At 41.0% G+C, this 121,896-nt stretch overlaps 2 protein-coding genes across 4 annotated transcripts; both read left to right on the top strand.

Moving 5' to 3' along the window:
- The first annotated feature begins 896 nt into the window (after positions 1-896).
- On the top strand, positions 897-41,885 carry LOC132572891 (UPF0461 protein C5orf24-like). Of its 3 annotated transcripts, XM_060240445.1 has the most exons (6): positions 1,222-1,471; positions 6,463-6,892; positions 31,540-32,015; positions 33,620-33,783; positions 37,306-37,436; positions 41,272-41,885. In XM_060240445.1, the coding sequence occupies exons 2-6, from the start codon at positions 6,466-6,468 to the stop codon at positions 41,466-41,468; spliced, it is 1,395 nt and encodes a 464-aa protein (XP_060096428.1). In that variant the 5' UTR covers positions 1,222-1,471; positions 6,463-6,465; the 3' UTR covers positions 41,469-41,885. The 3 variants fall into 3 exon arrangements, with proteins under 3 accessions (XP_060096426.1, XP_060096427.1, XP_060096428.1); XM_060240443.1 differs by lacking the exons at positions 1,222-1,471; positions 31,540-32,015; positions 33,620-33,783; positions 37,306-37,436; positions 41,272-41,885 and adding an exon at positions 897-984 and having other exon boundaries at positions 6,463-7,214; XM_060240444.1 differs by lacking the exons at positions 1,222-1,471; positions 31,540-32,015; positions 33,620-33,783; positions 37,306-37,436; positions 41,272-41,885 and adding an exon at positions 899-921 and having other exon boundaries at positions 6,463-7,214.
- Positions 41,886-45,189: 3,304 nt separating this feature from the next.
- On the top strand, positions 45,190-115,871 carry PCBD2 (pterin-4 alpha-carbinolamine dehydratase 2). Its single transcript, XM_060240441.1, has 4 exons — positions 45,190-45,421; positions 60,523-60,654; positions 113,612-113,692; positions 115,694-115,871. The coding sequence occupies exons 1-4, from the start codon at positions 45,323-45,325 to the stop codon at positions 115,787-115,789; spliced, it is 408 nt and encodes a 135-aa protein (XP_060096424.1). The 5' UTR covers positions 45,190-45,322; the 3' UTR covers positions 115,790-115,871.
- Positions 115,872-121,896: the final 6,025 nt, after the last annotated feature.

Below are 121,896 nucleotides of genomic sequence, written 5' to 3'. Positions count from 1 at the left end.
TCATTGGCAGAGGCACGACCCAGTGTGAATTAGATGACAAAAAGCTCAAATATTTAGAAGTAATTTTTTCTTGCATGGAAACTTATGGGGGTGTGTGTTAAATCAGGGAGCATAGCCCTGAAATGCCCCACCATCGCTACAGGTCTGCTACTGAGGCAAAGTTTAAAACTATTTCTTCTGCAGTTCCCTAACTCTCCATGGAAAAAAGGAAAAAAGATACATCAAAAACACTTGTTAGTGAATGAAACTCTTCCAAATTAGATACATATGTTATACACTACTATCTGTTAATACCAATGTTAGTATCAAAGCATTTACAGCTTAAAAATATTATTTAATCTCTCATAGTAGTATTTATATTTATCCTAAACATAGTAAAGCTATTATGCTGATGTCTTCATTCTGCCTTTTCCTACACAGAAAGCCAGTTTTTCTGGTCAGCTTTTTAATGGTGACTGACTGCAATGTTGTATGGACTTGGATTATTTGGTGGTGTGCGTCAAGCGCTTTCCTGTTTTACAGGGTCCCCCCCCCCCCCAAAAAAAGTTTTTTTTGTAAACCACTTTCAACGCAAGAAGAGGTACATAAATCTTTTTTTGAGAAACTGACTCCTACCAATGTACTGGGTCTTAGTCGTTCAGGATTGCTGGTAGCTAGTCTGGGCCTGGTCAAAAACTAAGCGTGTCTTTCATTAGGACAAACCAAAACGTCTCGAAGTCGTGAGCAATTGCCCAGTACGTTCAAAACGCCCCTAATAAAAGGGTACTCTATTCAGTGAAAGTTGCATTCCCGACTCCCCCTCTCATTTCATTCCCCCACGGTTGCAAATTCCAGTGGGGGTAACCATGCTTTTTTGTGGCGGCAAACACAACGAAAGAGTTGCGTCTTGGCGGGACACGGGAAAGGCTGGTTATTTGTGCCGTGAGTTCTCGCCATGAAGCGATCTCCAGCTTCGGCTACAACAAACCAACCCACCCCAAAACGGTTAATTTTGTAGGCTACGTTCATTATATCCGTTTGTATCAGATCTGCAAGTTGTTTTTTCGTTTTCCATGAGGCAGACGGTTTCCTCCTCCCTACTCCTTTTGTTTGCTCCCCGCGCCGTTTCCTCAGAGTTTGGCTCCCCCGCTGAGCGGCCCCTCCCTTCCCTCGCGCACAACAGCCGCTCCCAACCGGCGCCTCCCATCGGCCTGTGCCTCTCCCGCCTCTCGCTCGCTCGCTCCCGCGGCGCCCCGCACCAGAGCGCGCACGTTGCCGCCACGGCTCCCTGCAGCTGCTTGGCCCGGCTCGGCCCGCTCCGCCGTCTGTGTTTTCCTACCCGTCTGTCAGCCTGCGTGCGAGGGAGGCAGCTAATTGGGGGCCGTGGGGAGGGGCCCCAGCGCCCCGCCAGGCATCGCTTTGGCCCTCGTCGAGCTCCGCGCTTTACGGACCAACCGCCGAGTCCCCATCCCCCCCGCTCTGAATCCCGCAGGTAGGAGCCGCCCCGGGCCTAGCAGCGCTCTTGCTTTCCTCTTCCTTCTCTCCTGGCAAGATGGAGCCTCACCCAGTTGCCTCTGGGTGCCGGAGGGAGGGAGAGAGAAAAAGGGGCAGAGGGAGCGCTCTCTTCCCTCCCTTCTTTTGGCTCAGTTCTTGAAATGGGAGCGAGAGAGCACCTATTCCTTCCCAGCGCCCCGGCCCTGGGGTGAGAACAAACGGCTCTGCTTCCGTGGTGGAAGGAGGGGGGGGGCGCTTTTCTTTCTTTCTTTCATTTTTTTTTAAACTTCTCTCAGCTCATCAGTGCCTGGAGGTTGCAGTAGGAATGGAACATCCCTTATGCATCTGAGGGGAAAAGTGGATCTGCAAATACACACCCCGAGGAGGGTACAAAAGCTGCTCTTCCCTCCTCCTATCATTTGTTTTCCCAAAGGCTTCACAATTGCACTGCAGTTTGCGTGTGTTGTTCTAAAAAGATCACTTTTCGAAGCAACAGAGTTCTAAATTTGGAACAGTCGCTGCCAGATTTAAAATTGGCAGTTTAAACAAAGACAGGCGCTGAACGTTTGAGAGGGAGAGGGTTAAAAAAAAAACCCTTCCTGTTCCTTTCTTGAAAAGGGGTGTGTAAAAGAAAGTTAAGGGATAATTTCCGTGTTAAGCTATCGTGGAGAAAACGGGTGTACATTTCTAGCAGCCTTTTTACAAGTTGTAGTCCTGTGTGCCCTCTCCCATTCCCCGCTTAATTTTTTTTGGTAGTGATTGAATTAAGCGCCCCTAGCTAAGCAGCTGTTCTTGCAAACGTCCCAGGAACAGCGCTTACACTCCAGGGCTGTGGGGGGCAGTGATGAGGAACCTAGAAGAAAAGGGGTAAGCTGCCGTTCTGGCTTGTCTTGCTTTGCTGTTTTAGCCATTCAGAGCATCCTGTAGTCCTGATTTATAGCAGTCTGTCTGGAGTTTGTAACGGTTTATAACGTATGCTACTGTTGTACCTTATTATTTTGCATTTTTTCCTGCTTTTGTATGTATTTAATGGAAATTGATAGCTGACCCTGTATTTTATACAAGCCCGTATGTGTACATTTCATTCACAGTGTGAATATGTGTCTTACTGTTCGAATTTAAGCTTGGTTTGATGAGCACAGGCTTTACTTGCTTCATTTTTAGCTTGCCTTTCCTGCTGGCATTTAAGGCAGATAACAGAATATTAAAAACAATTAAGTCTGACATAAATCATCCAGTAAACATTGTAATAAGACTAGGATTACAGAGTTAGGGGAAAAAATTACCTCAAATGACGTACCATAATGCAGAAAGTGGATTACAAAGGTCAAAGGAAATAGAGAAAACAAAAGGTGATACATACAATAAACATTGCAATAGGTGACAATCATAAAAAGCATCATCCTAAACTGTTTCATATACTGCAGTTCTAATTCTTTTAAAAATGCCCTTTTGAACGTTTTCTGTTCTGTACAAAACCTGTAATTGGAGTACTTATAATCTGGACTGATACCTAAGTAGTGATCTAGCCGCATGTATAGCCCCTTCGATTATGAGGGACACATTTATGGTTATAAACATTCAAGTTTTCAGTGAATTTCGTTGTTGCGTATTATCTCCTCAAAGTCCTTTGTTTTGGAACCATGTGTTAATTACTTCCTTTTGATGTTAAGAAGAAATCAATATTATTCTCATTTATTTTAAAAAAATCTGTTGTGAAAAGAAGGTTAAACTTTAAGTTTCAGTACTGTTTGGCCTGCTTCATGTTCCCTGGTTATTGCTATTGTTTGGTGTAGTGGTTAAGTGTGCGGACTCTTATCTGGGAGAACCGGGTTTGATTCCCCACTCCTCCACTTGCACCTGCTGGCATGGCCTTGGGTCAGCCGTAGCTCTGGCAGAGGTTGTCCTTGAAAGGGCAGCTGCTGTGAGAGCCCTCTCCAGCCCCACCCACCTCACAGGGTGTCTGTTGTGGGGGAGGAAGGTAAAGGAGATTGTGAGCCGCTCTGAGACTCTTTGGAGTGGAGGGCGGGATATAAATCCAATATCATCTTCTTCTTCTTCTTCTCATTTTGCATCTTGGTGTAATTATATAATGGCATTTGTGCAAAGTTTACAGCAAATTGTGTTGAATTAACTTGGCTGTATATAAGAAGCTTGTTTAATGGTAAGAACCAAAAAATCAGCAAACTAATTTGTGGAAGCATGCCAAAATGTTTTCTCTCCCTTAGCATAAATTGCTTAGGACAGAAGGTAACTATTTACAAGGAAATCCTCACCATCCTTGGTCAACTTGTGAGTAAGCACTACAGTCTGCAGTTTGACACTGCAGACTGGAATATTTACTCACTAGTAATAGTGATGCTAGGAAAAGTTGAAGGCAGCAGGAAAAGAGAAAGACCTGACATGAGATGGATTGATCCAATAAAGGAAGCCATGGCCTTCAGTTTGCAAGACCTGAGCAAGGCTGTTAATGATAGGACATTTTGGAGATCATTAATTCCGAAGATCGCTATAGTTCTGAAGTAGCTTGACAGCACTTAGCACACGCACAGAAAAAATTTATTCTTTCCCAAATGGGTCAGAAAGCATAAAGAGCGCTGTAAAACTTCTGGGACAGAGGGTGATGATGGAATTCTGGCTTCCTTTTCATGGAAACAATATTGGGGGAGAATGCTGATATAGGCATAGCCATATTGAATCTAGTTTGCTCCTGAAAAAAATTATTTCTCACATTAGGCGGGAGAGTTATGTTGTTAGTTCGTCTACCTCTCCTGCTTGCTTATCTGTTCTTTTTCTTTGTGACAGTAGTTACTTATATAATTACAAAATATAAGAAGGAAAAATTATTCTGTCAAAACTATACTTCTCCCATATGTGTCTAATGAAAAAAAAATGGAAACATGACTCTTAGGCTGCTGAACACAAGACAGATTTCCTACATGGAAACCAGAAGGGCATTTCTGCTCACTTAGGGTGGGAGGATGATTTCTGTCCCATATTCCCATGGTGTATTACATACCTGCATCATTCCCAAGGGCCTTCTGATCTTAGCTGGGACTTTTGAAGGGATGTAGTGGATGCATTTGATAGGAGAAGACAGGAAAGAGCTCAACTTGAGAATCTTTGGATCCAGTTCAATATGAACTTATATACAGATTTTCATAGAACATTCTTCATAATTCACAATAAAATGTAGTGAGTGCATACATGTCTATACTGTTGTATATTTACATGTTGGGAAATGTTGATTGCTACTAGCTTCCCTGCTGTTCATGTTGTGCAGCATGCTTGGCCAAAGTACATATGGAATTCATGCAACTTCCTATATATAAGAAGCTTCAGTGTGATAATTTTTATATGAAGCAGTTCTGTGTTTCCATACCAAATGTAAGAAATCTACCCTTTAGGAGAAGTCCTTCTAAATACCAGATCCTGAAATGTTGTACATATACTTAATTTTATTGATTCAAAGCTCCTATTGTGATTTCAGTTGAAGTACTGAAAACTAAACATGATAAAAAAATTGATACTTTTATATCCTTTAACTTTATTTGACGTGTAAAATCCTTTAACTTTATTTGAAAGAGCTGCTCTATTAGTAGCCTGTGCTGCTGTAAGAAACGGAAAGACATTTAGGGCAGATAACAGAATAACCTGAACTCTGATTTTGCATCTAAAGTAGTAATCTCTCAAACAGAATGAATACCAATTGTTTTGTCTGCATCTAAGTAAACCTTTGCAGCAGGTGAATAATTTAACAACTTCCAATGCAGTCACTCTGGTTCGCCAGAGCCCCTAGATGGCACTTTGCAAACACCATGGCAACAGAGAAAAGACTTCTTTGCTGCCTCCAGTACAGTGTATATATGTATTTTAAAATGCTATGTCCTGCAGACATTCACCTTTGAGATTAGGTTCCACCAGTATTCTGGTCTGCTTTCTTGCTTAATTCCTTGCAGCTCCTCAATAAACCAGAAAGGTCTCTGGAGGTGAGGGAGGTTAGAGGACACCTAAAAGCCACTGTACCATTCCCCCTAACCCCAGCTTAATCTGCTATCCATAAATCAGCAAAACCATTGAATTTCAGCAACCTTCAACTATTCTCTTTGGGAGAAAATCCTCCTGCAGAGGATAGGGTCCAATGGACATCATAAGTTTCTGAAGATGGACCATTCTTATTGGTTGGCTCACCTTGACAGAGACATGGGGATGAAAGGATTTGTGCCTTAAATATTCATAATTGTGTTCAAGATCATCCTTTAATTGTTCTTTTCTCATGCTACTGCAAATTGGAAGATTTCAACACCATCTTGAAGGCCACTTGCCCTGTAGAATTGTTACACTGCACCAGTAGTGACTCTTCATCAGGCAAGCTATGTGTTAAATACCTTGTTAAGACAAAGCAATATTTATGGGTCACTGAATGATTTCAAAAAACATAGTCTTGTGAGCCATACTACTCTAATATCTTAAAAAGAAACATTTTGCTTAAATTTTTGATTTTGATACATTGATGTGATTCATTTTGGTACCCACCAGTTCACTTTTACAAAATGAAACAAAAAATTGAGGTATTAGGAGTGATTTGTTTAGGAAAATGACATAGTAATTGGTTTGTATCCTGCCAAACAATCTGCACTATTTTCAACACTTAATGCTCATTTGGCAGTTTTGATTTCACTGTACATTTTATGAGCACTAGCCATTGAAGTGTACTACTACTTATGTGAAGTTATTTGTGTTAAAGCAAATCTACATATAGCACTAATTTTATCTTTTTGCTAGGTGCCTGCTGACAGTGACTTCAAACTGCTCTTGCTTTTAATTAAACTTTTGATATTAAGAGATGTTGTTTAGTCATTTGTTTGTGTCCTGAGCCAGTTTCTCTAATTTTAGAGGACATTTATTGCATTAAGTCAGAAAAAATTTCCCTGTTGAATATTGCTGTTTGCTTTATACGTCTTTGTTTCTTTTTTTTTTCCTGGGTAGAAAATGATGCATCCTGTTGCCAGCGGTAACGCCCCTTTTTGTGGGACTGGAAAGAGTTCTTGCCTTAATGATGACGACGTAACGCCTACTGATCAGTTTGACTTATACTCCACACAACAAACCAAGTATAGCCACACGGTCAGCCATAAGCCAATACCATGCCAGAGACCAGATGCGTTAAATGAACCACACTTGCAAACCACAAGTGGCAGGAGTATAGAGACGAAAGATGAACTAAAGAAAAAGAAAAACCTAAACAGATCTGGTAAACGTGGAAGACCGTCAGGGACCACAAAGTCAGCGGGCTACAGAACAAGCACAGGTAGACCGCTGGGGACCACCAAAGCGGCTGGATTTAAGACAAGTCCAGGCAGACCCTTGGGTACAACTAAAGCTGCAGGATACAAAGTCAGCCCAGGGAGACCACCAGGTAGCATTAAAGCTCTATCACGACTTGCAAATCTAAGTTATACTTGTAGCAGTGCAGCTTTTCCCTACTCTGTGGTGCATAACAGAGGGGTGCATGCTGCTGCTGAAACAAGTAGCAAAATCAAGCAACCCAGTGAATGGAAAAAGGAGGAATTAGATAACATTTCCTAAGTAATTCTTTTTAAATTATCTGAGTTGTGGCATGTTTTTTCACTACTTTTGTAACTTTTCCATAGCCTTCTTTCCTACATTTTTAAAAAGATGTCATATCTTAATGTTCCTCATGGTTACAAGAGTGAGGATGCCCTTGTCTTTCCAGAAAATAATTTATAATATTCTAAGTGTCAAAGTTAATGTCTGGCCATTTTAGTTGTTTGCTTATTCAGTTAGCAACTCACATAGCAGACTTCTGGTTCCTAAGTTATTTAAGATCACAATAAAAACTTAATCAAATATAAATGAGAATAGATTCAGAGAAACCAGTAATTCAGGCCTGTTCTATCAGTAACACCGTAAATATTTTACAATATATGTTTTCACTTTTTTAATGGAAGGGAGAAGAAAAAGAACTGAATTTTCCACAATTGCTGGAACTTAACACGGACCTCAGATATCTGTAGATGTTTTGAATCTTTCACAACTATACGTTTTAAAAAGTGGTCATTCCAGGCAGTCTTTTTGTTAAAATGCTATCAGTTTCAATTAACTTGAAACATTTTCCCCCCAAAATATTCCATGTAGCTCCTGATATATATTTTATTTTGCCATTAAAATATGGTAACTCTTATAGTAATTCTAACTATCAAATGCTTACTTGCAATTTATAAAAGCTTAAAACTATGTATACCAAATTGTTTTACAGGCATTTTTTTAAAAAAATGCTATCAAATACATAATACCAGCCATAATAAACATGGCTAAAATGTACTATCTGGTTGATTTCAGTGACTTTTGACATATGCAAATATTTGCAGAATTGTGTCTTGTATTCCAAAATCTGTCAACAAATAGGACTTTTAATTGACGTTGCAATATCTGTATAACAGTAGCAATTGTTAGGATTTCAAATATTTGATGTGGTTGGAAATTATACTTTTCAGGTGGATGACACTGACATTTTAAATCATTTTTCCAGTAGGACTTTTTATTAGTTGTCACATATACTGTATCTGACAGCATATATTTACCAAAGGATGACATTTAATAGTTCATAACTGAGAACTACATAGTTGATGTCCAAGCAAGTTGCAATTTGATGTTTATGGACCCCAGATATACAACAGACTATATAGGAATACATCTATGCATGGGAGGTGCAGAATTATAAATAAATTTCCTGATATTTTGTGCATCTAAAAAAAAATGTTTTGCAATGAACTGGGTATGTTTTTTTAAAAATGTGTGTGTGAGAGACAATGTATAATACACACATTATGTTGTATGAAAAATCTCTCAATATTGAATATATTCCAAATATTTCTTGCTTACATCTAATGTTCCATTCTGAAAATATGTTTGCATATAGTGGTAGATTAAAATTCTAAATTTGTATCTCCACATACATAGGGGTTATAAATAAATATTTGCAAAGTCATGGGGGAGAATTCTTTCAGGCTAACGAGAATGATGAAAATTAACAGTATTGATTCTTTTTTTGTTTGTTTGTTTGTAAGATAAATGTTGTGGCCTGCTGACATTTTAATGACACTCTGATTTGAGTAATGACAACTTAAGAAATGGATGTCATTTCATGCCTTTTTTATCAGGAAAAAAGCAGCAAGCCTTCAGGTGTTCCAGTGATGCCTAATTCATAATGAGCTGGACTTTATGCTGTATTTTATAATAGATATGTTGGATTGATTTGGGGGGACTATGTATGCACTGGCAACCATGAACCTCAACAGTACTGGAAGGCTGTTTAGTCATGTAAACTGATGGCAGCTAAACTGCTACTAAAATAGTTTTTTGCTGAAACTATGAAGCTCTTTATATATTTTGTTCTTCAAGAAACTTTGGAAGTATGACATCTTTATTAATTTTTCCCACAGTGGTGCAACTTCTGACACACACAATGTTAATGTGAGCTAATTCACCCTCAGGATGTATATTGCGCTGGCTGTTTTGTTACATTTTTTTTTCCAACCAAAAGGCTGCTTCAGACCCTTTCTGAACTTTCTCTTGGAAAGCGGCTGAATGTAAAATCTACAGGAATAGCATACTTTACTGGCAAGGAGAAAGTTGCATGTCACCAGTGTACCTCTGAATAACCTCTTGTTTTTCCCATTCTGCACCTCTTTTGCTTCTTACTCGTATGCATCTACTCAATGGTGCCATGCAGTGTATTGGGAAATAATGTAGATGCATTATTGCTCTAGTGTAATGAATTTTGTATTCAAGTATGATGAGAAAATAATGAAATATTCTAAGCAATTTGTATTCATTTCTAGTGCTCATTAAAAACATAAACATTGTCAATGGTGGAAACAGAAATGGAAAAAAGTTTTCTCTAAAGGGCAGTTTAATGCCCTGGATTTGTTAATGAGGGCAGAAGAACACTGTTGGGCATTTCTTGATTCCAGTTTATTTTATCCTCTGCTGCAGTTTACAAGTGCCATGCTGTGGGGGGGGAAGAAGTCAAGAACCGGAGATGTTTGAATGATATATTCCAATATTTTTGCTACGCCTGTATATAATCTTCAAAATACATTGTGCTTTTCTTTATTTTTTTGTAACTGTCTATTGTCATGACAAACACTGAAATAGCATGTTCATTCCTATACTTTGATATTATTGGAAAGGAGGGAGAGGAATGACCCTTGCCCTCCCCCATTGTATCACTACATGATTTATAACAGTGGTACTCACTCTGCAGCTAACAGAGAGCTACATTTGCAATTACCATAAACTAGAAGTCACGTTATTGTATGCCCTGTGAGCCACCTCACCACTCACTAACTCACTGTGACAAAACTATTCAAATATTAAATATAGAACCATAACCTTTTTAATTATTACAGTATTGCTGAGCATGCAAGGTCTCTCCCCAACACTGTAAACTCTTGGGTACCTGGAGTGAGGCTTGCATGTCAGAGTTATGGCACAAAATTGTATCTTTCATGTTCTCCAGAACTCTTTATTGGCTGGATGTTAAAAAATAAATAGCTTCACTGTGTTAAAATTGCCCTCAAAGTTGAGCTCTAATGTTGAAGGAGACAGGGTGATTAGAACCTCATTCCGTTCTAAGTTGTTAACAATGGTATGCTCCATTCCTCTGCATCATTCAGGTGCAAATGTTGATCCAGTCTCAAACACAGAATGCCTACATCTCCACAATCTTAAATTAATCCATCATAGGTTGTGCTGTGTTTTAAATATAAAACTTAGTTTTTATCATTAATATGGGCTCAAGATAAATACCCCAGTTTCCAAAGAGTTCATAATAACTTTCCCTTCTCTCTTCGTCTCAGAAATCAGCTAGGGCTGGATGGCTTGAAAAACCACCATATTCAAATCTCCCTAATCCAGGGACTGTGGAGATGCTAACAGGATCAGTCTGTGCATGTTTATTCAAAAGTAAATCCTATATTATTCAGTGGGACTTACACTCAGGTAAGTGTGCATAGGATTGAAGACTAAACCATTGACTTACAGATGTGTGGGGGTTTAGAAGATGTCTGAAACTCAGTGCACTACTACCCAGCGAAGGAATTAGTGGGCCATGGAGGAGAAAGAATGTACAAAGCACCTGTGTTGTCTCTGCAGAGCTTGCTCTGCCTTGTTCTGGGGAATGAGCAAGAAGGCAAAGAGGCAAGTAAAAACACTGAGTCTTCCCACTTCAGGAGACTGTTTAGGTTTGGCCATGAATGTTTTGATGGGCTCACAGCTCAGGTGAGAATTAGATGGTCATGGCTATTATGTTTTAGGAAGACAAGGGAAGGCAAGAAGACAGGGAAGTAAAATGGAGCTCACACTTCCCACTGCAGAAGCCTGCTCTGAGCCAGCCAGCAGCAGTGTCTCTTCAGAAGAAGCCTATTTGTCCTTCTGACTATCTCCCCAGCATAAGACACAGCAGCCCAGGTGACACAGTGAAATTGCCATGGAGAACAAACTGGTTGTAGACAAGAGAATAAAATCACCACCCTTCTGTGAGCAGCTTGCTCTTTTCCTGAGTAGCTGCGTTTGGTGATAGAGATTTTATTCTCCTGTATCCAGCTTGTTCTGATAGCTGACCAGGTAGAGGGCTGCAGAGGAGTGGGTTGTAGGAGGGGGTGGGCCTTTCTGTCCCTGCCATGAGGCCTGCACCTCATGGAAGCATGCAGCTTACCCATCCTCCAGTCCCTCTAGCAGAGGCTGTTAAAGATGGGAATTGCCTGCAAACGACAAGCTGCACCAGGCAGTGGCCTTGCCCGTTCCCCCTTAAATATGGGGTGGAAGTCTCTGAGCACTGGGGCTCTGAAAAACCATATGTAGGATACTGAGAAACGATACATGTCTCCAGAGCCACTTAGTGAGTATCACTGATTTATAAAGCAAATTGATAATTTTATATACCTTAATTTTGCTCTTCATAAGCTAAGATTGTTGACGTGTATTGGCACTTTTCAGAAAATCTACATGTCAAAGTTGTGTTCATTTTTAATTTTGGTTAAATGTATTGTTTTTAGTTCTATCTTTTAATAAAACATTTCGCACATTGAAACACAAATAAGAGTTTGTATCACAGGCATTGTTTTAAACACAAATTGCTGTTCACTTTCTGATTAAATTTACTTAAAACTGTAGAACCAAATAACTTTGCTACTTTTTGAAGTCTTGCACTGGATATTTTCAAATTATTGACACATTGGCAGAAGTTTCATAACTAAGATGCTAACTGTGATGACAGTGGCACTTTTTCTTTTTGGACTGGCAGTTTTCTCTGTGTGCAATCGTTATTTCATGTGCATGATTTTTGGAAGATAAAATGTCATTGATCAGACATTGTTTTGTAGTGCTCCATTTTGATCATATTTCAAAGTTTCTTTTAGTCATAAATGAACCTAGACCAGTCAAAGTAATGCAAATGAGATAAGAAATTCCTTGGTCTGTGATGGAGAAGACCTTTGATATCAGAACAGTATTTTTTATTGTGAAGGATCTTGAAAGGCAGGATAATGGAGATTGCCAGTAGTTAATTCCTAAGTTGTCATTTTTTTTTACTCTATGTATGGTGCAGCATCATGCCGCTTATTAAATACAAAGCAATTGCTTGCTTTATGATCACATGGCGCTTCTTTGTATTATGCATATATTTTACATAGCTCAGAAATTATTATACATATCAAAGAATACTAGAGCAGCCTTTCCTTATGATTTTTGCCCAAATAGATAAATATCGGTTTTGCAATGTATAATCTGTTTCATCTTGAAAGTAATAGACATGTTATCAAATTTAAGAAATGCTTAAAACTTAAGTGGGCCATTCTAAGGTTCTTTTCTTCCACAAATTGCTTTTTCTCATGGGTTGCTTTGATAGAAACAATTACCCATTGAATATCATCACCCTGTCTTCTGCTGTAAAAAGTCTGATTAGATACTGTATATGTTCTTATGTCCATGAACTTCAGCTACTCATGTGCAATTGTCTGTTTGGGAATGGAGTAGTGTTCATGATCTGTATTTACGTCATCATATGGATGTATATTTATTAATAAAGTAATTGCTTTAAACACTAAATAATGTGTTTTATCTTTCTTGGCACAGCAAATCCCTTCTTGATTAGCCAGCCTAGCAAGTGAATGTAGCAGCTTTTCATTTCCAGGTGCTTAAATTGTTTATACAATGATCTTTGGATGCATAAATTTAATTTTGGCTGTCCCACCCTGTTGAGTATAATATTTTGGCTGTTTTGCACAGCCCAGGAACCTGAGGGAAGGAATGGGAGCTCCCTTTAACTTATATGACTTAAATGGTGCTCGAGAAGTTTTTATATTCCAGATTTAGCAAAATATTCAACATAGAGGGGAAAGAGCAGGTGAAATCAAGGGTAACATTTCTGAGGTATCTCAATATAGAGAACTCTGATGTAAAATCAGTACATGCACAGACTTTAGTTCTTATGTTTCAGGCTGAGAGTTTCTTAAGCTATTCACAGTTACTTAAATCTTCATGTTGAGAGGCTTTTGTTCCACTGTTTTCCCAAACACTTCGGTATATGTTCTTTGAGTAATCTTTAACTCTTTGTTTCCAGAAGGCTGGTACACTCTTTACTGTCCCAAATCCCTTCTCTTGAAACACTAGTACTCGTCTTGAGTTTTTAACTGTTAAGGTTTCTACAGGAACTTTCAGTTAACCACATCAGACCAGGGATCTCTGCACTCTTCAGAGTTAACTCCCTGTTTGACTGGGTAGGGAAATCTCTCTAAGATCTATCCCCTTTCCTTGGCCTAAATGGGAGTCTCTATCTAACTACCCACTCATCCTTGCCAACTTTCCCTAGTTCTCTTGTCTGTTAAAACTGCTCCCTGGCTGAATTCCAAAACTATCAGTACTCTATTTTTCTCAGCTAGGACTGAAATCAGATGGTCAGTACTCAATTGAAGCATACAGTTCCGAAATCTTTGCTCAGATATTCTTAACCAATTTGCTTGAAGCAGCCTGTCTCAAGGCTCTCTGTTTTTGTGAATTAACCTTTCGTAATCCTTCAGCTTCACAACTCCATAGTCATGAAGTGCACTGTAATTATGTTTTCATTGGCTAACTCAGACCAACTCCCAGATAATCTGTTTTCAGGGTTCTTTTTCTAGCATGAGCTCGTCTGCATATTAGGCCACACACCCCTGATGTAGCCAGTCCTCCTGGAGCTGACAGTAGGCCCTGTACTAAGAGCCCTCTAAGCTCTTGGAGGATTGGCTACATCAGGAAGCATGGCCTAATATGCAGAGGAGCTCCTGCTAGAAAAAGAGCCCTGTCTATTTTTATGTTTTTTCTCTGGCAGTTTATTGCACAGATTGATCTGCAGGCTGCACACAGTGCATTTATGGTGCGTACTGGGGGACGGTTAAATGAGATGTCCCCATCAAATCATTTAAAACTTTAGTTTGTGCTCATATTGCATCTTACCTTTATTACAGTTGTATGTTCTTTCATGCCTTCCTCTTTCACACCTTAGACTTCTTTGTTGCCAAGTGGTTTTCATCTCTTCCATCTTCCCTCGGATACCTTCACTTGCTTCCCATCCCTTGTTTATATGTAGCACAAATCCTTTGAAATCATCTTTAAAACTTAAGACCATGTCCCACCTTCCTATCAACCAGTTTTTCATCCCTGCCTCTAATCTTCAACCTAGTGTAATATAGTGGTTAGATTAGGATCTGGGAGACCCTTGTTTGAATCTTTACTCTGCCATAGAAACTTGCTGGGTGACCTTATTCGTACTTCACATTAGAAGAAGACAATGTTGGATTTATACCCTGCCCTTCACTCTGAGTCTCAGAGCTGCTTACAATCTTCTTTACCTTCCTCCCCCACAACAGACACCCTTTGAGGTAGGTGGGCTGAGAGAGAGCTCACAGAAGCTGCCCTTTCAAGGACAGCTCTGCCAGAGCTATGGCTGACCCATGGCCATTCCAACAGCTGCAAGTGAAGGAGTGGGGAATCAAACCTGGTTTTCCCAGATAAATGTCTGCACACTTAACTACTACTCCAAATTGGCTCATGGAATTGTGAGGGTTTCATGAAGGGAAATGAGAATCATGAAAGCTGTTTTTGATCACATTGGGAAGAAAGCGATATAAATGAAGCAAATCAATAAAATACTACTCAAAGCAACCCCAAACACCTGTTCTTTGTCTGGGCTCTACCATTCTCCCTAGCCACTTCCTATAAATGAAACTTCTTTTCTGAACAGATATATGAGTCTAACTCTTCCTGTAAGTTCTTATAACAGGCCTCTGGCTCTTTGGCGTATGCCTGTTTATCCTCATTCTCAACTGTAGCTGCATTTGACCACATGGGTTTCTCTCCCCCCCCCCCCATTATTTTATACTGTAAGCTCCTTAGGGCAGGGACCAGTCTATTTCAAACACTTCTGTGATGCAGGGCAAATTTGGAGTATCGATAATTATTTCGAAGAAACTTGAACTTCCAGAATTTTGTGGGGTTTTTTGTTATGTTGATAATTACAGTACAGCAAGAGGCTACAACTAGAAATGGCTGCAACTCAGGTCCAGACCACTTTCACTGTTTGGGGCCCTACCCCAGTTTTTTAAAAAAACAATTCATGATGGGCATAAAAAGAAGTCATAAAACTTATCCAATGCCAAAAAAAGATTAACATGTCTAAATTTGAGACTCTGTCTGTGTATGTGTGTAAAATATGGGAGTAGAAGAGAAAATTCCCAAGTGGTCATGTTCTCTCTGCTGCTGTTCATAACATGTATTCCTAACACGCATGCCTTAATTTGGGGCACAAGCTGGACTGCATAGCGGAGATACATCTTACAGCTTTAAAATAAGATTAGTTATATTTTCTGTGGGGAAAACAATGGGAAATTTTATATTGGTTGGGGAAAGATATTGCAGGATGTTGTAGTGGGGGAGAGGTGGGATGCACCTTATTTGAGGGCATGTTCAGGGAAGGAGATAGCAGCAAATCACAAAGACTTTTGGGATTCATCAGGAGATAGACCATTGCAGAGGCTGATTTTTAAAAAAAGATTTAGGAGAGACTGCTTGTAACAGAATGAGAAATGAAAGAGTGCTGCAGTCAAATTGATAACAAAGGAAAACAATACTAATGTTAAACATATTATGTAGTGTCATTATTATGCAGTGTTATGCTCATATAAAAATTAATATCCCACACTCCTAGCTCATGTACCAAGGTTTCCCATTATATCCAGGATCAGTTTTCCATTATATCCAGGATCAGATTTATTAATCATTGATCTGGAACTAAGAGTGAATAGTGTAGTGTAGTGTAGTGACCACGTTTCCAGATACACCAAATTATTCAGGATGGTGAAAACCAAGGCTGACTGTGAAGAGCTCCAAGAGGACCTCTACAAACTGGGTGAGTGGGCAACAATGGGACAAATGAAATTCAGTGTTGGTAAGTGTAAAGTGATACACACTGGGACAAAAAAATCCCAATCTCAAGTATAGGCTAATGGAATCTGAACTTGTGGGGACTGAGAGGGAAAAAGATCTTGGGGTAATGGTGGATAACTCAAAGTGTCAACTCAGTGTACTACAGCAGTGAAAAAGGCAGATTCTATGTTAGGAAATATTAGAAAAGGGATGAGAATAAAACAGCTGATATTATAATGCCCTTGTATGGATCTGTATAGATTTAGAGGAGGGACGGTGGCTCAGTGGTAGAGCATCTGCTTGGTAAGCAGAAGGTCCCAGGTTCAATCCCCGGCATCTCCAACTTAAAAGGGTCCAGGCAAGTAGGCGTGAAAAACCTCAACTTGAGACACTGGAGAGCCGCTGCCAGTCTCAGTAGACAATACTGACTTTGATGAACCAAGGGTCTGATTCAGTATAAGGCAGCTTATACTGTGTTAATATGCAGCCTCATTTGGAATACTGTGTATGGTTCTGGTTCCCATATCTCAAAAAGGACACTGGAGAGCTGGAAAAAGTGCAAGGAGGGCAACCAAGATGATTAGGGGGTTGGAGCACCTTCCCTATGAGGAAAGGCTAAAAATACAGACTTTTCAGTTTAGAAAAGAGGCGATGAAGGGGGGATGTGATAGAGGTTTATAAAATTATGCATAGGATGGAGAGAGTTGACAATTTTTTCTCCTCCCAAAATACTAGAACTTGAGAGCATCCAGTGAAACTGAGCCAGGAGACAACATCAGGAGAAGGCTTTGGCCTTTATGCCCTGTTGTTGACTGTCCAGAGAAACTGGTTGGCCGCTGTGTGAGGTAGAATGCTGAACTAGATGGAACATAGGTCTGATCCAGCAGGACTCATGTTCTTCTGTATGTATTCTGCATTAAGCTCCCCTGAACCCACTGAGACAATTCCAAGTAAATAAGCATGGCACTAGACTGTAAATCTCACTACTATATATTGGATGGTGTTCTTTTATGAAGCAGACTAGAGAGAAAAACTGGATTCTTATCTGTAGGAATTTTTTTTGGCCATTCCTAACATAATAATTAACTGAGGGTCTCAATTTTTAGACCATGTAAAGTTGATATTAAACAAGGCAATTTTCATTCAAAATTAATTGTATTTTGGGCTATATTGTACCATTCCACTCAGCTAAATGTAGACCTTTCTCCAGTGCAAGGAACTTCTAGCCACTTCCACGAGAAGACTGTTTAGCTGAACTATCCCAGGGTGTCTACAACTCAACCTTAGAGCCCTTGTATCCTTCTGGTTAATTTAAATTCCAATGATTGTGATAGACCAGCTATCTGATTCAGTATGAAGTATCTTCATGTATGAATGTATAATTTCAACTAGATATAAAATATTACCCCAACTAACTGATTTGTGCGTTTAACAGTTTGTGAGTTTAATTTTGCTGGTAATCTGTAGTAATTTGTGAGTTCAACAGTTTGTGAGTTTTGCTAGTAATCTGTAGCACACTACCAAATCTAAAAATTACCCTCTTTGATAACGAAATTCTCACTCACCATTTTAAGGCATTGGGTTTGGATGGTAAAAATTCAGTGTTCATCATAAATATCACAACCCAGCCTGTTCAGCTGTGCAGAGAGCTGCGTTACTATTTGCAACTTGTAACCATGCTGTTGTACGGCTATTGTTACTAACTCTGTGTTGCATGATAAATCAATGGAAATTGCAAGGCAATCTGTTCCCTCAGTATTTAAGTGCCTTTTGCCAGGTGCAGAACTGCTGGCAATAGAACCATACTATGATTTATTCATGTTGAGAGCCTCCAGGGCTGTCAGTTTTTAAAAAACACTGCTCACAACAGTATTATGGTGACTGAAGAGTAAGCATGCAGTCATAGGAGACTTTTGTAGGTAATTACTCTCTTGCTTTATCAGTAACTTTGCTTACATAAATGAGGCCATCTGAAGTTTTCCCCTTCCCTGTAATAGAGGCCAGGTACGTTTATACTGTATTTGACCCAAGAGGGTTCCTTCGTATGACAAATCTAACCCACACACAGCCTGTAGGACATAACTTCTCAGTAAGGAGTACTGTAGCCAACATCAGATGCAACATCAAAGTGTGTTTCCTATATCAGTAACCATATTTATAGGTGGTTGAAGTAGAGTAGGGGTTCCAAATGTAGTGCCTATGGGTGCCTTGGCACCTGCCAACACCTTTCTTGGCACCTGCCAAATGTTTTTAGAAAGTGATGGGGCTTTTGCCCAGGAAGGCTTCTGCTTTGCCACTGGATATTTAACTGTCTGTGAACATTTTAAAAAATGTTGCTCTGGTAGCAGCTGCCACCACAGTGCAAGGATCTTCAGTTTGAAGATAAGCTGTGGCAGCCATTTTGTAACAGCATCAAACCTGCTCTATTGGAATTCCAGGGGTGCTTGTAGGCTCAAAAAAGTTGGGTACCCCTGAAGTAGAGGATGTGGCTACTTGGTTTGAACCCACACTTCCAAGAAATACAGATTTGGGTAAAATGTATAACAATGTTAAATGATTTATTTTTCATTTTGAAAAGTCTATGGCTTGCTCTAAAACTTTTTTTAGTTTAAAGAATGCTGTCCTACTAATCTGTATGTATTTATTTTTAAACTCACAGCTATATGGCAGAAATTTAACCTACATTTATGGTAAAGGCGAGTTATTAAATAATTGTAAAATGTCTCTGGGATTTAAAACAGAGAATATAACTTCCAAGTGGGAAGTTAACATTGTTTGAGGCAAATGGATCCTTTTCTGTGCCATTCCTAGCTTTTGTAGCATAAAAGCCTTGTAATTAATGTTACAACTTTTTTCATGCTGGAAATAAAAATAAAACCTTTGTTTATTTGGAGCAGAAACTTGTGCATCACACACAATGTCTGGGTGGCTTGTGTCTACTTCAAACCACATACATTTTATATTAAAATACGTTGAAAGTAGGACATTACATGTCTGATGGACAGATGTAAGAAGTATGCTTCAAGATAGACTGGTTTCTGGAAGGAGGGGCAACAAAGTATATTTAATGTGTTTACTTAGATTAGTTCAAGTGAGGGATGCCAGCCTACAGGTGGGTGCTGGGGATCTCCTGCAATTACAGCTCATTCCAGACTACAGAGATCAGTTCGCCTGGAGAAAACAGCGGATTTGGAAGATGGACTCTATGGCATTGTACCTCACTGTGGTCCCTGTCCTTCCCAGGCTCCACTGCCAAATCTCTAGAAATTTCTCAACCTGGATCTGGCAACCCTACCTCAAGCAATAATCTATGGACAGCATTGCAGAAGATAATGGGTGGCTTTTATGCATCACTCTCATAAGATCTAAATATTTGTTAAATTGCTGAGAGACCTTGGGCCAGCATCCAGTTCCTGGCTTCTCACAGATCCCCTTGGGAGCCAGTTGCATATGCAGTCCTTTTGCACTAGAAATTTGCATATATGGGAGAGAGATGCTTTCATTCTCTGAGGTTTGGAGTCCTCCTGTATCTGCAAAAACAAATGTGAGAAGTTGATGAAAACTAATTTAAAGCACATTACAAGCTTTGCTGGTTTTTACTGTAAGTGATTTCTATGTGATATACTTGGGATATGGTCTTAAATATTTATTATAATACTTGCATATTCATCAGCTGAATGTTCAGCACATTGCACTGGGGAAATCTTTAGGGGAAACTAGCAGTGCAGCCCTAAATAGAATCACATACTTACAAGTGCACCGAAGTCAACATGCTTATAACTGTGTAACTCTTGTTAGGATTGCACTACATCGTTGGCCATGCTGTTCCAGTGTAAGTAGCTACTGCTTCAAAAGTTGGACTATGTTTAGTTCCATTTTGAAATAAGTGAGCATTTTGCATCTACAGATTATGCAGTAGGCATCAACATAGGCACTGTCATTTAACTCTGGCCAGAACTGTCGCAGCCTGATACAGAAAACCAAGGAAATAGTATTCTTAAGAACGTATTTATCAGGAATTATTTTCTTTTATTTCTTTCTATCGCTACTATTATCAATCTCAAATGGAAAGAAAGGTACTTAACAGTCAGAGGTGAACCTGAAAACAGAGGTATATTACCTGTAATAAGCCAAGGTACTCATTCACAGGTAAGAAATGTTATATAACATTTTATATTAAAAGTTTCAGGTCCCATCCTCAGAATCTCCATTAAGGCGTGTTTCCTCTTCCCAGCATCAGCCCTTCTTGCTCCTAAGCAGTTACACCCTTCTTAGTCCATGGACAAATGGTATAACTCTGCTTAGGATGGCACTGTTAGCTCTAGGAAGCCAGTATGATGTAGTGGTTAAGTGTGCAGGCTCTAATCTGGAAGAACTGAATTTGATTCCTCACTCCTCCATATGCACCTGCTGATATGACCTAGAGTCAGTCATAGTTCTTGATGGAGCTACTCTCTCAAGAATAGTTCTCAAAAGAGCTCTCAGCCCCACCTTCCTCACAGGGTGTCTGTTGTGGGGAGAGGAAGGGAAGGAGATTGTAAGCTGCTCTGAGACTCTGAGTGAAGGCCAGGGTATATATCTGATTTCTCCTCCTCCCCCCCCCCACTGTTTATTAGATGGAAAAGCCAAAAGATTTGCTATTAAAATATGATATGAAATTCCTCTCCCCTCTCGAATCAATATGCTGCAAAAATCTCCAGCACATTTCATACTCTTTCTCTGGGGAATGTTAAAAAAAGACACTTGTAGTTCCTTTTAATACAACAAACTTGTTTCTACTTGAGTAATTGTAGTTGTGGTCTGATCTAAAACATTTCTGATAAATGTACCAGAGGTTTTTATAACTGACTAGCATGAAACCCATGCTTCAGTGCAGTATTTAATTACTTTAGTCCAGTTATAATACTTCTGTGAATATAAAAATGTTTTTGTGTTGTAGAAGGGGTATTTTGTTTTTGGAATTGGTTTTGTAATACAATAGCATAGTAGCCAACCTTCACAAAGGTATTCAAATAGTGTGAAATGTGTTGGAGAAAACAGATGAAATGAATTTTGAAATATAACATTTGTTGAAGTAATACAAAAGAGAAGATTGTAGTTTTTAAAATATAGTGAAAAATATGTACAAGGTTCCCCCCCCTCTACTGAAGGACCTTTTTTTAGACCACATTCGTTGTTCTGCCCTCAGGTGCTAGGATTACCAGGCTGCTGGGTGAGCTCACTCTGGAGCAGGCCACATAGAATTGCCCATGTGAGAAGCAGTCCTCTGTTAATTCCTGCCACCTCCAGGAATTAATTCCTCTGTTAATTCCTGCCACCTGGGACTTCTTGATGGTCATAGCAAAGCAGACCTTGAGGGGGAACTGCAGCCTCTCCGTGCCATCTCCCCCTCCCTTCCTTTCTGCACTGCCTGGGAAGGGGCGGTGGAGCACCATGCTTTCTGGACTCTTTAAAGCCCCCCTGCTGAGGCTTGGAAGTGGGGAAGTTGCACCTTGCCATTGCCTGCAACACATGCTGAGGGGCTCCTCCTTCCACTTGAGGGCATTGCAGTACTTGGCATTTGTATGCCATGGTACCCTGAGCTAGAGTGCTGTGTGCCTCATAAGCCACATCAGGATCATATGCCATGCCTGAGTGAGTCTTGACCTTCCTGAGAAGTGATCGCCTCTGTACTCGTGTTGCAGTATTGCTTTGCTCATATTGAGACTGTGCTGCTCTGTGCACTTTGGGGTGATCTTGCTGATATTTGGCCACTGCTGAGCAATCAGAGAGAGGGGGGCGCTTCCACTGTCTGCAGTCTCCATTAACTGATTGCCACCTCAGAACACCAGAGCTCCACACCTGACTAATCAGAGAGGGGTTATGGAAACAGGCAGCAGGCTTCCAGGCACATAGCAAAACTTTACCACACTGGGAAGACATATTTTACCCTGTTTCACCCACTTAGGGGTTGGATTTCTAAAAATCCCTTCTTAGTGGGTATTGATGTTATGGAAGGAATGCACTCCCTGAATTTTGGGTTAGTAGATACAGATGTTTGGGCTGGGCATTGATCTGACAGGACACGTGTGTGTGTGTAGTTCATATTTAATTTTTAATTTTAGTTTTTTTGGCTTAGCTTTTGTCTTTGTGCCCCCTCCCTTTGACTATTTTAACTAGGATCAAAGTAAGTGCAAGAGAGTTTCCATATTACAAAGTCGTGAGCAAGATATTGAGCACAGAATTTTTAAGGGTTCATATTAACAACTTGCTCTCTACTTTGTTATAAAGTTATCTCTGCACTTGATTCACCCCTCTAAATACACCAACAGGGCTACCTACAATTTTTATCACTTTCCATAGGATTACTATAACATGATAAATGCTATGCCACACATGACAAATCGTTAAGCAAATTAGGAACAGATTTGGAAAGGTGATGTGAGAACAATTGTGATGCAAGGACAATTTTTTCGTTAGGTTACATAGCGTGTAGCATTTTACACATGTCCATGTGCCATCACTATTCTCACACCAACAATTACTTCTGGAGTTGCTGCGTTCCTTATTACGCATGTCATATTGCAAACAACTTAAAGTGGCTCCAGTAAGGGGCTTTCTGCAGATGTAGTTTGCTACTGCCTTCCTCTGCAGTCTTCCTTTGTGGTCTTTCACCCAAGTAAAGACCCACCTTAGCTTCTGTGATCCAATGAGATCAGGCTATCCAAGCTGCCTTCCCGCCCTCGATATTGCTAAGCATTTTACTTTGTGCTCATTTACTCTGCAATACGTTGTCTGTACTTTCAAAAATATCAAGGTTCTTTATTTTGGTGAGAAAGATGCTAAGATAACATTAGTATCCATCATACATTCTCTTATGAATGATCTTCACCTACATGGAGAATAGTCAGTTGTGCACTACTGGCACCTTAGGCATGATATCTATTCATGCTGACTTCACTCAGAGATATTTATACAAGCAGAGGCTTGGAGCTGAAATCCGAAGAGTGACCAGCCAGTGTAGCCCTTTGATTTAACATTTCGAAAAGGCATGCTCAAAGACAAAAAGAGACCTGTAATTTAATTGATTAACGGATATTGGAAAACAAGGACCGTCCATGGTAAATAGGGACAAATGGGACCGTACAATGTCTGATATGCTCAATTTGTGCTAATTAAAAACACACCAACAACTCTTGTGCAAGCATTATCCCGTTTGAGTCTTAGACAATGTCAGCAGCCTACTAGCGACCGCTACCGGCATAAGGCTGCACCTTGCCAGAGGCGCAAGTAGGGTGGCCAGACCGTCCCGGTCTCCCGGGACATTCCCGGTTCTGGCCACCCAATCCTGGCTCCCGGGCTGCCTATACCGGGACCATTAAAGGTCCCGGTTTAGCCAGCCCCGGAGGCGGTGGGCCGCGGGCGCCGGAGGGGAAGGCGGCGAGTGAGGGAGGGAGCATCCCTGCGCCTGCGCAGGGACGCTCCCTCCCTCACTCGCCGCCTTCCCTGCCCGCGCGCGGGGCCCGGCGGCGGTGGCGGAGGCCTTCCCGCGGCCTCCGCTGGTCCCTGGAGGCCTTCCAGAGTCTCTGGAGGGCCTCCAGGGACCAGCGGAGGCCGCGGGGAAGCCGCGGAGCACCCGGCGCTGGTCCCGGAAGGCCTTCCAGAGCCTCTGGAAGGCCTTCCGGGACCAGCGCCGGCCAGCGAAGGCCTCCCCGCGGTCTCCGCTGGTCCCTGGAGGCCCTCCAGAGTCTCTGGAGGGCCTCCAGGGACCAGCGGAGGCCGCGGGGAAGCCGCGGGGCACCCGGCGCTGGTCCCGGAAGGCCTTCCAGAGCCTCTGGAAGGCCTTCCGGGACCAGCGCCGGCCAGCGAAGGCCTCCCCGCGGCCTCCGCTGGTCCCTGGAGGCCCTCCAGAGTCTCTGGAGGGCCTCCAGGGACCAGCGGAGGCCGCGGGGAAGCCACGGAGCACCCGGCGCTGGTCCCGGAAGGCCTTCCAGAGCCTCTGGAAGGCCTTCCGGGACCAGCGCCGGCCAGCGAAGGCCTCCCCGCGGCCTCCGCTGGTCCCTGGAGGCCCTCCAGAGTCTCTGGAGGGCCTCCAGGGACCAGCGGAGGCCGCGGGGAAGCCGCGGAGCACCCGGCGCTGGTCCCGGAAGGCCTTCCAGAGCCTCTGGAAGGCCTTCCGGGACCAGCGCCGGCCAGCGAAGGCCTCCCCGCGGCCTCCGCTGGTCCCTGGAGGCCCTCCAGAGTCTCTGGAGGGCCTCCAGGGACCAGCGGAGGCCGCGGGGAAGCCGCGGAGCACCCGGCGCTGGTCCCGGAAGGCCTTCCAGAGCCTCTGGAAGGCCTTCCGGGACCAGCGCCGGCCAGCGAAGGCCTCCCCGCGGCCTCCGCTGGTCCCTGGAGGCCCTCCAGAGTCTCTGGAGGGCCTCCAGGGACCAGCGGAGGCCGCGGGGAAGCCGCGGAGCAGCCGGCACTGGTCCCTGGAGGCCTCCAGAGGCCAGCGCCGGTAGCGGAGAGGCCCGGCGCTGGTCCCTGGAGGCCTCCAGAGGCCAGCGCCGGCAGCTCCCTCCCTCCCTCGCCGCGAGGCCGCCGCCGCAGGCCCGCAGGACTTGCCGCCGCCGCTGGACTCTCCGCCGCCCTGGAATCAGGTAAGGGGGCCGAAAGCGCGGGGGGGGGGGCGGGGGGCGGCTTTCCTTTCTTCCCTCCCTCCTCCCTCCCTCCCTTCCTCCCTTCCTTCCTTCCTTCCTTTCTTCCTTCCTTCCCTCCTCCCTTCCTTTCTTCCTTCCCTCCCTTCCTTCCCTCACTCCCTTCCCTTCCCTTCCCTTCCCTTCCCTCCTTATGTTCTTATGTGACACAGAGTGTTGGACTGGAGGGGCCACTGGCCTGATCCAACAGGGCTTCTCTTATGTTCTTATGTGACACAGAGTGTTGGACTGGAGGGGCCACTGGCCTGATGCAACAGGGCTTCTCTTATATTTTTATGTGACACAGAGTGTTGTACTGGAGGGGCCACTGGCCTGATCCAACAGGGCTTCTGTTATGTTCTTATGTGACGCAGAGTGTTGGACTGGATGGGCCACTGGCCTGATCCAACAGGGCTTCTCTTATGTTCTTATGTGACGCAGAGTGTTGGACTGGATGGGCCACTGGCCTGATGCAACAGGGCTTCTCTTATATTTTTATGTGACACAGAGTGTTGTACTGGAGGGGCCACTGGCCTGATCCAACAGGGCTTCTGTTATGTTCTTATGTGACGCAGAGTGTTGGACTGGATGGGCCACTGGCCTGATCCAACAGGGCTTCTCTTATGTTCTTATGTGACGCAGAGTGTTGGACTGGATGGGCCACTGGCCTGATCCAACAGGGCTTCTCTTATGTTCTTATGTGACGCAGAGTGTTGGACTGGATGGGCCATTGGCCTGATCCAACAGGGCTTCTCTTATGTTCTTATGTGACAATACTGACTTTGGTGGACCCAAGCACTGATTCAGTGTAAGGGAGCTTTGTGTTTGTGTCTTCTGGTGCAATTTTGTTCTCAGATCCTGTATTTACTTCATCAGTATATGGGATAAGGCACTTTCTCAACTGTGCTGCATAATGCAGCCTATTTATTTTGTCCTGTTTGCTCTGTTGGCTCTATCTGCGCCACCTTCATCACTTTCGGGGTGCGGATCCCCCAGTGGGGTGGTCTCCCGACTCCCTCCGCCGGCTGTTTCTGATAGCCCTGCGCCCCCTCTTTCATTTGATATGTGTCCCGTGCGGGTGCCACCCTCCCGCCGGGAGATGCCGCAAAATGAGCCCCCTTGAGGCTTATGGCGGCAGGGCTCGGGGGAAGCGAGCTAGACTGCTGTTCTTTTGAGGGGTTATAGAGTGTTTCGAGCCCGTCCCTGTGGCATCGGTCCCATCGTTGTAGGGCCCAGGGGGCCGGCGCAGCGGCCTGCTGAAGCAGCCTGTTGGTCACTTCCGGGTTCCTGTCCTGCATCTCGACCTGTGTTATTAGTGACAGGCTGCTTCGGCGGGCCGCTGCGCCGGCCCCCTGGGTCCCACAACGATGAGACCGATGCCACAGGGACGGGCTCGAAACACTCTATAACCCCTCAAAAGAACAGCAGTCTAGCTCGCTTCCCCCGAGCCCTGCCGCCATAAGCCTCAAGGGGGCTCATTTTGCGGCATCTCCCGGCGGGAGGGTGGCACCCGCACGGGACACATATCAAATGAAAGAGGGGGCGCAGGGCTATCAGAAACAGCCGGCGGAGGGAGTCGGGAGACCACCCCACTGGGGGATCCACACCCCGAAAGTGATGAAGGTGGCGCAGATAGAGCCAACAGAGCAAACAGGACAAAATAAATAGGCTGCATTATGCAGCACAGTTGAGAAAGTGCCTTATCCCATATACTGATGAAGTATATACAGGATTTGAGAACAAAATTGTTTCCGGCGGTGATATTTGGGGGATTTTTGGGGACATCACAGGAAGTGCTGTGAAGTCACTTCCTGTTTCCGGCAGTGGCATTTGGGGGAAATGATGTCATTTGGGGGAAGTGATGTCAGAGGAAGTGATGTCACTTCCCGTTTCCGGCAGGTGACGCGGGGAAATGATGTCACAGGAAGTGGTTTCACTTCCTGCTTCCGGCGGTGGCATGACATCACCGGAAGTGACGTCACCGGAAGTGACGTCATTTCCTGTTTCCGACGGCGCACGCGCTTTGCGCGTGCACACCCCTACCTTCCCCCCCCCCCAGGTGTCCCTGGTTGGCCTTCAGACATTATGGTCACCCTAGGCACAAGCCTTTGGCACAAGCCGAAGGGCAAGAGCTAAAGGGTTCTTGGCTTGGGGGCTCTGTAAGAAGCCTAGGAAGGACCAGGAACCAGGATCCCTAGTTTCCTTGTGTTCCCAATAAGATAAGTAGACTTTCCAGAAGGAGAGCCGCATAAACAAAAGGATTTAAAGGGAGGACTGTATATTTAAAAAGCTATTGTGAAGACAGAATGCCAGCAGGGGGGGGGGGCTTTCCAGTGTTTTGCGCTGAGTGTCACATGTATGACTATCTGCCCACTGGACAGAAGTCTTGGGTGTGTGCTCAATGCAAGGAGCTCCTGGTCTTCAGGGAATGAGTTCGCACTCTTGGCCGAGATGGCTGACCTGGGGAAGCAGAGACAGGCACTCGGAGAAGACTCTTGGGGACTTGTTAGATGAGCCCCACTCCGAACATGGCAGCCCTGTTGCTGCCAGGGAGCATGAGGGGCAAGAGGGAACAGGGCACGATGTTGAGGATAAGGGGAATGCGCCCTCAGAAGGGACCTCTTCTTCAGTTGGTGAGCGGGAATCCTTTCGCGCCAAGGAATCATCCCTGGGCAGGGAGAAAGGGGGGGGTCTTGGTAGTTGGTGATTCCCTGTTGGCATTGTCACCTGTGTTATAAAATGGAATAATATCTGTCATCTTTATGGGATAACATCTTGTCATGATGTGAGACGGCCAGGCTGGGCAATATTTTGATGATTTGGAAATTTTCTGAGTGCTGCTGAGTTGTCTGTTCATAAAATGTTTTTATTGTATTTTATTGTTTTATTATATGTTGTGCTCCACTCTGAGCCCTACGGGGAATGGGCAGAATAGAAATATACTAAAATAAATAGTCTGAAGTGAGGTTAATAAAAGGGAATACAGGCTGTGGCAAATCGAATGCAAGACTTGATCAGGCAGGCAAAAAGAGACTATGAGGACATACAGCAAAAAATATAAAGACCAGAAATAAAAATGTCTTCAAATACATTAGAAGCAGGAACCTAGCCAGGGAGGCCCTTGGATGACCAAGGGGTGAAAGGATTACTGATGGAGGATAGGGAAATGGCTGAGAAGTTGAATGCATTCTTTGCCTCCGTCTTCGATGTGGAAGATGAGAAGTTTGCCTACTCCAGAACTGCTAATTTTGGGAGGGGTATTGAAAGATCTGAGTCAGATTGAGGTGACGAGAGAGGAGGTCCTACGACTGATAGACAGAATAAAAATGGTTAAGTCACTAGGTCTGGATGGCATACATTCTGAAAGAACTCAAAGGTGAAATTGTGGATCACCTGACAAAAATATGTAATCTTTCATTGAAATCTGCCTCCGTTCCTGAGGACTGGAAGGTAGCAAATGTCACCCAAATCTTTAAAAAGGGTTCCAGAGGAGATGCGGGAAATTACAGGCCAGCCAGTCTGACTTCAATACCGGGAAAGTTAGTAGAAACTGTTTCTAAGAGAGAATTAGTAGGCACATTTATGAACAAAAGTTATTGAGGAAAACTCAACATGAGTTCTGTAAGGGACAATCTTCTCTCACTAACCTATTAAGAGTTCTTTGAGGGGATGAACAAACATGTGGACAAAGGGGACCCAATAGATGTTGTTTACCTCATCAAAGTCTCCTTAGTAAGCTCGAGAGTCATGGAGTAAAAGGACCTCTTGTGAATTGAAAACTGACTAATTAATAGAAAACAGAGAGTGAGTATAAATGGGCAATTTTCTCAGTGGAAGATGGTAAGCAGTGGGTTGTCCCAGGGCTCAGTACTGGGTCCGATGCTTTTTAACTTGTTCATTAATGAGTTGGAGTTGGGAGTAAGCAGTGAAGTGGCCAAGTTTGCAGATGACACTAAATTGTTCAGGGTGGTGAGAACCAGAGAGGATTATGAGGCACTCCAAAGAGATCTGTTGAGATTGGGGAGTGGGCATCAATGTGGCAGATGAGGTTCAGTGTGGCCAACTGCAAAGTAATGCACATTGGGGTCAAAAATCCTAACTATAAATACAAGTTGATGGGGTGTGAAATGGCAGAGACTGATCAAGAGAGAGATAACTCTCACTGGTAGATCTCACTTAAAATGTCAAGACAGGCCAACACCATGCTGGGAATTATTAGGAAGGGAATTGAAAATAAATCAGCCAGTATCATTATGTCCCTGTATAAATCGATGGTGCGGCCTCATTTGGAATACTGTGTACAATTCTGGTCACCGCACCTCAAAAAAAGATATTATAGCATTGGAAAAAGTGCAGAAAAGGGCAACTAGAAGGATTTAAGGGTTGGAACACTTTCCCTATGAAGAAAGGTTAAAACACTTGGGGCTCTTTAGCTTGAAAAAGTGTTCACTGAGGGGTGACATGATAGAGGTTTACAAGATTATGCATAAGATAGAGAAGGTAGAGAAAGAAGCCCTTTTCTCCCTTTCACACAATAAAAGAACTCGTGGACATTCAATTAAATTGCTGAGCAGTCAGGTTAGAATGGATAAAAGGAAGTACTTCTTCACCCAAAGGGTGATTAACATGTGGAATTCACTGCCACAGGAGGTGGCGGTGGTTACAAGCATAGACAGCTTCAAGAGGGAATTGGATAAGCATATGGAGCAGGGGTCCATCAGTGGCTATTAGCTACAGCGGGTTGTTGGAACTCTCTGTCTGGGGCAGTGATGCTCTGAATTCTTGGTGCCTTGGGGGGGGCACAGTGGGAGGGCTTCTAGTGTCCTGGCCCCACTGGTGGACCTTCTCATGGTGCTTGGGGTTTTTTTTGGCCACTGTGTGACACAGAGTGTTGGAATGGATGGGCCATTGGCCTGATCCAACATGGCTTATGTTCTTACCGGCACAATGAGAGCAAGGTAGCCAGGTTGGGCCTCCCTTTCCTCTTTAGCAGGGCTACCACATAGTGGAGAAACGCCCACAGAATTACTTTTAGGCTACGGGGAAAGGTCGTCTTGTCTCAGTTCGTCCTCAGAAGAGACATACTCTTGTGAACTATCATGAACCAAGTCATAAGGACAAGAGGTGCCGCCCTTGATAAGGATGGGAGGCACAGTTTTCATTTATATTTTCTAAATAAGGAGAACATGTCTCTGGACATTGCCATAGAGATTTTTAAAATATCAGACATCCCAGTCTCTGGCATTATCTTGTGTCTCTTCGAGACTCTCGATCTGAACGAAAAGCGCAGAAAGCATCCGCATGCAGGTGGGTGGAGTAGGTTTTTCCTAGGCACGGTTTCAGCCCGGCTCCCTTACAGACTACAGTGCAGGGTTGCTGGAAAACAGTGCATTCTCTCTCAGCTTCACTCCCCTTTTACTTTTGCAATCGTGAGCTCATATTTATTTCTCTCCGTTTTAAAGAAATTATCAGGGATTTTTTTTTTTTTTTTAAGAAATCACACTTTTCCGCACACAAGAAAACCTGCGTTTGTAAGGGGCGGGGGAAGAGTGCTCTGAAAACGACGTTTTAAAACTACCGGGACGGTAGCAATTTGAGTTTCTCTATTTGTTGCCTGTGGCCCCTTTTACCCCGTCCTCTCAATCGCTAATAGTGACGTCAGTACTCCCCAGGATATCCGGTGTACAGCCTCTGCTCTCTATCTGCCGGTCAGCCGAGTTACTTCCTTTTCGTCTCAGAGCCCCGGAAGCGGAAAAGAACGAAGACCTGGAAACGATTACGGTTGTCTTTTTGCCGGTTGCTTCGTTTCTTCTGTTCCTTGCGCCCTGGCCCCTCCCTGCCTGGCGAGGATGAAGCGCTTGTCCTCGCGCGGGCAGGGGTGGGCCCTTTGGACTGCCTGGCTGCTCGGGAGCCTTTTTACAGGTTAGGAGGCCTTGGTTGCCATGGCAGCGCCGCAGAGAAGGGGCGGCCGTTCCAGCGCTGGCGGTGGTGGGAAGCGATTGCGCGAGGGTGGTCATCTCCCTTGTGTTGCCTGTGCATAGCTGGGTAGCGTTGCCACTCCGAGGATTTTACTCGGGCAGTCTCCCCCCGACATAGGCTCCTTAAGGGATTTCCTCATGCCCCCAAGACCCAGTGCAGCTATAATCGAGAAGCAGATCACATCACGTGACTGATTCGACTGATTTTGTTCCCCAACCCTTTTCCAGCAGCCCTGTGAACATCACGGCCCACTAGTAAGCAGATAGTTACTAGCAAAATACTTCCTGGTGCCTGCTTGGAATTGTTTGCAAATAAAAGGCTAAATAGATGTGGTTCTTATCCACCAAGGCCCCTTATATTCTTATATGTTCTTAAGGAAGAATAGCTTAGTTAAGAATATACGAAGAGGCCTGCTGGATGAGAGCAATGTTCCATTTAGCCAAATATCCTGCCTTACACAGTAGCCAACCAGTTCCTCTGGATGGCCAACAACAGGGCATAGAGGCCAAGACCTTCTCTTGATGTTGCCTCCTAGCTCTGGGATTCAGAGGATTAGTGCCTCTCTATAACATCAGAAGTTCAGAGAAGATGAAACACACATACAGGTGTTTTATGCAAAGTCAGACAATTGATTCTGTTTAGCTCAGGACTGTCTACTCTGCTAGTTGCTCTCCAGGGGGTGATGCTGGCAGAGAAAAATCTTTACTATTGGTGGCAACCAGAGATCTTAACTAGGGATGTCAAGGATTGATTTGGGATTCTTTGCATGCAAAATATGTACTTTGCTATTGGAACACACAGCCTCTTCCTTTAGCTTAAGTGGTGGCAGAGATACTACAGCTATGTGAATGAGCACTTGATTCACACAGATGAAGGCAGATGATGAGCTTGTACTGCTTTTATTAAATAATACTAAAATCCTTGTTTCTGTTTTTTTAAATAGGAGCAACTGAAACAGATGATGTGTCTGAAACGCTGAGTGAAACTACTCTACCATTTACTATAGAAAGCAGTTCTGCTTATGTAAGCAGTGACAAACCTAAGGAGTCTATACAGTATAGGACTGCAGAAATTGCAGATGCTATGATGGGTAGTGGTGTTCCTGAAGGACAGCCTGTACTTCTGTCAGTTATTCCAGGTCAGACAAAGGAGAGACATGTCTCAGAATCTGATTCTGGCACTTGTGATGCTGTCAGTGGTGAATGCAGCACTGAAGGTGTTATTGCATCTCTATCTCAGCCTGACTCTTCTGCTCAAGAGCGAATAAGAGATGCAGCTGTAGTACTGGAAGCCGTGCATCCTTCATCAACGGATAACTCTAATAGCACAGATGGTATGAAAACACCTAAAGTGAATTGTGAGGAAAGAAACATTACAGGGATAACAAATTTTTCATTACAAATCCTGAATATTTCCCAAGTAAGTATGAACATTATTTTTGATGTGTGCTTTTCTCTTAAATGAGTCACTTAGTTTTATTTTATGAATACTGGGTTTGCTTTGTTTTGTTTTCTTCAGGGGGGTTTCCTCTATATTAATTTTTTAAACCCAATAAATGTCTTCAGTCTGGTGGGTAGCCATGTTAGTCTTTAGAAGCAGAACAGTAGCCATGTTAGTCTTTAGAAGCAGAACACATGCTGATTCCCATAGTATCTGATTAAATAACTTTAATTCATGAAAGCTTATTTCCTGGAAAATATTATTGGTCTTTATGGCGTTACTGGATTTGAATGTAGGTCTCTTGAAATGTCTTGTACCTCGCCCTTGCCTCACGTTGAATAAATATTCCATATTTAATTATGAATCTACTGTTTTTTCATTGAGGTTAAGTTCAGTGGGAAACTCCTTAAGACTTTCTTATTGGAGATTGTATCATTCTCTAAACCATGATACTTTGAAACTAGAAGTAAACTTGGGGGGGAAAGTTTCACTGCATCAGTGGCTAGGCTAATGTAGCACAGCTAGTTGCAATTTTTGACTGCCATAAATTCAGTAGGCAACCTTGTTACAGTATGGGGATAACACTGACCTACTTCACAGCCTTGTTGGAAGCATGACTGAAATAATGTGTGAAGTGCCTGCATCTACTGTGGTGCCATGAAAATGTTAAACATTATGTATTGCTTGTTTTTCTAAAAAACTGCTTTCTCTGAAGCTCCTAATATTGTCCACTTTTGTACCTAAGATGTGCATTGTTAATCAAGAATAGGAGGTTGAATCATGATGATAATTTCTGCTGATAAAAGGGAGGTTGTTGGGAAGGGTTTTGGCCAGTTTTCACCTTCCCATTGCAGGCCTCTTGTTTGTCCTCCTGTTCTGAGGGATTTGCTGGTCACCCAAGAGCATTTTGGGGACACCAGTGTGCTGCAATAGGAGGGGAAAGGCAGGTAAATTCTATTCTAACAGAAGTAAAAATTATTCTTGGAACCCATCCCAATATGTTTAGATTGTCATGATTTTAAAAGTATTCTATTTTGTTATTTATCTGCTGTTTATTTAAAAAAAATGTGCTTTTACATTTTTTCCTGTGTTAAACTTTCTGTTTTTTTGTACTGGCCTGACAGCAGAGTAGTTACTGCTCACTTGCTGGTATCCTGCTGTATATAAATGGGTGCTGCATTAGTAGACTTCGGCAGCAAGGCACATTCCTACCTTATAACTTAGCAGGATCTAGATTCCCACTTATGAATGAAGTTAATAAAGTATCCCTAATGGCACTCAAATGTTCTTTATAGCTGGTAGCCTTTTTCTGAAAATGCTGAAACAGTAAAACAAGCAAATCTTAGTTTGTAGATTGTGTTTCAGCTGCTGAGAGAGAATAGGCAATGCTGATCCTTTTCAAGATAATAGATTTGTTGTTAATTTGAAAAATCCTGAATTAATGAAGTGCTAACAGATCATGTTTTTATGATCACTGTACAATAGAACTGGAAGCAGGACTTTTTGACATACACTGCCATTCTCAAGAATCAATTTGATGCATAATGGAAATTAGATGTTTAATTTTTTTTGTTTCATTATAGGATTTAATGGAATTCTTAAATGCAAATGGCAGTGATTGTACCTTAGTGCTGTTTTATACCCCTTGGTGCCGTTTCTCTGCCAGTTTGGCTCCCCATTTTAATTCTTTACCCAGAGCATTCCCAACTCTTCATTTCCTGGCCTTGGATGCCTCACAACATAGCAGGTAACATTGTTTTTCTGTCTTTTCAGAACTTGTTTGATACTGTTTTTGATATTCACTTTTAATATTAATGAATGTCGGGGCTTTTTATTAGGAAAAAGAGGGGCCAGAACTCTCAAGAGGGAAGTGGGTGCTCCTTGTCAACTTTTAAACTTTTTTTCTAGAATTTTGTTTCCACAGAGGTTCCGGAACTCTGTTCTGCTGCATTCCCCCAGAAAAAAAGCCCTGATTAACATATATATCTTAGCACACATTGACAGAATAATGATATCTGGAGGCAAAAAAGACCTTATGGCTTTCAGCTTATGGTTTTATTCAAGAGGTTCCTGTCCTTTAGAAGTTCTTTGCTTAAAAAAAATACTTTTGAATAGTGGTCAGTCACTAAATATGTTCTTCAAAATATAGGTTGCTTAATGTTGAGTAGAAATTTAGTAGTGTGAACCAATGGTGCATACTGCCCCTTTCATCTTATACCATGCAATTTCGTTAGCACATATTAGAGTTTAAAATAGAAGCGACCAATGCAAAACAAATATCCTTGCCAACTGCAGTGCTCTGTTACCACCCTGTTAAAGTCACATAATCATCATCATCGATATAATAAAAGCCCAACACAGTGGCACAACCTTCAATTTTTATTGGAAAATGTGGCAAGCACAGGAGTGGCCTTGCACTCTGTCGGTCACAACTTCCGCCCGTCATTGGGTAGCCTCTCTTTGACCCGCCCATTGCCAGCCCTGTCAGGCCAGAACCCCACCAGTCAGCCTCTGACCTCTGATGGAGACAGTTCTCTGTTGAGAGGTTCTCGTGGAGCCTTATTGATCACTACTGCTTCTCTTCAGTTCATCTTACCATCCCCCCCCCAAACAACACTGCCATCATTTTGCCGCCTCCAACTAACACCCCTCGTCAAAGTTGCACTTGCCCAGTAGGCCCCCCCCTGCCCCTACTGTTAGGGAGGTGAGGGGTGTGTGTGTGTATATATATATATATATATATATATACACTATTTACTATATATATACTATTTATAAATATGCCAGAAAATCCAGTGTGAACAATATCATGTAGCTTAAGAAACATTGAACATCATTTAATAACTATATACAGTGAAGCAAACTCTGGCAGAAAACAGTTAAGTCTTTTCAACTGACAGAAAAGGAATATTCCATCACAGCGGGGATGGGAGGGCAGTTCAGCAGTATCAAGCCCTCTTTCTACCTGCAAATAGTCTTTACTCTTTCTATTCAAATTAGGCTACAGTGGGCTGCTTGCTTCAGGCCTCATTTGGGGCAGGAGTGCACAGGAGTGGAGCTCTAAATTTTGTTGTGCTCTTTCTTAACACCCCCCCCCCCAAAAAAAAATAAAAATAAAAATACTTGCTTCTGGGCTCCATTGTTCAAACCCCCTGTGAGAATTTTGCTGAACTCTTGAGATTTGACAAACTTTCTAATAAGCAGACATATGGAAATCTTCATCATGCACTGGGGCCACAGTAATTTAAAGTACTTTTAAAAAGTACTTTTAATTTAAAGCAATTTAAAAAGTATGATGGGAGTAAGGTTTTATTATGACAAATATAATTCAAGAAGCATTTTAAGGTAGATGCTGAGCTGACATAATTTAGTACGCCTTCCCGTGATGTTGGGTGTGTGTTTGGCATATGCAAATGAGTTGTACTAATAAGCTCTAGCACCTCTTTTTCTACAAAATGACCCCTGGCTTGCTTTAAGAGGCAGGAAGCCATTGGAAGGCTCCCTTTTGCTCCCTCCACCTGCAAGTGGAGGGGGTTAAAGACAGACTTCTAAGGCTGCCTATCTTCCTGCCTGCTTGCCTCTCCCTGTCATTTCTCTGCCTTCCTTCCCTCCTTCCTTCCCCTTTACTTTATTCCTTTCTGCCAAACTTTTACATGACTCTCACTTCATTAATTCCTCTCATTCTTTCTCTCTTCGTCTTTTTCTTTCATTCTGTCTTCTCATTTTTCTTTCACTCCTTTTCCCCCTCTTTTTCTACCTCCCTTCTTTCTCTCATTCTTTCTCTGTATCTCTGCCTTTCTCTTTTTATTTCATTCTGGCTGTGATCACACACATTAAATAATGCACTTTCAATTAGGGTTGCCAGGTCCAATTCAAGAAATATCTGAGGACTTTGGGGGTGGAGCCAGGAGCAAGCATAGTTGAACTCCAGAGAGAGTTCTGGCCATCATATTTAAAGGGACCGCACACCTTTTAAGTGCCTTCCCTACATTGGAAATAATGTAGGAGGGGGGTAACTTTTTTTGAGGCTCATAGAATTGGACCCTCTGGTCCAATCTTTTTGAAACGCGGAGGGTGTTTTGAGGAGAGGCACTGGATGCTATGCTGCAAATTTGGTGCCTCTTCCTCAAAAAACCAACTCTCCTAGAGCCCCGGATACCCACTCAACAATTCTCCATTATACCCTAATCGGTCTCCGTAGGGAATAATGGAGTGCGCAGCAGACATTTCCCTCCCCATCTGCTTTCTGATGACCCTGAAGCAGGGGGAGGGCCTCCAAACTGGGGGATCCCCTGCCCCCAAATGGGGATTGTGCAACCCAAAACAGAGAATCACAGCATAAATAGGCAAGGGAAACAAAGCTACACGCTACTGTGGTTACCAGCCTGAAAACATCAAACAAATATAACAAATTTGGAAGAATATATAAAAGGAATCTTTTATAATAATTAATGAAAAACACAGTCACTCAGTCTCTTAAATAATTCAAAAGACGTGTTCACTGGATACCAGTCCCACTGCTTCTATAGCACTACAAGTGCTGATTTTCCTGTATTGCTGTATTGAATTGCTGGCTGCATTCCTTGAAGATTTTTGGACAAAGTGGATTTATTTAATGATTTCACCAGGATCATCCCTAAGGAAAATCAGCAAAATCAGCACTGTAGCTACAGAAGCAGTGAGACTCGTATCCGGTGAACACGTCTTTTGAGTTATTTAAGAGACTGAGTGACTTGTGTTTTTAATTAATTATTATAAAAAATTCCTTTTATACTTCCAGATTTGTTATATTTGTTTGATGTTTTGAGGCTGATAATCACAGTAGCGTTGTCTCCCCTGCCCAAATGGGGATTGGCAACCCTACTTTCAATCCACTTTCCAACTGGATTTTATTGTGTAAACTGACAAAATCAAGATGAAAAATGCTTTGAAACTGGATTGAAACGGCATTATTTAATGTGTGTGATTGCAGCTTCTGTCTTTCTAGCTTCCTTCCTTCCATTTCTCTTTCACTCTTTTCTCCCCATCTTTTTCCTACTGTTCTTTCTCTGTCTCTTTTTCTTACATTCTGTTTGTCTTCCTTCCTGCCACCTACACATTCATCACCCCCCTCACGAATATTTTTCTAGGGCCCATTGTATTTCTTCCTACCATGGGCGTTACTGCTAGTATTTTAACAAACATTAAAAGCTGCTATTTTGGTATGGGGTTAAAGGCAACCTTGATTCTGTAAAGGTGATTCTTCTACTGTAATCCTGTTCCTTCACAGTTTGTCAACCAGATTTGGAACTGTAGCTGTTCCTAACATCCTTCTTTTCCAAGGGGCTAAGCCTATGGCAAGGTTTAACCATACAGATCGGACCTTGGATACACTGAAAGCATTCATCTTTAATCAGACAGGTATGAGTGTTGATGCATTTAGCTGGGTAACTATGTTGGTCTGAAGCTGCAGAACATGCAAGTCCAGTTGCAGTGGCACCTTTAATACTAACAGAATTTTATTCAAGGTATAAGCTTTTGTGTGCAAGCACACTTCTTCAGATACAGTGAAAATTTTATTAGAGATTGTATCATTCTCTAAACCATGACGCTTTGAAACTAGAAATAAACTTGGGGAAAATTAATGGAAGAAACCATATTTGCAATCCACAGGGTTCTGTTCTGTTGTTACATTGCTATCTGTCCTTATTTCAGGCTCAGGGTAGTCAATATGAATCTCTATATTTTATCCACACGTCAACTCAGTGAGGCAAACTAGGCTGAGAGAGAAAGTGACTAGTCTAAGGCCAACCAATAAACTTCATGGTCCCAATCAGTGTTCCCTCTAAGCTGAGTTAGTGTGAGCTGGCTCACAGATTTCTAGTCTCCAGCTCACACATTTTTATCTTAGCTCAGGAAGGATGACCCCAGAGCACAATAATTTTTGTAGTAGCTCACAACTTTAATGCCAGTAGCTCACAACTTCAATGCTAGTAGCTCACAAAGTATAATTTTTGCTCACAACACTTTGCAGCTTAGAAGGAAAATTGGTCCCGATATACTTCATAGCAGGATAGAGATTTGAACTTGGGTCCTCTCAGGTGTGCTTCAACACTGTAACCAGGGTTGTGTATTACTTGTAATGTTTGTTGTATTTAAAACAGAGCTGTAAAATTTGCAACATGCTAAGTTCCATTTAGGCTTAGGTTTGTTTGTTTTGGTTAAGGGCCTAATGGCGCATAGTGTTAAAGCTACAGTACTGCAGTCCTAAGCTCTGCTCACAACCTGGTAGCTGGGTTTTCAGGTGGTAGCTGGGTTTTCAGGTAGCCGGCTCGAGGTTGACTCAGCCTTTCATCCTTCCAAGGTAGGTAAAATGAGTACCCAGCTTGCTGGGGGGAAAGTGTGAAAGACTGGGGAAGGCAATGGCAAACCACCCCATAAAAAGTCTGCCATGAAAACGTTGTGAAAGCAACATCACCCCAGAGTTGGGAACGACTGGTGTTTTCACAGGGGACCTTTCCTTTCCTTTTCCTTGTTTGTTTTATGATCACAAAAACCCATGATGCATTGATGTGGAAGCTGTCTTCTGGCTTGTTCAAGAGAAGTGAGATTTTTGGGGCAGCCAGAATAAGATTGCAGTCCTGTGTTATTTTCTTGGGAGTAAGGGCCACTGACCTTGGAAGATGGAAGACTGAGTCAACCTCGAGCCGGCTACCTGAAAACCCAGCTTCTGCCAGGATCGAACTCAGGTCATGAGCAGCCTTCCGTCCTTTCAAGGTCAATAAAATGAGTACCCAGCTTGCTGGGGGGAAAGTGTAGGTGACTGGGGAAGGCAATGGCAAACCACCCCGTAAAAAGTCTGCCGTGAAAACGTTGTGAAAGCAACGTCATCCCAAAGTCGGAAATGATTTGTGCTTGCACAGGGGACTACCTTTACCTTTTTTAAGGGCCACTGAACACTGTGACATTTCTGAGAAAATGTATATAGTTTCAGGCAGTAAGACAGCTTAGGTATCTAAAAGCTCATGTGGTAGTAAGAGTTAGGAATGTCTAGTACAGGGGTCCTCAAACTACGGCCCGCGGGCCAGATGCGGCCCGCTGAGGACGTTTATGCGGCCCGCCGGGTTATGGCAAAATCAGACCAGAAGTGACGTTCGACCTAAACTCATGTTAGCAACGCACACTTCCGGCACTGGGCTGAGGCGGCGGAGACAGAGTGTGAGGCGATACCGAGGTGAGGTGAGTTCCCAGGCTGGGGTGGGTGGTGTGGGGAAGGGAGAGAGATGCAGAAGACGGAGAACTGACAGCCCGTGGCCTTGTACAGTAACGGCAGTCCGGCCCTCCAACAGTCTGAAGGACAGTGAACTGGCCCCCTATTTAAAAAGTTTGAGGACCCCTGGTCTAGTATATGTCCCTGTGGATTGCAAATATAGCTTCTTCCACTGATTTGGAGAAGGATAACTATTACCAGTTATCGCTGTTCTTTTATGCACATTTTTATTCTGTTTTTCAGTCAAGAAATGGTACCCAAAGCACTAGTGAGAATTAGGAGGTAATAGAAACAACATATTTAACAAATCCTTGGGGATGGGATTCTCAGTTGAGCTGGATCCAGGAGAGGTGTGTTTCTTGCCCTCCTGATGGTTTCACTGTTTGCGTTTGGAAGCTGAAGAGAGGAATTTTAGTTGGTTCTTGGAATGGCTAAGAGGGTTTCTGACTGCTTATTATCTTTCGCCTTATCTCCAGCATGTGAAGTAAATTTATCTAGCACTTATGGATGGAATAGTTGACAAAGAAACTTACTTATATTCTGGTTTCTTTCACTTCCTTATGAAAGAGAAGGAAAGCAAACTATTTCCTATCCTGGTGGGTCTTCAGTCTTTATTAAGGCTAAGCAAGACTGCAGAAACTTGCTTGTTTGCTGTATTTTGGGTTTTGCCTGAAAAGCTGAAGAACAATTGAATTTGTAACATTTCATGCAGAAGCTATTATTAGTATAGGACATATATTTGATATTATTGATGCATTTACTGGGAAAAGTAGCAGCAGTCTCGGATTCACCAGTAATTTCCACAGATAGAAGGGATTTCTATCCATTAAGTGTCACTTCCTTCCCTTCTGCTGCAGGCCAGAAGGCCTCTTCCCCAGATGCTGCTCCTGGGAGATGGGGTTCCCAAGAACAGCATGAAGGAGAGTTGGAGATCTTGGCAAAAATCACCCCCCCCCCCCATCTATGGAAACCTTTTGGCAGATTCAAGCCATAATCCACAAATTTCAATCTCGGTATATGTGTGTGTGTGTGTGTGTGTGAACTGAATGCAACAGCTTCATGCAACTGACAGAGTGGCTCTGGCCCCTAAAAGCATCTAACAATAAATACATAAGTATTTAAAGTAGCATAACACATGTTCTTTGATATTTATAGTGATAGTACAGAAAATGATAAGATCTCCAATTTAGATCTTTACATAGCTGCCATAATACTTCATTGCTTTGTCTTCAGTAGACTAGCACAGTTACCCTTCTGGGATCTGTTCCTTTAGTATGGTAGTAGGGCTGAAAAAGTGACTTCTGCTTATATTTTGGAAATCAATAGACCTGATGTCAGGTTAGGTGCTAAATAATGAAATTGTGTAAGTCTAAATGCAAAAAATAGATACTTGCATGCAAGCCTGTAGCCAGAAAATTCCGGTTGGGGGGGCCACGGATAAATTTTTTGGATGGAGGGCCCCCCTCTGGTGGCCCCCACTTTCTCCACTGCCACTTTTCTCCCTGCAGCTCTGCTGGCCCCCATCCACGCAGCACCTCCCTCCCTCCTACTCACCCAAGGGGAGAAACTGTAAAGAGCGGTTCTGGGAGCTCTTGCAAAGCGCCCCCCCCACGATCACGTGATCGGCTGGAAAATCAGCTCCGAAGCCGGCTGTATCTACCCTGGCTTTCCAACACAATCAGCAAGTTCAGCACTGGGGTGGCACCTTGAAAGAGCCCCTGGAGACCACTCTTTACAGTTTCTCCCCCTGGGTGAGTGAAAGGGAGAGAGGGGAGGTGCCATGTGGAGGGGGGCCGCCAGAGCTGTGGGAAGAAAAGTGGCTGCAGAGAAAGTGGGCTGGGGAAAGGGGCCATAAGGATCCAGGGGGGGTTGGATGGGGGGTCCTGCCCCCCCTCCCCGGTGGCTACGGGCCTGCTTGCATGCAAACACCGGTAGTACAGTTTCTTTTGTTTAATCTCTAAGTTAATAAGTGTCTGTTTCTTTCAGGAATAGAGCCCAAGACTGATGTGGTAGTCACTGAGGAAGATCAAGAAGGTCCCCTGCCTAGCACTCTGACCAAAGGAATAGACTGGCTTCTCTTATTTTCTTTACTGTTTCTTATCAGTTTCATCATGTATGCCACAGTTCGGACTGAAAGCATCCGGTGGCTAATACCCGGTCATGATCAGGAGCATCAGGAATAATATGCAACCTGAGACCTTTATGCTTTGAGAACAAGTTAAATAGTACAGTGGATTGGCTGTGATTCTTGTGAATGCCAACAATATAGTGTTCCTCACATTTTCAAAAGCACAGAACATCACCCAACCAAAATTTGCTTACAATATAACTATGAAAAGATATAACTGGAAAATACTTAATAAAGTAGAAGTGGGAGAATGTTTCACAGACAAATACCTATGCCTGATGTAGGTTTCTCATTATTTCCCATTTTTAAAAGGAAAATCATGATTAATCTGGGGTTGTTTGACCTCTAGTGAATGAATTGCAGCTTTTTATGGTAGAACACCATGAAATCTCTGTGCCTTGCAAAGTGACTGCAGGTGCATGTTTATGATATGGTAAAGATTTAAAATACAGGTCATGGAAATCTCCCTGAACTTTTGTTACTGATTTTGTATTGCAGATGCTCAGAGTATATACTGGATATCTCCCCCTCCCCAAAATAAGAGCAAACTTTGTGTGTCCTGATACTAACATTTGGACCTGGGAGTCATTGATACTGTCATAATTATGGTGCCCAAATAATATTACAATGTTGCTGTTAATGCATCAGAACGCTGAGAGTTTCAGTAGTAGCTGACATCACAACATGATATTCATTTGTGTACCAAAATTGGAATATGCATAAAACTGCAAGAAAGGACATGATTAAACAATTTAATGTTTAGCAATTTTAGATACAACTTTCAGCATGGGTGTAAATTCGTAAGGCATTTAAGAATATAAGAGAAGCCATGTGGAATCAGGCCAATGGCCCATCCAGTCCAACACTCTTGTGTCACACAGTGGCCAAATACACACACACACACACTGTGGCTAATAGCCACTGATGGACCTCTGCTCCATATTTTTATCTAACCCCCTCTTGAAGCTGGCTTTTTGAGGTGTGGTGACCAGAATTGTACATAGTATTCCAAATGAGACCGCACCATCAATTTATACAGGGGCATTATGATACTGGCTGATTTGTTTTCAATTCCCTTCCTAATAATTCCCAGCATGGCGTTGGCCTTTTTTATTGCAATCGCACACTGTCTTGACATTTTCAGTGAGTTATCTACCACGACCCCAAGATCTCCCTCTTGGTCAGTCTCTGCCAGTTCACACCCCATCAACTTGTATTTGTAGCTGGGATTCTTGGCCCCAATGTGTATTACTTTGCACTTGGTCACACTGAACCTCATCTGCCACGATGACGCCCACTCACCCAGCCTCAACAGATCCCTTTGGAGTGCCTCACAATCCTCTCTGGTTCTCACCACCCTGAACAATTTAGTGTCATCTGCAAACTTGGCCACTTCACTGCTTACTCCCAACTCCGAATCATTTATGAAAAATTAAAGCGCATGGGACCCAGCACTGAGCCCTGCGGCACCTCACTGCTTACTGTCCTCCACTGCAAAGACTGCCCATTTATACTCACACTCTGCTTCCTATTAGTCAGTTTTTGATCCACAAGAGGACCTGTCATTTTACTCTATGACTCTCAAGCTTACTAAGGAGCCTTTGTTGAGGAACTTTATCAAAAGCTTTCTGAAAGTCAAGGTAAACAACATCTATTGGGTCTCCTTTGTCCACGTTTGTTCACCCCCTTGAAATGTAACAGGTGAGGTAAGATCTTCCCTTACAGAACCCATGCCGAGTCTTCCTCAATAACTTGTGTTCATCAATGTGCCTACTCATTCTGTCCTTGATAATGGTTTCTACCAACTTTCCCGGTATTGGAAGTCAGACTGACTGGCCTGTAATTTCCTGGATCTCCTCTGGAACCCGTTTTAAAGATGGGGGTGACATTTGCTACCTTCCAGCCCTCAGGAATGGAGGCAGATTGCAATGAAAGATTACATATTTTTGTGAGGAGTTCCACAAGTTCAACTTTGAGTTCTTTCAGAACTCTTGGATGTATGCCATCCGGACCTGGTGACTTATTAGATTTTAATTAGTCTATCAGTTGTAGGACCTCCTCTCTTGTCACCTCAATCTGACTCAGGTCTTTCAACACCTCTTCCAAAATAAGTGGTTCTGGAGTGGGCAACACTTCTCATCTTCCACAGTGAAGACAGAGGCAAAAAATTCATTCAGCTTCTCAGCCATTTCCCTATCCTTCATTAATCCTTTTACCCCTTGGTCACCCAAGGGCCCCACTGCCTCCCTGGCTGGTTTTCTGCTTCTAATATATTTGAAGAAATTTTTATTGTTGGTCTTTATGTTTTTTGCAACATGCTCCTCGTAGTTCCTTTTTGCCTGCCTGATCACAGTCTTGCATTTGATTTTCCACAGCCTGTGTTCCCTTTTATTAATCTCACTTGGACTAGCTTTCCACCGCTTAAAGGAGTCCTTCTTACCTTTTACACCTTTCATTACTTTGTTTGTTAACCATGCAGGCCTTTTCTTTTACCTGTTTGTGCCTTTCCTAACTAATTTGTGGCTCTTTGTCTTGAAGTTGTGTTTTGACTAGTCTTTCCATGTTAAGCAACAGAAAACAAGATGGTTAATACAGAGTATCAGTAGGGAGAGAGTATCAGTATGTTTCCATTACATCTGGGAGGGTTATACATTATGTGGCATTTTAGATATTTGTCACAATAACCTAATTAATACCAAAGTGCTACCTTTTTTGTTCTCTTCATTGGTATCCTGGAACGTAGTTCTGGCTGGCTTGGCATCAGGAGTATGTGCCTAATATGCAAATGAGCTCCTGGGGTTTTTCTACAAAAAACCCATGTGAAACTGGTGATACAAGGGGTGTGTGGCTTAATATGTAAATAAGTTCCTGATGGCTTATTCTACAAAAAAAAGCCCTGGACTACAGAATGAAACAAGGACAGTCTAGTGAGGCACATATATAGTTACATTCTAATTTGGCAGGGTCTTATTGTCCTAGTGTGTGTTGTTCATGTCTGGGATACTGAGAAGACTACAGGTAGGCTAAAAGTAAGCGCTTGTGTACAAATATTACAGACCTCTTAGATTCTCCAAAACAAATCAACTACAGAGTGCTTTGGAAGGTAAAGGGACTTTTGTTGTCTTGAGCAGTTATGGGTGTGGGGGAAAGAAGATTGCTACCTGTGCTGCCATCTGCAGTGACCCAAGGGCTGGATGGGGCTTCTTTCCCTATAAGCGTGTTTAGCTCGTTTGTGGGCATCTTTATTAAAGTCCTTATGAATGGTTTACAAATGGATAAGGGGGCAAAAGCGCAGGACTCGCTGTCCCCAACCAAGAGCTCTGAGACATCTTAAGATCACACCAGGCCTATAGCTGGTGGGGGGGGGACGACACGGCCACCCCATTCAACCCCCCCCCCCCTTAAAGTTTTGTGGCCCTTCCGTTAGGCCGAGACCCCAGGTAGACGCTGCCCAGCTCCCCTCCTGCGGCTCCGCGCCCCGCCTCCTCCCCCTTCCTCCTTTACACTTTTAAGGTCCAGGGAAGGGGCGGTGAAGCGCTGCTCCGGGCTCTTTAAAAGGCGAACCCCCCTCCGCTTGGAAGGGGGAAGAGCGCGGAGTGGGCGGCAGCCGCTGCAGCAGGTCCCCCCACCTAAAAATTTATCCGCTCCCCTTCCATCCATTTTTTCTGGCAGCGGGCCTGGACCATACCGGCGGGCGGTTGCACGCAGCCTCAGCTCCTCCCGCCTGGTGAGGAGGGCCAGTCAAATGCCTCGTAAAATGCGTGGGCTTCAGCGTATCTGGTACCGCCTCTCCGCGACGCAGCTTCCGTGGCTAGGAGGGGCGGGCACCAGCCCTGGAGCGTCTCCCTCGTGGCAAGGGCGGCTCAGGCGCTTGGCGGCCTCAGGGGGCGGGGGTCCAAGCTAAAGCCCATGACAGGAGGTGCAAGGGTGAGGTGCTCGGGGCTGCTCCGTGTGGGCTTGGCGGCTGCGGCACGACTGAGCAGCAGCGGGAGCACGTTCGCCGCTATGGTGAGAGGCTGGGCGGGATCAGGGGAAGGAGCCTCCCCGACTCGTTTTCAAATAGCGGCAAACTCTACCCTCCATGCACAGAACGTTGTCCCACTGAGCCTTACTTGTTTCCCCCTCATTCGCGCTGGAGTCGTAGGCTGCGGAGGGTGCAGTTTCAAATCCTTGTTTGCAAAGATTTTCGCTTCTAAATTCGGATTGTGCATTGGTCCTCTTCCGCTTCCCGGCGAGGTTCTGGCGCTTCGTTGTTATTTATAGCCCATCCTACTCGCTGACTACAAGGCATTCCAATAAAGTGCAGTAGGAAGACGGCTAGAATTGCAAACACGGGTTGGACTGAACCTAGAATGCTTACCAAGAAGAGACAAGGGGAAAACAATACTAGAGAAAACTAGCCTAAGGGAGAAAGGCTAGGCTTGACCTGTTCTCGTTAATAACTCATTTTCTTTATAAAACTGCATTACACGAACAATATTAGGTTACCGATGTGAAGATAGTTTCAGATGGGTAGTCGTGTTGGTTTGAAGCAACAGAGAATGAAGATTGAGTCCAGTGGCACCTTTAAGACCAACGAAGTTTAATTCTGCCTATAAGCTTGAAGAAGGCTCTTTCAGTGTAAATGAAGAAGTGTGCATCCACTGTAAAGTTTATACACAGAATTAAACTTCGTTGGTCTTAAAGGTGTCACTGGAGTAAAACTTTGTTCTGTTAGGCAATTGGGCATTTTGTTGAGGAAATTTTGTATGGCGGAGCAGTTGGTGTTTTTTTGCAGTGTGAAGTAGTATAACTCAGGTGTGTTTGCTGGAAGCTAGGTCTTCAAGGATTCTTATGTTCCCTATCTGTCACTCAAATTACAAATCTATGCTGAATTGAAACAATTGGGTTTAGATGGGAATAATTGTACAGGATCATACTTTTGATTTCTGAACATCTATTTATTTATCATGTATATCCTGCTTTTCTTCCCAGTGGGAAGGGAACACAAAGGAGTTTACAGCTTCTCCAATTTGTACTTACAGCAGATTAGGTTGAGAGCGGGTTATTGTCCCCGTGTCATATGACAAGCTTCCATGGTAGAGTTGGAATATGAACCTCAGTTTCACAGGTCTTAGTGGGACATTCTGACTGTTACACCACACTGGTTCTCTTACTTCAGAAGGAAGTGCAGTGTTCAGCAGAACAAATGTATAGGATTCAGCCCAGTATATTGAATAAAGAAGCTATTGGTTAAAGTTAGGTTCACTTTTTAATTGAATTTGTAAACAGAACAAATTAATAGCGCTATTATTTTTATCTTAAAACCAGTTATTCTTATCTTAAAACCCCTAAACCACATTGAGCTTCCAAAACTAGTTGTCCCAGACTAGTAGTGTTGCATCAAGAATGTTTATTTTTATTTATGTTATTCAAAACTAACACAATTTTATTCCGTGAAATGTTTATCTGGACTAGAGCTCACTTCTTCAGATGTTGGGATGGTTAGCTAGTGCCTCCTTCCCCCCATACCTCGCATATGGTCTGCCTGCATTGCTTCTGAGTTGCTGCATTGCTCATGAAGAAGTGGGTTCTAGTTCACAATCATTTTTGCTGGGATAAAATTAAATAACTGCCAGTGTTTTAAAAACTGTTGTGTAATTCTGCAAGACATCTGTGATTTCAGTGCTACAGTGTACAATTTTATTATACTCTAGCAATATTTCATACACTGTAAAACATTCAGAGAGTTAATAGAAAGGCAGATCAAGCATTTATAGCCCATCCTACTCGCTGACTACAAGGCATCCAATAAAGTGCAGTAGGAAGATGGCTGGAATTGCAAACACGGGTTGGACTGAACCTAGAATGCTTACCAAGAAGAGACAAGGGGAAAACAATACTAGAAAAAACTAGCCTAGGGAGAAAGGCTAGGCTTGACCTGTTCTCACTAATAACTCATTTTCTTTATAAAACTGCATTACACGAACAATATAGGTAGAGGTCCATGTTCACTTGTGAATAATTTAAGCATATGCACATATAAGAGGCAGTAGGATTAAACATGCCCTCCTCCTGTTGTTCTCTTTGGTATGACCCCCCATCCCCTAATTAATGGAGGATAAATTTATCATATAGTGAGTGTGGTGCTTGCTGTTGGATATAGAATTCTGTGTTCTGAGAATTTCAACTTTCATGTGATTGTAAAAGTGGACTTGAAAATGTGTGGGCGATTTTTTGTGAATCTCACAAGCCAGACACAGGGTTTAACAGAATTTCCAGTCATCAAGTAATGGACATCTCTGGTCTGCCTAACCCAATATGACTTTTCTCCAGTTTGCAAAATAGTTTAGGCAAAATAATGATATTCTAGGCATTAAGTTTGCTTCATTTTTTAAAAAGTCTGGGATGTATGAAGTACACAGTAATGTGAGAGCTTTCATTTCAAGTGTTCTGTGAGTTTGAGCTGAGCCTCTTCTTCTCCTCCTCTGACCTTCAGTACCCACAAATCCTGAAAATTGTTCTGGAAAGAAATATCAGAGATAAACAGTCACTGTGGTTGCATATTGTTTGCTTTGAGCTAGTGTAAACTATCTCAATAATAGCTATTTAGTTTAAGGTGGCTGCAAGAATCTGCAATGGGCACTGTCTCAAGGACTGAGAAGGCACTTTTCTGTGGCTCATAAGATTTTTCTATGATCTAGAGCAGAGGTGGCCAAACTTAGTTAACGTAAGAGCCACACAGAATAAACATCAGATGTCTGAGAGCCACAAAACAGGAAGGAAGGAAAATAGATGGAGGAGGGAGGGAGGGAGAGAGAGAGAAGATGGAAAGCAAGCAACTTTAAATGCATTCTCCAATTCTTAAATGTGATGGCTGGCTTGGCTTGGAGAAGTGATTAAGAGAAAAATGCCTTCTCTAAGCCAACAAACAAGGCAGTGGGGACTTTGAGAGCCACGCAATATGTGTGAAATATATGCATTACTGTGCACTTCATGTGTGAAAGAGCTGTGTGTGGCAATATGTGTGAAAGAGCCACAGTTTGGCCACCCTGATCTAGAAAATCCCAACTTTTATTTTTCTTGTAATCCTTCTTACAACAATTTATAGTTTTACTAGCAAGCAATTTGCTTTGCTAAACAAATCCCAAACTAAGTACAACTACAGTATTTCTTAATAAAAAGTCTTTTTCTTTAGTAATAATTCAAATCTAATTAGTAAAGCCCAGATTTGTTGGAGATTAAAAAGGATTTTAGTTTTAAGTTTTAATTAAAATGTGAATTTTTGGGTCAGTTTGGAGGTGGGCGGGTTTTCCTCCCCTTTAAAGAGAATGAAGGATGCACAGTCTAGGACCTTGTGTTTTATTATTTATTCTGTCATTTACCTGAATCAGTCAACAGGTGCCTTGGGTTTTAAGTAAAGGGGCAAAATGCTACTTTCTGATTTCATGAGGTAGTTTACTGGTGGCTTCCACAAATATGTGGAGAATCAGTTAGCCAGTGACTTTAAAATAAACATTGGTAGTACTGCCAAGTTTTCCTGGTGTGGTTTTCCTCTACAAAACCAGTGGAAAGTAAAGTAGAAATGTGTAACAGCCAAAGCAAATAATAACTGGACATTGAAATGTCAGCACTGGACAAACAAGTGAAATAGTCATGTTTGATTCCTGATTTAGTGATTGTATCCCACCATATGATTGGTTTCTTGACAGTTAATAAAAAAAGCAGAACTGTTTGAAATCATCCAGGAATCCCAGAGTATAGTTTGACATCATTCTATCACCTGTATCAGAGGATAATGTACCATCATAGTTAATATTTAATTGTGTTAAAGAGGAAGGAGATCACTTATTTGACATGTGTGCCCTTTGGTTCAGGCATCAACAAAACATCTAAAGCTTGTGAGCTAGCCTGAAAAATCATAACCTGTACTTCTCCCTGCACGCCCCCCCCCGCATTTATCACCAGTTTCTTTTTCTCTGCTCTGCTCCCACCCCAAGAAAGCTTGAACTGTATTGAACTTAAACTATATATTATATGTCTTCGGTTATGAGGCAGGAAATATAATTCTTTGGATACATCTAAATTGGGGAAACTTTTGCTGATTTATGAAGCATTTATCATTCTATGCTAAATTTCACTGCCATATTCAGCTGGCTGAGGAAAATAACTGAAAATATAATTGTGGAATTTCTGAGTTTTTCCATAGAAGTAGTGAAATTATATATTGTTGCAGGCAGATAAGTTAATTGGTCACACTAACTGAAGTGCGAGGGGGTAATTGTACAGTTATGTTAATCCTTTTCAAGGTTTTGAGTGAATTGGAACAGTGATTCAGATTTGAAATGCAGTGCCATCTGGTGGTTAGTATTAACCTTTTGTGGAATTTCTATGAGATGCAGTTGCCTTCAAGTTCCAAAAATGGGGCATTGAATGAATGAACAGATGAATCTTTAGCTACTAAAATCTATAGATTTTCCATATGGATGCACTACTCAGCAGCAGTGCTGTACTGATTTTGCAATTGGACATCTATGCTAAAAATATTTTGTCTAAAATATAATACATTTTGATCACTATTAAAGGAAGAATGTAATACAGATTTGGAAGGAATATATATATTAGATGTGGAAATTGACCCCCATTTAGCAGTGTTTTTTGTACTTAACTTTAAGCTCATTCAGTATTAAAGCAAGTAGGACCTTCCAAGTAAAATTATTGCACTAAAGCACCTGTGAATTGGGAAACTTACTATTAATTCAGTTGATTTGTCTTTCACAAACATGATCTGAGAACTGAATTGGCCGTTCTATTTGAAACCACTTTCAGCATTATCACTAGTGGCGTTTGATGCACTTGTAGATTAAGCTGGATATGTTATTATTGCCAGAGGAAGGACAGAGGAAGGATTTGGAAGGACAACCATGGTAGGTGCTTTTAATAACCTCAGTATACATTTCTGATGCATCTTATATTTTTATGGACTGGAATTTAACCATGAATTTAATCATGAGAGCCAGTTTAATATAGTGGTTAAGTGCACGAACTCTTATCTGGGAGAACTGGGTTTGATTCCCCACTCCTCCACTTACAGCTGCTGGAATGGCCTTGGGTTGGCCACAGCTGTCGTAAGAGTTGTCCTTGAAACTCTTGCTGTGAGAACCCTCTCAGCCCCACCCACCTCATAGGGTATCTGTTGTGGGGGGAGAAGAAACAGGAGATTGTAAGCCGCTCTGAGTCTCTGATTCAGAGACAAGGGCGGGGTATAAATCTGCAGTCTTCTTCGTCGTCGTCTTCTACAATGGATGGTAATATTGTGAGAAAGTGATTGTGGTGTTTTGATGTGTAAATATTATATGTTCTCTTTCTGTTTTTAATATGTTTACCCTGTTTTACTTCTAAATAAACTCACAAACTTTAAGCTTAAATAAAAACAACTGTTTTATTTAGAGTGAAGGATCTCCTTTTACCTCAGAACTATCCTGACATATTGACCATTTGATTATTCTACCAGATATAACTAAGCCATCCTGTTCTTTGGGTCCAACTAAGAACCCTAAGATGAAAGACTGCTGGCAATGAAAATAAGTAGAAAATGCTAAAGAAGGGAGGGAGGCAGTATAACACACATCACTTCAGAACGTGAAAGAGAGGTGCCTTTACAGGTGTTACACTAAGGGTTCTCAGTTAAAAGCAATATGTTACATCAGACATAATGCTCCTGATTCTTTAACCAAGATTGAGGACCAGGTTGCAGGAATCTGTTTATGTTCCTTTACTGTCTTCTTGCTAGCTTTTACTGTTAAGGATTGCAGCAGCACAGGCTTTATCTTCTAAGATAACCAGGAGTTGCTCTTAACCAGCAATTCAGACTTTAGTTTTACATTAAACTTTCAAATCCTCAAGGGCAATTCCATGGTTGGCATTTATCAGTTCCCTCAACCGTGGCAATTCCATGGTTGACATTCATCATAATACTGCTAAATGGGGAGGAGACAAGATGATCCATGTACACTAGGGGAAGGATAGAAGGGAGCACATCATCTTTCAGCCTGCTCCTGTTATTTTAATCATGGTTCTGTCACACCTGCAGAGCTACAGAATTTGTAAGTCTAGTAAATACCTTATTGTAAAAGGTTTCCCCCCCAAAGGTATACTGCTTTTGTCAGAGGAAGTAGAATTAATTATGTACATTAAATACAGTATATAAAATAGTCTCTAGTCTACTATTACAAGATCAACAAAGGTTAATTCTGGCTATAAGCTTTTGTGTGCATGCACACTTCATCAAATGCACAGTAAAGCATATACACAAAATTAAACTTTGTTGGTTTTAAAGGTATCAGTGAACTCAGACTTAATTCTGTTGCTTCAGACCAACATGGCTACCCAACCTGAATCTATTATATGTTACTCTCTATTTGAAACAAGGAAAGGAAAGGAAAGGAAAGGAAAGGTCAGGTCTCCTGTGCAAGCACCAGTGGTTTCCAACTCTGGGTTGACGTTGCTTTCACGTTTTCACGGCAGACTTTTTATGGGGTGGTTTGCCATTGCCTTCCCCAGTCATCTACACTTTCTCCCCAGCAAGCTGGGTACTCATTTTACCGACCTTGGAAGGATGGATGGCTGAGTCAACCTCAAGCTGGCTACCTGAAAACTCAGTTTCTGCCAGGGATTGAACTCAGGTCGTGAGCAGAGCTTAGGACTGCAGTACTGCAGCTTTAACACTCTGTGCCATGGGCCTCTTACATTTGAAACAAAGGAATTGCTAATTTATCCAATGTCAGTGTTTTGGTAAATCCCACCCATTCTAAGAATGGATAACTGAGGGTAAATATTTCAAGATTAACAGTGTAGGATAGTTCTAAATCAGCCGGCTGTAGCAACTGTTGTTCACAAAAGTGCCATGGGGTAGTTAATATGGCAACAAGCACTATATATGATCCCGTGAAGCTCTATTAAATTCTACTGATTTCATTGAAAGAGAATTAGACAGTCATTTCATTCTCTTATGGAACGAGTGGGATTTAAGTGTTTGACATTCATATGCAGCTTCTGCCCCCATGTCTTCAGCTTTATAATACCAAGTCGTTCATAGGTCCAGGTCCTGTAGATTGTGCTTGTCTGATGGTTCAAACATCTAATGAAGTCATATAATAAATTTTCTTCCACTTGTATCCTGCAGAACATTGTTTCTGTAAAACACAGATCTGTATGTCATAGAATCAGAGTTAGAAGGGGCCATACAGGCCATCTAGTAAACCCCCTGCTCATTGTAGGATCAGCCTAGAGCAGGTGTGTTGAACTCATTTGTTATGAGGGCCAGATAGGATGTCAGTGTGACTTTGTTGGGCCGGGCAACGCATGTAATAAAATGTAACATGAAATACTGAAGATATAAACTTTATAAAAGTGATTTCAGATGCCAAACGGCAATAGCCGGTGAATGACAATAGCAGGCTTGATTGGAGCAGGTGTGATATGAAGAGGGGTAGTAAGAATGGAGATACCAGCATTGGTAATGAGACAGGAAACCTAGGTTGCAATTTAGTCCAGGAGAATTCAATCCAGGAAAGAATAAATGCGCATGTCTGACATTAGAAAACAAAGCATTCAAAAACTAGTGAAGGAACATTTAACCTAGGACATTCAGTTGCTGATCTAAGAGTAACTGTTCTTTTACAAAGAAGTTTCAAAGGGAGATTAGAAAGAGAGGCTATTGAATTGCAATTGATAATGAAGCTCAGTGCATTCGAATCTAGGACTAAATTGAAACTTAGGTTTCCTGTCTCACTACCAATGCCTGCTATTGTCATTTAGCATCTGAACTCATTTGACTTTCCAAGATATAAGAACCAATGGACTCACATTCTAGCTTTATCTGAAGAAGTGAGCAGTGACTCACAAAAACTCATGCCCTGCCACAAATTTTGTTAGATTCTACTGGACTCTTGTTTCTTTCCACTAATAAAGATTGCAAGCAGTGCTGTGTGGTTTCTTTTTTCTTCTTCACTGTTTCAACTGAAGAGGAGGAATCTCTTCAACTAAAATAACCTGTTGATTTAAGATTGAGCATATCAGTGCCAGTGCATCAGTGCTAGAAAGGCAGCCAGGAAGGGAGACATGTTGAACTGGAACATATGGAACCATAAATATATTTTTAAATACTTAGCCGTCTACTTCCAGTCATTAAATTATGGAATTCAATCCAAGTGTTCTGATTCCTAATCAGAGATTTTTGAAAGAAAATAAAATCCCAAACAGGCACTGAGAAATCTAATCTTTTTAAAAAAAAAACGTTTTCAGAATAAGCCAAAATAATTTCCTTTTAATTCTCCTTTCCCTTTACCTCAACATGCCCCTTCCTTTTAATACACCTACCCATGTGTGTGTTTGTGTGTGTGTGAGAGAGAGAGGGAGAGATCAAGTCTCAAAGTAAACAGGAGAGCACGGGAGCACAATGTAAATTGTGTCCTCCCTTTCCTCTGAAGAAGAAGAATGAAAACTTGTACCTGAAATGAAACACTGCTGTTCTTAGAGGAGCCTTAGGAGGAGTCAGGCTTTGCTCATGTTCTGCTGCACGAGCACTGGCTTTCGCTTTCCTTTCCCCTCCCCTCCTCCCAAAGGAGGCAAGCTTAGCCAATGGAGTGGAGGCATGGCTTGGTTCTCTCCTGCATGAAGGAAGAAGGACCTGGGCAAAAGCTAGCTGCTATATGATGGTGGCAGCAGCCCAGATAAGTAAGAGGGAGGCAGTTGCCCCAGGGGCCAGATGGAAACCCTGCAGGGGCCAGATTGTGGCAGAATTTGTTTTAAGTTGGCCCTCTCTTATGATCTTAACAATACTCTTTATGAAAGTAGCCATACTCTTTATGAGAGCGACAACAAGTGTTCTGAGCTATTCAGCACTATTCATAGCAGTCATATTGCTCTCAGAGGGCGTTTTCGCACTGACCTTCAAGTGGCGCGACCACCCTCTTCACACCGGAGGATCTGCGTGGATTTCGCACAAGAAGCGCCGGAGCACCCAAAAGAGCCGGCGACTTCAGTCGCAAAAGCCGCTCAAACGTTTTCCTGCTTCTTGGCGGTTTCCGTTTGAGCGGGTTTCGCGACGGAAGTCGCCGGCTCTTTTGGGTGCTCCGGCGCTTCTTGTGCGAAATCCACGCAGATCCTCCGGTGTGAAGAGGGTGGTCGCGCCACTTGAAGGTCAGTGCGAAAACGCCCAGAGAAAAGCATAAGTGGGTTAGTGTGTGTAAGTTCATAAGCTGTCTCAGGGCAGGAAAGGCCTTGTATGGTATGGTCCTTATTTGGTATTTGCAGGAAGCCAACTGCTAAGCCATTTGTATAAGCAGGTTAAAGGTAGAAGTGAACTGAGGGCAATGTTTTGATTTGGCAAGTATTGTTTATATTAAAATGCAGCTGGAGTTTTCTGGAATTCATAACATTAGATGAAACAGAGATAAGTGATAAGGTTCAAGTCTTTATAAACCCTGCACTTCTGAGCAGAAGGGGCTGGATGGCATGAGAGGCAGGGACCTCCATGCTGCTCAGCTTAGAAATTAACAAGCCTTTGTTAATTTCAAGCCTGATCTAAATAGCGACAGGAGACTGTCCCTAGATGGATCAGGTCAAACAAATGGGACTTGGGACTTAGATTTTAAATGGGGAAATGTGACTAATAGGGTTAAGTCCCTGTTAGGACTTATATTTTTCATAATGCTCTCTGCTTTATTGTAGAACTTTGCTTTATGCTTGACTGAATTCTAACTGTGTAACTGTTTTGTGAAAGGTATCTAAACTGTTTTGCTTTTCTATCTATATATTTTAAGCCTTCTATCTAAAGGAGAAACTTGGAGTTTAATAAACTATATTGCTTTTCTAACCTTGGAGTCTAATAAAGTTTGTCTGTGAGGTCTTAAAACTTATTAGTGCGTATGTATTAGCCTTCTGATAACTGCAGGTAGTTTTGATAACTGCCCGGTTTGGGTTTGTGCTGTTGGGGGTACAAAAATAAATCCCCCAACACAGATATGGTCTGTGGGCCACGTTTGACACCCCTGGCCTAGAGCATCCCTGATAAGTGTGTGTTCAGCTGCTGCTTAAAGACTGTCATTGAGGGCGAGCTCACCACCTCTGTACATATTCCATTGTTGAACAACTTTTACTGTAAAAAAAAAATCTTACTATCCAGGCAGTACCTTCCCATCCTTAATTTGAACCCATTATTGTGAGTCCTCTCCTCTGCTGCCAACAGGAACAGTTCTCTGCCCTCATCTAAGTGACAGTCCTTCCATCATGTCCCCCCTCAACCTCCTCTTCTCCAGACTGAACATTCCCAAGTCCCTCAGCTTTTACTGTGCTCTGGTTAGACCACAGAGTATTGTGTTCGGTTTTGGGCATCACAATTTACAAACAATATGGACAAGCTGGAACATGTCCAGAGGAAGGCAAGATGGTGAGGGGTTTGGAGACCAAGTCCTATGAGGAAAAGTTGAAGGAGCTGGGTATGTTTAGCCTGGAGAGGAAACGACTTGAGAGGTGATATGATCACCATCTTCAAGTACCTGAAGGGCTGTCAAGGATGGTGCAGAATTTCTTTATCCCTTATTTACTTAATACTTTTAATTATGCTCTAGCTTCCACACTAATGGTTTCTAGCCAAAATTGCTGTCCTACCCAAACCAAATAGGGATCCAAGAGACCCAAAATCGTATCACCCAATCTCTCTAATGAATCATGTCTACAAGCTATTCACTAACATTTTTACCCAAAGGCTTAACAAAGTTATAGGAGATTACATTTCTATTGAACAGACTGGCTTCATCCCGTCTTGTGACATGACGGATGTCATGAGCCCTGAGGAGAGGGAGCTGGAAGGGTTAACAGACCAGGAAGAATGGCCTTCCAGCGCCTCAGCTGAAGAAGCAACAGCTGGCCCATCAGTCACTCTCCCCACATTCCAGGCACCAGCGCCAGCTGTTGACAATCAGTCTCCTCCAAGCTCTCCCCCTCCCATCTCAAGAATGCAGAGCCATCTTCGGAAAAGACTCTCAGAACGCAGGCACGAGGCACGGCAATGCTTCCGATCTCTTAGTCCCGAATATTAGGAGAATTACGGCCACCCAGAGAGCAGGCTGATTGAGGCGCCCATATAACTCACACCCGGGACTTGGCAACCTCGTGGAAGCAACAAGTTGATTCCCTGGCTTGCATCCACAATCCTTCCTGATTGCAGTTCCTGACTGGTTTGAACTCCTTGGCACCCTGACCCTTTGGCTTTGGACACTGACTTCTGCTTCTGGTTTGCAATTTTGTTGTGTTGACTTGACTCCTGTTTGATTTCCCGAACTTTGACCTCAGACCGGCTTTGGATTCCTGCCTGCTTGCACCCTGAGAATGTGACAACATCCGCAAACTTATCAGTACTACTGCTTACTGCCAGGAAAACAAAATTTTAAATGTATGTACATTAGCTTTGGACATGGAAAAAGCGTTTGATTCGGTGAAACCACAGTATATACAAGCTCTTCTAAAAGGGATGTGCTTTGGCCCTAAATTTTGTTCTTTTATCAAAGCACTTTATTTATCTCCCCAAGCCTTTCTTCGGGTTAATGCTGTGAACTCACCTCTTATTTTCCTCTCCAGGGGCACATGTCAAGGCTGCCCCCTATCGCCTTTGCTCTTCGCTCTTGCTGTTGAGCTGCTTTTTGTTCTAATTAGAAAAGATCATCTTATTCAAGGTATCTCTATAGGGCATCTCAATGTCAAAATTAATGTGTTTGCAGATGATATCGTCCTCTTTGTTTTTGATCCGATAGCTTCCCTCCCTAAAATACGTGCACATTTTGAGAACTTTAGCCAGGTTGCTGATCTTTGAATTAATTAATTCAAATCAACTTTATATCTGATCAATTCAAATCTACTTTATATCCGATCAATCTTGACTCAGATGTTTCCTCTTTTATTAAACACAATTTTCATTACAGTTGGGTGACTTCCACTTGGAAGTATTTAGGCATTAGTGTGCCTCTTTCATTATCTAACCTTATAAAATTTAATCATCAAGAAATATCTAAACTCACTTCCAACCCCTTTACTCATTGGTCATCCAAATGCTTATCATTACTAGAAAGAATCCTATTGGTCAAGATGATTCTTCTACCCAAAATGATGTTTTACTTCTGTGCCCTTCCTATTGATCTCCCTCTTTCTCTTCTCAGAAAATGGCAGAAAGTTATCAATGTTTTTATTTGGCAGAACAAGAAACCCTGCCTATGTTTTTCTATTATTTGTTTACCCTTCCATGCAAGAGGATTAGCGGTCCCTGATGTCCGGAGTTATTATGATGCAGTGGTATTAACTAGCCTAGTTAAGTTTTACCAACCTTCTTATATTGCAGAATGGAAGTCAATAGAGGTTATGAGTCTCTTGCCTTACAGTTTCCAGGAATCTCTTTGGAGTAGTCATTGTAGGTGTTTTACAGCCATTCGCAACTCCTTTTTAAAAGCACTGTTTAAAGTTTGGAATAGATGCCTACTCTGGACAGCTCCTCCTACTTCTTTATTAACTGAATTTACTAATTATCCATTTTTTATACCTGGCACTAATAGTCAGTCTTTTCCTCTTTGGCATAAAGCTCATCTTACTAGATTCCATGACATTTTATCTCAAGGTCTTTTAAAGTCTAAAAGTGTCCTTGACTGATCTTGTGCCTCTACATTACCATAGTTTGCATATTTACAAATTCAGAGTTTTATGTCCCGACATTTGTTTAAGCCACCTTTGAGAGCGAGGCTTACCACTTTTGAACAACTTTTGTGCACAGATGATTCCCAGATCAAAGGCATGATTTCAAAGGTGTATACTATGCTTCTTAATCATGATTCCACCCTTTCTACCTCCTGTAGCTTGGCAATTAGACATGTCTTATACCTTCAATGACAAAGAGTGGAGTAGCATCTGGAAATCTCATCCCATTAAATCAAGGTCCATGAATATTAAAATACAAGAGTATAAAGGGGCATCAAGATGGTACCTTACCCCTGTGTGCTTATCTCACCTCTCACCCTCTAGTTCCCCTCTTTGCCGGAAAGGGTGTGGTAATCATGGCACTTACCTCTACTGCTGGTCGTCATGCCCATTGGTCAAGTCATTCTGGTCCTTAATATCGTCAAAAGTGGTGTTACTGACAGGCCTTTCAATACCCCTTGAACCTAAGATCTTTTAAATATTTGGGGTGATTTTCATATCAACAAGCCTCAATGTGAATTTATTTCCTTAATATTCACCGCTGCTAAATATGCCATTGCGCTGATTTGGAAAAAATCTGATTCTCCTATCCGGGTTTGGGCATCCAAATTATGGGAATATTTTATTTTGGATAAACTTGTTAGTACTCAAACCTCCCACACTCTGTCAAGGTCTAATACTTCTCTTCTCCAAAGATGGGAACCCCTTTTAAGGTGGAATCTAGGTTCCTCTCCTCTTCCACAAGAGGAATACCTCAGTTATTAGCTATACATTGACAGTCTCCACTGGATTGAATCTTCCTTTCTTTCTCTTTATCTGACAACTCATTTGAGTATTACTTTGTAATGGTTAGTATTGTTAAGAAGAATGCTAGTCTAAAATTTTGTGTTTTAATTTATTGTTTATTTATCCTTATTGACCACTTATGTGCAATGTGCAATTGATAAATATTTTGTACATCCTTTCTTTTTTTAGTAGCAATGTAATTCTAGTCTAGATCCAGCTAATATGTTTTATGTTCCATTGCATAATATTGTGCTTCAAGCAGCAACTGTTTGATATTTCTTGTATGCCTTTAATGTTATAATATATTGTAATTGATAGTTGTTGTTTTTTTAATAAAACTTTTTGAAACTTAAAAAAAAAAGGATGGTGCAGAATTGTTTTCTGTTGCCCCAGAAGGGCAGACCAGAACCAACGGGTTGAAATTAAATCAGAAGAATTTCCAGCTCAACATTAGGAAGAACTTCCTGACAGAGCGATTCCTCAGTGGAAAAGGCTTCCTTGGGAGGTGGTGGGCTCTCCTTCCTTGGAGGTTTTTAAACAGAGGCCATCTAACAGCAATGTTTGATTGATAGTTTTGAAGTTTAATTCTTTGTATAAAGCATCCCTTTCACTTAGCAGACCATCCTGCAGGCAGATCATGAGAAGGAGGGCAGGAAGGGTTAGTTCTTGTAGACCCTTCTTACATGCCCCGGGGAAAGTTGATTGGCAGTTTGGGGTCAGTCAGCAGTTTTACTCCAGGTCAGTTTGGCAAGGGATCCTGGAGTTTTCTGTCATCTTCTGTGTATGGAGGAGGGGTCACTGGGGATGTATGTGTGTGGGGGGGAGGTATCTATGAAGTTCCTGCATTGTACACGGGGTTGGACTAGATGACCCTGAAGGTCCCTTCCAACTCTGTGATTCTATGATTCTATAGGGCTTGGTCTCCAGGCCCCTGATCATCCCTGTTACTTTCCTCTGCACTCACTCCATTCTGTCCATGTCCATTTTGAAGTGAGGCCTCCAGAACTGCACACAGTACTCTAGATGCAATCTGACCAATGCAGTATACAGTGGGACTATGACATCTTGTGATTTGGATGTTATGCCTCTGTTGATATACACCAAGATGGCATTAACCTTTTTTGTTGCTGCATCACACTGGCTGTTCATATTTAACTTATGGTCCACCTGTACCCCGAGCTTTTGTTCACTCACACTGCTATCCAGAAGTGTATCCCCCATCAGGTATACACGTTGCTCATTTTTGTTACCCAGATGTAGAACTCAGCACTTATCCTTGTTAAATTGTTCACATCTGCCCATTTTTCCACCATTGAATGCTATATCTTCTGGTGTGTTTGCTGCTCCTCCCAATTTGATGTCATCTGCAAATTTAATGAGTAACCTCCACAACCTCATCCAGACCATTAATAAAAATATTTAAAAGTACTGGGCCTAGAACCAAGCCCTGTGGCACCCCACTGCATACCTCCCTCCATTCAAATGAAATGCCATTGATAGTTGCTCTTGTCAGCAAATATATTTTTATTGCTGTTAAAAATAGTTTTACTAACTTTGTTTTGGAATGCATTTTCTTTCTCCCCTTTCCCCCTTGCTAGTCTTCACAGTCTCACCAGCTGACCACAGAAGAGAGGAAGCAAGTTTTATATGACCTGAAAGCTGCAGGATGGTCTGAACTAAGTGAAAGGGATGCTATATACAAAGAATTCAACTTCAAAACTTTCAATCAGGTAAACAGTATGAACAGCATGTATTCCTGATTTAAAGGAAATGCATTTATCTGTATTTGTGCTCAGTTGCAGTTGAAAAGCTTCATAAGACCAGCTGTGCTTGCTCTTCAGAGGCCTAATATGTTAATGTAAATATTCTGAATTTGAAGTAAAAACTGAGGGCTTGTGAGAGGGGGAAATGTGGAAACCTCCAACTCCCCCTTCCCCCTCTTTCAACTGACTTTGTTCTCCTTTAAACATTCTGTGCCTTTGGCATATGTTCCGTTAACATGAAGTTTTTCTAAAGTCATTTTTTGGGGGGCAAAGTTAGTCACTTGAATATGCAGACACCCTACTTTGTCTGCTGGTAACTTTATTTGGCTGCTTACATTATGGACATCAAATTCAGTTTAGTATTGGATAAACTTATTAGCTTCATCAGAATTCCATAAGCCTCACTTTGCAATTTTGAGTTCAGTTGGCATCACAATCCAGACAAGGAGATACGTATGTCAGAAATGCTCATAGCCACAAGGCTGAACCTGAATATATCTGATGCTGCTCCTGATTTGACAGGTGCTTTTTTTTATCTTTCCTTCAGCGCATTTCTTCTGATTTGGAAGATCATTGTAGATTCTGAAAAATGTATAAATAATGATTTGATAAGTTGCCTTCTCATCACAGGAGCTGAACAGAAAGAGAGACAGTGGCAGCGTCATTATTTGTTACCGCTGAAGCAAACCTTTACAGACTGATCTTAAACATTGTTATTCGGGGTACAACTGGATGAGATGCCAGGGAGCAATGATTGGATCAGCCTTCTCTTAAAATTTCTATAAATTGCAGCAGCAGCTTTTGTGGTGGTAAATGGTACTGGGACTGCAGCTCTGGGTGATGGGTTTTTAAAAAATCCTTTTGTCCTTATGTTGTTTTCCCATTGCAAAGGTGCTGATGAGGCACACATAGGCTAGGTCCAGATGGCCAGTTAGAGCCAACACGGGGACAGCCCCCAGACAGATTAAAAATCAAAGTTCAGACATGCACATCTGTCAGTCGGCCCGCTCCCATACTCACCCCGTCCCCCAGCTTCTCTAGAATGGTATAAACAGGATAAATCTCTCAAGCGCTTCCCGGCTGCCTTTCCCGGCTGTCTGAGCTATGGCTGACCCAAGGCCATTCCAGCAGCTGCAAGTGGAGGAATGGAGAATCAAACCCGGTTCTCCCAGATAAGAGTCTATGCACTTAACTGCTACGCTAAACTGGCTCACAGACCATCCCTCTCCTGACAGCAGGGCGTGCTCCATCTGACCACTTTGTGGCCGCTTTCCACTATGCTGGCTTTCTTCTGAGTGGGGACACTGCTGCTCCAAGCTGCTGGTTTGGACCCAGCCATGCAGCAGCTGTTTGCTCCAGTAGTAGAAATGTATATGTACATTTATAATGAGAAAAATGATGGGGGTGGGGTGGGAGGATTTACCTCCTTCTCTACACCATGGTCCTGAATCAATGTGATAGGCCCTTTATCTGCTAACTGTAAGATTTTAAAGACACTGGAACATAAGAGGAGTCCTGTTCAATCAAACCAATGGTCAATTTAGTCCAACCTCCTGTCTCACAGAGTGGCCAGTCAGTTACTTTGGAGAGCCAGTAACAGGGCATAGAACAGGGGTGTCAAACATGCAGCCCGGGGGCCAAATCAGGCCAGAGGGCTCCTATCAGCCCCTGAGCAACTGGCTGTCTGCTTCCTTCTCCCTCTCTCTTGCTTCCTTCCGCATCACAGCTTGCTTTGCCAGGCTTGCTCAATTGCACAGGAGCTACTGAGCAAAGTCTCTGTTTCTCCACTGGCTGAGGCTCCTCCCTTGAGGAGGAAGGGGGGAGGCAGAGCTTGCTTTGCCAGGCTTTCTCAGTGGCACAGCAGAGCTACTGAGCCAAGCCTCTCTTCCTTCTGTTGGCTGAGGCTCCTCCCCTTTGTGGTCCCCTTGGGAAGGAAGGAAAGAGCCAGAGCTTCCTTTGCCCACTTCCCTGGATCCCATGGGAGAGATACAAAGAAAGCACCTTTAAGATCAACAAGTGCTAATGCTTTAAGCTTGTTTTATTTTTAGGTTTTTTTAAAAAAAATCTTTGTGTTTGTCTGTGTCCTTTATAAAGTTTATATCTCTGCTACCTAATCTTAAATAGGTATACATATGGCCCGGTCCAACATGGCTTGGCCCAACAAGGTCTCATTTATGTCAGATCCAGCCCTCATAACAAATGAGTTTTACACCCCTGGCATAAAAGCTCAAGCCTTCCCCTCATGTTGCTTCCTGGCACTAGTATTCAGAGGTTTATTGCCTCTAAATGTGGAGGTTCCTTTTAGTTACCATGGCATAAGAACTCTGATCATGATCTCCAGTATGTCATCTAGTTGCATCCTGAAACTACTGCTAAAGACTCTTTTAACATACAGTTGCACATTCTGCCCAATCCAGAACGTTGTGAGATGACTGGGCAGTTTCTCATCTATGCAGTGATGTTGTGTCCATGGAGCAGCCTTCTGTTTGCTGGTGTCAAAAAGGCAGAGTTTGGTCTCCACTTTGCTGGGTGTGGTCCACTTGCTCCCTTTGGCCTTGAAATTGTTGAGGTGGAGGTTTGTTGTCAAACTGATCCTTCTGCTCTCTCTAGCTCTCCCCCCATTCTAGGACTAGGAGTGAAGGTCTGGCACCTCATTGTATGCCTGTTTCCTCCTCTTTTTAAAGGCCTTGCCTTTGGCTGCATATGCTTGGCAACTACCCCAGCCTCACTGAGCATCTGCGCCATTTTCTGGCACCTATCACAGGGCCCCTGGAGGAAGCTCCCCTACTCCCACTGCTCTCTCCCTTTCCTGAGTGATGTGGCATGTGGTGCTGGGGCCATCCAATCAGTTTCCAGCCTGCTGATAGCTGTAATGCAGGTCAGCAGTTTAAGGGCCCAGTGACAATGACACCACTGCTGGAGGAGAAGTCCCTAAAGGTGAGTTTTCCCCCTTCTAGCCTTTGGGTAGAGTCTTGGTGGCAGCTGCTGTCTGGAGCACCTGCCAGTTGAAGAGGCCATTGAGGCCCAGCACCTGATGATGGGGCTTGTCTTCTCTATGATAAGTTTTTGTTATAAATAGAGAACACTCAGACCTCTTCCCCACTTACTGCTGGAGAAATGTTTTGGAATACTGGGCAGTGCTGCACAGACATGAAGTATGGTGTGAGAAGTAATTTAATGTGAAGAAGTGGCAGTGGGTTTAGGGGTGTGGTGAACCTTTCCCCAAGCTACCCTATTTCTCTTCCCTGTCTACTTTTCTAGCAGCACACTGGAAATGAATTCTGCTGTTAGAAAAATTCTTGGGGTATCCCCACAACAGTATGAGAAAAAAGTGGTGACAATCTGGTATCCAGTAATCTATTATTTTTGACATCATTACGTCCCAGATAACCTCTTATATCAAGATATTATATATTTTTAAGTTATTAAAGTTAAGGTTATAAAGTTATACATTTTAAGTTATTAAAATTAAGATTATAAAGTTATGTAAATAACAACCGATGAACAGTTTTGTTGATTAATGTTATTTTGTGATTTATTGATTTATATACTTTATAATCATAACAGTTAAAAAAATCTTAATGAACAAAATAAAAGTTCTAAATTTGGGGGGGGGGGGGATTTCAGCAGTTCCTATTCAGCTACTGCTCTTTTGCCTTAAATTTCCCACCTTCCCACTCTTCAAGTTGAGTCGTACCACCAATTGAAGAGGCTATTGAGGCCCAGCACCTGACAGTGGGGCTTGCCTTCTCTATATAAGGTTTTTTGTAAACTGCTGTTGAGTCTTATCGCTATGAAGTATATACAAACACTAACTTTTGACGGAGTGCTTGATTTCTGTGTAGGAAGTAACATGACAAAGTCCTGTTGTTTTATGGTGCAATTTTTGGCCAGAACGAACAGCTTTACTTTGGAGTTTGGCATCTGTACCTGATCTAATATTTTCTATTTTGAAAGTGAATTAAAATGTTTAATATTATATTTCCTTGCTGTTGTCAATATTTATTAATAAGATGGAACCTATGTTGATTTTGGGGGGCATCTGATTTATCCCTCCAGTACCATTTTGTCTTTTTCCTTCATCCAAAGCCCCCATAACTTCTCCCCTTTTTCTGCTGCTGTCTTTCCTTCCCATCCACCAGCCAACCTACCTCTATCTATTCCTCTGCCTTCAGCTTGTCCTCCTTTTCTTCCCTGGCAGCCTCTACCTAGGAAAACTGGCCTAGCTGTACAATATTCAGCACCCAGCTGGAATTCAGTTGTGTAATGGAGAACTTGCAAGGAATTGCAGGGGGTACCACACTTTCTCCTGTATTGCCTCCCTACACTATTTCCTCTTTCCCTTCTCCTAGCAACTCCTGTATCCTCTGTCTTTTCCCTGTTTTCTTCTCTCCTTGCCACCTTCCTGAATCCACCTTTAGTGAGCCCCTATCTTCAGTTATATTTATTTATTCATTTATATTCCACTGTTTTCCACAATAGGAACCCAAAGCTGTTTACATTGTCCTCCTGCCCTCCAATTTGATCTCATAACTCTATAAAGTGTCTTAGGCTGTGAATTTGTGACTGATCCAGGATCACTCAGTGAACTTCCACAGTGGAATGGGGATTTGAATCTGCATCGCTCAGATCCTAATCCACACTTCTGAGCAATGACCCAATGAGTCATTGCTCAGAAGCCAAAACATCCCTTAGAAGGGCCTTGCCCTCTCCCCTTGCCTTTTGTTGAGAGTCCAAGGCTTGAAAGCTGGCAATACTGATGCACTAAGAGGACATTCATTTCTTAAAGCTACAGGCAGGGCCAGGCCCTAGTCTCTGGCCCTAGTCAATGGCCCTAGTCTCTGGATTTACATATTCACAGACTGGGCTATGTTAAGAATTAGATATATTGATGATGTTCCAATACTTTTCATTAATGAAAGCTTCTGAAGGCACACAAAAAAAAATAGATTGCACACCTAAATTTAGCTGTGTATTGTATGATATTTTAGACAGCACAATTTTGAAGAACAGAAGTATACCTTTGCCCATATCAGTTTTCCTCAAGTCATTAAATCTTCTGTTTACAGAACATAGTGTGAATATTCAACCAAAGTTAGACAGCCACGAAATATACTTTTTCTGAATGATTTTTTACCTTGCCCTTTACTGATGGCATAAAATCAGGTGTGTAAAGAGCTGAGAAGTTAAATTGACCTAAAAAGGGTTTCTGAGTTTATGTGTTGCAGATGATATTGGGCTGATCTGGTCACTGAAATTTTATTGCTTTCACAGATAACACAAATGATGCATATAAAATTCTGTGTTTGTGTTCATGTCAGGTTTGGAAGACTCTGTATATCAACAGATGTTAAAATTATAAACACTACTTTCACTGTAAAGTTTTGTAAGCCCATAGGCATAAATTTGAGGTTTGTGTATTATTTTCAATAGTAAGAAGAATAGACATTTCTTTGCAAATTTGGGTTACAGCCTTTTTCCCCCCCTGGGAAGAGCCTTTCATCCATAGGCTGGGTTTTAAGTAACTCTTGTGAAATTGTTCTATAATGCCATGTTTAGAAATTCTGACAATTTCATATTAAATGTTATAAAAATGAACTATGGAGATTTAAGCCCAGAAACCAAAGCTGAAGAATACATTGACATTTTTATGTAGCAACCTACTGCAGGGATTTATTTTTATTATTTTGCTCAATACAAATCTGACATCTTAGTAATGTTCACAAGTTGATTGTCTCTTATACCATAACATTGACCTTGGTTTTTAAAATCAGGATGCTGATGAAATGCAAGCATGATTCTTGTCTATAGTAATTTACTTGCCAAAGCAATTGTATCTTTGTTGCAATATGTTTGTACCAGTAGAGAACTTCATCACTATGAGCAGAGTTTTTTGCAGGTATAATACATCTGATTTACCGTTAGCAAGCCAGTTGAACAATCAAAAATTTTATGAAGGAAAGAAAGCTGCTGTGTCTGTGGCAGTTTGTTTTGTTTCATAATGTGTCACTTGGAAATATGGGCAGGCCACTTGCCCTTTGACCCGATAGATGTTGTTTACCTTGACTTCCAGAAAGCTTTTGATAAAGTTCCTCATCAAAGGCTCCTTAGAAAACTTGAGAGTCATGGAGTAAAAGGACAGGTCCTCTTGTGGATCAAAAACTGGCTTAGTAATAGGAAGCAGAGAGTCAGTATAAATGGGCAGTCTTCGCAGTGGAGGACGGTAAGCAGTGGGGTGCCGCAGGGCTCGGTACTGGGTCCCATGCTCTTTAACTTGTTCATAAATGATTTAGAGTTGGGAGTGAGCAGTGAAGTGGCCAAGTTTGCGGATGACACTAAATTGTTCAGGGTGGTGAGAACCAGAGAGGATTGTGAGGAACTCCAAAGAGATCTGTTGAGGCTGGGTGAGTGGGCGTCAAAGTGGCAGATGCGGTTCAATGTGGCCAAGTGCAAAGTAATGCACATTGGGGCCAAGAATCCCAGCTACAAATACAAGTTGATGGGGTGTGAACTGGCAGAGACTGACCAAGAGAGAGATCTTGGGGTCGTGGTAGATAACTCACTGAAAATGTCAAGACAGTGTGCGTCTGCAATAAAAAAGGCCAACGCCATGCTGGGAATTATTAGGAAGGGAATTGGAAACAAATCAGCCAGTATCATAATGCCCCTGTATAAATCGATGGTGCGGTCTCATTTGGAATACTGTGTGCAGTTCTGGTCGCCGCACCTCAAAAAGGATATTATAGCATTGGAGAAAGTCCAGAGAAGGGCAACTAGAATGATTAAAGGGCTGGAGCACTTTCCCTATGAAGAAAGGTTGAAACGCTTGGGACTCTTTAGCTTGGAGAAACATCGACTGCGGGGTGACATGATAGAGGTTTACAAGATAATGCATGGGATGGAGAAAGTAGAGAAAGAAGTACTTTTCTCCCTTTCTCACAATACAAGAACTCGTGGGCATTCGATGAAATTGCTGAGCAGAAAGGTTAAAAGGGATAAAAGGAAGTACTTCTTCACCCAAAGGGTGATTAACATGTGGAATTCACTGCCACAGGAGGTGGTGGCGGCCACAAGTATAGCCACCTTCAAGAAGGGTTTAGATAAATATATGGAGCACAGGTCCATCAGTGGCTATTAGCCACAGTGTATGTGTGTATATAAAATTTTTTGCCACTGTGTGACACAGAGTGTTGGACTTGATGGGCCGTTGGCTGATCCAACATGGCTTCTCTTATGTTCTTATGTTCTTTGCTAGTCCATCAGTTATATAAGAAACATAGTAACATAGCAGAGCTGCCAGCTGTAACTGGAGGTGTGTCCACATGGCAACAGGAGCTAAAACAGTCATCAGTGGCTTTGATCACTGCCTAGAATCTCTCACGGTACCCATCATGCTTGCTGGAGGAATCAGAGAGTACCTATCTTTATGCACTCTGACTCCATAAAGCTCCTTTGGTGGAACAAGAACAGTTTGTTACTTGCCTAATAAGCATGACTTTAAAAACTATTCTTCTTCCGTTTTTCAATAATTTAGTTGCATTGTTTTTATTTCATTCAAAAATGTTAAGATAGGTGTAGGCTGATCCTGCTTTTCCAGAGTAAAAGTCAAAGAGAAGAGCTATTCATTTTGTATTTCTACATTTACTAATCATTATTAAAAGCTTTACTATAATAATTCATCACAATTTAAAAAAAAGTTTAATTCAGTGTTTCAGAGTAACAGTAAGCTAATTTGGTTTTGTCATTTTCATAATGCTTTAAAATAATACTTGACCATTATTTGTCAATTTTTGACTGGTCAGTTAATTCTGTCTCTTTTGACAGGTCAAATGCTGAATAGTCTGACCGTAAAATAAAAGCTGCATTGTTGATTCTCTGTTCAACATCACCATTGTTAGTTTCACCTTGCATCCGATTTTGAGAGGGTCCATGTCTAGGCCCATACCCAGGATTTCAAATGTTGGGGGACATTTAAATATCACAGCAGGCACTATTAATTCAAGTTAATTTAATCAAATCACTCCATTGGGCTTCTGTCCCCTTCATGACACTTCCCCCCCTTTCCCTTCAGACAGACTCAGTTACTTGTTTGTGCAATTTTTTTTTAAAGGGAAATAAAAATTTGCAGCCTGAGCAAGGGGTGAGTCCGGCCCCCCCCCCCCCAGTTCGGGAGGACGTATCTCAAAGAGATGAAGGGTTAGCTGTAACTTTTCTACCAGGCAATGGATTAGAGTTGTCCACTGAGATGGTGACAAACAGTATGGACTGTCTGCCAAAGTCTCAAGGCAGCAGGAGGAAGGTTGCGGGCCTAACTTGCCTGGGAAATTATAGATGTTTGTATACAAATTCTAGAAGTTTCCAAGGTAAAATCAGGGAGTTGGAATGCTTAGGGTTGGGGGGAAACATAGACATTGTAGGTATTTCAGAAACTTGGTGGAATGAGGAGAATCAGTGGGATACGGTGATTCCTGGATATAAATTATATCGGAAGGATAGGGAGCGAAGGGATGGAGGTGGGGTGGCTGTGTATGTCAGAGAGGGTATACAGTCCAGTAAGACTGAGAAGGTCAGAGAATTAGATTCCCTTCTAGAAATGCTTTGGGTCGAAATAGTGGGCTTAAAAGGAAATTTAATTATAGAGTTTATCGCCCACCAGATCAAAAGGTAATTATAATATGATGAAAGAATTAAAGATAGTGGCTAAACGTAAAAACTGTGTCATAATAGGTGATTTTAACTACCCGCAGATTGATTGGGTCAATATGTGTTCTGGTCAGGAGAAAGAGATTGAGTTTCTAGACATTCTCAAGGACTGTGCTATGGAGCAGATGGTCACAGAACCTACCAGGGGTGGGGTGATCCTGGATTTGGTCCTAAGTAATGCCCAAGACCTGGTGAGAGATGTAAAAGTGATTGCACCGCTTGGGAGCAGTGACCATAATGTTATTGATTTCACCATTTGTATAAATAGGGAGTTGCCCCAAAAGACCAACACAACCACTTTTAACTTTAAAAGGGGTAAATTCTCTGATATGAGGAGGCATGTGAAGAGGAAGCTGAAAGGATTAATAGAGTCAAAGCCCTTGAGGAAGCTTGGAGGCTATTTAAAACTACAATCCTAGAAGCTCAGATAAAATATTTACCACAAGTTAGGAAAGGCACAAATAGGTATAAGAAAAAGCCTGTATGGTTAACGAACAAAGTATTGGAAGCTGTAAAAGGTAAGAAGGATTCCTTTAAGCAATGGAAAGCTAGTCCAAGTGAGGTTAATAAAAAGGAACACAGGCTGTGGCAAATCAAATGCAAGACTGTGATCAGGCAGGCAAAAAGGGACTATGAGAAGCATATTGCAAAAAACATAAAGACCAACAATAAAAATTTCTTCAAATATATTAGAAGCAGGAAACCAGCCAGGGGGGCAGTGGGGCCCTTGGATGACCAAGGGGTCAAAGGATTACTGAAAGAGGATAGGGAAATGGCTGAGAAGCTGAATACATTTTTTACCTCCATCTTCATTGTGGAAGATGAGAAGTGTTTGCTTGCTCCAGAACTGCTAATTTTGGAAGTGGTGTTAAAGGACCTGAGTCAGATTGAGGTGACGAGAGAGGAGGTCCTACAACTGAAGGACAAATTAAAAACTAATAAGTCACCAGAGTTCTGAAAGTTCCAAAGGTGAACTTGTGGATCACCTGACAAAAATATGTAATCTTTCATTAAAATCTGCCTCCGTTCCTGAGGACTGGAAGGTAGCAAATGTCACTCCCATCTTTAAAAAGGGTTCCAGAGGCGATCTGGGAAATTACAGGCCTGTCAGTCTGACTTCAATACCAGGAAAGTTGGTAGAAACCATTATCAAAGAGAGAATGAGTAGGCACATTGTTGAACACAAGTTATTGAGGAAGACTCAGCATGGGTTCTGTAAGGGAAGATCTTGTCTCACTAACCTGTTAGAGTTCTTTGAGGGGGTGAACAAACATGCGGACAAGGGGGACCCAATAGATGTTGTTTACCTTGACTTCTGGAAAGCTTTTGATAAAGTTCCTCATTAAAGGCTCCTTAGTAAGCTCAAGAGTCATGGAGTAAAAGGACAAGTCCTCGTGAAGCAAAAGCTGGCTAATTAATAGGAAGCCAAGAGTGAGTATAAATGGGCAATTTTCTTAGTGGAGGATGGTAAGCAGTGGGGTGCCGCAGGGCTCAGTACTGGGTCCCATGCTCTTTAACTTGTTCATTAATGATTTGGAGTTGGGAGGAAACAGTAAAGTGGCTAAGTTTGCAGATGACACTAAATTGTTCAGGGTGGTGAAAACCAGAGAGGATTGTGATGCACTCCAAAGGGATCTGTCGAGGCTGAGTGAGTGTCGTCAACGTGGCAGATGAGTGTGGCCAAGTGCAAAGAAATGCACATTGGGGCCAAAAATCCTAGCTATAAATACAAGTTGATGGGGTGTGAACTGGCAGAGACTGACCAAGAGAGAGATCTTGGGGTCATGGTAGATAACTCACTGAAAATGTCAAGACAGTATGCGATTGCAATAAAAAAGGCCAACGCCATGCTGGGAATTATTAGGAAGGGAATTGGAAACAGCCAGTATCATTATGCCCCTGTATAAATTGATGGTGTTTCGAGCCCGTGTGGCCTCATTTGGAGTACTGTGTACAATTCTGGTCACCGCACCTCAAAAAAGATATTATAGCATTTGAAAAAGAGCAGAAAAGGGCAACAAGAATAATTAAAGGGTTGGAACACTTTCCCTATGAAGAAAGGTTAAAACGTTTCAGGCTCTTTAGCTTGGAGAAATGTCTACTGCGGGGTGACATGATAGAGGTTTACAAGATTATGCATGGGATAGAGAAGGTAGAGAAAGAAGTACTTTTCTCCCTTTCTCCCTTTCTCGTGGATATTCAATTAAATTCCTGAACAGTCAGGTTAGAATGGATAAAAGGAAGTACTTCTTCACCTAAAGGGTGATTAACATGTGGAATTCACTGCCACGGGGTGGCAGCGGCTACAAGCATAGACAGCTTCAAGAGGGGAATGAATAAGCATATGGAGCAGAGGTCCATTAGTGGCTACTAGCCACAGCTTATTGTTGGAACTCTCTGTCTGGAACAGTGTTGCTCTGTATTCTTGTGCTTGGGGTGAGCACAGTGGAAGGGCTTCTAGCCCCGATGGGTTTTTTGACCACTGTGTGACACAGAGTGTTGGACTGGATGGGCCATTGGCCTGATCCAACATGGCTTCTCTTATGTTCTTATGTTCCCTGTGCCTTGCATCCCCAGCTCGTAAGGCTGGACGGGGGGGGGGGGGAGGGGGCGGGAATAAAAGGGCTCCTTCTTTTTCTTGCCACAGGAGGAGATTGCTGGCAGACTGCCTCACCCAAAGAGACGGAGGAGATGATGCCACAGCCATCCAGTGCATCTAGCCACTCCAAGTGGCAGTGTCTGGCAGCAGTGCTGGTGGCTGGCCTGGCAGTGGAAGCCTTCCTCTGGCCAGCCTGCCCCCAGGAGGAAGCAGCTGCCATCCCACGGCCTGTCGCAGAAGGGAGGGAGAGCAGTCTTTCAGAACACTTAAATTTATTATTTATTTATTTATTAGTTCCTTAAAATTCTATCCTGCCCTCTCCTTAAGCTGACTCAGGGCAGCTAAAAGTCAGTTCAGACATTTATAATTGCAGTTTAAAACTAAGAGTCAGTTCAGACATTTATAATTGCGGTTTAAAACCAATAAAATACAATTACAATTAAAACATTCCATGGTGTTGTACAACGTTGATATAGGTGGGCTCTTTCTTTCCTGTTAGTAATCCTATAGTAATCGTAGCTCTTTAGCGATGTGAGGTGGCAGTCTTCTCCCGGTTTAGATGTTAAAGGCCTGTTGAAACAATTCAGTTTTGCAGGCCATGCGGAAAGTAGAGAAATCCCATAGGGCCCTTATGGCCTCCGGGAGGGCATTCCACATTTCTGGTGCTGCCACCGAGAAGGTCCTAGCCTGTGTGGAGCATAGCCTGGCCTTCTTTGGTCCAGGGATGGACAGTAGGTTTTGTGTCCCTGAACGCAGTGCTCTCTGGGGAACATGCAGAGAAAGGTGGTCCTCAATAACAACACCCTGAAACAGACTCTGAACACAATAGGTAGCCAGTGCAGCTTTTTCAGCACTGGCCGAATGTGCTCCCATGGGAGTGGAGTGGCTGCTCCTGCACAGTCCTCCCACACAATTCGAATCATGGGAAAGGGGCAGGGGGAAGGCCATGGATTGAGTTGGGACCCATCAGGAAGGCCTTGGGGGCCTCGGGGAAGGCTGAGTTGGTAGGCCCTGGCAGGAAGTCAGGGGGCAAGGGCCCCACAGCCCCCTCCATAGCTACAGGCCTGCCATTGTCCAATACTAGATTTAATCATGAAAGAGATTTCCTTCAGAATAATTTTGGGGTTTTTTTTAGTGCATACGTGTGTGCGTGCCTGGTAGTGATGGCTTACTTCTGGCGACTCCTAGTGGGACTGGGCGGCAAGGGTTTTCAGAGAAGTCTGCTATCTAAGTACTTGCCAGGGTTTGGACTTGCTTAGCTTCTGAGATCTGACGAGATTGGGCTTGACTGGGCTAACCAGGTCAGGGTCAGAATACTGTTTTTGATTAGAAAGATTTCTTTATACAGCTTTTTTGTAAATTGCGTGGTATATGGTTATAGTTGAAAGGGTAAAATAAATGGCGCTTCTTGGTTTTGTAACCTTTTTTGCAGTTTCCTTCTTTCTCCTGAATTGCCAACCAGGTTTCCTGTTTATTTTGGCCAATCAGCAGTACAAGAGAAAGATATTTAGAAAAAGGAGGCAAATAAAGAACTACTCTCATGGCTGGAATATTTCAAGGCAGTTTACAAAAACTATTATGTTTATTGAATAAAGGCTTCAAGTTAAAGACTTTCTTTAGCTTTGACTATACCTTTTCTGCTTCTGCAAGAAAGTAAACTGTGGGTGTATATGTCAAGACTTTTATTTACTATCTAAAATTGGAAAGTATACATGTTCTGAAGCTGCTAGTTTTAATTTAGTATGCATGATACGGTTAAATGTCATTATTATGAAATGCATGAATAATAATTCCATTGTGTTAGACCGTGGACAGGATGTCAGTCTGATTGTACAGCTCAATATATTTGAGCAAGCTCATTGAAATAAATAGGACTTGATATAGAGAAGATCTTTGAGGGTTGCTGCCTTCATTTGCAGATATGCTGAACCTTAAATATGGTGACAGTTGTTTCTGGCTGTGTATGTGTAGAAAGAAGACTGGTACAATATATGAAGATGCTTTTTGAAGTACATTAAATCATAGGCCTGGCATCACTGTCAGTTTCTCAGCAAACCTAGAATAGTTGTCAAGTCTCCAAAGTATTCCAAGTTTGTTGAGTTCACAATAAGTTTGTTGAGTTCACAACATCTCTGCTGCTGTTAAGTTATAGATTATATATGCTGGATTAGTTTTAAAATATGTATTAACTATGTATAATTTTAATGTTGTTTTAATTATTGTATTTTGTATAATGTTTTATTGAATGCTGTTAGCCACCCTGAGCCTGCCTAGGCGGGGAGGGCGGGATACAAATAAAATTTAATAATAATAATAATAATAAGGACCCACTTATTTGAAAGACTATATCCCCTGCTATGAACTTGAATCCAGCAAAGTGCTTCTGCAGGTAGAAGGATTTCTGCCTATGGAGTACAATTGTCCTGTTTTCCCTCTCCTGTGGCAGTCCAGAATCTTGTTCCTTGGGGACCCCCTGTCTGCAAGGACAGAACTGTGGGGTGGGGGAAAATGTGGGCTGCCTTAGGAAGGAACAGGTAGGAAAACTGTATTTGGTAGACAGAAATCCTTTCATCCATGAAGAAGCTGTTCTGGATCCAGGTCAGGATCTTGTGTGCCAGCCTAGATCTACCTACCAGTTTCTCCTGATTGTCTGCTTTATTTAAAGGGTTGTTTGTTTGGCATCTTCAGTTATTTCCCCAACTCTCTGTAACCATTTACTGGAAGTTATGTATAAAATGTTTTCCTTGATGGCTTTTCAGAGGATGTGCAAAACGCTTCAAACCCAGAGAAAAGGAAACTCTGGATTCAGTCTTGATAGAACTCCTTTTCCAAAGAACAAATTTTAGTTGTCTTGAGAGACTTCATAAAGAAGCCAGTTGCTTTGGGAAAATCAAGTATAGTAGCAATGCACAATTGTTCTGTTCTCAAGTTGTTAGACTTCAGGTCCATAGCAAGTTCCTGAATCAGGGCTCTGAGAGATATCAGAGTAGGTTCATCCTGTGTGCCATTTCTCTTTTGTGGTATGGAATGGAGGTAGGCAAACCTAAGAGTGCCTCTTAACAACAAGAGGCCAGAACAGGCCAGATGATTCTTGCCTCTGTAAAAACTTTCAGATCACATTTGCTTACTGGTCTGAACAAGGGAATCTATCACTATGTTCCCTGCAGTAAAGAGTCTTTATCTTTCCTTTCCCTGAACTGGGCAGAACTGGACTTGGCAGTGGCTCTCTGCACTGAGGTAGTTGTGGCGTAAGAGGTCTGCTGTGAGTTCCACTCTAATCTGCTACTGCTCTTTTCTCCCAAATACCTTGTCACCAAAATACTGTCTCTGGTCCCCAGGGCTGCAGGTAGTGTTCTGTGTGCACCTGGGGAATTTCAGATCTTTGGGAAATATTTATCTGTGGAGCATAGCTAACTAGATGGATTGCACCAGAAGGACTGGTCTCAATTTTTTTTTGTAAATGTCACATAGTGATTTTTTTTTTTTACATAAGCTATTTTTGTATGAAGAAAATATTTACCAAATGTCAGAATGGGACTTTTTTTTAGTTTTTAATTAACTGGCACTTTTGTTTAATTTAGCTAGCATTTTAGCTTGGGTCAGGTTAAGGCTGCCAGCCTCTAGGTCAGGCCTGGAGATCTCCCGCTTTTTCAACTGATCTCCAGCTGGTAGAGATCAGCTCCCCTGGAGAGAATGGCTGCTTTGAAGGGTGGACTCTATGGCATTGTACCATGCTGAGGCCCCTCCCCAAACCCTACCCTCTCCCAGATCCACCACCAAAGTCTCCAGATATTTTCTAACACTAGTCTGGCAACCCTAGCTAACAGTGTAATACTGGTGAATACTTGGGAATCTAATAAGTGTTGATACATTATTTTTTTAAATTTCTCAGCACATCACATTGTCTTCTCTGATCAAACACTAGAAAATTTGGTTTTATGAGCATAGTCAGAATATTTCATAGCTGTCTTGCATGCTTAATCTCTTGGCTCTTTGACTGAAAAATGTCCACACCTTTTTATGTACTGAAAACATAATATCTTTTAGCCTACAATCTGCAGAGTTAAAATGAATTTTATGTCAAATACTCAGTTGTGGACCACATCTCTAGTTTTTTATATGTCACAATGGCCTTGTGTTTCCCCTTTCCATTGTCTGATAGTGAGGTCATTTCTAGTCCTCTGAGAAATTTTATTCCCAGCCAGATGCAGCCCATATATTAAAAGTAGCACCTGTAGCTAATATCACAGCAGCTTACCATAAATTTACATGGTAACCAGGATTATATCTGTCAAGACTGTTAGAAATGTCTAGATTTAATTTGATTTCCAGTATTGAAGGGGTTCTCCCAACATTTTGTTTCATAACTATATTTTTAAAGTTTTAGAAATCACTCCGTTGTTAAGGTTTTATGGCACTCCCAGCGCCCATTAAGTTGATTTGTTAAATGGAGGTCAGAGTAATGCAATTCAGCTACATTAGGATCGGAAACGAACCCATTTGTGACAGATTTAGTCCCTGTGTGTGAATCTTCTTGGAGGCACACCAGTGATTAGTTTCAGGTGTAGCTTATGTCAGTTGTGTTTAAACTCAAAAGAAGAGCACTGAAGATCTGATAGTAAGACAGATTGACAATTCAAAAGCCAAGTCATTTTTCATTGATTTTGGTAGATTCATTGTTTCAAACATTGCTGTTGACTAGCTTCACCTTCCTTACATTGCTGCATTTGATTACTGTTTGAATGAGTTTTATATCCACCTTGGTAGGGCCTGTGTTTTTCATATGCTCTTTCTAAGCTGCCTCATTTCCCATTATCCTCTGAGTTCTCTGCCATATGTGATTTGTGCACCTGCAAAGTTTATAATAGTATTTCTTGGGGTAGTTAGGTTGTTGGGTACCTCCCTACATATAAGAATAAAATAGCTGATTTGCTATAAATCAGGATTACTTCAAGCTATGTTTCAAAGTGAAGAAAAATGTCTGCATCTGAAAATGGTGGTTGAATTTTGAACTTGTGGGTTTTGTACCTGTTAGTGGTTATTCTTCTAAGACAAGCCGGTGATAAAATTTCCAGACCTCAGAGATACCGATTCACAGGTGTAATGTTAGCGCATAAATGAAGTAATAGTACAAGTGCCATGGGGGGAGGTATAGGTCAGATGTGGCCTGATCCTCTTTTTGTTTATAACAGCTGACAGATAAATATAAAATTTGTCTTGTTGACTTCTGAACAGAGAAAATGTTACTGCCTCAGAGGCATACATATGAGACATGGATGCTTTCTATTTATTCATGTTCTAACATGTTTCTAAGTGCTAAATGGCTACATAATAGCCTTTTAAATATTTTATCTGAAGAAGTATTCTTGCACACAAAAGCTCATACCTTGAATAAAACTTTGTTGGTCTTAAGGTGCCACTGAACTCTAACTTTATTCTAAGGCTAATTAATTGACAAACTGGTATTAGGAGGTCTGGAAGCCATAGCTAATATGTAAGGCCAAATGCAGAAATATTTAAGAAGGGGGATGATCCTTTTGACTATTTGTGTTTCTAAAACTGGGGTAACAACATGTTTGGTGCAGAGTATCACATTAGACATTTTTGCCAGCATATTTAAACTGATGTGCACTGATAACGGATGGAAGTTTTAAGAAGTGCAAGCTGGGATTCTCATGATCTGCATCCTGTGAACTACACAGATAAAGATGGGGGGAGCAGGGAGAAAACTCAGGGATACGGAAGAGAGCCAGAAGGATAATAATCTGCATACTCTGCCATATTATATATGCTGGAAATCACTAGAATTTCTCTTAGTTATGGCTCATATCTCTCCTATTAATTGATAACACTGCTATATTTATTTGTTTGTTACAATTAAATAATCTGCAGATAACTATATAACTCATTCCACCTTGTATGAAAATCCAAGGACAGCAGAGTGGTTTGCAATAACCCTGGGAGATGGATTATGCTGAGAGATACTGACCTGCCTTAGAGATATTTATCCAGAGCAGGTATTATACCTTGGGGGTTTTTATTTCCAAAGCCAGCACTAACCACTGTACCATACTGATGTATACTCTCTCTCCCCCGCCCTCCGCTTCAGAAATACTCTTCAAGAATTTACTGTGGCTCTTACAACTCACGTTTGGATATATTAATTCTTCTGTATACAAAATAAATAGATCCAGGATGTTCTCATTTGACCTACACTCTAGTTCTTATAAAAACATTTTGAAGGGTAGTATAGATTTATTAACTTCTGCTTGGTGTTATACTTATTTTCCAGTTAATCTTAAGTATATGTGAAAACATTTGGCATAATTCAGATAATACCATTTTCTATTGGAATTAGACTGCACTGCACATTTTGTAAACATCTTCCATACATCACATTTAACATGCTATATTTTTATATTTTGTGTTGAATGGTTCAAGGTAAATATGCAAAAGCTCCACAGGTATCTCTCTGGATTGTGGTCACTGTCTTTGCCAATTATTTGAAAGGCCTAAAGGGTAATTATTTATATATAAATAAATTGAATTTGTTGCTTTTAAAAAACCCATTTATTTTCTGCCCATCCACTCCTACCTTTCAGTGTGTACCTTGTCCGCAAGGACTACATAATTACTTGATTTTGTGAATGCTTTGTACATTTAAGATTGGCCATTGCACTAAAAAGGGGAAGGGACATATGTTTCAGTCAATTACAGATGGAAGGCAGCCATTTATTCTTAATTTAAACTGCCAAATACTTGTAAGATGGGTTGATTAACTAACATTTGGCATTCTACCATGTCTGAAACACCCATCTCTGTTTATTCAATCTGTATCATGTATTCTTTTCAGCTGCTTTGTTTCAGTTGTACAGGCATGACTAAGCCTTACATTGCCTTTTGTCTTCCAATATCTCACTTAGACATTTATTTTTTTAAAAATGTTAATGAATACTTTGTCTTCTAGATTTGATGAACACTTTAGATAAATATTTGGCATCCTGGAAGTAAGTCATAGTGCAGAGAGTACATCTAAATCTCTTTAACAGCTTTCACCTACTTTGAAATTACAGCCGTGAACAAGTTAATAAAAACTGTGTGTAGTGGCTTTTCCTTTCTCCCTAAAAGCATTTTTTTTTTTAAAAATATACTCTGTAATTAAAATGGACTCTGGCTGGTAAAAAATGTATAAAGGGAGAAGGAGAAAAACCCTACAATTATACCTATTTTAAAAATTAACCATTACTTGCCAAAAGAACATCAAACCCACTTAGCGGACATCCGTTAATCCAGTGGTTAGCTGTTTCAGGCTTTAATGCACACTGTTTTACACGTTAACGGTTTTGAAGTTCCAGACCAAGGCTGACCTTTCACATCTGCTCCTTTCACAGTAGGAATCTCCACTTACTGCTTCCTGTCAGAGTGGATTACAGTGACGAAGTGCAGAGCTTGTGCTGGCTGCAATTTCGTTTTTGATCAGAATTATTTCTTTCACAAACAATCACATTTGCTAAAATGTTACATCTGCTCTGAAAAACAACTGGCAGCCCCATAGTTTATCAATTGGGATGCAAGTACAGTTTTTCATTTTTATCTTTTCATAAAGCTGTAAATCAGCTTTATGTACATTTGCCAAGGCTTTCTATTTTTAGTTTTTCTTCTCAATTTGCTGTTTTCGCTGGCCTAAAGATGAAAACATACCAATATATCAAAGTAGCATGTACCTGTCCAAAACTTTTGGGAGGGATTTGGTTAATTTTTTCCCTCAAGGGTTTGAGAGTTTAATTTTAGATGTAGCTCTGATGATGTCTTACACATCTATCTTAGTTTAAAGCAATGTATACTATCATTATTAGACTATTGCTGTTTTTGATTTTTAATAAACCAGTATAGCTGCCTAGCATTTTTGTCATCATACTTTCTATTGACAATTCCAATAATATTTCTGAGTACACATTCCACGTTTTGAATTGTTAAGGGGAATAAAATGTGTTACTTCTTTGAAAATGATAATAGTATAAAATCACAAATATACAAATAGATTCTTCATAAAAACGGCCATGGACATCATGGAGGATTTCTACACAGTGCAAGAATACTTAATCAGGAGTGATATCAGCACTTTTGCATATGGACTGATAACCAAGTGAAAGTCCATGTATCCCCATTTCCTTTTCCATGAATGCAAGACATAGCACAGGCAATGTTCACTCTAAGCTGAGGAGTCTTGTAAGCAAAAGTTCTACTTTGTGAGCTACTGGTATTAAAGTTGTGAGCTACTGCATAAATTATTGTGCTCTGGGGCCATTTTTCGTGAGCTAAGACAAAAATGTGTGAGCTGGAGGCTAAAAATCTGTGAGCTAGCTCATGCGAACTCAGCTTAGAGGGAACACTGAGCATAGGGTATTTTTTCTAATAGAATTTCAAAATCAAAAATCATATGGATCATCTGTTGTACATTCTGTTGCTCTGCACAGACATTTCAATTCATTAAAATTATATTGAAGTGCTATATGTTGTTGCAGCCCTTGTGCAAGTGGTACTGTGATAATTATATTTTTCTTTTTTTTTTAACATTGCTGGATCCAACCTGTGTTTCCTTTCACTGGGGTTGGATGTATACTACAGTGACCTTCAAAGTGATGGTATAAATGCAAAGCCTTTCCCAGAAGTATAGATTTGTAAATGAATATTGTAAACTAGCGCTATGAACTAAGAGTTTGGTATGCAATTTATTGGCTATTATGTCATGTATTAATTTTAAATAACTATGCATGTTGCAGAATCTCAATTAACATGGTTTTTGTGACACTTTAAGAAAGGTGAAAGCTTCTCTTAAAAGATCTTAAAAGTCCAAATTACTTGCTAGCTTTTGATAGAAACCTTTCTTCATCAGATTTAACACAGGAAATAAGGAATGGCTAACTTTTGTGTAGAGTGCCAAATCAATTTTGTTTGTTTGTTATCAGCTCAGTTGGCTACCTGGGAAGAGCCAAGTTTTTAACCTTATGATTAGTGCTTTAGTTGAGTGATTATACCAATAACGATTTTCAGCCCTAACAAAACCAAGCCCCATGTATTTCCCAAAAAGTAACACATTTGACATATTCCTTACTGTTTACTTATTTGGGGCTCACCAAACTTCTTTGGTGCTGAAGTGGAGAAATAGTGCTAGGTTCAAGGCTTTATTAATCAGAAAAAATGGCACACATTTTCATTCACACAGTTTGGATACAGAATTGTTCAAAGATCAGGAAATAATAATGAATGTCCAGTTTATCTGCAGATTCTGCGCTTGATAGGCTTGGGTCCAACCAGCTATAAATAAAGTGAATTTGCACAAAGGACCTTTGCCACTTTCTCCTTGTAGTCCCCTGAGACCCTTGAAAAGCTGGTCTTGTAGATTAAGGGGACTTTCTGAAATGGTGTAGGATTCAATATGGGGGGTTAAGTAGTAAGGGGGAAAAATCAGCGGAAGGCTGTCCCCTGTACACAGATTCTACCGTTGAACATAACAGGGGCATTGAGTAATTGTTTCTTTTCATTGTTGTCCCCCATGCTACATCCCATGCATCTCTAGTCTCAGGAGTGAGTTTTAGGGAGCAAACAAAGATCTCTTCTATGAATTCCACTTTGTTTGTAATTGGTTGAATCCAAATCAACACATTTCAACATACAGAAAAGAAATATATATATGTTAAAACATAGTAACTGCATAAAGGAAATTGGTTCTTACTTTGCTTTTCTTGATTTTATTGTTTCATTTCCAATATCTCCTAAATATTTTGTGGTGATGGAAAGTGCTGTCAGGTGACAGTTGACTTATGGTGACCCATAGGTTTTTTAAGGCAAGAAATGTTCAGAGGTGGATTGCCATTGCCTGCCTCTGTATAGTAACTCTGAACTTCCTTGGTGGTTTCCCATCTAATTACTAACCAGTGCAACTCTGCTTATCTTCTGAGATCTGGGCTATACAGATCAGGGCAAATTTATTTAGATATGTACACAGGATATCTATACATGGTTCAAATTAAAGACATTGCTGCATTGATAGTCACTATCACCAACATAAATATATAGCTCCCAATGATTTCTCTCTACCAGCTACAGTGTTATTAATGGTAATTCCTGTGTATAATGGAAACCAGGAATCTCCAGTGTGGTGCCCATGGGCTCCATGGCACCCACCAAGTGTTTTTAGAAAATAGGTGGGGCCATGTGGCTTTTGCTCAGCGAGACTTCTAATTGGCTATTGGGACATTTGATTGGCTGTGCGCATTTTTTAAAATAGTGCTTTGACAGCTGTTGCTATTGTTAGGGAATTCTGTTTGAAATTCTATTTCTTTATCTCAAACAGTGCGATGGATCACTGGATCAAATAATCATTGAGAAACATGAAAAAGCAAAAACATATTTATTTCTACAGGGAAAGGGTACTGGGAGGTGAAACAACAAACACTATAGAACTACTTGCTTACACTAGAAGATCATGTGCTTAATGGAAGATTACTTCCTCCTTCTTCTTGACTTCTCTGCCTGAACAAAGGAAGTCACCTGACTAACTGACCAAACAGACAAAACAGGTTTTCCCGTTTCTGGACCTTGATTGACAGCAGTCAGTATCTTCTTCCCAGGTCATGCAGACAATAGGGAATCAGGCACAGTGGACTGGAACTGGACTGGAACTTTAGAACATTGCAACGGACATACAAAACAGATACATATTTCCAACACTCCTCAATGCCTAATGTGCAAGTCGTTATACATTCAATAGTCATTACTCATTATTCACTATAACATTTACATCAACTAGATTCATCATTTCACGTAAACGTTCAAATCTAGCACAAGGTAGTGGCTTAGTAAGTATATCAGCTACCATAGCTTCTGTACAACAATATTCTATCTTAATCAGCCCCTTCTGGTGTAGATCTTTCACTAGCTCACATTTAATACCAATAGATCTACTTCTGGCTGTTCTACTTTCCCCTTTACATATAGCAATACATGCTTGGTTATCTTCAAACATTACAATAGGTACAGGTTTTTTTATCTTGAAGTCTTTCAGCAGATGAAAAATCCATTCAAGTTCACTGCAGGCACTGGCTGCTGACACACACTCAGCTTCTGCTGTAGATTGTGCAACTATAGTCTGTTTTCTGCTAGTCCATTCTACATGTCCATTTCCATAGAAGAACAAGTATCCGCTGGTTGATCTGTAATTGCACAATTCTTCTGCATAGTTGGCATCCATGTATCCAACTAGTCTGGGATTCTCAGAAGGTTCAATGATCAGTCTTAAGTCCACAGTACCTTTTAAGTATCTGGCAAGTTTCTTTACTGCATTCCAATCATGGTGATTAGGCGAACTTACTTTTCTGCTCAATATTCCAACAGCAGCTGTAATATCAGGTCTGGTAGCTTTACTCAGGTACAGGAGTTTTCCTATAGCTTCTCTGTACTCTCCAATGTCTTTGAGTGGTTGACCATCCTGAGCTCTCAGATATGCAGGTTCAAGAGGTATCTTAGATTCTTTACAGTCTCTCATGCCAAGAGGGTCTATAAAGTCCATAATCTTTTGTCTTTGGCACAGTTGAAAGGTTCCATCCTCGAGTCCCTCAATCTGTATTCCTAGATAGTGTTTAATATCTCCAAGTCTTTTGACTTCAACCTCTTTGTTCAGCTTTTCAACGATGTCCTTAATGTTCTCTTTGTTCTTGCAGCTCACAAACAAATCGTCAATGTAAACCAGAATGTATTGATATTCTCCATCTTTAAGTCTAGTGTACATGCAGAGTTCAGCTTTCCCTTGCTCAAATCCTTGTTGCTGTATTAGTCCAGTTATTTTGTCATACCAGCTTTTTGTGGCTTGTTTCAAACCATACAGTCCTTTGTTGAGTTTGAAAATACAGTTCTCTTTGCCAGGGACTTGAAAACATTCAGGTATTTCCATATAGATTTCCTCTGATAGCTCACCATTAAGAAACGGTGTCTTAATGTCTAGGTGCTCCACAAGCATATTTCTAGATGATGCCACACTCAGTAGCGTTTTAAGTGTAGCACTATTGATAACTGGTGCAAATGTCTCTGAATAATCAGTTCCAAATTCTTGTGCATAGCCTTTGGCTACTAGCCTTGCTTTGTACAAGTCTATAGTTCCATCATCTCTGTACTTTATTTTGTAGACCCATTTGCATCCAACAGGCTTTCTTCCTGCAGGTAGCTTTGTAAGAGTCCATACATCTTTTTCGTAAATGGATAGTATCTCTTGTTCCATTGCTTGAATCCATTTCTCATTTTCTTCATTAGGTAAATCACACACTTGTTTCCAGTTCTTGGGTTCCTCTTTAGGTTTCATAGTTTCTATAGATCTCACAGTATCACAGTATCCATATTTCTGTGGTGGTTGCCCTTTTGTGCTCTTTTCTCATTGTCTTAAAATGAGTGGTTCTGTTGCTCCCTACAGTGTGGTCCTCGTTTCCCCTTCTGGTTCAATAGAGTCTTCAGAAGGTAGACTTGCTGGCTCACCGGTGGTCACTACAGGTAACCAGGTACACCAGTCTTCAGAAACATCATCAGTAACCTCAGGATCAGATTCAGGTACACAGGGTGCTCTAGGCAAATTGCTGTCATCCACAAACACAACATTACAATGTTTGGCCTTATTCAGCTTTGGATCATAGACTCTGTAACCTTTTCCCACTGAGGGATATCCTACTATGAATCCAATCTCAGTCCTTGCATTAGATTTCCCTCTATTTTCTCTAGGAACATATGCATAGGCTTTTGCTCCAAAAGTTTTGATATGCTTAAGTCCTGGCTTCTTGCCAAACCAAGCCTGGAACGGGAGTAATTCCTGTTACTTTTGAAGGTATTCTATTGTGGATATACACTGCTATATTTACAGCTTCAGCCCACAGGCCTTTAGTTTTCCTGTAACACATGATTAAGTCTTTCTGCACTCCCATTCTGCTGTGGAGTGTATGGGACAGTCACTTTGTGTTCAGTCCCTTCTGCTTTCAGAAATTTCTTAAACTCAGTATTGCAATATTCACCACCTCCATCTGTCAGCAAGCTTTGAGGTGCACACCCAAATCTGTTTTTAACCATGGCAACATATTCTTTAAATTTATCAAGAGTCTCATCTTTTGATTTGAGCATATAGACAGTGCTATATTTTGTCTTTGACTCTGCGAATACTGAGAAAAATGTTTCTCCCAATTGAAGCTTTTATAGGCCCAACAATATCACTGAATATTGTTTCCAAAAACCTTTCATTATGCACACTGTTTTTTCCACTGAAGCTAGGTGCGGTTCCTTTTGCTCTCAGACAAACATCACATCTTTCCTTGGATTTATCACAATGCACAACATCAAGTCCACAATCCTTTAGCAACTTCTCAACACTCTGCATGCTTCTGTGTGCTAACTTTACATGCCAAGAATAAACAAATCTCCTATGGTCACACTTTCTGCCTTCAGTCTGGCAAATAGTCTTTTCCACAACATCAGCAGCATCTGACCTTTCACTTAAGTCCATAATATAATGAGCTCCATTTCTTTCATCCAGTTTAAAACTAATTCCAGAATTCTTCTGAATAATTTCACCTTCATCTGCTTTATCAAGATATACAGCATAATAATTTCTTATAAGCACTTGGCTTGAAAGTAAATTCTCAATTGATTCAAGTGCATAAGCTACATTTTTCAGTCTTACTGGCATTAAATCTCCATCAGTGGTAAGCAGTTTAATTTTGATCTCACGCACACCACAAACTTGTAAAGGTTTCTGGTTGGCACCTATCATTTTAGGTCTCTGACTTTCATCCAACTCTGAAAACATGCTGTTATATCGACAAATATGCATAGAAGATCCACTATCAATCAAAAATCTTCCTCTTTCACCAATAAAATTCACATTATTAATATGCATGGTACTTTCTCTGTTCTTTTCTTTGTTCCCACCTGGGCCATGTGGCTTGAAAAATTTCTGGTTTAAAATTTTCTGGCTGCTATTATTTCTATAGCCACGAGATGGCGCCCATGTCCCCTCATTTGAAAATGTGCTTTAAAATTGTTATTCTTTTGTTCAGTATCTTTGTCCCCAGATCTGGAGGCTGCTTCCTCCTCGATAGCATTTAACAGGCCTTTCAGACTCAAATCTCTTTGCAGTCTCAAAATCATCTTAATTGGCTTGTAAGTACTGGGTAGAGCTTTCAATATAGTTGAGATTAAGTCTCGTTCTGCAATAGCCTCACCAAGCTCCTGTAGTTTGGATTGCATGCACATAAGTTTCTTCAGACATTTAGTCACATTCTCCCCTTCTTGCATTTGAAAACCAAATATTTTGCCCTTTAAATCATGAATAGTGCTTATGGGAGTTTTGTTATATCTATCTTTAAGGCATTTAAGCATTTCTTTTGCAGTTTTAAGAGTGTGCAATTCAGGAATTTCATATGCCTCAAGAGATTCTAAAACGAGAGTTTTTGCAAAACCATCTAGCCTTTTAAAATTTGATTTTTCTTGCTCATTCTCGGGGGGATTTTCAGACAAAACTCTTTCAGCTCCATAAATCTCAAGTCTTTGCGTTAAGAGTGAGAGCCAGAATGAGAAATTATTCTTAGTTAACTTCAGATACTAAATCCTATCACTGGTAGGTTACTCATGGTACCAAAACCAAGATTTGCAGTGGCTGTTCCTGAAGATGTGGAAACAGGAGATCCAGTGGCTCCTCTCTCTGGGTTCGACATTTTTCACAGCAATCAGGCAGGGCAGGGTTAAAGATTCTTCCTTCCTTACTAGAGAGAAAAGGCGGCTGAATATGCGCGCGTGGTTGCAGCAAGGTTCTTCCAAGGTCTCTGACATAATCCACAGAAAAAGGGTTAAAAGGCTCCAAAAATTCTCTTTCTAGCACATCTGAGGCTTTTAGACAAAAGTAGCAGCATTTCCAGATCGAGACAATCTTAATTCAAAGCTCATTTAAGTCAGAACGCTCTTAGTAATGGCAAGAGAAAAAAAATACATCATTTTAAAATTGAGGCTTGTCTGCACAGCATAGCAGCCTTTTGCCTATTGCTTTCTAAATGCTCTCAAAGGGGATCCAGATTTAAAAAAATCATTTAGAGTTCAAAAAACAGTCCATGCTATAAGCTACCAGCTTGATGGCAAAAACCAGGAATCATCTGCTCTGCTATCGATTTTTGTTAGGGAATTCTGTTTGAAATGCTATTTCTTTATCTCAAACAGTGTGATGGATCACTGGATCAAATAATCATTGAGAGGCATTTAACATGAAAAAGCAAAAACATATTTATTTCTACAGGGAAAGGGTTCTGGGAGGTGAAACAACAAACACTATAGAACTACATGCTTACACTAGAAGATTATGTGCTTAATGGAGGCTAATTCCACCTTCTTGACCTTTCTGCCTGAACAAAGGAAGTCACCTGATTAACTGACCAAACAGACAAAACAGGTTTTCCCGCTTCTAGACCTTGATTAACAGCAGTCAGTATCTTCTTCCCAGGTCATGTAGACAATAGGGAATCAGGCGCAGTGTTAACCCTATAATGATTGGAACGTTAGAACATTGCAAACGACATACAAAACAGATACATATTTCCAACAGCCACCAGAGCACAAGGATCTTTAGTGTTTGAAAGTAAGATGTGGCCATGTTTTCAATTTCTTCATTCCCCCCCTCCTTCTCATTTAGCAAAAGGCAAGACATATATGCTAAAATAGCATAGAGTTCAGCTCTCTCTTTCTCTCTCTCTCTCTCGTGTTGAGTGCATTTGTAATTTTTGTTTGTTGAAAACTAATGTATTTGTACCTTTAAATGTTATAAACATGTCCAATAGAGCAGTGTTATATTTTAAGTTCTAAATCATTCAATTTATGCTATTCAAAATATGTTTAGGGTTGTTAAGAAATATTTATATATTTCAATTCCTCCCTCAAAATACTGCCTCCCCTCAAAAAATGGAAAATAAAACGCTTCCTTCCCCTAGCTTCCAAATGAGCAGAAATTTATTTCTGACGACATCCCAGGCGCTAGGGTAGAGTATTGGACTAGGATCTGGAAGACATTCAAATAACTATACTGCTGCCAAGTCTACTGGGTGGCCTTGGGCTAGTTTGGAGAAAGTCATGCTTTCTCCACCTAATCTATTTTACAGTTTGTTATGAGGGTAAAATGTAGGAGGGGAGACTAATGTATGCCAACTTGAGTTCCTTGTTGGAAGGGCAGGATCAAAATGTACTTAATAAATAAAAGGCCAAGAAAGGCAACTGTGTCAAAGCCTTTGAGTCTTGAGGATGCAAACCGGTAGTCTGACATAGGCACCAATGGGAAATGAAAATCTGCACATGAGTAATCTGTTGTGAGCATAGTATGGGGATTCAGGTCCATTCTAGCTTGGAGTTCACTGGCGTTCTAGTTTACATTTGTTAATCTTACAGTAACTTTCCATAGGCTTCATATAACATGTTTTATGGGTAAAATAATAATAATGGTTAAAATAATAATCTAAATTATGGCTAAAATAATAATTTAAATTATGTCTGATATCATAATCTGACCATAATCTTATGGTTAAAATAATATTGATTATAAATTTTAATACAATAAGAAGTTTGTTAGCATTATGAAATTGGCTGAGTTCCATTATCAAAATTTTCTTTTATTGTCCCTTGTATTTTATAATGTACTTGCAGATAAGGTTCATGGACTACTGGGTTAATGGTGATCACAATATCTGATCAGTGCAATGACTACTTGTCTTTATTTGGACCTCATAGGGTTACGAGTAGACAGTTTTTATTCCTGCCTGTGTTTTTGTTAGATAATATACAGTGCATTCTTCAACTATACTTCCAGGTAACAGATGCTTGTTCTGCTAGACAAAACCTGATTTACAGTGGGTTGGATCCAAATACTTCTTTCTGCCAAGTGAGAGTGTTCCTTTGTCAGAATAAGATTTTCACTTAGCAGAAGTAAATCCAGTTTGAAGCCAGCCCATTGTCTTAAAAATGTTCCTACTTTCAGAACACTTCTCTATGATATAGTGCTCTTTGCTGCATATAAGATGTAAATGCTCTTCATATCAATATGGTGGTTTTCAGTGAGTTCTGTCTGCAAGGAAATATGTATTTACAAGCAGGGGATGCACACAGAAATACAAGTTGATGGGGTGTGAACTGGCAGAGACTGGGGTCATGGTGGATAACTTACTGAAAATGTCAAGACAGTGTGTGATTGCAATAAAAAAGGCCAACGCCATGCTGGGAATTATTAGGAAAGGAGCTGAAAACAAATCAGCCGGTATCATAATGCCCCTGTATAAATCGATGGTGTGGCCTCATTTGGAGTACTGTGTACAATTCTGGTCACCACACCTCAAAAAAGATATAGCATTTGAAAAAGAGCAGAAAAGGGCAACTAGAATGATTAAAGGGTTGGAACACTTTCCCTATGAAGAAAGATTAAAACGCTTGGGGCTCTTTAGCTTGGAAATGTCAACTGCGGGATGACATGATAGAGGTTTACAAGATTATGCATGGGATAGAGAAGGTAGAGAAAGAAGTACTTTTCTCCCTTTCTCACAATACAAGAACTCGTGAGCATTTGATGAAATTGCTGAGTAGTCAGGTTAGAATGGATAAAAGAAAGTACTTCTTCACCCAAAGGGTGATTAACATGTGGAATTCACTGCCACAGGAGATGGTGGCAGCTTCAAGAGGGGAATGAATAAGCATATGGAGCAGAGGTCCATCAGTGGCTACTAGCCACAGCTTATTGTTGGAACTCTCTTGTCTAGGGCAGTGATGCTCTGTATTCTTGTGCTTGGGATGAGCACAGTGGAAGAGTGTTGGACTGCATGGGCCATTGGCCTGATCCAACATGGCTTCTCTTATGACTTGTTGGAGCATCTAATTCCCGTCCCCCATTGTTTCCTTTTTTTCCTTCAGAGTCTCACTAGCCTTTCCACCTGTCCTACTTTTCTCTCTCCTTCACACTCACCAGCATCCTACCTTGATCTGCATCCTTGTCCTCAGCTTTTCTTTCTTCCCTACCCTGGCACTAGGGATGTACAAAAAACCCAACAATGTTATTTTTTAAGTTCAGGTAAATTGAACCTGAAAAATAAAGGTATTTCCCAATATCCCCAAATCCCAATACTAGTATAGTATTTGCATTCAGTAAGTATTTGGGATTGCTGAATTTTTTTTGGCTCCATTATACCCTATGGGGACCATTATAGTCAATGGTCCCCATAGTGTATAATGGAGAATCATCCAGGGGCATCTGAGGCTTTCTGGGGGCTTTTTTTTTTTTAAGGTAGAGACACCATATTTACAGCTGTGATGAATTCAGGCAGTTAGCATGGTATCTGGGAACAGCTTGCACTGACTGAGCAGCAGCCATGGTTACGAAATGTATCAGTTTTGAGAATGTTTGCAGAGTGAGGAAAAAACTTCTCACAGAGTTAGTTTTGCTGGAGTACTGAAGCAGTTCAGAGCTGGGAGATAATTCTGGTGTTAGTTCAATCTGGGGACTGAGGAAAATAGTTGTGAAAATCAACTGGAAAGGGGCTGAGACAGCCTGTAGGCTGAGTTCCCTGTAAGACAGAACTGGATTTGGGAGTTCTATCTGAGAGTGAGAGAGTTATTGCAGAGAAAACACTCTGTCTGGAAGCTGAGGAGTCCTGTCAGCACATCAAGGCAGATTCTTGTTTAATTTGAGAACACCAACAAACACAGAAAGAGAGACTAGATTCTTGTGGCTGAGAGGAAATCCCAGGACACAGACAGGGAAACTAGCTGGGGCTTGGTAATAGCACTCAAAAAGTGTGAGTCCTGTAAGCTAGTGGAAGGAGCGTCTGTGAGGGATTTATCTAGCACAAGTCAGAAGTCCTCAGTGTGAACGGCAAAGAGTGTGTGACTCTTATTTTGGGGGTTGGAAAGCCATAGCTTAGGGGATAATTCCATCTCTGCATAGAGTGTTCCTATAGTGCTAAGTAAGCACTGCCTGCCTATCCAAAGTTCTCATATATTTTAAAAGCCTGCCCGCTTATTAGTGTTTTTATATTTCTTAAGCCTGCCTGTTGATATTAATTCAGCCTACCCAATCTCTGGTGGTTAGAGACTGATCATTTTGTTAAATGTCTGCCTGCCAACTGATATATTTTTAATCAAACCAATCAATATTATTTTACTCCCCCCCATGCCTTTTGTATTCCAATAACATATATTTTGGATTTAAATTGGAAATTGCTTGGTGCCTAGATTATTTCTGACAGGTTTTCAGTGTGTGTGCCTGAGGTACTGGGTGGAGGTGACAGGAAAAATTTATAGTGATCACCCACCCAAGCTGACCCTGACTGGTTCCTCACAGCAGCATAGCTGCTGGTACATCTCCTCAACGAAACTTCCAAGTTTCAAAAAGATTGGACCAGGGAGTCCAATTCTGTGGGCCCCAGAAGATGATGATGATGATGATGATGATATTGGATTTATATCCCGCCCTCCACTCCGAAGAGTCTCAGAGCGGCTCACAATCTCCTTTACCTTCCTCCCCCACAACAGACACCCTGTGAGGTGGGTGGGGCTAAGAGAGCTCTTACAGCAGCTGCCCTTTCAAGGACAACCTCTGCCAGGGCTATGGCTAACCCAAGGCCATTCCAGCAGGTGCAAGTGGAGGAGTGGGGAATCAAACCCGGTTCTCCCAGATAAGAGTCCACACACTTAACCACTACACCAAGCAGAAGAGAATGCCCCCATCCTCCATTGCTTTCAATGGAGGGGAAAGAAGCATTTAAAGGAAATGTGGTTCCTTTAGATGCCTTTTGCAAGCCACGGCTGAACTCCAAAGGCATTTAAAGGGCTCACAGTCCCTTTAAATGCCTTCTCCAAACCACAGCTTCACCTGGAAGGTGTTTAAAGGGACTATAATCTCTTTAAACACCCTTTTTTATACCAGCTACTTGGTGGCCCCCAAAATCCCCAAATACTTTCAGGATTTTTCAGGCTTGGTTATATTGGTTGGCTGGCTAAATACCTTGACTGATATCCGGTTGAAAAAAAATACCAGTAAAGTATTCCCATCACTTCCCTGGAAGTGATGCAGTACTATCACACCAACAGTTAAGGTAAGATATTTTGGAGTTTTCCCCCCAGCTTGGATAAAATGAATGCCCACTCCTATCTGGCACCCTTTCCCCTGGAAAACTCTACACAGTGTTAGCCACTGGGCTGAGCCCAGTTGCATAGTGGGGAACCTGCAAAGAATAGCAGCCTTCCTGGTTTCTTCCTTTCCTTTCCTTCTTACCCACCAACCAGCTCAAGGTCACTCAGTGAGCCTCCACAGTAGAGTGATGACTCAAACCTGGGCCTCCCAAATCCTAGTAACAAGAACACCACCCTGGCTTGGGTGGGGCAGCTGTTAATGAACAGTAGCAAGAAGCCAATACAAGCCATACGGTAGCAAGGTGCCAGTGGCTTCTGCTGGGCATGGCCCTGATGAGTCCTTCCTCAAAGGCCTAAACAGTTCTGGAAAGGCCCCTGTCACCTCCCATTCCCTTTTACTGACAGAAACGAAGGCTTGAAGGCTGGCAACACTGCTGTGGTTGGCTAGCAAACTCAGAGAGGTCATGAGATGGCAATTATTTCTTAAAGCTACAGGAACTGCTTCTCCAGGGGGTTGGGTAATGTAATTTTTTTGTTTAAATTTCACATTTTTTCAACAAACCTGGAGCTTTTTCAGGTCTGTAGAAATATCTTCCTTGCCTGATCATGGCTCCAGTATCTGGAATTAAGTATCCATAGATTTGGCCATGATTAGAATTTAAAATATTTTCATTGTTACTGATTTCTGTAGCATTTATAACTTGCAAATGCAATTTACTGTCTGTTTGTGTTTACTCTAGTAACAGCTCCATGGGAAACATTGAGGTTGTTTCCATTTTCTAGGAAGGTGAAACTATGAAGGCCATATATAACAAGCAAATCTCATTGTGGTAATCTGCTATTGCGTGAAGGAAAAACAGTATATACTTTATTTTCTTTGAGCTACCTCAGTGGCAACCTAGTTATGTTTTTGAAGGTTATTGAAATATTAGTGAGTGGGTTTCTGTATTTCAACCCTCTTTTCTATATCTGTATGTTTTATGCTCCTCACCTTTATGTTTCTGTATTTTACCTTGAAGAGTGGTAGGGTATATTATGCTATAACACTTTTTTCAAAGACTAACACTTAAAAATGTATTCAGTTTTGACCTGGATGAAATATTTGCTTTAAGGTGTACAGAATATTCAGATGAGTAGAAGTCACAGTTTACCAATATATGTTCTAAGGACAGAGTAGAAATGTCTACTTTTCTTTGAGAATTATGGTACAGCAGCTCTAGTGTTTCCTATTTGAATAAATATCACCATTCTTTGAATTGTCCAAAGACTAAAATTACTGATTACTCTAACACAGGTATCCCCATCATGGGGCCTGTGGATCCATGATGCCTGCCAACACCCTTCCTGACATCCACTAAGTGTTTTTAAAAAGTGGGAAGGCTAACATGGGGCTCTTGCCCAGTAGGACTTTTGATTGGCCTTTGGAGATCTAATTGGCAATGCAGATTTTTAAGGACATTGCTTTGCCAGTAGCTTTCACCACAGCACAAAGATTGCCACTGCGTGATTGAAGATAAGATGTATATATGTAGATTTTTAAAAAAATATATACATTTTAAAAGGCATTCTGTTAAACAGAGTTTCTGCCTGGAATCTTACTAATAGAGTTATGTATGACCTCATTCCCTGACATTTTGTGGCAGTCTGCTCCTCCTGTGACACCTTTTTTGTGGTTGGCCTTGCTTCTCTGGCAGCCATTTTGTGATTGTGTTCACCACCCTCTGTCAGAGTTCCAAAGATGCTCCAGGTTCAAAAATTCATCTGGAATGTTTTTAAGTGCTGAAAGTCTATTTTAAATTTTAAAACGTCCTTCTTCATGGCATAGGCATAGACATTTTCTAATGCAAATGCAAGTGAATTGCTCATTTTTCTTGTTTTTCTGCACAAAGTATGATAAATAACTTGTGGGAGGAGGTGGTAGAAGGATGTCATTTGGTAAGCATTATTTCCTCTGTGTTCAGATGTGGTATACCTTAAATTCTCTCTCCCCCTTTTCTTCTAACTCCATTCTGTTGAGTAACTTATATAAAAATTCTATCAATAAAAAGAACAGCATAGTTTTAAAATATTCCTGTGAACCTGAAGAATGCTTTCAAATCTAACTGGTGAACTGAATAAATATGTGTATTTTTTTAGTATCATGACAATAGAGTAGATGTCCTACCTGTTTGACATTATTTCCATTTGAGTCTCCATGCCATAATACTTGGGGTTTGGGAAAATGTGTGGTAGGATCCAAGAGCTTGTGCATGGCATTTGAGCTCCAGCCCATGAGCATCTGATCCTCATACCATATCACACAGACTTTCTGAAATTCCATTCAAGTTAAGGATTTCTGCCATGTAGCATAAGGGATACTATTTAAGGAATCTGAATTAAACTTGTTTTTGAGGTAACTGGATTCTGGCTTCAAGTTATCCTACTTTTACGTGAGTTTATTTTATAATTTTAAGCTGTAGTTTTATCTACTTTTGATTTCAAATAAATTGTTACTTCAGATATATCAGAAAGAAATATATTTTGTAATGTAACAGTGAAGGCTCCTTTGGAGAATTCTAGTATGGAAAAAAATCTGACATAAAAATGAGAGGTTGTCCCAAATCTTTAATCTTGGTTCCCTCTGCCACCATGGTATATAAGTAAATGGATGCACATGACAATGGAATGGTTATTTGCCCAGCACACAAGTTACACTGACCCCTTTCATGCTGTCATTTTAAACTGGTTGTTATCTGTTGGTGGCCTGAATCCATGGAGAGTAACAAGGGGACAGAAGTTTCAGACAGCATTTTAAAATCCATTTGTGAGCTGTATCTGAAGCCGCCTGCCTACTTCAAACTGCACCAGTTTCCCCTCCCCCCCCCACACCCTTTTTGAGAGGTTCTGTTTTTTGTGCATTCTAACTTTGGTGTTTTAGTGCTAGACCAATATAGGAATTCAATACTATATTACCAGCATTCAGCAAACATCTGAATCATTACAGATATTTCAAACGCCATACTACATTGATTCAGAAGCGCAAAGAACGCCTGAAAATGGAAGATAGGAGGGTGTATTTGTTCGTTTGTTTTTAAAGAGACTCAGCCCCACTTTGCAAATGGGACACAAATGGCTTTGTTTGAGAAGTTAAATAAAATATATTATCAGCTAGGAACCAAAATGAATGTATCTGAAATGACACAAAATAATCTGTCAGCAACTGGAAGCTAAAACATTTTACAAAGGGGCCAGTGTCTCAGACATTCATTTCAACCTGTCTTCTGACCAATTTCCATCTTTCCTTCCTTAGCTCCCCTCTGGATATGTCATACCATGTCAAACCTATTCTTTTAGTAGTATTGCTTTTTTGGTATGTTTTGAAATTTGTAGCTTCTAAATTGATGCCAGGATCAAACTGAACTGATTTAAACTATTTTTTTCTTCACAGTGATTGATTGTTTTTACACATAAATATTTATAACAGTATTGCCTTCCTTCTTCTGAAACTCTTGATGCAGTACTCTTACCTATTTGTGAAAATATTCCGCTGTGTAATAGGCCATTCCTTTTTTGCCACAGTTTGACGACTGCATTTATTCTTCATGTCCTGAAAATTAGCAAATCATATGACAATAAACAGAAATGCCCTCAGTGAAGAGAGAAGGGGAAACTGTTGTTTATCTGGTCAGGTGGTTTAGATTAGCAGTGGTGCTGTTCTGTATTATGTTACTTTAAATCATGGTGTCCCAACAGGACATAAATTATGAAGATTGTTACAGTATGTTTCATCCAACAAATTGGAATAATTTTTATAGGAAAATCACAGCATTTGGCAGGACAGTTGTTAAAGAATTTGTTCGGTTGTGGAGTTTTGTTCACATTATTTCTTAATATGTAAAACATTGTTGAATAACATATCAAGGGTAAACATTCTAAATATCAAAGGCTAGAATGGCTTTTAAAAGATTACACAGAGTGGCAAACTACTTAAAATAGATCAGTGTTTGTGCTTTTGCTGTCAAAATGTTTGATATAGAGCTGGCTAGCTAGTTTCTTCACCAGCATAATTGTAAACAAGTGTTGCAAACCACAGAGTAGCTTACAGTTCTAGTGAAAAGGGTAAAGCACTTTCTGTATGCCATTAAATTTTTTCTAACATGCTTGGAAGAGAATGGGGTAATAGAGGTTATAAGTCAAAAACCAATACCTAACCTTTCTTGGGTCATCAAGACTAAGAAGATGTCAGCAGCCAAGTAGCATTCTAATGTGACATTCTTCTCTTGAGGACTAATAGAATGATCAAAATTTGAAGCTCAAGATGAATTGGTATTGAGAAGAAATAAGCACACATGCTTATTTAAAAGTGTAGTACTGGATATTTCTTGAAAATGAAACATTTACATTTTACCTTCATAGAGTTTCATCTAAGTTCTGCCTTTAGGTATACTCTGTACATTTACTTTTTCAGAGTCTAAGACAAAACACTGGAAAGTTTTAATCATGACTTTTGAAGCAATGTAGACTATGGTACAGAACAGGCTCAGAAAGCAAGCAACAGGTTATCAAAAAGTGAGGCATGCCATAATTCAAAATGTTTTCACTGGTTTGTTTCTGTAGTTATTGGGATAATCTGTTCACGAGTTCGATCCCCGGTGGAAGCTGGGTTTTTAGGTATCCGGCTCGAGGTTGACTCAGCCTTCCATCCTTCCAAGGTCGGTAAAATGAGTACCCAGCTTGCTGGGGGGAAAGTGTAGATAACTGGGGAAGGCAATGGCAAATCCCCCTGTAAAAAGTCTGCCGTTAAAACGTTGTGAAAGCAACATCACCCCAGAGTCGGAAACGACTGGTGCTTGCACAGGGGACCTTTCCTTCCTTTCCTATCCCAAGCACATTGTCCCTAATGTACCAAGCCTTTGGAGCAATAATCAGGTACAGTTGTGTGTGTGTATGTGTATACAATGCTTTTCAGCTTGTTGGATGGTGTGCATGACATCTCTGTAGCAGATGGAATGACAAAGTCTACTATTCCACTTGCCCTAAAGTTTAGCCACTCTTAGAAAAATCCATACTTTATCCTGGATATAGATTTTGCCCCCAATTACCATTGGTTTCAATGCACTTCGAATGATTTTCTGACATCCTTCCTCATGGCCTGGTTGCCAGATGCTATCAATAATACTTGTCATGTGATCTTTCTAGTGGTTTCCTTTCTCTTCTGTGTTGCTAGTAAAAGCATATGGTGGGAATCTCTGAATATGGTAAAACATCCAATGTCAAATTTTTGTCCAGGTCTGAATACCAAGATGGGCCAGTAGAGGTAATCTGAGAAGCAAAGAGAAGTTAATAACTGTAGTTTAAGAATGAGTAGGTAATTTAAGCCCACTTCAAGGTCTGTTCTTTTTGTATAATTTTCTTAGCATTTTTTATCTGATATCAGTGAAAGAAATAACTTATCTAAGCCTTAAAAAAAGAATAGTGCATAAGAAGAGCCTTGCTGGATCAAACGAAAGGTTCATATAGACCATCTGTTAGTAGTCATTCCCCTGGAAAAGTCAATATATACCCCTGGAAAGTCAACAAGGAAGCACAGAGACCCTAGGGTTCCTTTTTGGTTGTTGTCCAGTACCTTGTGTTCAGAAATGTACTGCCTAATAAATATGCAGGTTGCTTCAGCCATAGTGCTCATTGATAAACATTTCAATGAAGAGTATCATCTGCAAATGATCATTTGCAGATGATACTAAATTGGGAGGGGTTGTAAATACAGTAGAAGACAGAAACAGGATACAGGATGATCTTGACAGGCTAGAAAACGGGGCCGAAACCAATAAAATGAATTTTAATAGGGATAAATGTAAAGTTCTGCAATTAGGTAGGAAAAATCCCATGTATGGTTATGGGATAGGGAAGACTTGTCTGGCAGTCTCTCTCTCTCTCGGCTTGACTTCGTGAACGAAGATTTAAGAAGGGTGCAGTAGTCCACGTCTGCTGCAGGCTCGCTGGTGGCTGACAAGACCAATGTGGGATAGGCAGATCCGGCCACAGTGGCTGCAGGGAAAAGTCTGATTTGGGGTTGGTGCTGTAGCAGTGCGATTCTTCCTCAATCTCCTTTTGTCCTCAAGACCAGCTATGCGTGCGTTCTCAAAGGAAGAGACAGCCTGGTGGATGGTGTGTCTCCATGCTTTGCAATCTGAGGCTAGGTCAGACCATTGGTGATGGTTGATGCGACAGGTGCCAAGGGATTTCTTCAAGGAGTCCTTGTACCTCTTCTTTGGTGCCCCTCTATTTCGATGGCCGGTGGAAAGTTCGCCATACAGAGCAATCTTGGGAAGGCGGTGGTTTTCCATCCTAGAAATATGCCCTGCCCAGCGCAGCTGCGTCTTCAACAGCAGTGCTTCGATGCTTGTAACCTCCGCCCTCTTGAGGACTTCAGTGTTGGTCACAAAGTCACTCCAGTGGATGTTGAGGATGGTGCTAAGGCAGCGCTGATGAAAGCGCTGAAGAAGTCGCAGGTGATGACGGTATAAAACCCACAATTCGGAGCCGTAGATGAGGGTTGTCATCACAACCGCTTTGTAAACATTGATCTTTGTGCCTTTTTTCAGATGCTTGTTGCTCCACACTCTTTTGTGCAGCCAGCCAAATGCACGATTTGCCTTTGCCAGCCTGTTGTCAATCTCCTTGTCGATCTTGGCATCTGAGGAGATGATGCACCCCAGGTAGCTGAACTGCTGGACTGTCTTCAGAACTGATTCACCCACAGTGATGTAGGCAGTAGTATGTGCAGTAGTATGTGCAAAAAGGATCTAGGGGTCTTAGTGGACCATATGCTGAACATGAGTCAGCAGTGTGATGCAGTGACTAAAAAGGCAAATGCAATATTCGGCTGTATTAACAGAAGTATAGTGTCCAGATCACATGAAGTGATGGTATCGCTTTACTCTGCTCTGGTAAGACATCACCTGGAGTATTGTGTTCAGTTTTGGGTACCACATTTTAAGAAGGATATAGACAAGCTGGAACGGGTCCAGAGGGGGGCAACGAAGACGGTGAGGAGTCTGGAGACCAAGTCCTACGAAGAAAGATTGAAGGAGCTGGGCATGTTTAGCTTGGAGAGGAGGCCGCTGAGAGGTGATATGATCACCATCTTCAAGTACTTGAAGGGCTGTCATATAGAGGATGGTGCGGAATTGTTTTCTGTGGCCCCAGAAGGTAGGACCAGAACCAACAGGTTGAAATTAAATCAGAAGGACTTCCGGGCTCTGTCATCTTGGCTTCAGAGGTGTTCGCAGATTGTCTCCTGTGGCACCTCTGAGTCTGGCTGTTGGAGGTGTGTCACAGAAGTGATGCCCCCATAGGAAAGCCTTGGAGGGGCTTTTTCTTTGGCATGGGACTATTTCGGGGAGTTAGGGGTACAGCAGCGGCTGTCCTTGTGCTTCCTGTATGTCCTGATGCTCCGCAGCCATGAAAAGCTGGCGCACCAGCAGAAAAAAGAACACCCAACTGCTTTCTTGCTTGCAAGTAAGTGACTTTTCAGTTCTGCTGGCTAATGGGTTACTTTGCATAACAACAAGAGACTAGCTCAAAAGAAGAGAAATGAGGCCTTGTAAAGTTATGAGCAGTCTTAAGTATCAGTAACTATTTAAATTGGATTGAATACAACTACTAAAATCGACCTGGATTATAATTGGACATATACTAAAGAGATTATTATTAGAATGCAATATGATCTGAACACAAAGGAGATATATTTTAAAGAGATCTGTCTCTATCGCCTGACTGTATTTGAAAGGATAACATTTGAAATCTCAGCTGGAGCTGTCGTTGAATGTGGATTTAGCAGGCGCTTGAAGCTACTTTATAATTTGGACTAAGAGACTGCGTTTGCTGTCAGAGAAAAATGGCACTGCCTAGCAAAATGTCTTATAAAAAAGCTATCAAATATAATATCTCTGAAACAGGAGCTTGGCTCATTTATGCAGCTTATTAAAGAGCAAATGAGTTTTTTTATGCTGAAAGCTAGCGAAATTGCAAACCTACAGGAGTTGAGCACTAAAGAGATTCTGCTGACGTCTGTGGAATCAGAATGGGAAAGTGATATGCTCTGAAACAAACAAAGGAAAACCAAAATGGTCCCCTATGTCGCAGTATTAAAACAAGACCGGAAATTAAGATCCAGTGAAGTCAAGAGGGAAAAATGGCGTTGAATTCTTCCTCCCAATGTTGAGGGGGCAGGCTACATTGACAAGAGAAAAGGTACATTCCAATCAGCAAATCAAGATGTGGAAAGCTTTCCGGAAGAAGGATCTTGAATTTTTTTTTCATTTTTGTGGATGGTTAGATATGGAACCCTGATTAACAAGTGGCTGCAATTTCAAAAGGCAAACTGTGATGTTTGGGTCACATTAAATGGGCTGTCTCTGATGTAATATGGATGCAGAAATTAAAGGAACTCAAAAGTTTTTAATTTTGGGGAAGAAGGATTCCTGAATTTTTATTTTTATTTTTTTGTGGGTAAACAAACATGCAACTATTAATAATGAACAGATATCTGATTTTAAAAGAATAAGGGAGATCCTAAAGAAGTAAGAGAGTTGATAAAATTGTAATTAAATATATAGTCAATTTGGATTAATGCTAAAGAGTGCAGATAACATATTTGCTTATATAGTAGATTTATTTATAGTATGCTTATTTTGTGAAAATGCTCATGCTGATGTAAGAGCTGGATTAACTGTTGAAAAGGCAGATAGCACAATTGTTTTGTAATCTGGTAGATTTGTTTCTAACATGCTTCTTTGGAGAAACTGTTTAGACTGAGATAGACAAATTATTGAGTTGTATCTTTTGTAATTTGTTAAAGATAAAGATATGGTTTTTATGTGCTTGTTTTAATAAGTTAAATCAGACAAAATTGGCGTTGAGATGGTTTTGAATTTTTTTTAACTTTATATACTTATTTGTGTTTAAGAAGACCTGTTTAGATTCATATTACTAGTACCAGTTTATTAAAAAAATATTTTGGCAATGAAAGAAAAGAAGGTAAAATATATGGAGATCTTTATATTTGCAGGTAGAATGATCTGAGTATTTTATTGGGTGGTAGAATTATAATTGATATATTAGTATTTTTTTCTGTTTCTGTTTTCCCCATTCTGTCAACGCCCCCTTTCCCCTTTTTATGTATTTTTTGCGTTGCTTTTTTCTTTTGTAGTTTAAATCAATATAAAATTGGGGGGGGGGGGGAAGAAAAGAAATTAAATCAGAATAGTTTCCGGCTGAACATTAGGAAGAACTTCCCGACAGAGCAGTTCCTCAGTGGAACAGGCTTCCTTGGGAGGTGGTGGGCTATCCTTCCCGGGAGGTTTTTAAACAGAGGCTGGATGGCCATCTTACAGTAATGTGGATCCTGTGGATTTGGCGGGGGGCATATTTGTGAGCTTCCTGCATTGTGCAGGGGGTTGGACTAGATGACCTTCGAAGTCCCTTCCAATTCTATGATTCTAAGAGTAGGTCAACTTTCTTTTAAAAGCCATCTGAACTAGTGCTAATTACTACAAATTTTAATGGTTTCTATAATTTAATGATGATTTGTGAAAAGAAGCACTCGGGTAGATTCAGCCATCCTCCGGGTAACGTTTGTGCAACCTAAGGAGTCTTGCTTCTTCCAGTGAGAAGGCCACTTAGTTTGAAGGAAAGCTCCTTAGTTAGTAGGAAGATTTAAAACCTGAGGCTGTAAGATGGGGTATAAATATTATAACAAACAAGTGGGGGCCTGTGATACTCATGGTGGGAATCCAATACCCCCCCCCACTTTCTCATAGGGCCTACTGCAGTCCCTGGGCTCTCTCCCAGGTGCTGGGTCCCCCTCCTCCCTGCTCTCAGCAGCTTATCTGGATCTGCTCCAAATCCCCCCCCCCCACTTCCTCATAGGGCCTACTGCAGTCCCTGGGCTCCCCTCCAGGTGCTGGGCCCCCTTCCTCCCTGCTCTCAGCAGGTTATATGGATCTGCTCCAAATGGACTCGCCAAGGCTCCCTTCCTGTACTTCCCATTGGTGTTGTATGGGAGCTGCTCAAGTGTGGGTCCATGATATTCATGAAGGGGAATTCCTTCCTCAACCACTTTTGTGTCAGACCCAGCATGACTCTGGCTTTGCCAGACAGTGTGGCCACCATTGCCAAACTCAGCGGGGCTCCCGAACTATGCGACCGCCTCCAGGCCCAGTGTGACTCATGGGTTGCACTGCTGCTAGCAGCAGGATTTGGAGGCTTAGCCCTGCATACAAAGCATGCCCAAGAACTTACCTGAGCTGAAGAAGGAGATCATATCTTTGAAACTAGAGGCAGCTTTTTTCTTCATTCTTTGCTGGGTTGAACATTTTTTGGGAGTTGAGAACATTTTTGGGGAATTATATACCAGGAATGGGAACTTCTGGGCTTTCTTCATTGAATATTAAATCAACATTTACTACTGGACTTACGTACTGGGCTTGAAATTCTGTAATAGTTACTCAGTTATTTAAGGGTTAGAAATTCTTGTCTTTGTAATAAAAGTTGGTCACTTATTTTTTAATTTTGTAATTATTAATAAGATACACAATTTTTTGGTAATATTTATTTACAATTATTGTTTGCACTATTAATCACAAGCACAATTAGCATTCTTTTTTTTCTGTTGATCATCACTGATTCTTCCAATCTGCTGAATCCAGTGCTGCTCCCCTCTACCACCAATAAACACTGGTGGCAAGTGCATTCTCTGCACTTGAAACAACTTTACTTTTGGAGAAATTACTCTTCCTCATATAATTTTTTAAAGATTTCAGATTTTTCTGTACACCTGAGGGGTTCCCACATGTGCAGAAAAATCTGTTTAGCCTCCACGTGGCCTGGATCTGAAAATTTAGATATCTGTAGATGGACACTATGGGTTGCTATTAGAATATAAGATACATGGAATGAAGTGGTAAGATGAGGATAAGATCTACTCCATGGAATTTTGCTATTCTGAATCTACAATTAATTGGGTGACCCAGAGTTCTGTCATTATGAGAAAGAGAGAAAACTTATTTATATCCACTTTTTCCACACTGCATAATTTTATAAACTTCTGTCATGTTCCCCTTTGTTATCTTTCCCCCCCAAATTTAAATTCCCAAACTCTAAAGCCTTTCTTCATAGAGCAGATGATATTGCTCTATATTATTTTGGTTGCCCTTTTCATCTCCTGTTCAGATCACATTAGTATATATGTGTTGATGATTCTTTGTTAACTGAAAAGTTTCCATGCCTCCTTTGTTTCACAGAATATACAAATCATAAGCGTTCAGGTGGGTATTCTTATAAAGTGATCTGTTAATTGAATTTTTTTTATTTTGTAGTCTACCTGGAGTCTCATTGAGAAGGGTGGGCTATAAATGAAGACAATCATAATAATATGCACAATTTCACACTCATATTGAACTCATTTGTCACTTTGTTGCCCACTCCTCCAATTTGGAGAGCTTCTCTTCACAATCCGTTTTGGTTTTCACCATCCTGAGCGATTTGGTGCTGATCTAGGTACTTCAATGCTGACTCCAGTTCATTTATGAACAAATTAAAGGACATTGGCCCTGATGCTTATCCCTAGTGGACTTCATTGCTTACCGGCCTCCATTGTGCTTCCAGTTGTCCAAACCATGAAAGGACTCATCTTCTTATCTCATGAGAGCTATGCTTACTCAAGAAGGACTTTGCCAAGAGCATTTTGGAAGTAAGTATATGATGTCTGATTGTTTATGTTCCCCTATGTATTTGTAAACACTTTCAAAGAACTCCAATAGTTTGATTACAAAAGACATTCCTTTGCAGAAGGCATACTGGTCCTTCCTTAGTAGAGCTTCTTCCAGTTGCTTAATAATTCTGCTTCTATTTAGCAGTTTCCACCAATTTACCCAGAACAGATATTAAATTGTAATTTTCTGGATCTCCCCAGCTCACTTTTTAAAAATTTGTATTAGATTTATTAGAGTCATCTGGTAAGAAGAGCTATTTCACATATTTGTTACATCATTAACAGTTTTGCATTTGAGATCTTTAATGCTATCTGGCCCTGGTGAGTTGTTATATTTTAACTTGTCTATTGGTCCTAAAATTAAATGACTTCTACTGCATTGGTTCCACATCTTCTCAAGTAAAGACCAAAATATTTAATTCGTTTTTTTGCAATTTCCACATCTTCATGTGCAATTTCCCCCTCTTTGTCAGCCCAACAAACTGCTTGACTGGTTTTGCACTTCCTGATGTATTTTAAGATTTTTTTGTTTTTATCAATTTTTTTAGTGATATACTCTCCAAATTCTCTTTCCACATGAGTCAGTCTGCTTCTTGTTCTCTTCATTTGGAAGCCCACTTTTTCTTGCCTTTTGTTGCATGACACAGCTCTACTATGCTGGCATTCTCTTAGATGTCATGGTAGCTTTTCTAATTCATGGTATACATTCTATATGCATTTTCATTACTGTGGATTTAAATTCCAAGTGTTTTGAAAATATTAGATCTAGCTCTCTTTACCCTCCTTTTGGGGGAGGGGGAGTTTTCTCTTCTGAAACAAAATGTGATCATATTAGGTTTTTAACTTAACTTTCTATTCCTATATCTACAAGATATAATAGTTTCTGGTATAGCATATAAGCACTGCACATTGTTTCCATCTACAGATGTCCTTGCCATGCATATTTCCCCTTACAATCTTTTGGGCTCTGTAAGAGACTTTCATTTCCTTTCATTAGTTCACAGACAGATTCTACTATCCCCATTAGATGAACTGGAACATTTATGCCATTGTTGTTCATAGATAAATCATCCTGATCTGGATGGTCCACAGATCATGTCACCTTTCTGCCAAAAGTTAGTTTTGTGAATATGGTTTTATGAAATGCAGTCAAGACCTCACTTTGTAGCCATTTGGGGGGAGACAAAAGGGATGTTGCCTTCATGCCCTGCTTGTGAGCTCCCCAAGGTGTCTGGCTAGTGTCTGTTCAAAACAGAATGCTGCACTTGATGGCCTTCTGCTTTGCTTCAGCAAAACAGAACCTGATTTTCCAGAGTTAAGAAAAAAAGGTAGGGCTACTCTCATTGAGATATAAGAAAGACTGGGGAAAGGTTGCTGAGAAAGGTTTTTCAAGCCTTTGTTCCTATATTTTTATATTTAAATAGCCCCTCTAAAGCTACATGAGTTCTGTTGTTGGGAAACATAGGAACATGTGGTTCAATATTTTATTTATTTGTGCCTCTTACGCATTAGCATCACGTCACTATAGAGGTGGCTACCAACATCCAGAAGTATAGTAAATATCAGTAATCAAAATTTTATAAAAGCTTAATATCAATTTACTTAGGTTGCCTTCACAGAGAAGTTTAGCTTCTGCACAAAATAGTACAGTTGTCCACCTTCTGGGTTTCCCCTGCTTGTCTGTGTTTTCTGGAAAGGTCATACTCAAAGCAAGTTTGGTCACTGTTTGGAAGGGAAGGTGTGGATTTTTGAATCTCCTTTCCCAGATCAGCACAAGTTCCTCTCCCTGTGCCCTCATACCTACTTCTGCCACCAGTAGACTTTTTAAGCAACCAAAAAAGAAACACGGATGAAATGGCAAAGATAGAACCAAAGGTTTCCGTGATAAACCAGCTTCAAAACTGCTTAAATATAGTCAAATATGTTAAATAATTCTTATTGGAGACAATGAAATAATTTACAAATTAAATTCCAATAAATATTTCAGTATACAATAATTCATGGTGCACAGCTATGCCCAAGTAATTCTTAGTGTGATGAGGCGATACTCAAATTCTCCCATTTCACTTTTGCTTTATCCAGCCACTGCTCAAGTGCTTCAAATGCATTAGTCTATTAATCTTCCAGCAGTAATGGCTCTCAAGGAACATAGAAGTTAATTCTTTGAGAGCCATTACTGTTGGGAGAATCCTAGAGGATAAAGTGAAAGTGAAACGGGAAAATTTGAGTACTGCCTCATTGCACTAAGCATAGTTGTTCACCAAGAATTTCCTGTCCTGAGGCACACATTTGGAGGACTGAGTTTCATCACAGTTGGAATTTTGAAGATATGTCTTGGATGGACTCTAATTGAAATATAATTGACTATTTTTTTTAAATTAGGTTTTTGACTCATCACTAATATTCCTGTATTATATTCTGAAATATTTATTGGAATTTAATTTGTACATTATTTCATTGTCTCTAATAAGAATTATTTAACATATTTGACTACATTTAAGTTGCTTTGAGGCTGGCTTATCACAGAAACCTTTGGTTCTATCTTTATAGGTAGACTCTTTGTCAACTTTGTAAAAAATCAGTAGTTGCTATATTACTATTCTGTAAAAATGCTATAGCAATAGAACCACTACTGTGTGGCATGGGGAGAAATGACAGGTGTGAGGGGATAGGGATGAATAACTTGAGAATCCCCTATCTGGATCTTCTGTTGCTGCAAATGCCCCTGCAGTTGCAGCAGTGGTTGGTGCACAATGAGGAATCTCTGTTGTGTGGATGCAGTCCATGAATCATATCTCATTGATTTCAATTTAATTTTAATTCCTCCTGTGTACATTGAATTGCAGCAGGTATTATAAGCATGAGAGAGTGGTATGAAATATATTGCTGCCTGTTTAATGCAACCTTGATGATTTCCCCCCTTTCCAAAGAGACTGAAATCAATAGTATGCATATGGTTTGCAAAATGAATAATAGGATATGGTATGCAGTAGTAATAGTTAATTATGTATAAAGAAACATATAAAATATAGACCTTATTGAGACAAATTATTCATTACTTCAGTCTACTATATTAAATACAGTGCTAGGGAATCCACTTTATGTTACCACAATTAATACAGCCTCATGCAGAATATTCACTTTTTGGAAATAACAGGGTTTGTGGATTTGGAATTAATAATAATAATAATAATAAAAAACTTTTATTTATACCCCACCCTCCCCGCCTAGGCAGGCTCAGGGCGGCTAACAAGACATGGTAAAACCATGATACAGATAAACAATAGATAATATAGTTAATAATTTTAAAAATAAAACCAATAAAACAGTATGACATTAAAATACAGTCGAATGGCTTATAAGATGGCTCGGTATTACTGATCTTATCAGGAGTTCTGTCTTAAAAAGCTAGCTGGAAGAGGGCAGTTTTGCAGGCCCTGCGGAACTGGTTAGGACCCCGTAGGGCCCGCACCTCTTCCGGCAATTGATTCCACCATTGGAGGGCCTTTGTAGAGAACGCCTGTTCTCTGGTAGCTTTTAATTTAGTTTCTTTTGGCCCAGAGATTTCAAGAAGATTTTTGAGCTTGATCGCAGTGCTCTCTGGGGAACATATGGAGAGAGGCGGTCCCTAAGGTAGAATTAGCTCCCTCCTCACTGAATGTCTGAAGGATTGTGAGGCCTAAGAATTGACAGTAAATACAATAAGTTGCTAAGCCTTGGAGCTACTTTTTGATGTGAGAATATATTAGCCCAACATAGCTTCTTTTATTACGTTAATAAATTACTTGGCAAGCGTTGTAAAAGAAACATAGATGTATGAGCAAAAGTTGAATAGCCAAGAGAGTTTGCCATCATCCCAAAGCTCAGCATTTGGAAGTGCAAAAGACACAAAATGTCATTTTTAACCTTATTTCTGTTTGTGAAATTCATAAGAAAGCAGGCTTCATAAAAACATTTTATAACCACACCTAAAAAAGTCTTCTCCATTTTCATCCAAATTTCTTACTATCATTTATGCCTTTGGGAAGAAAACAGTTTGTTCAGCAAATTAAGCCAGCTGACCATCAAAAGGCCCATGTCTAGTAATATTTTTCCCCCTTGTATGACAGTAGCTATGCAAGAAAGCAATGTTCAAAAGCTTATGGGGAAGGGAAATCCCATCTCATCCCTTGTCCCTGGTTCCTGCTTCAGCCCAGGTTTTCCCAGTCCTTTGTTGCTGGTTCACCTTCCCGCCACAGTTCTGGGTTTCTACCCTCCTTCACTTCTGCCTCACTCTCACTAATACCACGCTTTAGGGTCGCCTCCTTTCCATTACAGTTGCTGGCTTTGGCTTGCCTCCTACTGGGAGTGGCTGCCATTGCTGCTGTGGCAACTACTGGAATTCTTAGGTTTGTGATGCTTGTATATGCACAGACATCACTGTTAATATTTGGAGAGTCAACCTAAAATTAATTTTATAGAATATGCCAACCTGGGAGCTCTGAGTTTTCAGAAACCTTAACTGTACCCATGGCTGGCCCTACTGAAGAGGTTTATCTCCATTTGTGCAGTGCCAGACCTTGAATATTAAATATATAAAGTTGTTTCTCTCAAGGCAGGCATGTTTGGCCTTCTAGAATGTAAATGTGGCTAAACTGATTTTCCTAAATTGTTCAGGCCATCTTTTTGCCATGCTTTTGTAAAGATACATTTTGACTGATTACTTGAAAATTTCCCACAAATACTAATGTGACACAATTTTAAAAGTATTTGAAACATAGGAGTTTATAATAGTTTCAGAGGGTAGCCATGTTGGTCTGCATAAGGCTAGCTAGAATCTAATCCAGTAGCACTTTAGAGACCAACACTTTCGGGTGATAATTTTTTGAGAGTCAAAGCTCTCTTTGTCGGAATTTATCATTACTTTATAATAAATCAGACACACTATAGGGCTCACACAGTCTGTATTCTTCCTTCTCTTTGGTTTGTCAATTGAGATGAACATGGTTACAGGTTGTTCAGCTGTGTCTGTCTTTGCTTTGTTTTGTTCTGATTTTTTGAAAGGCTCATGTGGGCTTTGTCTTTTTGACTTTCGATCTCCAGGCCAAACCCTTGAACTGGCTGATTTTCTTGGGAACTGGGTACTGATTTCTGTTTTCTACTGAGTTGCTTTTAAATGCTGTTAAATGGTTGTAAAAAATCCTTGACTCCCCTTACTTCCTTTGCACATTAGGATGCTGAAATATTCTCATTGTGGTAAGCTAGAATATTTGCAGTGCTGGTATAAAGGTCAAGACCATGGTGTGGAGTTTTTTCAGAATAAACAAAACACTTTCCAACATGAAGTGTTTGGCTTTCTGGTAAACAAAACCCACCAAAACTAATCTGACACTACTGCTATATCATATATGCTTGACCATGATCTTGGCTCACAGACTGCTTAATAATATTCATTATTTTAAATTAAAGTTGAAGAAGTGCAGACTCCAGCTCAAATTAAGATTGGTTGTGTTGCCGGAATCTGGTAATTACTTTAATTGATCACCAGATAGTTTCCTTGATCACCAATTACACCCAATTACTGATTATGTTTCAAGACGTGAAGAAATGTCCAAACTGATTATGTAATAATGTTTTCATATATAATCAATCTTAAATAGCCTTTCCCTCTACTGCCAATTGTATTTTATAAAAGGAAGGTTATAGACCTACTGATAGAAAAGGTGATCCATAAACAATAAAGTTCTAAGTTCATTTAATTAGCAAGGGAAGTATTTAGAGGGCTTAATGGAGATTGCTCTGGTGAAATTACTTCAACAGACCTCCTCATTTTCAAGTTGGAAACTATATGTAATAGGGAGATGGCTGTGCATGTCTAAAATGAACTGCGACCAAGATGCTTGATTTTTCAATGTATAGATAAACCTGATTTGAACAGTTTTTCACACTATATGGGTGAGTTTTTTAACACAAAAATTTGGTAACTTAAAAATTCAATTTCTACCCCACCTTGGAGCCCAAGGGAATTTACCTAGAGTTCCCAGGGGATCTCCCTTGCAGGCGCTCACAAGATCCAGACCTTCTCAGCTTTAATAAGGCTGTATTGTTGTCCTGTATTCTGTGTCTTCAATCTTAAAGATGGAAGGAAGAGTAATTTTTGCTGTTTCTTCCCTCCCACTACAGACTTCTAGTTTGTAACTTATGCTGTTGCTGAGGGTCCCCTGTGCCCCAGGAAACAGCATTTTTTTAAACATTTGAGCTGCACTGTGAAGGGGTGGTGGTGGTGGTAAGGAAGTCCCATTCCACTGATGGAAATGTCTTCCATTTGTAGAGACTGACAATGGAACCCAGGGCTTTGAATGCTGAAATGTTGTCTAAATTATTTCTTGGTAACAAGATAAACCATAATTCACATTGGTTTGTAAGGGACTTCAGCATATTTAACTTTCTTTTGACTGTGTGCAGTGTGTGTCCATGGAATTCAGCCCCTTGGATCATATTGTAGTAGCTTAACAGTTCTCACTGACTGGCTTCAAATTCCCATTTATCCCCACATTATTTATCTTAGTCTGCATGTAAGAACTTAGGAAGAGGGCCATATATAGCATCTAGCCGTGTGTTCAGGAAAACCTTCCTCACCCGTTTTCTTCAAATTCCAGTAATAGCCAGGGCAAAGCAATGTTTTCCTCAGTGCCTGGCTGGATGTTATAGTCAGCCAGCTTTCATGAGTAGCAGAGTAAGCAAAAACTAGATAACTACCATGTTTATTTGTAGGGATTCAGTCCACATCAATAGATACCTTTAACACTGAAATGCGGGCTAATCCTCTTTGCTTTTGGGAACTGAGCACTGTAGATGTGAGGTGCCTTTCAAAGGAAGTTAAGTATGCTCAGAATCACTGAATCAATGAGATGTTTAACTTTTTCTGAACTATACTATTCTCTTTGCTTTCACCTGTGTTACTTATTGGTAGACTTTGGCTGCTTTTGAGACAGTGGGTCAGGGCGGGGGGGGGGGGGAGTCTGTTTCCACATTCATATTTTTATTTTTGCAACCAGGGTGATTCTAGAGGAGTAGCCACATTAAGTCTGTTATAGCAAAATTAAGCAGGAGTGGCACTTAAAGACTAATACATCTTATTCTAGGATAAACCTTTGAGGATCAGCTTGTTTCATCAGATGCAAGGACAGTGTGTCCAGGGTGTCATTCGTGAACCTGACAGGTACATAGCTCTCTAGTTTGCACCATAGCAGTTTCATAGTAGGGATGTCTCTTAAATTAGGACATCAGTAATTAATTTAACTCCAGTATTTCCCTGATGTTGAAACATGGTGTGGGAGAAGCAAGAACAAGCGAAGTGAGTCACTTCAAGGTTACTGATAATTTTGTCTCTTCTGAATTATCTAAGCAAGTAAGGAAGAATGGCTAAGTAATGTTCATTATAAAACTTGACAAAAGAGGTGTATGTGCAGAGATCTAGTCTCAGCTGTAACTAAGCTGAGTTATAAAATATTAGTTATAACATAATTTTAAAGTTGCAAAAATGTACGTAATTGAGTTTTCTGTAAGTCATCGCAAAATATTCAATGGAAATATTCAATAGCAATATAAGACCCACCTGTAAGACCCACCTCTTTAAAATAGCCTTCACATAAACCGAGCCAAGAAAGTCCTGTTGGATATGTTCTATGTTTTATGTTTTAATCACTGGATTTTATGAAAGATCTTAATTATAGCACCATAATCTTAAGTTTAATGTAATTTTAATGATTTTAAGGATGATTTTATATTGAAATTGTATATGAATTTATAATTGATTGCACATGGTTTTATTGTATACTGTATTCACATGTTGTGAGCGGCCTTGAGCCTGCTTGTGGGGAGGGCGGGATACAAATAAAAAGTTGTTGTTGTTGTTATTATTATTAATATGCAAATATTCAATCTTCATTGCAAAATCTTCAGTGAAAAAGTGAACCTTTCAGCTTTTTGTATGGACAGATAATAGTGTGATGTCTCAAATGCTATTTTTGTGTTGAGTATGGAGGCCTTATTTTTACAGCTGTGAGACAAGATTGATTTTTAATATATTTTCTTCCTCAAAATACCTGTTTTTGTCTGCTATAGTTTTCAGCAGTTATAGGTATTGATTTGTATAGGATTTTTTAAAAATTCTTTCTGACCATCAGCCAGAATAAAGACTGTATACAACTACACAAATATATTATGGATTATTTAGGAAAGGGGAATTATTTCTGTGAGTTATAGCTTCATGCATGTTTACTCATAAATATGTAAAATACATTAAATAGCCCTTATTTGCAAGTATGAATGCAGAAAATTAAAACGATGCTACATTTCAGTTTTAAGAAACTGATATTAAGGTAGTAGATACTCTAAAAATGTAAGTTAAAATATGTTTACATAAAATGCATATTTTAAAACTGTCAACAGTTATATAAATGTGAGGCTAACCATGAATGTCTTGCATCTATATAATTGCTGAACATTTAACTGCTCTCTCTCTCTCTCTCTCTCCAAAATTTGGAAGCATGGTTGCAAATGAAATCAATGCTGTAATCCAGGGCCAAAGGATCATTGGGGCTTACTTCCGCATAAATGTAGATAGGACCAGGCTGCTAAAGACATAAGAATTTTGGGAAAACTGATCTCAGTATTGGAATGCATCTATTTCAGCACCATAAACATTTCAATTACTGACAGTTTGGTGATTTTTAAAGAAAAAAATTCATGGGAATAATTGTCCTGATTGTAATGACTGCATTCATCTGCCCGGGGTTTACAAATCATACTTAATTCAGTCACCAATATTTTCAAAATGTGATGGAGAAAAAAGGGTACTTGGAACCATTAGTGATCATTTTGCTTTTTTTTTTAACTGATGTGGTAGTGTGGAACGTGTGTAACAAAGACTCCTTCATAATGCAAAAACTGCTATTTCAGGAGAAAACATGTTTGGTGTATGATGGACTTATTTCTTTTACAAAATAATATTTGCTCTTGTGCAGATATTTGGCTTTGGCATTGGAAGTCCAGTTATATAATCACACTATATGTGTATAGTGTTGATTGTTGATGCCCTAATGTATATATGTACAATGTACAATGAAGATATTGTTTGCATTGCATCACACAAACCAGACCAGTTAAGACTGAGTTTGCTATAGGGAAGTCTCTAGATCTAATGTGTGACTTTAAACCAAGTAAAAGTGCACTGCTGCTCTGTATCCCATTTGCACTGTGGAAACAATACTGACCTATCTTTTAGAACTTTTGTAAGGATCACCAAGTAAGTATGTGAAGCAGTTTAAACATTTGAAGTGTATTTTAGAAATTCTTGTTCTTACTGCAAAATATGAAATGCCTAGCTGAGGTTTGATTGTTTGGCCAACCAGCAAACATCTTATGAATCCTGGGCAATACTTTGAGCATGAATTCCTGACTACTTTTCATTATCCTACACTTTTTACAAGGATTTCAGTTTATTAATGGATTTATGCTTATTGGCATCTAAAATTGTACATTCTTTCAATCTGCTGTACTGGCACAGTTGAATAATTGTTGCAGTCTCTCTTTTTTCTTTTGCATTTCTCATTAAACAATCCTAGAAATTGTTACAAAGTTATCATAAAAGTTACAAAGGTAGAAGCATTTTAACAACATTTTTCTGTTGTTTTCAGGCTTTTGGCTTTATGACTCGAATTGCTCTGCAGGCTGAAAAGATGAATCATCACCCTGAGTGGTTTAATGTGTACAATAAGGTAAGGAGCTGAGTGATAATTTACTGATTTTCAATGGCAGCTAGGAGATTCTGGCCAGTGACTGTCTGCAACTTTGAAAATCATATATCTTTTAAAAAAACAAAAAATGTGAATGTGAATTTAGAATTCACTGTTCCTGATGTATCCATGTTTGTTTTCACTTTTTCAAAATGTGTTGCCTTCAGATACTCTCACAAAACTCCACTGGCTTTCCAACATCGAGACAGATCTATGCCTGAGGTAGAATGGAAGAACACTTGAAAGGTAGTGTAGGGGCCTCCCGGTTAAGGCCTATTTATAAAAAAACTTTTATCAGGCAAGGTTTTGGGAAAACATATAAGGTACTTGAAAGTGAAGATAAGCAGTAGTTCTAAATAGCTGAAAGTAGCTTAAGAGAAGCATTGCTTATTGTTACATGTACACATAGACCGATTTCTCACTTGCCTTATGCCGCTCTCACTCTTCTCTTCTCCGCGGGGCTTTGGATTTCACACTATCTGACCTGGCTGCATCTCGCTCCACCTTTTTCGTGCAGCAAACAAGATCCTCTAAAACTAGCTTATGTTTGCTGTGTGAAAAAGGTGAAGCTAGTTGCCGCCTCAGGGCAGATAGTGTGAAATCTGATGGAAGCCCAGTGGAGGAGTGTGAGAACTTCATAAGGCTAGTGGGAAATCAGTCATGTTCTTTTGTTCCACTGCTGCTTCTAGTCAAACACAGAGAGCATGTGTACAACCAATGCAAAAACTTGTTTACCAGAGATGAAATGAGATGTATCTTCACAACATGAGCAACAGCTTCTCTTTCAAACCTCTGTAAAAACTGTCTTCGTGAGAGTCCTGTTTAAAGCGGAGAAAAGTAAGGTATCTAACATGCATACTGACAAGTGTTTCAAGAACCATTTTCCAAGTCATCCTTCCAATTCAAAAAACATTGGCAAGAAGAACTCAGGAATCTTAGCAATCATATTATCAAAATGTACCTCAGTCTCTGGTTTATAAAACAAGCAACCATTTTTTTTAAAAAAGAATCACTGCTAGATGAGAGAAGATTTGTGAGAAAGCACCTCGAAACAAAAGACACAAGGAAGAACCTCAGACTTTTAATGAAGAGAGGCTCATGATGTGTGCATTATGAGTACTGTTTTCCAACCCTTTCACATTTCATCGTGAGAAATGTTTACTTTCAGCTAAATATTTATGAGACATCTTAAACCAAATCTAAGGGGCGGCTTGTATGGCCACATATATACACATACTTTCTGATAATAACAAACTGCTATGTTTGCATTGAAATTTATATTCAGTAGTACTGGAAAGAAGGCAGGCAAAATAAGCACATTTTAGCTATCCTGGCACAGTTTAAATATTATCTCAAAGACAGACAAAAATCATCTAGACTTAAAGGCTGTCTTTCACCCTTCCACCCACCACCTAACCTCTGCTTCCTGGCTAAAGTAGCACACAATATTCCACTGTGAGGAAGTATAAATAATCCGTTGCATGCAGCTTCACCATACCAGTCCATTTGTTTTTTCCCTTCAGAAATGATCCACAAAGTATTGTCAGTTTCTTTATCTTTGGATTGCTGGTTTGGTTTGTGTAACTTGGCAACTGCAGTTGAGTTAGTGCCCTGATTTCCTTCTGAAACTGTTTTTAATAAATGAGTAAATTAATTGGATACCTCTTTCTGGAAGAAGCACAAGAATCCCAAGCATAAAGTTTTCCATGCTTTATGCTGGAACACTTATTGGTTAGTCTCCAAGTTCTCTCAGGGCTGCTCACCTGACAGCTGTGTTATATGATGGCTTTAATTTGAAAAAAAACACGTCATTCCAAATACAATCAGCAGAAAGGATTTTTTATTTTTTTTAAAAAAATCAGTTTGTAAATATTCAAATCAAAAAACTTGAGAAAGTGTTTCAGACTGAATCTGGATCTGGTCAGTCTTATAGAGTACATTGGCTGATGAATTATAATGTTCTTTCTTCTTCCTTGTTAACAGATCCAGATAACTCTCATTTCCCATGACTGTGGAGGGCTGACAAAACGAGATGTCAAGCTGGCTCAGTTTATTGACAAAGCTGCTGCATCTGTCTAACAATGAGGTGTTGAAATTATTATGGAACTGCAGTTCTTTTAAAACGATTTCCCATTGTATTAAATGAGACATTTATTCAGTCTTCTCTGCTTCTGTGATTTTGAGCCTTCCTTGCTTCTGGGTCCCTTCCTTCAGGGCCATACCCCGTATATGCCAGTCTGCTGTAGCTAGATCCTGAGACTGAAATTTGTGTCCAGAAAGATTTCCTAGGCATATAGAATAAAGAGACCTATGGTACTTGGAAGGCATTATTATCCTCTGTTCTTGTGGGATGCTAGCAGACTGATTTGACTCCCCTTTCCTTTGGTTACTAGGGACTATGAACGTAGCCTTTACACTTCAGTCAGTGTTATTACTTGTATACACAAAAGTCATAATAGTGAATGAATAGCAAGAAGAAGGGTCATAATCCAGCCAAAATTAAGTTTGCTGATCTAATGTGCTTAACCTTCTATTATGGACTAGGACGTGTTAATCAGCCTCTTCCTACTTCAGACTCTGATTCACAAAAGGAAGAAATGTGAGAACCTAGGCGACCTTCAAGTCTTGGAGGAATGCTGCCACTAGCCTGTGTATGAATGTATACTACTCTAGGCCAACCCCCGAATGTCCCAAAAGCATTATAGTGGAATGGCACAAGCAGGTTAGCTTAGATTTGACAGCAGAACCAAAGTTTTGGCTTTCCAAGCAAGAGCAGAAACTTGGAATAAGTTTATTTGAGTAAGACAATTCTAAGCATAGACACGTGTGATCAAAATAATACAGAAAATATATTCACATGTATGAAGCTAAATTTTCATTTAGCGTTTCTCTCTTTTTTTAAACCAAAGGAAACTTGCACAGGGGAAGGGTTCATAAACCTATCATATGGTGGGTGCATATCTGTTCTACAACAGAGGGGGAAAAAAGATTGGGGGGAAACATGGAAGGGAAAGTTTTCTCATACCACATTTGGTTTTCTGAAATGTGAGGGGAAAAATTTCATGCAGCTAAACATCACAATAGCTTGGACCTAATTAAACATTCTTTAAGCCTGATGTAATATAATGTTGAAGAGCAGGACAAAATTCTTATTTGGGTTGGAATTTAGAAACCTGGTCCTCCTTCAGCAATCAAAAGAGGTAAGTGTCTCCTGTGTTCCAGTGGATTTCCATGAATGCTCAATCAAATGACACAATCATGCCAAAAAGTCTTACCTGGATCTCTGTTGTTAGAACAAAGTAATGCAAACAAGGATTTGGACATTGCATTTAGGAGGGTCAGGTAGACTTGTCAAATCCAAGTTCCTGTCATTTCATGAAACCCCATCAAGAGTTTCCTGTTCCTTGTTCTTGAGCCACTTTCTACTGCTTAAATAACCCTTTTATGTGCTAATAATCAGAACCAACTTTCTCAAGAACCACAGTGTATTCTGTTCTTTGTAATATGTAAGTGCATACCAGGTAACTGTTTCCATATCAAAGTGGGCATTCTTCACACACACAAGAGAAATGCAACTTGACATGGAAACAGTTACCTAGTGTGCATTTATATAAGTACAGAGAACAGAATACACATTGGTTCTTGAGAAAGCTGGCTATCCGATTATTACCACATGAAAGGTTACTTAAGCAGTAGCAGTCAGCTCAAGAACCAGAAGCAAGAAATTCTTGGTGGGGTTTCGTGAAAGGACAGGAGAGCCAGTTTTGTGTAGTGGTTAAGTATGCAGACTCTTATTTGGGAGAACCGGGTTTGATTCCCCACTCCATCACTTGAGCTGCTGGAATGGCCTTGGGTTAGCTATAGCTATTGCAGGAGTTGTCCTTGAAAGGGCAGCTGCTGTGAGAACCCTCTCAGCCCCACCCACCTTAAAGGGTTTCTGTTGGGGGAGAAGATATGGGAGACTGTAAACTGCTTTGAGTCTGATTCAGAGAAAAGGGCGGGGTATAAATCTGCAGTCATCTTCTTAACTTTAAGGTTTAGCGCTTTCAGGCTCAAGAGGAGAAATTACCCATCTACCAAAGATAGAATTGGGTCCTACAGAAGATTTCCCCTAAGGGTGGGGGAGGGATGATTTTTGCTGATTTCCCCTCCCCTTGTTCTGTTCACGGGGGAACTTCTCCTTGAGGAGAAGCATTTTGGAGGATGTTTTGATCTATAGTGAGAGGGAGAAGCAAAGAATTCCCACTCTGCTGACGAAGACTGCTTCTGTCAATGGACGTTTATGATGGGGTCCAAGACATAACCTTTTAAACGTATGACTTGAATAAATGACTAATATTTTCCTAGCTTTGGTAGTACATAAGTTACAGGTACAACAATAAAAAACTTGTGATACCCCATTCCTGTATTCCCAATACTTTAATTCAGATCAATGGTGCTTATAAATGCTCAGTAGGATTTACAAATGTATGCTTTGTTTAGATTGCACCATATAGTTTATGTGTGGTTTCACTGAGTTTATAAAGTCAATTGAATGAATTAGTACATTTTTACTCCTGAGTTTCCACATGCACAGAAAATGTACAATGCAATTGTATGCAGAATCACTCCAGTCTCCATTGATTTCAACAGGCTCAGCCTGGATCAAGTCTGTATATGAGTTCACCATAGTCTCTTGAGAGTACAGGTATTTTCTGGTTCCTAACAGTACCTGCAAAGGTGTTGGGACAGATTTTTTTGTTCAGTATTTTTCATAATTTCTAACAAAAGGTGTTTTTGTAAAAAAAAAGTGTATTAATAACTGAAAAGATTATGTGACACTCCTTTCCACTCACACACACTGCCTACCACCCTCTATACCGCTCTCTCAGGTTCACAGTTATCAATAGGTCAGGCTGTCACACTCATTACCCTTCTCTCCTGTTTTAAAATATCTAGAGAGCCATGAACATTTCCCCTCTCAGGTCCTCTCTCACTTTCACAGAGTCATCAGCAGACATGGTAGCCCAGGCCCTTATCCAAACCCTTCAGAGTTATTGGGGTCGGGGCGCAAATACTGTTCCATTCACACACTGCTACCATTTATTCACATTCTAAACATATATAGACCAAGATCTTTACTGGTGTATGTAATTTTCTTTAAAAAAATTTTTTTATTAAGACAATCAAATAATACATTAAAAGTATGAAAAACATAAAAAAGTATAAAATTATAATTATATATAATTATAAAATTATGGATATACAAACAGGAAAAAAAGAGTTCTGGTACTTTTACATAACAGTTTTGATTACAATCTTATATTTAGAAATAGATCAAGCTTTTATAATATGGATTCTTTGGAACAATATCATGTTCAACCATATATTTCAAAAGTGGATACAATACTGCTATAACTTTTATTTTCATATTGGTCACCTGGTGGATTTGAATGATTGTATGACAATTTATAAATAATAAAATGTTCCCAAATTTTGTGCCATTGGTCTATTGTGGGTAGGGTGTGGTCAATCTATTTAGCTGCTAAGGTAATTCTGGCAAGTAAATATTAAAACTGATAATAATTCAGCCTTCTGCTTACATATCTTCATGTCTATACCTCTATTTAATAGTAGATTTTCAGGTAAAAGATCTATGGTATATCCTTTATATGGTATATGTTGAATAACCGTATGCCAGAAAGGTTGGATTTTAATGCAATTCCACCAGTAATGGAGGAAGTCAGCATGACTGCCACATTTCTTTCTACAAAAGGGTGCATAATCTTTATTAAGCGTGTGTGTTTCTTTCCCTGAAGCACACAGCCAACAGTGTTAAACAAAACAAGAAGTATTCTTTGTGGTTTGAACATAACACTAAAGAAAGTAAGGTAGAGGTTAGAATGGTTCATTTCCCTTGAACATTTGAACTGTTCCTCTATTCCAGCATCTTGGATCTTGTGTTACAAATGGACTCTTTTTAGCTGGCTACCTTTAAGCTGATCCGCACCTCAGGTTCACTCCATCAGACATACTGTTTACCTCCTCACTCCCCAGCTGCTGTTTTCCCACTGCCCACTCACCAGCATTCTGTCAGGTCTCATTGGTTGCTCATAGGGAGAGCTGGAACCTAACCTGTCTGTCACAGGTGAATTTCTACTTAAGAATCCCTCTGCAGCACCATGCTGTGGCCATGTTATTAAAGTAGGTTAGAGCTACTTAGGTTATGATGCTCCATAATCTTTCTTATTGCTTGGGATAATTTAGTGTGAACATTCTAATACCCATAGGCAGTAGCAATTCAGCTTAATTCTGGGTCTCAAAGAGAGAGAAAGAGAGAAATGGGGCCCCTAAATGTACAAAAACCATCACCACCTGTCGCAACTCCTGTGGAGCCCAGTCAGAGCAGCAGTGGTGTCTAGGAGCTTCTCCAAGCACAGACCAAGTCCTGGGTTCCACCATGGCTGGGCTCAGAGTGTCTTTCAGGCTCCAGTACCTCAGAATGGCTCCTGGGCTCCACCATGGCCAAGCCTGCTGCAGCTCCCACTCCATGGCCAGGCCCAAAGCATCTCCCAGGCTGGGAGCAGCTCCTAGGTTCCACCAAGGCGATGGCCAGGCCTGCTGCAAGCTCTCTGGCTCTGCCACCAGCACAGCTGGGCACATCAGGATGAGGCAGTGAAGGGCAAGGCAAACCACCTACAGACCCAAGCTCTTCTTTCCTCACAAGCAGCATAGCTGAGAGGGTGGTGAGGTTCCCACACAGTGGCCCTGGGGAAGATGGACAGCACAAAACACTGCCAAGGACTGTGGAGGTGTGGGTGAGACCAGTTGTGATGGGAGGGTAATGGGATGAGCATGGGGGTGGAAACAGGGTGGATGGGCAATAGCAGTGCTGAGTCAGATGGGGGTGGGAATGCAGGAGGGGCAGGGTAGTGGGTCTGATTGGACTAGTGGGGCGAGAAGGTGCAGCAACTGCCTCATAAAAGGAAGATGCTCCCAAATGGCCAAGGAGGAAGTCGGTTGGAAGGTTTGCATGAGTGGGAACTGACCAGGCAGTTTAAGAGCTCTGGCACCCATTCTGAGGTCTGGGAAGCATCCTGTTAGTCATGGAAGCCATGGTGGGGGACAGAGGTTTGGGCCAGGCAGCAGACACACCTCACAAGAAATTTTACTTTCCAAAATACTGGAACAGGGTGGACAAATGAAACACTAATTTGCACAGTGGCTATTAGCTATGGTGACTAAAGGGAACCTCCACATTCAGAGACAGTAAACTTCTGCATCCCAATTCTAGGAGGCAACATCAGGGGAAGGTCTTGGCCTCCATGCCCTGTTGTTGGACCTCCAGAGGAACTGATTTGCCACTGTGTGAGACAGGATGCTGGACTAGGGCTGATCCAGCAAGGCTGTTCTTATGTTCTTAATTTGCTCTAATCCATTCAGTGGATCCATAGCATTAGGTTTTCAAATTAGGTCTCCTAAATTCTAATTCTGCTCAGTATGATATAAAACTATTCTCATTTTGAAGGTGTCAGCTTGTGTTCAAATTGATATTAACCAGAATGCCTAAATTGTTGTATTGCTTACTAACCCTGTGAACTGTAACTATAATTTAGCTGTGAGAGCAGGAGAAGTGGGGGGGGGGGGGGGAAGAGGAGCTTGGCGCCAAGAGCTGTAAAGGTGTTTGAAGTGCAAACTATGTGGCCAGCTCTCAGCCGATGCAAGGCCGCCTGTGGGGGAGAGAGGACGGACGCGGCTAGCTATGCAAGATATCAGGGTGTGAACCTCGCACCTCTTAGAAGTAGAATGCAACGGTATTGTGAGAATGATTTAAACCCCCTAGCTTTGATCCTGGGCCATAAAGGCCAAGCTAGTTTGTGTGTACCTTATCACTTTCAAAGAACTCTCGTAGCAGTAACATGTATGTATCCAATAAATGAAACTTATTTTCAAATGAAAAGAGTCTGTCCATTGCTGGAGCGTCCATGAACCCTACGCTGACATTTTGAAGGTGATAAGGGGACCTTCCCCTATCCCCATTAGGTCCACCAGCCGCGGGGTGATTAGTTCCCGCGTGCACCCCGAGTCTATTAAGCCCCGGGCGTGGATAAACCTTTTTCCCCCAACGTTCAACAAAGTCAATGGGATATACATTAGTTCCCCTGCTATTCTCACCCTCAGTGGTGCCGGCTTCTTTCGGACCTGCC

The sequence above is a fragment of the Heteronotia binoei genome, chromosome 5 (genome assembly GCF_032191835.1).
Source record: "Heteronotia binoei isolate CCM8104 ecotype False Entrance Well chromosome 5, APGP_CSIRO_Hbin_v1, whole genome shotgun sequence".
Lineage (NCBI taxonomy): Eukaryota > Metazoa > Chordata > Lepidosauria > Squamata > Gekkonidae > Heteronotia > Heteronotia binoei.
Note: the sequence above shows the minus strand (reverse complement) of the source record. Positions and strands in the feature narration are given on the sequence as shown.

Coding starts and splice junctions, on each gene's coding strand:
- LOC132572891 (XM_060240445.1), top strand. CDS start 6,466: ATGATGCATCCTGTTGCCAGCGGTAACGCCCCTTTTTGTGGGACTGGA. Junction 33,784..37,305: donor GATGCCTCACAACATAGCAG/GTAACATTGTTT, acceptor GTTCCTTCACAG/TTTGTCAACCAGATTTGGAA. Junction 37,437..41,271: donor ATTCATCTTTAATCAGACAG/GTATGAGTGTTG, acceptor TGTTTCTTTCAG/GAATAGAGCCCAAGACTGAT.
- PCBD2 (XM_060240441.1), top strand. CDS start 45,323: ATGACAGGAGGTGCAAGGGTGAGGTGCTCGGGGCTGCTCCGTGTGGGC. Junction 45,422..60,522: donor GGAGCACGTTCGCCGCTATG/GTGAGAGGCTGG, acceptor CCCCCTTGCTAG/TCTTCACAGTCTCACCAGCT. Junction 113,693..115,693: donor GGTTTAATGTGTACAATAAG/GTAAGGAGCTGA, acceptor CCTTGTTAACAG/ATCCAGATAACTCTCATTTC.